Below are 143,539 nucleotides of genomic sequence, written 5' to 3'. Positions count from 1 at the left end.
CTGCGTGGGTTTCCTCCGGGTGCTCCGGTTTCCTCTCTCATTCCAAAGACGTACGGGTTAGGAAGTTGTGGGCATGCTATGTTGGCGCTGGAAGCGTGGTGACACTTGCAGACAGCCCCCAGAGCACTCTACGCAAAAGATGCATTTCACTGTGTGTTTCGATGTACACGTGTTATGGACTCGGTGAATGTCCCTTTAAGATAGAGTAGTAGTGTGTGTGCGTGTGCGTGTGTGTGTGTGTGTGTGTGTGTGTGTGTGTGTGTGTGTGTGTGTGTGTGTGTGTGTGTGTGTGTGTGTGTGTGTGTGGCGGGCTTATGTCAACAGAAGATGAAGGACGTAATGATGTTGTTGAAGAGGTCAGTCGAAGTCAGTCAGAGAGAGAGAGAAAAGGGAGGGAGACACCAGCCTGCTAGTTTGTCTATCGATGGATGAGAAACAATAACTGTGTCTATCACTGCAATCCATGTTTGGAAATTGGAAGTAATCCGGTGGAGTTCACTTTGTTGCTGACCTGTAGAGGGAAACAGGTATTTGTGTGGACAGCCACGATTCGGATGCTTTTTGGGGTGAGGAAGTCACTACCGAGTCAACACTGAGGTGTCGTTTGGGTTCCATCGTGGAACATTTGGATTTCGTAATTACTCTCTCTATGTCCTCTACATCTACGTCTTATCTTCAGACAACGGTGGTTGTTGAAGAAGCCTTTGCTCATGTTTCACCTTATGGCTTGTGGAACTGAACTTTAAGATTCTTGGACTTGGAGTTTGGGACTTTGCCACACACACACAATGAGTTTAGTTTTTGGGGTTAATGTTCAAGGTTTAACATTTTTACTTCTAACATTCTAATATTTTTACTTTCATTTTTCTTATTGTCAGAAGTAGTGATTAATAAAATAGTTTTTAACACTGAATCATGACTCAGTGTGTTTCATTTGTTGCTGGTTCATGACACATGTGACTAATAAAGATACCTTATCTAATCTAATATATATCCTGTGTGTTGTCTGTACCTACGTGCCTGTGATGTCACTGTAAGCAAGTTTTTCATTTTACCTGTACCTCACTGTACTCGTGCACACAACAATAAGCTCGACTGAGACTTAGAAGCAGTGGAGGTTAGAATGGAGCTCAGCGATGTAACCAACCCTCTTCTCCCCTCACCATCCCAGCATCACCATCAGCAGACGATTTGACCCTGGGTTCAGGGCAGAGCCTCTTCTTACATGATGTCTGTTAAGACAGCCAGTGATGAACAAAAGAGTAGGAGCACTAGCCAACTTGCTCCTCACTTCCTGCCACACCCCTCAGATTGTAGGATACTGATACTCATTGTGTCTTATCACTGAAGTGAAGTGAAGCAGTTCAGCCCCAAGTCAGAACTTGGCTTCACTTTGATCTGCAGAGCTACAACCTACACATCCATCTGCAAAGATCCGTGGATTACCCCAGACTCTTGATCCCTCTGTTAATTACCCTGGTCCAGGATTTCCCTCTTCTGCTTCCCTCAGTGCCCCCTGCACCCCTCCCCTGTCTCTGCTGCTCTGTGCCCTACTGACCCAGGTGCTGCCCTGTGATCGCTGCTTTTCCTGGCTGTCTCATTTAAATAGAACATTCAACACTACAGCACAGTACAGGCCCCTCGGCCCACGATGTTGTGCCAATATTTTATCCTGCTCTAAGATCTATCTAACCCTTCCCTCCCACATAGCCCTCCATTTCTCTATCATTCATGTGTCTATCTCCCTTAAATGTCCCTAATGTATCTGCCCCCACAACCTTCGCTGGCAGTGCATTTCAGTGTAAATTGCTGTATTCTGTTAACGTCACTGTTCAGGCCCACGTTTAAGCATTGAGTTCTGGAGATCAGTTAAAAGATAGAAGAAAGACATATTTGTCTAATGCCTTTCACAATCTCCATGCCCCGAAGTGCTTTAAAGCCAATGAAGCAAAATGTAGGACAGGCAACAGCAGCCATGTATACAGAAGTTCCAACAAGCAGCAGATAATGAATAGATAGTCTGTGCTTCTGACTTTAAGTGAGGGATAAATGATGGTTAGGACACTGAGGAGAAGTACACAGAGATGAACATATTTATTATGATAGAGAAGGAGGCCATTCAGCCCATTGAACGCATGCCAGCTCCAAGCAGAGCACTCCCATCAGTCCAATTCCCCCTTTTTCCCCTGTAGCCCTGCAACTCACTCTCTCACAAGGGCCCATCAAGTCCTCTTTGATTCCCTTTGCCATTAACCTACAGTAAGGGACAATTAGCTCTCCAGCGTGTCTCTGTGATGCAGGAGGAAGCCGGAGCACCCGGGGGAGACCCACACAGTTACATGGAAAACACGGACAGCACTGGAAGTCAGGATTGAACCTGGGTCGCTGGAGCTGTGAGGTAGTGGCGCAACTTCCTGCCCCACCGCGCTGTCTTCAACACAGTTCCCAGCTATGTCCACCCGAGGGGTAAGCCTGGGTCTCCAGTTTAATGTCTCATGTAAAGGACAGAACCTCCAATAGTGCAGTTCTCTATCCACATAGAATTTTCTGTTCAAGGCTCGGAGCAGGGTTTGAACCCCTGACCTGATAAACTCAGAGGCAAGCGTGTTGCAGCTGAGGCACAACTGGCACCTAAGCAGTTTGACTTCTTTGATTGACAACAAGCACCACAAAGATCGTCAGGCTGATGGGAAGGGGAAGCCTCACGAGACCCCGAGGATCTGTTGCGTGCTGAGACATGCCATCCAGCAAGAAAGAGAGAAAGAATTCTGAAGCAGTTCCGCTAAAGTCTTCACCCCATCTTTGTCACAAAGAAGGAAATGACACCCTCTTTGATTTGGAACACTCAAAGTGAGCCTCGATAGCCTTGGCAGATTAATCACCCACAGATGGGCAGTATGGACTGCCATTACCACCACATGCCTTCTACCCCCACTGGAGACCCATCCTTATTTGATTATGGAGAATCTGACAGAGGGATACAGATAAGACCATAAGATATTGGAGCAGAATTGGGCCACTCAGCCCATCAAGTCTGCTCCACCACTCAATCAAGACTGATTTTTTCAACCCCTTTCTCCCACCTTCTCCCCGTAACCCTTAACCCCCTTCCCAACCAAGAACCTATCCATCTCTGCCTTAAATACACCCAATGACTTGGCCTCCACAGCCCTCTGTGGCAACGAATCCCACAGATTCGCCACCCTCCGACTGCAGAAATTCCTCCTCATCTCAGTTTTAAAGGGACGTCCCTTTATTCTGAGGCTGTGCCCTCAGATCCTAGACTCTCCCACTGATGGAAACATCCTCTCCACGTCCACTCTTCCAGGCCTTTCAGTATCCGGTAGGTTTCAATGAGATCCCCCCTCCAACAAGTGATTTATATCTGGAATAATACATCTCCTGGATCAAGTTAGGTGCAAATCAGAATGATTTACAGTTACCAAAGCTGCTGGACACACTGCAGGAGGTTTTGTCACATGACCTCCTTCTTTAACTGCCTCAGCCAGTCAAGCAGCCTTCTTCCCACCTCCAATATTTTTACGACTCATTAACAGAAATGTTCAAAGAACAGGAAATCAAACACATGTGGATCAAAATTCATTCTCAGGCATGTGTGAAATTCCAATTTGAAAGCAATGACTGAATCTGCCTCCCATCACCTCTCAGGCAATGCATTCCAGATGCTAATCAGTTGCCTTGTTAAAAAGTATTTTCTCAGGTTGCCTCAAGTTCCTTTGTTAATCAGCATAAACCTGTGTCCCTTGGCTCTTGATCCTTCCATGCAGTTTCCCTCTGTCTTTAATTTTTTGACTATCTTTATTAAATATCTCAAACTTCTCCGCGATTCCAACAACCTTGCTTCTTCAGCCTTTCCCTGTAATATAAGTCCCTGGCATCTGGAACGACCACAGCAAATCTTTTTTGCATCCTCTCCAAAGTCTTCACATCCCTCCTGAAATGAGAGCAGAATTGGACACAATGCTCCCACTTTATAAAGACTCAACATTATTTCTTTGCTTTGTACTCAGTGCTCCATTTAAGAAGCCCAAGATGCCATATGGTTTTTATGCAATTGCTTTCTCAACCTGACTTGCCACTTGCCAGAAGTTTTGTACCTCTGCATCCAGGTCTCTATGTCCCTACTCCCATTTTGCAATTGTACCTTTTATCTAATATTGGTTCTCCCTGTTCTTCCTACCAAGTTTTTCAATTTGCATTTTCCCATGTTAAACTCCATTTCCCATGTCTGAAGTCTATCACTATCCTGCTCCATGTACACTTTGCTTTTGAGTTTTGAGCAGACTGCAGATTTAAAAAATATTCCCTTAACACCCAAATCTAAGCTGTGCATAAATATCAGGAGAAGCAGTTTTCCCAGCTCCAACCCTAATGAAGTATCGCTGAACGTCTTCCTCCAGTCCAAAAAAATGTGTTTACCATTGCAACACAAGTAAAAATAAACTGTGGCTGCAAAAAGAATATGGAGCTGTTTATTGCTGGAGATGTGTGACATTATTTCACAGCAGCAGTGGAGCTGATTTGTGCTTTTAGTTATTAAATTTTCTTTCAACTCAGTGAATATACACCGTTAAAATCTATGTGTTCCATGTGGTGTAACTTCTAATACATTGTCGTATGGGCTGTGGCTGTGATTTGAATGTTGTTTGCCATCAGTAAAGAATATTTGGTTAGAAGGTCAACCCTTGTTATTTTCCTTACTAAATGCTAATATAAAGGAGAACCTGTGGATGCTCCATTGGCCATAAGTTTGGGATGTCACTCCAGAGGAAATAACAAGGCAGGAACCAAGTACAAGGGAAAAGAGAAAAAGGTTCTCTAGACAGAGCAGTAAGTGGGGACAAGCAGTGATACAGTAGTGACAGATATGTTGGTGAGCTGGAAAGTTACAAGAGCTTGCAGCTGCTTGCTTTATGCCTGGAATGGATGGAGATGTTCCAGAGAGCAAATGATACCATCAAAGTCCTGGGGGAGGATAGAGAACAGAGCAGTGTGGCATTACATGAAAAGAGGAAGGTGATACTATGACAGAAGGAGAACTGGAGGCATTTCAAATGCTAATATGTTTATTAGCACCATGACTACATAGGGAAATTCTCTATAAAAATATTGTAGGAATTTTGAAGGGACCTTTTAACCTAGCCAGCAAAGAATTTTGGTCGGTGCACCTGTAGTATGTACAACCAGGGAGCAGTGCAAACGATCGGCACTGACTGAAAATAATGGTTAGCAGGTGCAATGTTCAGACCTTTTTGGCGTTTGGGATGTCAGACCAGAGGAATCAAGTAAAATGATTTGGCCCACTGGTTCTGACACTTGAGGGAGTGTGCAGGATGGCCGAGAGCATGTAAACTGTTTCATTCAGGACATGACCCTGAGGGACAGACATGGAGCAGGACCACGGAATTGGCAATGGCGGCATCACTCTCCTTGAAGCGGAATCACGTCAATTCTACAAGTAGTGACGGCAAGAAAATTGTAACTGACAACGATCGAAGCCTGTGCATCATTTAGATGTAAATCACCTGAAATCTGTGTCCTGGTTATTGACCTTTCCACAGAGGCACCGAGAAGTGTGGAACTCACAGACAAACAGCTACAGCTCCGACAAGAAGGAGGAGAACTCAGGATCCATTACAGAACCATGGAATCACAGAATATTCATGGCGCAGAAGGAGGCCGTTTAGGCATTGTGTCCATGCCAGTCTAGAGAATCTACTCACCCATTCTAACACTAGATCCATAGCTCTGCAGGAACAGCTCTTCAATGCAGATCCAGGTAACTTATAAATATAGTGATGGCTTTTGCCTCCATCACTCTATCCGGCAGTTCCCTATAGACCCCTCTATAAAGGGAAAAGCATGCTATCCATCTATTCTGCCTTGGTCCGTCATGTCTCCCTTCAGCCTCCATTCTTCCAAAACAAATGGTTCATCTAATCTTTCCCGCAGCAACAATTTCCTAATCCTGACAACATCCTCACAAATCTCCTTTGCATTTGCTCCAGTGCAGTCTGGGGAGACAAGGAAATGTGTGTTGGGGAGGAGACCAGTGATGGAAGTAAGGGAAGAGGTCACAGTACAGGTGGCGATGAACAGTCACCAGTACAAGCGGCAATGCACAGGCAGCGGTACAGGTGAATCTCAGGGGATCCCATCTGAAGAGGAGTGTGTAGTCTGGGCCAGAACGAAAGGGAAATGAACAAACACAAGCTTTTCTCAAGAGCAGGAAAATCAGAATTTGGGTCAGTGTATGTAAAGTTCATGTGTGTTAGAGATTGCTGGAAAATTCAACAGTGTGGAGCCAAGGGCTTCAGTGAAATTGCACGAAACTTGATACTCCCAGAGGTAATTGGTTTATTATTGTCGCCAGTACTGAGATACAGTGAAAAGCTTTTGTTTGCATGCCATCCGGACAGATCTTTCCATACATAAGTAAATCAAGGTAATACGAAAGGAAAAAAACAGAATGCAGAATATAGTGTTATAGTTACAGAGAAAGCGCAGTACAGGTAGAAAACAAGGTGCAAGGTCCATGACGAGGTAGATTATGAGATCAAGAACTGTGGCGTGCCTGAGAACATTGGTGAAGAACATACCTTCCGGGACAGTGAACGAATTGTGAGTGCGTTTGCTGAAACCCAGGGATTTGCAGGGCTGACTGTTCGAGAATCCACTAGTGAGAGATGCACACGTGTTTACTTGTGTACACGAGTAAGGCAGTGAGTAGTGCAAGCACTGTAGCACAGTGGGAGTGAGATACTGAGGTAGAAGGTGTCTACGGTGGAAGCAGAGGTTGCCATGCATTGGAGAGGAGTGATGGAGCACAGTGTAAATTCTGCCAGAAATGTAGATCAGCTTGTAATGTCCTGGAGTGATGAACAGTTCCTGATAAGTGGTTTGAGTCAAGGGTCCAGTGGACAGAGTAAGCCCGCCTTTACTGATTGATAGGAGTATCCACAGTCCTCAGTGGTGACCGATCCGGATATAAGACAGACGGCTCACTGGTTATGAGGACAGCACTTGCCAAACGCCACTGGGAAGTTGGCAGTGAAAAGCTTCAAACGACATTTCAATCAGCTGATTTGGTGTTGTGGAGGGACAGGCTCTTGGACAAGGGGACTGTGCCTGCAGGACTTCTGTTCTCTGAATGCACTGACCAGGCTCAGACTGAGAGGATTGTGGTGCTATGTGAAGGCAATTCTTGGCAGATTTCTCACAAGGTTATCTCAGACCTGGAGTTGCTGATACTGGCTCAGTAACACTGCAGGAGAGGCTCAGAAGCGTGACAGCTGAGTTCCCTGCACTTGAAACCGTCCAGAGGGTGAAAGATCAGAGGTGATGACTTCCTGGCTCTGTAAGAGTCGCATGTCCATGGGGAGGTACAGAGTGAGCTGCAGTGTGGAAGTGTGTGTGTGGAGGCAGGAAGGTGGGAAGTATTAAGTTGAAAATTGTTAACACTGGGTTTGTGACATCTGGGAATATTTTGGACACTCTTAGATGGTCCCTCAGGGTCAGCGATGACTTGCGTCCACTCCAGCTCTGTAGGTTCTGAGATGGCCGATGAAACCAATGTGGCACCCGCAGATTCGGCCACAAATGGGACAGGAGGTGCCAAGTGGGACAGGCAGCTGGGTCGTTTGGGAGGTGTGCACTCTTTCCTCCAGTTACACTGGGCTTCTGTATGCTCACAACATATGGACTCGAAGTTCTCAATGCTGTCCTGAATGCTGAGAGCAGTCATCAGCTAGAGATTCCCCAGAGTCAGTGGGGATGGTGCAACGTCCAAGAATTCTTCGACCACATCCTTGAATCTTTTCCTGTGTCCACCTGACAATCTCTTACTGTAGAAACAATGTATAATTGCAGTTACTGCCATAGTCAGAGGGCAATAAAGGTCTGTGTCATATTTTGGGAGTTGCAATTGATGTTGAGGATTGCATGTGATATACTGTGCTGTGTTCCTGGTTATGTCTACAGTAATTCTTGGGAACAAAATGTGAGATTTGTCATATGTGGATCCCGTTGGAGAATTTATTCATTGGGTTATCAATATCGGGGACATTTTGCAGAATTGTTAAGTCTGAATAAAATTCATTGTTGAGAAGAATAAAAAATGTGTAGGCATATTGTTTGCGAAATTTATTGTTGGTGACTTTGCATAAATGTGTTTTGTAAGTGGCTATTTATATAATTTTTCTTTGTGTGTAAATAGTTAATTGATGGAACAATTTAATACATATATAGACATTGTTATGAGTTTGTAACACTTTGAAAAACGTAAAGCATCATAGTCTATTGGGTTTTGATATCTTTAAGAACTATGCGTCCCATGTGTTTTGACTTCTGATACATTGTTGTATCAGCCACTGCTGTCGGTTGAGTGTACTTGCCATCAATAAAAAAAACTAGTTAGAAGGTTTCTCTGTGCTGAACTCAGCAGATATAAAGAGAACTTGCAGATGTTACATTTATCTCGACCTGTCCAGAACAAACATAACCATTGTAAGGACATCCTTCTCAGAGGCTTGAGTTGGTGAAGTACATACTATAGTAGAGTGCTGACATATTTATGGAGGTACACATTAATTCTGCGCCATGGTTCCCTTCCTTATTTCCAGAATCGGCAACACTCTGGTCTCCATTCACTAATCTCATTGTAGAGCCCCACTCTGTGTGTTGCTTGTGTCCTCCTGCCACAGAGATACCACAAGGATTCTCTATAATTTTCTCCAGCCATAAATCCCTCGGAGTCTCTGTCCCTTCACTTTGATATCTTGTACGTTCTACACATACTTTGCCGCTCTTTTTGTGGCTGTGCCGTCACCTGCTTAGACCCTATGCTCCAAGGTTTCCATCTGAAGGCTCTCCATGTCTCTACACTTAAAATGGTCCCTTGACCAGGATTTTGCCCACCCACTCATAGCTCAATGTCAGATTTTATCTGATCACAATTCTGTACACCGTGTTGTGAAATATAACTGGGTTAATGGCACTGTTACTTGTGTGTGAGGATCGCCCTTGAGCACCACAAGGCCAACATTGCCCCGCTGCCGTGTGCAACTGACCTACAGTGCAATACCTGAAGCATTGGTGAGCAGCACTTGATTTTAGTTTCTAAGGTTTAACTGTGGAGTTAAGGAACTGGTGAGACAGCCCACAGTGCCCATAGGTGATAGGATGCCTGCTTTCCCAGCTCTTCAGCTGCCCTTTAAGCAGTTGTGGCAAATAACATGGTGCTGTGGCTGAGCCCAATATTTCTCCACACTGGGCCAGTCTTCCCCCAGTGAAATGTATCACGTAAAGCCTTTCATTAGGACAAGGACACCTCTTTAAGTGTGGAGGTCAGTCGTTCCAAGAACACATTGTGTTGTAACTCGCTCTCTGATGGATGGAGTCCGGTCACACAAAATGAAAGGAAGTCTGGCTTTCCATGGCTGACTTGAAGCTGACAGATGATAGGAAGTGTTTATATGTTTAAAGATGATCTTTCACCACATGAACACTTGTCCTCTCTGTCAGGTGCTAATCTTAAATGTAAAACAACAAGCTTTTCCTGAGGAGCCAGTCAAATCAAGGCAATCAAACCCAGCCATACCGTGTTTTTATATAATTTCAGGAACTCAGTTTTAAAGGATGTTGTTTTGGAAAATCTTTGGGAAAACATTTGCTTGCTGATTGCACTTTGGGAGGTCAAATGTAAAGGGACAGTACACTGTTAATGGCAGGACCCTTAACAGCATTGATGCACAAGAGGGATCTTGGGGTCCAAGTCCATAGCTCCCTGAAAGTGGCTGCACAGGTTGATAGGGAGGTATGGACATGCTGAAAGAAGGCATGTGGCATGCTTGCCCTTATTAGTTGAGGCAGTATGTCCAAGAGTCAGGAAGTTATGCTGCAGCTTCATAAAACTCTGGTTAGGTCGCAACTGGAGTATTGCATTCAGTTCTGGTTGCCCCATTGTAGGAAAGATGTGGAGGCTTTGGAGAGGGTGCAGTAGAGGTTTACCAGGATGCTGCCTGGATTAGAGGGCATGCGCTATGGAGAGAGATTGGACAGGCTTGGGTTGTTTTTCTGGAGTGGCAGAGGCTGAGGGGATACCTGAGGGAGGTTTATAAGATTCTGAGAGGCATAGATAGACAGGTGGTATCTTTTTCCCAGGGTTGAAATGTCTAAAACTAGAGGGCATGTATTTAAGGTGAGAGGGGGTAAGTTCAAAGGAGATGTGCGGGGCAAGTTTTTTTTACACAGAGAGTGGTGGGTGCCTGGAATACGCTGCCAGGGGTGGTGGTGGAGGCAGATACAACAGAGGTGTTTAAGAGGCTCTTAGAATGTGCAGAGAATGGAGGGATATGGTCATTGTGTAGGCAGAAGGGATTAGTTTAGTTAGGGATTTAATTACTAGTTTAATTAGTTCGGCACAATATTGTGGGCCGAAGGGCCTGTTCCTGTGCTGTACTGTTCTACGTTCTATGTTCTAAGAAATTACCACACTACAGGCCACATGAGTGAAGGAAGAGATTTGGCTCTCTGAACTTCAGGGTGCCTCAAAATTCTTCACAGTCACTTCCTGACTTCTGCGGGATGGCCACTTCTGTCATATGGCAGGAAAATTGGCCCTGGCCAAGTCTCTCGGAAAGCTAGCTGACTTCTCCCTCTGGTGTCCACCCACCAGTTATAAGTCGCTTCAGCACCGGGTAGGATGCAAAGCTCACAAGCCGGCCTCAATGCAGTCCTGAACCGTATGGGGACCGTCCCCGAGCAGTGGACAGACCAGAGGCGTTGCATGATCTGCCTCTCTGCCCAGTCACAGTCACAGATATTGTAACCCATCCTCTGTTCACCAGGTCGACCCTGGCCTGGCCCACTTGGGTACAAAGGTGGTTCAGAGCCTTCCAGGTGTTCCATTCCTCCTCTGCCCCTGTTCATGTCCTAATGGTCATGGTGACATCAGTGACAAGGTCTGTGGGTTACACCCACCGTGACTCCTCGCTGGCCATCTCCACAGGGGGACTGACCTTGCACGACCTGAGGTGCCTTCTGCAATGATGTGAGCACACGGAGGTGTGTGGGCATCATTGACTTCCTTCTCATTGTCTGGCCACAGCTCTCCAGCGTCTAGAAGTTGGAATTGTACCCATTTTTGGTGCACTGAAGTACGGCTGTGCTTAACATTAAAGCCCAGTCAGCCAGCTCATGAAAGATCATGAAATTGGCTAAGCTTTAGACCTAGATGGCGTTAGGATGGTTTACACCCGGTAACCAGCTCTGAAGCAGGATCTGTGTGATCCTGGGCAGGACATCACCGATCTCCAGACATATTGCTGCACAGTTTCGGAGATGGCCCGATACAGTAGCAAAGCACACATTATGACTGCCACAGAGTGAGCAAAGATCAAAGAGGAAAAGGAGGCAATCGTACAATCACTCAAAGGGACAGGGAAGCCTGGATCAATGAGAACCATGATGGAAGGCAGGTCCTTTGTGTTGGGGAGGCCAGGAAACATACTGAGCCTACTAAAGGAGAAATCTGGCAGTATGTGGATATAGTAGACACAAGAAATTCTGCAGATGCTTGAATCTGGAGCAATACACAAGAAGTGCTGGAGGAACTCAGCAGGTCAGGCAGCATCCATGGAGGGAAATAAACAGTCGACGTTTCAGGCTGAGACCCTTCAATGAAAGGTCTCAGCCCGAAACATCGACTGTTTATTTCCCTCCACGGATGCTGCCTGACCTGTTGAGTTTCTCCAGCACTTTTTGTGTATTGTATGTGTATATAGTAGTCTGCTCTAAGAGTGAGAATCTCTCCAGAAAGGAGCAATGCTGAGAGAATCTTCATGTCCTCACAAGCTACGTTGAGCTGACCACTGTTTACATCTGCAGGGCAGAGATCCTCGCTGAAGATGTATTTTGTGCAGAGATCTGAGTTCTTTAAGTGAGATGCAACTTATTTGGAAATACTGAAGTTTTGTAACAAGCCACGGCTGAAGAAATTGGGTCAGGGATTTGTCCGTGCATGGTTACATTCAGTCAGGCGGACCCATACAGCAGAGTGTGAGGGATTTTAGGATTTTATTCTCCTGGCTGATTATTGGTGTGTGCATTGGTGTTAAGGATTGAAATGTGGAGAGGGTCACCTGGTCTGCACCAGAGAATTGTATCCTCGGGGTCCACTTGAAAATCATCACTTGATCAGGGAGTCATCAATATCAAAAGTGGCTCATGTCAGCCTCCACTGCCATGCTGGGAGATGAGGCTGTGGCACTGAGCAGGGTGGTCCACGCTTTCCGGGTCACCTCGTACAGCACATCCCGCGAACTCTGTACATCTACTCGGCGCGGGCTGCAGGGTGCACCCGGGATTGATGCAGGCAACAAGATTAAGGAGGACCAGCAGTGATTTCTACCACTCTCCTAGTACCTGTGTGGCTCTCATTGTGTTGTTAGAGAGAGCACAGGCCGTGAGGAGCCAAGGAAAGAGAAGATGCCTCTTGTCCCCGTGATCCATCTCTCCAGACAGTGCCGGCTAGCTCAGGGCGAAGAAGTTGTGGGGCCTTCCTGGAAGTGTGGGATCGACTGCGTAGGAATTCACCACATTATTTGCTTCAATCTGTACATCGACGGAACAGAAACCTCTCTTGTTCATGAAGCAGTTATTGACGTCGTTCACTTCATGTCATTTTCGTTCCTTTTCTGTAGTTTGTTTGGGTTTTGCCACCTGCTTAACCGTTGCAATGTAGCATCGATAAGCTTCCTGGTGATTATTGCTCAGCTTCCGAACTGTCAATCAAGTTTTCTTGCTGTTGTGTAACGTGTCTGTGTTTTCTATCAGTGTCTCCAATGGTTTATGTTCTGCTGTTACTCCAACAAGGGGTTTCACACTGGTTTCTCCTGCTGGAGGTTGGGTTTTGTATGTTCAACAGTAGTTGTTGCATTGGTGCCCAGGTCCATTGCGAGTCCCTATACGGAGCACAGCCAGCGAGACTGCTGCAATGCTGTAATGGTGTGGGTCCAGGAAGGCAACCTACCAATGGTCTCTGCCGGGGGAAAGTGTGTGAGACATGGACCACAACAGAAGGAAGATGGAAGAAACCTAAAGCACCCTAAACCGTCTCCCCCAAATATACAAAATAAAATATCCAATAGCCTATGAGTATGGACTATTAGGACAGCTAAACTGTAGTATTACAGTGTAATGGTGTGTGCTTCTACCTCAGAGCTCCAGCGATCCAGGGTTCAACACTACCTCCGGTGCTGTCTCCCGTGGAGTTTGCATGTGACTGCGTGGGTTCCTCCCAGTGATCAGATTTCCTCCCGCATCCCAATGATCCGGAGATTAATTGCCCGCTGTAAATCGCCCCTTGTGCAGGTGGGTGCAGGGGAGTCAGGGAGGGGGAGGGGTGTGAATGCCGGAGGAACTATGGGATTGGGGTGGGTGAGTGCTTGATGGCTAGCATAAACGTGCTGGGCCAAAGGGCCTGTTTTGGTGCTGTATAACTGATACCCTGTGGACAGGTAGGGGAACCAATCTTTACACAATACAGAATCGAAGATCCACAGGAAATCATTGCCTTGCTTTGGTTATGCCAAGAGTGTTTCAAACCAGGGAGTAATTGTTCCCACTGGGTCAGTAACAATAGGTCAGAGATTCAATACAATTCTCAAGATAAGCAGCGAGGGAGACAATGGAACATTTTATCATGCATTGATTTTTATGGTTTGCCAAACGCATTGTCTGAAAGTTTTGCAGGACAGCAAATTTAAGAGTGACTTTTAAAAGGGTGATATTTGCAACGAGTGGGGAGTGAAGCTAATGAGACAGGTCCCTTGCGGAGCTAGCATAGGCATGAAGGATTGGATGGCCTTTGTAGGATCCTTTTTTGGAAATGGTGCAACAAGTGTCATCCTCACAATGTTCATTGGATTCAGTCAGCGATGAATGCGATGTGATTATATTTCTCAGTGCACAACAAACTAAGGCATGGTTGCCTGTCTCTTGGATAGATTGCCAGTGACTCTGTTACAGTGATTAACCAAAGACTATGTTTTGCTAATTAATTAAATTACCAGGGAGGAGTTAGATCTATAGCTTCATTAGAAGTGACAGCTGTTGCCAGTAATCTGCATTGGAAATAGATGTTTTGCTTTGAAACTAGTTTAAGATAGTATATGGCAAATGTTTGGAAATCTTTTATTAATCTCTTAGATAAAAGGCAGCGAATAAGTGACTGTTCATCTCTGTCTCTTAAGCCGAAAGTAGTGTTCCTGAGGGTGGAAACAAGATGCTCATGGGCTCCCAGTTGACATACAGCTGTGCAGACTGGAGTGCACATTGTGAATCCCTTGCTCAAGGGAACTATTCATGAACATTTGATGGTCACAGATGCGATTCCAAGAGATTTGGCATGTCACCAATACTCTAACAAACTTCTACAGATGCACTTTTGAAAGTATCCTGACTTGTTGCGTCATGGTCTGGGATGGCAATTCCAACACACAAGAATGCAAGAGGCTGCAGAGAGTAGTGGACACAGCCCAGTACATGATGGGCACAGACTTCCCCACCATTGTCAGCATCTACAGGAGGCTTTGCCTTAAGAAGGTGGCATCTATCATCCAAAGATCTCTACCAGCTGAGTAATGCCCTCTTCTCCCTGCTACCATCAGGCAGGAAGGTACAGAAGCCTGAAGTCCCACACCACCAGGTTCAGGAACAGCTACTTTCCTACAACCATCAGCTCTTTGAAGACCTGCACAACCCTAACTCTACCTCAGCAACAGAACCCTACGGACCACATCTTGCACTGCCATGGACTTGTCTCTGATTGTGCTTTCTTTTGTACTCTTAGTTGCACTGTTTCTCTGTCTCCCTCCCTGTCTCCATGTCTCTCTCTGTCTGTCTGTCTTCACTGTTTTGTATAATTTATATCCTGTGTGTTGTTACCTGAATCTATCTGTCTGTGATGCTGCTGGAAGTTTTTTATTGTCCTTGTGCATACCTGTCCGACAGTAAACTCAACCTGATTTGCCTTGACAACTTAATGTTGAAATTTTTTCTCATTTTTCCTCTTTTCATTATTTAATTTCTTCCCAACTGTTTCCTGGTGTCTCTCAGCATCAGAAATGTGTGGATACAGTGAAAAGACCTCTGACATCTTGGGCAGTCAGGAGCCAAACAGGGCAGTTCCCGCTGTCGTGGTCTAGTCGCTGCTTGTAGCCCCTTGGTGAATGACCGAGGTAGCAATGCTGACAGTAGCCTGGGAGATGGAGAGGCACAGCCACAAAGGGTTGGCGAGACCATGAGGCCGGTGCAAGGGGTTACCACGAGGTGCCGGCTGTGTCAAACACGACCAACACTGGAGAAACCAAGTGCAGAGTGGGTGATCGCTTTGCAGAGCTCTCGTGTTTAGTCCTCAGGAGTGACCCTGAACCTCTTGGTGCCTGCCACTTTAATTCTCCATCCCACTCCCTGTCTGACCTGTCTGAGGCCTCCTGCACTGTTACAATGAGGCCCAACACAACCTCATCCTCCAGCTGGGCACGTTGCCACCTTCCGGGCTCAGTACCGAACTCTCTGTAACTCGCTTTCTCCATCCTTGTCAGAGACCCCTGCTGTAAGTCGGTCATATTGGCTTAGTTTTCCTCTTTCCATTAGCACACCTTGACCTGCTCAAAGTCTCGTTGCAAAAATGTAACATCAGAATTAGAACAGAATCAGGTTTATTATCACTGACTTTTATGACATGAAATCTATTGTCTTGCAGCAGCAGTACAGTGCAAAGATGTAAAATTACTATAAATTAAAAAAAATGTAAGGAGGTACTGTTCATGGGTACATGGACAGTTCAGAAATCCGATGGTGAAGGGGAAGAAGCTGTTCCTGAATCAATGAGTGTGGGCTCCGGTCTCCTATACCTCCTCCCCAGTGGTAATAACGTGATGGAGCTGGCTGAGTCTACAACCCTCTGCAGCCTCTTGTGATCCTGTGCATTGGAGCTTCCATACCAGGTGGTGATGCAACCAGTCAGAATGCTCTCCACAGTACATCTATAGAAACTTGGAAGAATCTTTGGTGACATACCTCAAACTCCTGATGAAGTAGCACCGCTGGCATGCCTTCTTCATGATTGTATCAATGATTCCTGGGTCAGTCCCCATTGACCTGGGAATCCCTGGCCCATGATCTCTCAAAACATTGAAGGAGTATTCAGGGCGACTCTGAGAACCTCGTCCATGCATTGGGAGCACAAAGAAGCCCACCATAAGAAGGCGTGGACTGTCTCCTAAACTTCCTGCCTGTCTATCTGTCAATCACCTCCTGCCTCACTTGTGGCAGAGTCTGTAGGACCCACCTGTGGCCTCAAGAGCCACTTCATAAGGAACAGAACTGGAGTAGAAATAAGTCCTCCCCTCCACTGACACTGTCTATATTTCCTGCTGCCTTGGGAAAGCAGCCAACATAATCAAGGACCCCTCCCACCCTGTCATTCCTCTCTTCTCCCCCCTTGCACTAGGCAGAAGATACAAAACTTCAAAGTAGGTACCACCCCGCTCAAGGATAGTGAGCCTCTCACACACATGGTACCTCTTATACATTAGAAGATGAACTCTTGATCTCCCAATCTACCTTGGCGTGTCCCTTGCACTTTGTCTACCTGCACTGCACCTTCTCTGTAGCTGCAACACTATGCTCTGCTTTCTGTTTCTTTTACTACCTTGGTGTGCTTATGTATGACATGATCGGTCTAGATGGCACGCAAACCAAGTTTTCCGCTGTATCTCGGCACACATTTGATAGGTAAGTACGTGTATAGAGGGGTTTAGAGGGATATGGGCCAAACACAGGCAAATGGGACTGGCTTGGTGGACACCATGATCAGCATGAACAAGTTGAGCCGAAAGGGGCCCGTTTCCATGCTGTATTACTCTGTGATTCAATGGATATGGACAATAATAAACCAATTCCAAACCCAGTCCTTGATCCAGAGGGGCAGACTAGGAAGAGAAAGCATCCCCTGTGAATTGACAGGCCCCTTCCCAGTGCAGTCAGTCCGTGGAAACGCAGCAGTGTGTCATGGAAGATTACCTAAATAAGAACCTAAGCTCCAACCCTCTGATGGCCCATCCTCATCACCCCCATAGCCCCTGTGCCACAGGAGCAGGACAGGGTGATTGTTTATCCTTCCTGAAACTGGTAGACAAGGTTGAGTAAAGAGAACTTCCATCAGTCCATGGTATTTTCACCAAACATATGCAATGAACAATGATGCATAAAAAAGGTCAAGTTTCAATTGTACCAGCATAAACTGGCATTTAGGATTGGTTTTGGAATTACTTCATCATAGACCCTTTCTGAAAGGCTTGTTTTGCACAGGCCACAAGTTAAAAAATCTACTGCTCCACACGGACAATGGAGTTACAAGGCTCTGGAGACGCACCTCAGAAGGATGAACTGACGGCAGTCTCTGCATCTCAGCAGATGGTAATCAGAACAATGTCCCTCCCCAAGCGAACCTGCTGTTGTTCAAGTTTCTGTATAACACTGCCTTGACACCACCCTTGACTACCATTGTCTGTAGTGCACTATTGTGTGCCAGGAATTCCTCCAGCCAAGTGAAGCAAATGAATTAGTAGCTCATTGTTTTCAGCACATTTCCTGCAGGTTACCGACCTCAGGTTATTCTCATTAGTTGGGTCTGTGCTTAAATTAAGTGGAGCTTTGAACAACAATTTGGAAATATTGGAAATGAACCAACTGCATTTAAATTGCTTGCATATTCCGTGGAAATGAAGTCCCATCTTTTGTGTTTTAATATATTTCACAGACCCAAGTTAAACAATAAGAAGGATGCATGTCCTTTCATGAAACCTGCAGCCAAGAGCAATGCGATGGTTCCTTATCATGAGACCATGAGGTATAGGAGCAGGATTAGGCCACTCGGCCCATTAAGTCTGCTCCACCATTCAATCATGGCTGATTTTATTTCAATCGCATTCTCCTGCCTTCTCCCCGCAACCCTTAACCCCCTTACCAATCAAGAACCTATCAAGCCTTAAATACACCCAATGACTTGGACTCCACAGTGCTCTGTGGCAACAAATTCCACAGATTCACCACCCTCTGGCTGAAGAAATTCCTCTTCGTCTCTGTGCTAAAGGGACATCTCTTTATTCTGAGGCTGTGCCCTCGGATCCTAGACCCTCCCACCACTGGAAATGTCCTCTCCACGTCCTCTCTGTTCAGGCCTTTCATTATCACCACAGTCCTGAATCTTCATATAATAGCTTCAGCACTTGCCCCATTTTGTCCATTGGCCCTAATGTAAGCAGGTCACAGAATGTAGGTGCTGCCCTCCTATCCCCTGCACCGTTTATACTCATGGAAGCAGGCCATTTGGCCCACCACTTCCACGTCTGACCAGTTGGGACCCATCCATAGTAATCCAGTTTTCCAGAACTTGGCCTATAACCTTCTCTACCTAGGCAATTCAAGTGCTCATCTGAACATTCCTTAAATGATCATTAACATCCATCCATGTCATTACCATTAGATGCAATTACAAGGGCACTGCTTATAATCTATCTTCTAAATACAGATTCACTGTTTTCTAAAGTATGTTGGTTTCTTTGCCAATCGTGTGCAGCAGAAACCACATATTAATGGTATGAGTTGTACTGCAAACACATTATGTCAATTCTTAATATAATTTTCCTGGAAGTTTATTAAAGACTCTAGGGAGGCAGTGTGTGTGATCTTTTAAGGCATTATCTGCTGTAGGTTCTGGACAAGTCACAGCTTTCCCAGCGGCAGTCAGAAGCCTGTGTCTGAACCAAGAGCTGTAAAAGTCGTCACAGTTTTAAACTATAAAGAATTCTTCATTCTGGAAGTTCAACACCTGATCCGTTTAGGAACAACTGGCCAACAAAAAAAAGGAGGAAACTTTCTGAATGCAACTCGAAGTCTATCTGGAGCAGAAAAAGATGTTGCAGATGCTCTACCCTGGATGTTTATACTGGTGGTGAACCACAGGCCAGTCTTGGGGCCTCCAGTCACTGCCACAGCACAAGCTGAAATTGTCCTCAGGAAATGACTGTGGTGTGGGACCCTTCTCATCTGCACGTGAAGGCTTGCATTAGCTCCCTCTTGCTTCAAGGGCAAATGGCTCAGGCTTTTCTCACGCGTTATTAGACTTTGGCAACTGGTTAACTTGTAGCCAACTTGACTGTGTGCCTGAAATGTGTTTAATCTGTCACATGCATGAGACATAATCTGTCAGCAGCATGAATGTGTAAAGGGAAAGCCTCACTTAACCAACCTAAGTGAGTCAATGGGAGATATAATTTGTCTAGATTTCTCCTAATTAGGTGCCACATAGTAGACTGATGTTTAATGTCAGCATATATGGAGTCAGGAATGTGGCAAGGCAAAAAGCAGACAGCTCTTTGGCATGGCAAAAGAGGTGGCACATTTCGGCAAACTGGCAGAGCTGTTGTTTCACAGCTCAGTGACCTAAATTCAATCCTAACCTCCAGTGCTGTCCTGTGTAGAATCTGTATATTCTCCTCGTGACCACGCAAGAGTCTTCTGGGCGCTGGTTAATAGTTTAATTGGTCGCTTTAAATTGCTCCTAAGTGGTAGAATCTGGGGGGGGGGGGTGCTGATGGGAATGTGGGGAGAATAGTGATTAGTGTAGGATGAGTGCAGATGGGTGCTTGCTGGTTGGCACAGACCTGATGGGCTGAAGGGCCTGCTTCCATGCTGTAGGACTCTCTAAAATGAGAAGTGGGACCTTAGAAAGATCCGTGCTGGGACTACTGTTGTTTTCAATCTGCATTAACGATTAGCCTCCGAATCAAAAAGAGTTTGTGGATGGCACCAGATCACAGGATGAGAGGATAGTGGTCAGTATTGAGGAGGAATATAATGAAATACATTAACAAACTTTGCTGAACTATGTAAAAATTGATAACTTGAATGTCAGCAGTATGAAGCAAATGCTTTATTACAGTAAGAAAGATAAAGGCACGCGTTTTTAAAAAATAGGATCTATGTAGCAAAAGAGCAAAGGAATCTTGAACCACAAGTCATCAGATAATGACAATTAACCATAAGAAAGCAATTAAAGCACTATTAAAAATTAGAAAAATAACGTGAAACTTGTATGAAACCTTGGTAAGATTACACCTGGAATACTGCAAATAGTTCTGGTCATATTATGAAAAGGGATGCAAAGGCACAGGAGAGATGGAAACAAAAATGAGAAGGATTTTATAAACCATCAAAATCAGGTTTATTATCACTGACGTATGTTGTGAAATCTGTTGTTTTGTGCAGCGGTACAGTGCAAGGCATAAAGAAGTAAAAAATAACTATAAGTTGCAAAAGTAAATAGTACAAAAGGAAAATAACGAGGTAGTGTTCATGGTTCATGGACCGTTCAGAAATCTGATGGCAGAGGGGAAGGAAGCTGCTCCTGAAATGTTGAGTGTGGGTCTTCAGGCTCCTGTACCTCCTCCCTAATGGTGGTAACGTGAAGAGGGCATGTCCTGGGTGGTGAGGGTCCTTAATGGTAGGTGCTGCCTTCTTGAGGCACCGCCTCTTGAAGATGTCCTCGATGGCATGGCGGGGGCAGAGGGGGGGGAGGGTTGTGCCCATGACGGAGCACAATGGAACAGTCTGGGTTCCCTTGAAAAAAGGGAAGCTGTGAGATTGAATAATAGTCATTAAGATTGTGAAAGGGTTGGAGAGAGTAGACAGAGAGTGAGCTTCCACTTGTGGGGAAGAGCAAAACTGAAGGCCATCAGTGTAATCACCACAAAATCAAAAACAGATTTCAGAAGGAACTACTTTACCAGGAAAATAATGAGAATGTGGAACCTGCTACCACTAGGGGTATTTAAAGCAAATTTTACGGATGTACTTGAGAGAAAGTAGATGCGCATATGAAGGAGGAAGTGACAGAAAATTGTACTGACAGCAACAGATGAAGGATTGGAGGTCAATTAAGCAGAAGATAAATGCTGGAACGGAGACACGAAGCTGGAGCAACACACAAAGCTCTGGAGGAACTCAGTGGGTCAGGCAGCATCCGTGGAAGGAGATGGACAGCCGACGTTTCGGGTCGAGACCCTTCATCTGGACTGGCGGTCTCGCCAAATGCAGATGGAGGGTCTTGACCCAAAACATCGATGGTCAATTTCCATCCATAGATAAATGCTGGAATGTTTGGCCCATGCAGCCTGTGGTGTGTTGTACGTTCTGATAAAATCTATATCAAAAGGCAGAGAGTAAGAACACAGTTCAGTCTACACTCAGTGATGCAACTCAGGATGATATCACTTCACTTGTGCTTCTTCAAAGCATCCTTTCACATCTGTGTTTCCTTGCACAGAGATTAAGAATAATTTGGCCCTGCTGCCAAACTCTCACATATAATATTTGGAATGGATCACATCACATATCTACTAACATGAGGAAATATTTTTAGGTAGTGACGATGGTTCTCTCTACTAGCAACATGAGTTGTACAGAGGGCAAAGGAGGTCTCAGAAGTCTGTAGGTCCTTCTGAGGGGTTGATAGTAGCTACAGACACAATAAGGTTAATGTCTGCAGTGTATTGTGTGTTTTGAATATTTTAAATATGAATAAACACAATGGTTCGGTAATAAAACCGAGGAGTTCCAGTTGTATTTGTCCCTGATTAGATGCTGTATGTTTTGCAGAACTTCCGATTAGTGAAGGTTATTTCTGTCCACACTTATCCCCACCCCTTTAGTTGCCTTGTCCCTGCAAGTCTGGAGAGTGAACAATTAAAGCAGACAATGATCTCCTCTGAGGGCTAAGACTCGAGAGGTACTTCTCCTCTGACTCCCTCGCCTCACAGACCATAGCTGAAATGGCCAGGTCAGTAGAGAAAGTAAGGCTGGTTGCTTGTGAACGGCATCATCCATTGGTTCTCCTGGTTACCATACTGGCAGAGTTTCTGTCCATATCTTGGCCCCCTTCCCCTCTTTTTATATTCCTTTGGACAACATTGTTAGCTGTAGAGAAGGAACAAATTACACCGTGCCTATAACAAGGCAGAGAAGAAAGGAGCAAACCTTGGAACTTTAAAGGAGAGTTAGGGGAGATGATCAAATCTTAATCGAAGAACGTTAGCATCACAGAATCACACAGCGCAGAACAGGCCCTTCAGACCAACTAATCCATACCAACCACCCAGCACTCAATTTCCATTTTATTCTCCCCTAATTCCCATCAACTACCCCCAGGTTCCACCTTGTAACCTACACACCAGGGGCAATTTACAATAGTCAATCAGCCTACCGACCCGCGCGTCTTTGAGATGTGGGAGGAAGTTGGAGCACCCAGAGGAAACCCACACGGTTACTGGAGAACGTGCAAACTTCACACAGACAGCACCCAAGGTCAGGATTGAACCTGAGTCACTGGAGCAGTGAGACTGCAGCCCCATTAGCTGTGCCACTGTGCCCCTCACAAATTTATTACTTAAAGCTGTGCGAAAAAGCTGTGTGATTAAAAACTGTGAGGCGTTAATCTGAGGCCCCGTCTATTCACTCAGTTGGAAGCAGAAGATCCCACAACACCATTTGAGGAAGAGCTGGTGAATTTTTCACTGTTTCCTTACTAGCCATGTTTGCATTTTCCTTCTTGTGGTTGACATGTGCTTCTAACCAACAGACCTTATTTTCAGGACGAGCATTTTTAAGGTAAGTGATATTCAAAGCAGGGAAAGAATACTTTGCTTCATATTGGGCCCTGTGTCAGCTCTGAGCCCAGATGAGGTGCTGCTGCAAGATCTCTACATGCCCAATGGGACGGAAGCTTCCATCTCGGAGTCTCCCATGTGGGAAGCATGGGCAGACTATCCAGCTTCATTCCCAACTCCAATTAGGTCTGGTGAAGATCAATTTGCTGTGCAAAGTCAGACCAAGAGTTAGAGTTAGAATCAGAGAGACCATTGTAGCATCTGTGTCAGGAAGTCTTGAGTTGAAGCCTCACTCCTGAGTCTGCGTTGCTGCCCTGGACCAGTACTGTGGGGGTGTTGCACTATTCGAGGCTGTGAGAGTTGGATGAGGCGTTAACGTCAGCTGAGTGTGAATGGCGGCACAGTACTCTCTCAAAGATCAGACCTCTTGGTGTTTGATGGTCAGCACAGACTCGGTGGGCCAAAGGGCCTGTTTCTGTGCTGTACCTTTCCCTGACTCTGTGATCTGGCCAATATTTCATTGCTCTTTGTGGCATCTTGCTGTGCACAAACCAACCGAGGGGTTACTGCATTATGGCAATTATCAGACTTCAAAAACATCATTCATTGGTTGTAAAGCTCTTTGGGACCCCCTAGGTGTGTGAAAGGCACAAAATAAATGCAAGACTTTCCTCCCCTCCCCCATCCTTTATTCCATGGTCTACTGCCCTCTCCTACCGGATTCCTCCTCCTTCAGCCCTTTGCCTCTTCTACCTATCACCCCTCAGCTTCTTACATCTTCCCCCCCCCCCCCCCACCCAGTTACAAATGATTTACAGTACATCAGGTTTAGCAGTTACAGTTCCATTCACCCTCTCACCTGACTCACCTGTCCCCTGCCCTGCGTGTGCTCCTCCCCTCCTCCCACCTTCTTATTCCAGCTTCTGCCCTCTTTCTTTCCAGTCCTGATGAAGGGTCTCAGCCCGAAATGTCAACTGTTTATTACCCTCCGTGGATGCTGCCTGACCTGCTGAGTTCCTCCAGCACTTTTTGTGGATTGCTCCAGATTCCAACATCTGCAGAATTTCTTGTGTCTCTTATTTTCTGCAATCCAAATGTGTCAATTCCAAATCAAGTCTGCATCACGTGGCGCGGTCCTCAACCCCACCTCCCCGTGGACCCTCCGCTGGCACTGATGACTGCTTTAGTACGGAGCCACACTAGGAAACGGGTAGCTGAAGCCCGATCCAGTTGCAATTCTTACAGGAATTACGGAGAGGGGGATGGAGAGCAAGAGGGAGAAGGATTCTATGATGACGGGTCTCGACCCAAAACGTCGACTGTTCATTTCCCTCCAGAGATGCTGCCTGACCTGCTGAGTTCCTCTAGAGTTTTGTGTGTTGCAAGGATTCTATCTGTTGATGTGGATTCAGGTCAGAGGGGTGAAGGTACATTTTACAGCTCGTCATCCTGTCCATTCTTCTGCTCATCAATGAATAACGAAGTCCTTCCTCAGGATGGGCACTTTGGGAAGTTATTACGGTCACAATTCAGTCAATGCCAAAGGGCTAAAATCAAGCTTGGCTAATGATAGAGGACACAGACATGAACTTAAACTGGCAGGATGACACAGCCCGTCCTCAGTCATAGCATCACAGCCCAGAAATCTTAGCCCAACATGTCCATGCTGAGCCCAACACCGAGCTAGTCCCATTTGCCTGTGTTTGGCCTATATCCCTCTAAACCTTTCCTATCCATGAACCTGTCTAAATGACTTTTAAATGTAATTGTACCCACCTTTACCACTTCTTCTGGCAGCTTGTTCCACGTGCTCATTCCACCCTCTGTGTGAAAAAACTGCCTCTCAGGTCCCCTTTAGATCTTTCCCCTCTCACCTTAAACCTACGCCCTCTAGTTTTACACTCCCCTACCCCGGGAAACAGGCTGGGACAATCCACCTAATTTGATGATTTGATAAACCTCTATCTGGTCACCCCTCAGCCTCCTACGCTCCAGGGAAACAGTTCCAGCCTGTAAGGTCTCTCCTTTTAACTCAAACTTTCCAGTCCCAGCTACATCCTTGTGAATATTTTCTGCGCACTCTCTAGTTTCACCACATCAAGCACCCAGCTACATTAATCGTACACCAATCCCATTTCACTCTCCCCACATTCCCATCAACTCCCCCACACTCTACCCCTCACCTACGTTCTAGGGACGGTTTGCAGCGGTCAATTAACCTCCAACCCACAGGTCTTTGGGATGTGGGGAGAACGGAACTGCACACAATACTCCAGGTGCGTCCTCACTAACGTCTTGTGCAGCTCAGGGTAGAGACCGGCTGTATTTTACTGGCATTGGTGATCACAGTAGATAAGTTTAATGAGATTCACTTGCTGGAGAGATCATGTGAATGCAGAGAGTGGTGCATATTACTCAGCAGCTGTGCTGAACAGTAGCTTTCCATTAATCACTGACCAGCCAACAAGTTGTATCAAATGTTTTCCCAGGAAGTGTAATGATGTTGTAACTCCTTAGCAATGCCAGTACCTCATCTGTCACGACATGTTATTGCACACACGGTGCAGATTCACTGCAGCCTTCAAGGGAAGCAAAGCTGGACTTCAGCGCACTGATCTCTGGATACAGACTGTCACATGATGATGATGATGATCTCTTTATTAGTCACATGTACATCGAAACACACAGTGAAATGCATCTTTTGATTAGATTGTTCTGGGGGGCAGCCCGCAAGTGTCGCCACACTTCCGGCGCCAACATAGCATGCCCACAACTTCCTAACCCCGTACGTCTTTGGAATGTGGGAGGAAACCGGAGCACCCGGAGGAAACCCACGCAGTCACAGGGAGAACGTACAAACTCCTTCCAGACAGCGGCCGGAATTGAACCTAGGTCGCCGGCGCTGTAATAGCGTTGCACTAACCGCTACAACACATTCTTAAACTGGTACCTTTTCAACATCAGGTCCTCTGCCTTCCTTCAGAAAACATCTGCTGCCTCCTAAAGCAAAAGAAACTGCAGATGTTTATGCAGATGCAGATAGGTTGAGCGAGCTAGGGCTTTTCTCTTTGGAGAGAAGGAGGATGAGACGAGACTTGATAGAGGTGTACAAAATATTAAGAGGAATAGATAGAATGGACAGCCAGCGCCTCTTTCCCAGGGCACCAATGCTCAATACAAGAGGGCATGGCTTTAAAGTAATGGGTGGGAAGTTCAAGGGAGATATCAGAGGGAGGTTTTTTACCCAAAGAGTGGTTGGGGCATGGAATGCGCTGCCTGGGGTGGTGGTGGAGGCAGGTACGTTGGTCAAATTCAAGAGATTGCTAGATAAGCATATGGAGGAATTTAAAATAGGGGGATATGTGGGAGGAAGGGGTTAGATAGTGTTAGGCGAGGTTTAAAGGTCGGCACAACATTGTGGGCTGAAGGGCTTATATTGTGCTGTACTGTTCTATGATTCTATGATTCTATGATATTGGAAAGTGGTGCTGAGGCTAAAGGTCAGGCAAATGGCCTGAATGGCCATCTCCTCCTTCTACTTGTGTTCTTATTGTTCATTCCATTGTTAATTCTAGGAGCGAGAAGGGATTGGGGGGGTTCCAGCCTCCTGCCTACGTTGAGAAGGCTCTCACTCACTATGAGATGCCTTTGGAATCTGAAACCATTGAACATTCCCAGTCACTGTGACACCAGCAGTGTCTGGAACACTGCCCTTTGAACCATTGTGTCAGTTTGTTCAGCTGGTGGTTGTGATCTGATAGCCCCGACATGGTTAAAGCCTCCCAGGGAAAATGGTATTGATTTCCTTCTTGATGTTTCCATGGAATAACTGCCCTCTCCATTCACTGAGCTGAACACAGTGTAATTGATCACCTAACGGTGTCCCTGGGAGTCCTTACAATACAAGGTCACCTTCCCCACCATTTACTAAAAGACAGGAACAAAGCTTGGGTGCACCTTCTCACCAGATTGAAGGCAGACCCAGACCGATTCAAAAATAGTCAACCAGGCAAACTGGACTGCAGGGAACTCAAAATGGTGTTAGGATCATAGAACCATAGGACACTACAGCACAGGAAACAGGCCATTCGGCCCTTCTAGTCTGTGCAGAAACTTTATTACGCTAGTCCCATTGACCTGCATCCAGTCCATAACCCTCCAGACCTCTCCTGTCTATGTATCTATCCAATTTATTCTTAAAACTTAAGAGTGAGCCCGCATTTACCACGTCAGGTGGCAGCCCGTTCCACACTCCCACCACTCTCTGACTGAAAAAGTTCCCCCTAATGTTCCCCCTAAACCTTTCCCCTTTCACCCTAAAGCCATGTCCCCTCGTACTTATCTCTCCTAACCTAGGCGGAAAGAGCCTACTCGCATTTACTCTGTCTATACCCCTCATAATTTTGTAAACCTCTATCAAATCTCCCCTCATTCTTCTACGCTCCAAGGAATAAAGTCCTAACCTGTTCAATCTTTCCCTATAACTCAACTCCTGAAGACCCGGCAACATTCTAGTAAATCTTCTCAAATCTTCTCAAAAATCTTCTCAAATGGTGATGTTCATAGAACACGTTCAGCCTTACCTAGGGTTCATTGGGTATCGTTCTTGAAGGCAAGGACCTCACTCGGAGACGGTCTCCTCCAGAAATATCATAGGTGGCGAGATCCTAGGGCGAGCAGCTGCGATATGAGGAAGCCTCAGCTGTTGGTCAAGGAAGAAGTATGTAACAAATCGATCGCTCACCAGATATTGAAGGTTAAGGAATGTAGCTGTTGAGGACCAGGCCTTTGAATGAGGCAGCCAGATCACATGAAAGGAGGTGTCACCAAGGCACTAGGTTTTCTCCCACATCCCAAAGATGTGCAGGTTGGTGGGTTAATTTGCTGTAACTTTGCTCCCAGTAGTATGTGAATGGTAAAATGGAGGGAGGGGGTTGATGGGAATGTGGGGAGAATAGGTTACAAGGAAAATTAGTGGGGGGGGGGGGGTGGGTTTGCTCTATGAACTAGCATGGACTCGATGGCCAAAATGGCTTCCTTCTTTGTCGGATGGAAATATACCCCATAAAACCTAACTCTTTGGCCAGGGTTTTGGTCAACAATTGAACCATCCCAATACATGGCTCCTCAGTGTCAAACTTTGTTTGATAGCTTGCCCTTGAAACACCTTGGGGTGTTTTACTCCCATAAAGACACTATATAAATGCAAGTCTTTGCTGTTACTATTGAAGGAAATGAATATAGCTGGAACTTTTTTAAATATCCCATTTCTAGCACCCGTTACTGGGAAGTGCTCAGTAACATTTGACCACCCTTATTATGACATAATTGATTAGGTCACTGTAAGAAATAAGTTGCAGCTAAACGAGCAAAGGAAACAAGATATCAGCAAGGGGGGTGAAGAACGAGATAAACCTTGAGGGGAGGCGAGGAGCTGTGTGAGAGCAGGCAAGCAGTCAAATGGCTGTCAATGTTTACTTAACATCCTCAAGCAATGATAACCTGAGTCGACACAGCATGCTGGCCTGGGTCAACGACTCTCTGCAGCTGGGCTATACGAAGATCGAGCAGCTGTGCTCAGGTGCAGCCTATTGCCAGTTCATGGACATGCTCTTCCCTGGCTCCATCGCACTGAAGAAGGTGAAGTTCCAGGCTAGACTGGAGCACGAGTACATCCAGAACTTCAAGCTGCTTCAGGCGGCCTTCAAGAAGATGGACGTGGACAAGGTCATCGCGGTGGACAAGCTGACAAAGGGCAGATTCCAGGACAACTTCGAGTTCCTGCAGTGGTTCAGGAAGTTCCATGAGGCCAACTTCGACGGCAAGGCCTACGACCCGGTGGCCGCCCGCCAGGGGCAGGAGATGTGTCCGCTGCCGGCCTCTCGCACCCCAGCCTTCCACCGGCCCAAGAAGACGGCCAGCACCCTGAGTGCGGCCACGGGTCCCGCCCCGGACAGGAAGGCCCTCCGGCCCTCGTCATCGGGCACCTTCCTGGTGCGCTCCAAGGCCTCCCAGAAAGGGGGCGGGTCAGCGGGGGGGCAGTGTGCGGCGCCGAAGAGCACCGGAGGGGCAGCGGAGCGGACCAGCGCGGCAGGGAACGGCGACGCGCGCGTGAGGGAACTCGCCGAGCAGGTGAGGACCTTAAAGAGTGACCTGGTGGAGCTGGAGAAGGAACGGGACTTTTACTTTGGGAAGCTGAGGAACATCGAGGTGATCTGCCAGGAGAACCAACAGGCCGACAGCACGGTGATCCAGCAGGTGGAGAAGGAGCTGTACTCCAGTGACGACACCTTCACCCCGCACGAGGCTGGGTGCCAACAGCCAGAGGAAGCAGAGGAATATTAAAGCCAAGTCCATTGGCTGTAGCTTATTACAAATCAATGGCTGGAGGGAAGTAAGCCAGTTTAAAAAGGAAATATTTAGTGTGCAGAGGTGCTAGTTAAGTTAAATTAAAGTGTACCTCCTTCCTGAATAAATGAACCTTGTTGCTTTGTCACTTGCAACCCTATCCCCTCTCGGACAAGGTTGGCACTGGTTGTGTCGGTGGCAATGAGTTGCAGATGGTGCGGGGAAGGCGCCCCACAGGGCTCTTAGTTTGGGCGTATCGAGGTTCGAACCGGGGGATGAAAGGGATGGCCAATTAATGCGTGAGCCCCCTTGTATGTCTGTGGTCCAGTTTTAGCCAGGCTCACCGCCAACAGCAGCAGCTGGCAGACTGGTTTGCACCTCACCGCCCCGAAACCCAAGGATGGGACCTTTGCACAGGCTGCAAACCCAACCTTCAGGTTAAACACAGGCTCAGTCAGGTCAAAGCAGCTCCCTTAATTTCTGCAGAGATGGGATTGTGTTACTGAGTATTTTAGTGTTCTAAACAGCAAAAGCAATTAAAGCAGATTTATTTAATTTATCCTTTTCACGGGATCCTTGGCAAGGTCAGCACTTACTACCCACCCATGGTTGTCCCTGAGGAGGAGGCGGTGAGCTGCCTTCTTGAACCATGGTGGTCCTTCTGGTGAAGGAAGCCCCACAGTGATGTTGGGCAGGCTGTCCCAGGATTTAGACCCTATGACTGTGAAGCCCGGTGACAGGTTTCCAAGGCATGTAACCAGGAGGTGGAACCAGACAGCGGTGGCGTTCCCATTGTGCCTGCTGGGAGCTGTTGCTGAAGTAGCCTGGGTGAGTAACCACAATGCATTTGTGGATGTGCACACTGCAGCCACTGTGTGCTGATGCTGGACAGAATGAACGTATTACATTGGTAAATTAGTTTATTATTCTCACATGTACCAAGGTCCAGTGAAAAACTTTGTTTTGCATGCCATCCATACAAATCATTTCATCACATCTGTACATCAAGGTAGTACAAGAAAAAGCAATAACAGAATGCAGAATAAAGTGTTACAGTTACAGAGAATGTGCAGTGCAGGCAGATAATAAGGTGCAAGGCCATGACAAGGTAGATTGTGAGGTCAAGAGTCCATCTTATCGTACTAGGGAACAGCAGGATAGAAGCTGTCCTTGAGCCTGGTGGTACGTACTTTCAGGCTGCTGTATCTTCTGCCCGATGGGAGGGGGGAGAAGAGAGAATGTCCGGGGTGGGAGGGGCCTTTGATTATGTTGGCTGCTTTACCGAGGCAGTGAAGTGAACAGTCCATGGAGTGTCACAACTCTCTGCAGTTTCTTGCGGTCCCGGGCAGAGCAGTTGCCGTACCAAGCGTTGATGCATCCGGATAGGATGCTTTCTGTGGTGCATCCGTAAAAATTGATGAGGGTCAACGAGGACATGCCGAGTTTCTTTAGCCTCCTGAGGAAATAGAAGTGCTGGTGAGCTTTCTTGGCCGTGCCTTCTCAGGCTTGTCAGTGGTACATTCAAAGTGGGGAGTATTCCATCACACTCCCGCCTTGTGCCTTGTAGATGGCAGAAAGGCTTAGGTCTGTCAGGAGGTGAGTCGCTCACTGCAGGTTACCCACCTCTGACCTGCTCTTGTAGCCATGGGATGACGACCAGCGGAATAAATCCATGGCAGTGTTTCAAACCCTCTTGACCCAAGGAAAACTGGCATAGAGTTAAGTTAGAAAGTTAAGTTAGGAGGCTAAAGAACTTCGGTTTGTCCCCTTTGACACTCACCAATTTTCATCGATGCACCATAGAAAGCATCCTATCTGGATGTGTCACGGCTTGGTACGGCAACTGCTCTGCCCAGGACCGCAAGAAACTGCAGAGAGTTGTGGACACAGCCCAGCGCGTCACGGAAACCAGCCTCCCCTCCTTGGACTCTGTCTTTACCTCTCGCTGCCTTGGTGAAGCAGCCAGCATAATCAAAGACCCCACCCACCCGGGGCATTCCCTCTTCTCTCGTCCTCCATCAGGTAGAAGATACAGGAGCCTGAGGGCACGTACCACCAGGCTCAAGGACAGCTTCTATCCCACTGTGATAAGATTATTGAACGGTTCCCTTATATGATGAGATGGACTCTGACCTCACTATCTACCTTGTTGTGATCTTGCACCTTATTGCACTGCACTTTCTCTGTAACTGTGACACTTTACTCTGTACTGTTACTGTTTTTACCTGTATAACATCAATGCACTTTGTACCAACTCAATGTAACTGCACTGTGTAATGAATTGACCTGTACGATTGGTATGCAAGACAAGTGTTTCACTGTACCTCGGTACAAGTGACAATAATAAACCAATACCAATAGAAGTGAAGAGTTGACACTCTTCAAGAACTATTAAAATCCTCACACACCGCCTGTGGCTTTAACACAAATCTAACTTATCCGTATATAGCCCCCTTCCTGTGGTAAACATCCCAGGGTTTATGGCAAGAGAGTAATTGGGTGAAAGTTGACAACAAGGAGAGAGTGGAACAAGCTTGGTTCAAGATGTAGTTTTAAGAAGAGGAAGGTGAGCAGGTTTGGGGAGGGAATGGTACTTGGTGTCCCCATCATCCACTGGTATCTCCCCCCAGTTTTAACCTGGTTCACCATTCGTCACACTACTCGGAAAGCATCGCCCTACAGCTCCTGAAGTGTGAGATAGTGAGGCCATTGTACATTTTTGCAACTTTCTTTGCCGATAAGGAAACAGCTGTTTAAACATCCAACATGTTTTCCCACACTCAATTAAGAAATAAAAGTTGCTCTGTTAATTTGGATAGCTGCTTCTGGGATTTGGCTCAGACCCAAAACTCCCCCCACATTGGGTGGGGGAGGTGAGGAGGGACAACTGGTGTGGGGAGTAGAGCAAACCTTCAGCCTTATTACTGCAGGGTGCATGTAACACTTGTAAGTAAACTAGTAAAGAACTGCATTTGTATAGCAACTTTCAGTGCTTCCAAAATACTTTTTGGTGTGATTATTGTTCCAGTGTGTGAAATTCAACACCCGGGAAGCTCTCTAAAGCAGCAGTGTGGTTGTGACCAATCAAACTAACCTCCTGATGTTATTCCTGGCCAGGAACTGTCATTTTTATACTAATCCTCCCCTAGCCCATTTTATTCTACCCCCATTCCGATCAGATTCTGCCACTCATCTACACACTAGGGACAGCTTACAGCAGCCAATTAACCCACCAACTTAGTTTTGGGGATGTGGGAGGAAACAGGGCCCCCCGGGGGGAAACCCACACAGTCACAGGGAGAACGTGCAAACTCCACACAATGCAGTGCCCGAGGTCGGGATTGAACCTGGGTTTCTGGCACTGTGAGGCTATGGCTGTACTGACTGTGCCACCACGGACTGGGTTCAGTGAATTTGGGAGGGAAGAGACTGATACTGAAGTAGCTGTCATGCTGACTGCCGCGTTTCTGTGTTGTCCCATGCTCGATGTAAGGAGAAACAGCTGGGGGATTCCTATGTTATTTCTGGACACATTAATGCTGTATCTTGTTACCCAGGCTACCCTCAGCAAATAAGGCCATAAGACCATAAGATATAGGAGCAGAATTAGGCCATTCGGCCCATCGAGCGTGCTCCGCCATTCGATCATGGCTGATTATTTTTCTTAACCCCATTCTCCTGCCTTCTCCCTGTAACCCTTAACCCCCTTACCAATCAAGAACCTATCTCTGCTGTAAATGCACCCAATGACTTGGCCTCCACAGCCCTCTGTGGCAATGAATTCCACAGATGCACCACCCTCTGGGGTCAGTCCCTTTAGTCTGAGGCCGTGGCCGCAGATCCTGGACTCTCCCACCGATGGAAACATCTTCTCCACGTCCACTCTATCCAAGCCTTTCAGTGCCTGGTAGGTTTCAATGAGACTCCCTCATCCTTCTGAACTCCGTTGACTACAGGCCCAGAGACATCAAACGCTCCTCATACATTAACCTTCTCATCTCTGAGATCATTCTTGTGAACCTCCTCTGGACCCTCTCCAGAGCTGGCACCTCCTTCCTTAGATAAGAGACCCAAAATGTACTGGTTTCCTTGAGCTGAGGAAAGCCAGCAGTCAAATGGAAGCAAGTCCTTGCGGATCAGGAAAGGGAGAATCCTTCAGTCCTGGTATTGTTAAACGTAGGCTCCCTTTCCTCCCCGTTGTGACTCCGAACCCTTCCTGCGTTGTAATCCCTGGGTCACTCATCTGGAGACTTGTGAAGTGAAGGGACCACTGTGTTTTCAGCCTTATCCTCTCTCCTTCTTACCACCGCCTTCTTGCTCCATGTTTCACAGGCTACCCTTCTACCTTTACAACATGCCAATGTCATTGAGGGTTAACCCCTGATTAACCCCTGGCACCACCAGGCTGGGACCCTTCTCCTCTCCTGCAGTGTGAACACCGATCACCCTCAGCATGGTGCTCTTGGCCGTGTCCTCAGATCCTGAACCGATCAGCTGGCGGGGGTATTTGCAGACATTTTTAACCTCTCCCTGCTTCAATCTCAGGTTCCCACCTGCTTTAAGAAGACCATTATCATCATGGTACCCAAGAAAAACAAGGTAACATGCCTTAATGACTACCGACCAGTGGCTCTGACATTCACCATCATGAAGTGCTTCAAGAGGCTGGTCATGGCACACATCAACTCCAGCCTCCCAGACAACCTCGACCCACTGCAATTTGCCTACTGCTGAAACAGGTCTACAGTGGGATACCATCTCCCTCGCCCTACACTCAGCTCAGAAGCATCTGGACAGTAAAGACACCTACATTAGACTATTGTTTATTTACTACAGCTCCACCTTCGATACTATAATTCGAAGCAAACTCATCTCCAAACTCCGAGACCTGGGACTCAACACCTCTCTCTGCAACTGGATCCTTGACTTCCTGACGAACAGACCGCAATCAGTGAGGATAGGCAGCAATACCTCCAGCACAATTATCTTCAACTCTGGTGCCCCACAAGGCTGCTTCCTCAGCCCTCTACTCTACTCCCTATACACTCAAGACTGCATGGCCAGATTCTGCTCTAACTCCATCTACAAGTTTGCAGATGATACCACCGTAGTGGGCCGTGTCTCAAATAATGATGAGTCAGAGTACAGGAAGGAGATAGTGAGCTTAGTGACATGGTGTCATGACAACAACCTTTCCCTCAATGTCAGCAAGACAAATGAGCCGGTCATTGACTTCAGGAAAGGGGTTGATGTACATGCACCTGTCTACATCAATGGTGCTGAGGTTGAGAGGGTTGAGAGCTTCAAGTTCCTAGGAGTGAACATCACCAACAGCCTGTCCTGGTCCAACCACATAGACACCACGGCCAAGAAAGCTCACCAGCGCCTCTACTTCCCCAGGAGGCTAAAGAAATCTGGCATGTCCCCTTTGACTTCTCGCTGCCTCGTTAAAGCAGCCAGCATAATCAAAGACCCCACCCACCCGGGACATTCTTTCTTCTCCCCTCTCCCATCAGGCAGAAGATACAAAAGCCTAAAAGCACATACCACCAGGCTCAAGGACAGCTTCTACCCCGCTGCTATAAGTGTGTTGGATGTGTCCCGGGTCCAATAAAATGGACTCTTGACCTCACAATCTATCTCATTATGACCTTGCACCTTATTGTCTGCCTGCACTGCACTGTCTCTGTAGCTGTGACACTTTACTCTGCATTCTGTATTGTTTTCCCTTGTACTACCTCAATGCACTGTGTAATGAATTGATCTGTACGGTCGGTATGCAGGACAAGTTTTTCACTGTACCTCGCTACAATAATAAACCAATACCAATTCCAACTCCAGCATTCAGCAACACCCAAGTAGCAACAGCAGTGTTCAGATGCTACCATCTGGTGGACATCCTGTAGAATTACAGGAGACTCAACAGTGAGAATTCCTGCCTGTTGAGGCACACACACAGCCTAATTTCACAAGGAATTCCCTGCAGCTGGGAAGGATCTTTCCTGCCAAAGTTCTGCCAATATGGTGGAATAGGAGAAACCTTGAAGTAACTCACCACCATTTGTTTCAGAGTTGACTGTGTAAGCGTGAAAACCTCTCCGATCCCTGCCGTAACCCTGCTCTTGTGCTGAGCTTGGTAGCTTGGCATTTCAACCTGACCTGGATGTCCATTTTAGTGTTGCTATACTGAGGCAGTGATTAGGGTTGTGCCGGTTGGTTCAAGAACCGAATGGTTGAAGGGAAGTAGCTGTTCCTGAACCTGGTGATGTGGGACTTCAGGTTTCCGTACCTCCTGCCCGGTGGTAGAGAAGATGGCACGGCCCGGATGGTGGGAATCTTCGATGATAGATGTTGCCTTCTTGAGGCAGCGCCTCCTGGAGATACTCCCGATGATGGGGAGGGATGTGCCTGTGATTTACTAGCCTGAGTCCTCTACTCTCTACAGCTACTCTCTGCTGAGTCACTGGGCATAAGTTGCCCATAGAAAGAGCAGACCAGAGGTCAACTCCTGAGAGGGGGAGGATTCCACATGGGTTCCATGGTGGAGGACTCAGATGGACTTTAATGGGGACCCTCTACCAAAGGCAGCTCGGGGGGCACACACAGAAATTCTAGAGGCAGAACTGGCAGAAAGTCTGCATGTGATACCAGGGAGCAAGGAGGAGCCTGGTGCCAAACCTGCCCGGAGCTTGGATCCCAGTGTGGGGACATTGGCCAGTGCTGGAATCCATCACTGATTCATCTGGGCGATGAGCTGCAAGCGGTATTGAATCCAGAGAAGTGTGAGGGAGTGCACTTCTGGAGGTGCAGCGTATCGAGGGAATAGACAATAAGTGGAAAGAAACTGAGTGGTTATTTAGGAGCAAGGGGACTTTCAAGTCAATGTACACAGGTCCTTAAAGGTGGCAGCAATGGTCAGACAGGAGACTTTCCTATCTTTTAGCCCAGGCAGTGAGTGTAAGAGTGGGGAGCTGAAGTCAGAACTCCATACAACGTTACGCTGGTGCTCCCCCTGCTATCCCACAGAGGGCTGATTCACTACCACACTCTTGGTCCTGGAGTCCAGACGTTGACAGAGGCATATCGCCTGTAATTCAAAAGGAGACATCTGCTCAGGCTGCACGCTGATGTACCAGGAACCTGGCATGGACCCCTGCCCTCCACTGCCAATGGAAGGATCTCATGGACATACAGTTTGGTGTGGAGGGAAATGCTAGGCAATGTGGATAGTGTTAGAGAGCGGTGGGCAAGGCTCGAAGGGCCGAATGGCCTGGCTCCTACTGCTATTCCTTCTGCTCCCAAGCTTTGCTCTCCCTACTGACTGCTGGAGGAACTCAGCGGGTCGAGCAGCATCTGTGGGAGGGAAGGAATTGTCAACGTTTCGGGTTGAGATCCTGCATCAGGACTGAGCGTGGAGAGGGGGGAATGGGCAGTGTAAAGGAGAGAAGGGGAGTGGCGCGACAGAAGCCTGAGGTGATTGGTGGATTGGGGGGGGTACTGAAGGATGACGGGCAGATCGAGCCCGGTGGGGGGGGGGGGGTGGTCTGAGGAGGGAATGGAACAGGGTTTCAACTTGATTTATTGACAATTTCCTTCCCTCCACAAATGCTGCTCGATCCGCTGAGTTCCTCCAGCAGCTTGTTTGTTGCTCCAGATTCCAGCGTCTGCGGTCTCTTGTGTCTCCAGTTTCCCTCTCTATGACCCTCCCACATTACTAGTTTGACTCGAATCAGTAAGTGAACCAAAGGCATGCCTAGCAAGTAGTAAGACTCCTCGCATAGATGGTTCTTAGAATGTAGTAATCCAAAGATCACATCGAGTCATAGAGTCATACAGCATTGAAACAGACCCAATTGTCCGTGCTGACCGAAATTTCCATCCAAGCTAGTTCCGTTTGCTCGCAGTTGGCCCATATCCCTCCAAACCTTTCCTGTCCACATACCTGTCCAAGTGCCTGTTAGATGTTGTTAATGTACCTGCCTCAACCACTTCCTCTGGCGGCTTGTTCGATATACATGCCACCCTCTGGGTGAAAAAGTTGCCCCTCAGGTTCCTATTAAATCTCTCCCCCTCACCCTAAATCCATGTCATTTACAGGTGTCTTTATTTTAAAAACTTGATTAGAAACGTCCTTGATAGGAGTATGGAATCCTAATGTTGCCACCCCTGGTTTTTGAGTATGAAGTTGCATGTACCAGTGTAGAGGAGACCACAATGTGAGCACCAAATGCAGTACACTGGATTGGAAGGAGACCAAGTGAATCGCTGCTTCATCTGAAAAGACTGTTTGGGTCCCTGGATGGTGGGAAGGGAAGGTGTTGCATCATCTGTGTTTCTGAGGGATGGTGCCATAAGAAGGGAGGTGGTTAGTGGGAACGAAAGAGTGGACCAGTGAACAGTCCCTGTGAAGTGCTGTGAGGGAACACGGGGGAAGGTGTGTCTGGTGCTGGAATCTCTTCAAAGATGTCAGAACTTGCGGAGAGTGATCTGTTGAGTGCATAGTCTGGTGGGGTGTAAGGTGAGGACCGGGGGAACTCTGTCCTTGGTCTGTTCTGGAGGAGACGGGGTGGTAGCAGAGGCACGGAAAATGGATGGGATGTTGTCATGGGCTTTCTTAACAACGATAAGCCCTGGTTCAGGAAGAAGGAAGACATTTTAGAGACCCCCTGTTAACTCTGTTTCTCTTCCCACTGATGCGGCCTGACCTGCTGAGTATTTACTGCCTTTTCTGTTCTGTCAGAGATCGGTCCTCTGAACAAGAGGCCATCGACGTTCTCAGCTGTTTGCAACGAAATCTCATAACACTATTCAAAGAGAACCAGGTAATTAACGTCAGTGTTTGATGACTTTGGGTCCATGGTCAATGAAGTAGCTTTGAAGTGTAGTCAATCTTGTGATGCAGGAAGTGGGAGAGAATAATACTGATGGAATTACCCAGGACACCCTCCTTCCAACTCAAATCCCGACCCCTACTAAATAGATCCATTCAGATTATGCCCCATTGAACTGTTGATTATCTCTGGGCTTTCACCTTATACACGATTGCAAAAGTAAGAAATATTTTACCAACAATTTTACCAAATAATACTGCAAATGATGTAGATCTGAAACAAAAACAAGAAAATGCTGGAAATACTCAATGGGTCAGGCAGCATCTGTGAAGAGAGAAACGGAGTTAATGTTTCAGGTTAAAGCCCCTTGGTTAATTGCCCAGCTCCAGTGCTCCCTCCTTCTCTCACTACACCCTGAGTGAAGCTCAGTCACAGTCACTCCTGCCACTGACAGTCTCCCAACCCAGGCCTGGGGCATGGATGAAGTTACCATTGGAATGCCAACAACCAAAATGGCAGCTGGCACTCCCTGATTCTACAACTTGCATCCTCCTTAATGCTCCAGTAGAACTTCTCAGCCAACATACACAGAGACTGAGAATTTCAGAGGCAGTTATTACAGGATCTGCCCTCGAGCTTGTGTGGCTGAGAATGTGAAGATCCTCGTTGGCTTGAACTCCCAGCTTCCAGAGGTTGGTGGCTGGTATCTGACTCATGCCCACTAGGTCAAGGGGGGGTGTCTACTCAGGGAAAGGAGAGTTTGCCCCCTTCTCCCTGGATAGAGGCAGCATGGGTGTGCAGAGTTACCCAACGATTCAGGGAGTGACAGGCTGTGTTCCTTGGTCTCTCTGAGCTCCACACACCAACCTGGCCTCTTGTCAACAGGTAAGGCTCCCTGAATGTGCCAGTGGTGTGTGACCACCATTGGAAAGTCCTCACGGTCAGTGCAGTGCCCCCAACAAGTTCATCCTGAGGCTGGCCTCTGCACATTCCAAAAAGCCTTTCAAGTTGAAGTTCAAGTTCAAGTCATGAAAGTTGGCTTTTTGCAGCAGCACTGTATATTACATAAACTTAAATTAACATAAATTATACATAATTTACATGACAAAATAAACATAACGACATTAGTGTAAGTTGAGACAGAAAAATAGAAATACAATCTGACATGGTGTTAGGGTATTTCACGTCAGTTCTGACGGCCGTGGGGAAGAAGCTGTTGTTGAACCTTGAGGCGTGGGTCTTCAGGCTGATGGCAGCATTGGGAAGAGGGCACGGCCCAGATGGTGGGGGTCCCTGATGATGGATGTCGCCTTCCTGAGACACCTCCTCTAGTAGATGTCCTCGACGGTGGGGAGAGCTGTGCCCGTGATGGAACTGGCTGAGCCCACCACTCTCTGTAGCCTCTTGTGTTCCTGTGCATTGGAGTCCCCATATCAGGCTGTGAGGCATCCAGTCAGAATGCTTTTAACTGCAATCTGTGGAAGTTCATCAGAGTCTTTGATAACAGACTGAATCTCCTTAAACTTGTAAGAAACTTTTAAGGAGATTCAGCTTTTGGAAGACAAGGGTGATTTCCACAACCCATGGCTGCTCATTCCAGCCTGGGCCGCTGGTGATACTAAAGGATGGGGTTACAACTGCAGCCACGTGCAGCAAGAAGCATTGCAGACTCTGGTATCAGGGTTCATTGCCTTGATTGCTCTGGGATGCTATGTGTTGGTAACAGCTTTTTTTTATATATATATAAACGTTTATTCACTAAAAGCACTACAAAAAGACAACCAGTGTCAATACACTACATCTAATACAGAAAAGAAGAAACTACGCAACGACATACTACAGTAGAGAATGCAAACTAATACTAACAAAACACACACGCAACGCTACACCCGTTAACGCAACACGCAACACTTCAAATAAGAATCGCATTCGTACCGTCCACGACACACGTCCCACCGAGGGGCCCACCGAGCGCGGAACTCGGCTAGCGTGCCCGCGGAAACCGCGTGCTCCCTCTCTAAACACACCCGCGCGTGCACGTAAGCGCGGAAGATGGGCAGACAGGCAGACCTGCCGGTACCCTCGGCCGCCCGCCGCCTCGTCCCGTGGATGGCCAGCTTGGCCAGGCCCAGCAGGAGACCCACGAGGAGATCCGCCGCGCGCCCCTCCCCGCGCCGCACCGGGTGCCCGTAGACCAACAGCGCCGGGCTGAAGCGCAACCAGAACTTCAGCAGCAGCCCCCGCAGATACTCGAAGAGGGGCTGCAACCTCTCGCTCTCCGCGTACGCGTGGTACGCCGTCTCCTCCTGGCCGCAGAAGTGACAGGCGGCCGTGTTGGTAACAGCTCCTTCATCCTTCCCAACCCAACTACAAATCCCTTGGCGACTGCACGGCAGGGAGAAGGAGGGAGAAGACAGCGGCAAGCGGCGATGAGGGGAGACCTCCTCTGCGCATGCTGCCTGGGCGCACCGAATCTTCTTGAAGCCCAGCTGATGCCCCCGTCAGAAGAGGTCAGTTAAAGAGGCAGCCTGCAGGTGCCCAGCCAGATGGAAGCATCTCAGGCTCGTCACTTCCTTCCATCCACCTTCACTGTGCGTTCCCTCAGGAAGGCTAACGGCATGGCCGAGGATGCCTGCCACCCCGGCCATTTCCTTTTCTCTTCCCTACCTTCCCGGAGAAGATGCAGGAGCCGGAAAACCCGGACGTCCGGACTTAACAACAGCTTCTTCCCCACTGCCGTCAGACTCCTGAACCAACCAGCTCTTTCACATCCTCTTTCTGTTTTTGCCGCCACATTGTTGGATCCTTAACTCCTCCTCTCTCGGTTAATCTGTTATTGTCACATTAGCATTTCTTTTTGCACTGCTTCAGGTTGCACTGCAACCTTTGCACCATCCTGCTGTTTTGCACTAGTCGTATTTATTGTGTTTGTTATTACCATGTATACTGTTTACTCTGTGAGCTTCACGTGAGCAAGGAATTTGATGTATAGGACAGTAAGTTAATCTCAGAAGGATGTGTCATAACCATTGGTCCACACTAGTGGCTGGCAATGATTGGCTCCATCAACTGTCAGTCTTCTCATTCCCTCCCTCGGCACTGAATGGCAGTTACTTTACCCATTCCCTGCCAGGAATGTCCTGGGGACCACCATTGATCATAAACTGCCCTGGTGTATAATTACTGCTGTCTGAAGAGCACCTTGGAGGCTGCACCTACAAAGGCTTGTGTTAGGACTCCCTGCGGCTCAAACTCAGCGAAGATTGACTACCGCGCCAGGGGCTCCTACTCCAAAGACGTTTATCACATGGCAGCTACCATGCCATCTCTGGTAATCACCCTCAGCTTTCATTGCAGCCCAACATGGTGGGCAGCACAGTGGCACAGCTGGTAAAACCACTCCCTCACAGCTCTGGTGACCCAGGTGCAATCCTGATGTCAGCTGCTGTCTGCAGGTTACACAGTCTCCTGGTGACCGCGTGGGCTTCCCCAGGGTGCTCCGGTTTCCTCCCACGTCCCAAAGGCACGCGGGTTGGTAGGTTAGTTGGCCGCCGTACATCTGTAGTTGCCTCGCTGTATTTGGCCCCAGGTGTAGGTAAGTGGTAAATTGGAGGGACTTCTCTTTCTTTTGACTCCTGTTGTTTGTGCAAATCCTGGCCAGCTCTGTTTGTTGGAGCCCTGGACTGAGAAAACCAGGGACAGAACAAGGAGCAGATTATAGGCCCCTGCAGCGGAGAAGCAGAGGACTGCAGATGCCGGAATCTAGAGGAAAAGCACGACGACGCTGGAGGAGCTCAGCAGGCCAGGCAGCATCCGTGGAGAAAAGCAGACGGTCAACGTTTCGGATCAGGGCAATGGGATGAAGGGGAGCTGGGACGGAAGGACGGCCACATCGGAGCTCCTATCCTTCACTATCCAATGGGCTCACTGCTCGCCAAGCCAACAACCCCCAGCACCTCTCATCAGTGAGGACAGGTCTTGCGACCCCTTCCTATTTTTGCACAGGCCGCATGACATCATCCCGCGCACCCCCCCCCCCCACCCCCTCGCCCTCCCGTTAGAGAAGGGTCAGTGAGTGGTAATGTGTTGGGATGTGCCGGCTGTTACTGAACAGATTGTGACTAAGGGTGCTTCAGTGCTTCAGTGCTTCATCTGGCAGACTGCAGCAGTTCAAGAGAATGGTTCATCGTGTGGGCAGTAATTGCAGGTCTGGCCAGTGTTACCCACATCCTGTACGTGAATAAAAAGATCACAAAGCACATTGGCTGTGTTTACGTAGATCTTACCAGTCACTGGTGGAACTGCTGTTATGTACTGTTATCCAATTGGTCACAGCAGTTGCTATGTTTATAAGTGTTGCATGGGTTACCATTGTCCCAATGAATACTAAACTGTGAAGATTATTTTAGTGCTTTGAATACTAGAGGGCATAGGTTTAACGTGAGAGGAGGAAAGTTTGAAGGGGATGTGCGGGGCAAGTTTTTCTACACAGAGAGTGGTGGGTGCCTGGAACGGGCTGCTGGGGGTGGTGGGAGAAACAGGTATGATAGAGACGTTCAAGACACAAGAGGTTCTGCAGATGCTGGAATCTGGAGCAACACACACAAAATGCTGGAGGAACTCGGCAGGTCAGGCGGCATCTGTGGAGGGAAATGAACTGATGAGTCTTGAGGAATGGTCTCGACCTGAAATGTCGACTGTTTATTTCCCTCCATAGATGCTGCCTGACCTTCTGAGTTCCTCCAGCATCTTGTGAGAGGCGTTTAAGAGGCTATTGGGTAGACATATGAATATGCAGGGAATGGAGGGATATGGAAGAGATTAGTTTAATTTGGCATCATGCTTGGCACAGTCTGTGGGCTGAAGGGCCTGTTCCTGTGCTGTACTGTTCTATGTTCTATTTTGCTTGCTTTATTCTAAAGCTTGTTTGGAGCAGATCAAAGGAATTAATGGAGACACGAGAGACCACAGATGCTGGAATCAGGAACGACAAACAATCTGCTGGAGGAACTCAGTGGGCTGACAGGACTGATGCAGGGTTTGGACACAAAACGTTAACAAGTCCTTCTCCCCACTCCCCCCACCCACCCCCCATGGATGCTTCTCGACCCGCTGAGTTCTTCTGCCAGATTGTTGCTTCAAAAGAATGAATGTTGTAGGGCTGGTTACTGGTTTTATTTTCTGGTTTGTTTTATTCACTGCAGGGACTTAGGTACAGAACGGAAACTACAAATGGCAGTGTATTGTTTAACATATCTTTTACTCTTTATTCAAAATCCAGAGGCAAGCTGAGGAAGGAACAGGGACTGAGAGAACACTTCAAATTAACGGCAACTGCATTTACCGATAAATTATCAGATGCTGCCAACCAGCAAGGCTCCTGGGCAGGCAGAGCTAGAGCGATATCCTTGTTCTGGACCTCCATACAGAACCAAATGACTGCAGATGCCGGAAATCTGAAATAAGACAAACCGGAGGTACTCAACAGATCAGGCAGCATCTGTGGGGAGAGATGCAGAGTTAGTGATTCAGATGGATGGCCGAAGGTCAACCTGAAACATGAATATTGAATCCTCCCACTTACACACAAACCCCGCCCCCCCACCCACACGGCAGTGTTGCGGTTAGAGTAATGCTTTACAGCACCAGCGACCAGCGTTCAATTCCGGCTGCTGTCTGTAAGGAGTTTGTGCGTTCTCCCAGTGTCTGCGTGGGTTTCCTCCGGGTCCTCCGGTTTCCTCCCACATTCCAAAGACATACAGGTTAGGAAGTTGTGGGCGTGCTATGTTGGCGCCGGAAGTGTGGCGACACTTGCGGGCTGTCCCCAGAACACTCTACGCAAAAGATGGATTTCGTTGTGTGTTTCGATGTACATGTGACTAATAAAGATACCTTATCTTATCTTCTCCCCTTTCCTAGCCTTTTATTCCTCTCTCTTCTTACCCTTGACCCGTCCCCCGGTGGATCTGCTCTCCTCTCCTCCCCCGCACCTACCTATCACTATCTCTTACCTGCATCTACCTATCACCACCCTGTGCCCACCCCGCCTCCCCTATTTTGTCCACCTATCACTGCTCTGCTTTTCCCTCCTATATATCGGGCTTCCCCTTTTCCTCTCTTCAGTTCTGAAGAAGGGTCCTGACCCAAAACGTTGACCGCCTGCTTTTCTCCACAGACGCTGCCTGGCCTGCTGAGTTCCTCCAGCATCGTCGTGTTTTTCATCTAGATTCCAGCATGAGTCCTGTGTTTCCCTGAAACATTAACTCTGTTTTTCTCTCTCCATAAAAGCTTCCCAGCACTTTAGAATTTTATTTCCTTGGCCCCAGTTTCCCATCTCCCACAGTTTAAACCCCCCTGGCCTTAATGGGTGGATTTTAGCCCAAGCTACAAGTTAGCTGCTTGTTCAAAGATTTTTGATACATTATCAACCAACTAAACCAGCTTATCTTTTCAAGTTTCTAATTTGAGGAATTTTCTGAGCACCTGGACCTCCGGAATATTTTTAAGGCAGAGGTAGGTAAAGCACTGGACTGAAGTGAACTACAGCTAAAGCCCAGCTCTGTTTTTGCCGCCCAGTTTTAGAGTGGAGTTACCTCTTGACTTAAGTTACCTGCTGAACTGGTCTCATGGGCTTTTCAGTTTCAGTACACGTCAGGTTCTTAGTCAAACATTCACCACTCAGAGTTAAAGATTTCACCCTTTCCCCTGTGGGAATCTTGGACTGCAGTGCTGTTTAACTCATGCAATCTTCATGCACTAACCCCAGCTCCGCGTGACCTGCACATTTGAGTTTAAGCCACCACTCAGGTTATGCAGCCGCCTGTTCTCTTTCACCACCTTCCCACCTGCCATCACACCTGTTCTGAGTTCCTGGGCAGCACGGGCTAACAACAGATAGAGCTGCTTCTTCATTGCACCAGCGATCTGGGGTCAATCCTGACTTCACGTGCTGTCCGAGGGAGTTTGCCTGCTGTCCCTGTGACCATGTGGGTTTCCCCCGGGTGCTCCAGTTTCTTCCCACAGGTGTGTTGGTTGGTCGGCCAGTTGGCCGCTGTAAGTCTGTAATTGCCGCACTGTATTTGGGCCCCACTGTGCAGGTAGGTGGTAGATTCAAAGTCAAAGTCGAGTTTATTGTCACATACACAAGTACAGTACGCACAGGTGCAATGAAAAACTTACTTGCAGCAGCATCACAGGCACAGAGCATCAGATAAGCAGCATTCACAAGGAAAACACGAATTAAAGATAAATTATACACAATTTTTGCAAGAAAACACAATTAGAACAAAAGAAAGTCCATTTTAGTGCAGGGTGGTCATGGTGTTGCTATACTGTAGTGATTAAGATTGTGCCAGCTGGTTCAAGAACTGAATGGTTGAAGGGAAGCAGCTGCTCTTGAATATGGGGCAAATTGACGCGCATGTGGGGAGAATAAAATGGGATCGGTGTAGGGTTAGTGTGAGTGCTTGTTGGATAGGGAGGACATGTTTCCATGCTGTATGTCTCTATGATTCTACCCTATGCTTTCATCATTAATTGTATTTTATATTCCCTTATGAGATAGCAGGAGGGCTTTGGCTCATTAAGTCCATGCCAGCTCGCAAAGCAGTCCCGTGAATCCTATTCCGCCACACTTCCCTGTAACTAATGCTCTCCCACACGCCCATCAACATCCCTTCATTCTCTCACCACCCACCAACACTAGGGGTAATTTACTGTCACCACTTAACCTACCCACTATCGCATCTCAGGGAATTAACCTTCCTACTCTCCACTGCCTCTCAGTTAGACTGTAGTGCCCCTGGAGTTGGGAACACTGGATTTTAAGAACAGTTTTACAAACATACAAACCTCGATCTTGCTTCACCACTTCATAACATCATGACCGATCTCATTTTAACCTTGGCTCTGTATTCCCATTTGGCACAATAGTGTAGCGGTTAGCATAACGCTATTACAGCACCAGCAACCCGGGTTCAATTCTGGCCACTGTCTGTAAGGAGTTTGTACGTTCTCCCCATGCGTCTGCGTGGGTTTCCTCCGGGTGCTCTGGTTTCCTCCCACATTCCAAAGACATAGGGGTTAGGAGCTGTGGATATGCTAAGTTGGCACCGGAAGAGTGGTGACAATTGCGGGCTGCCCCCAGCACATTCCCAGTAATGCAAAAAGATGTATTTCACTGTGTGTTTCGATGTATATGTGACTAATAAATAAATAACTTATAAATATCTTAACCTTTCACTTCCTTGCTTATCTAGAATCTATCCACCCCACCATATAAATATTCAAAGACTGCTTCCACCATCCTTTGAGGAAGAGACTCCCAAAGACCTATAACCCTCTGAGGGAAAACATTTTGCCATATTTCTGCCTCTTATTTCCCTACATCCTCTGTCCCTGGCCCAGCCTCTGCCCTGAGGTGTTAATACAAAAAGTTGCCTGTACTTACCTAGATCTCCAGCAGCTTGATTCAACACACTGCAACTCCCAACCTTTTTTCCCTCACAAAGGATCTTTATAGGGCAAGTTGGTTTACGTGAATCTGCTGTTCATAATGAACTCACATGGATGATGACGATCCTCAGCTCAACCTCAGCACCACCACTCTCGAGCCCTCCACCCAAGTGGTCAGCCTGCTAAGTTAACCCCGGCTAAATACCGAGCAGGCACGGCAGTGTAGCGGTTAGCGTAACGCTATTACAGTGCCAGCGACCTGGGTTCAGTTCCCGCCACTGTCTGTAAGGAGTTTGTACGTTCTCCCAGTGTCTGCGTGGGTTTCCTCTGGGTGCCCCGGTTTCCTCCCACATTCCAAAGATGAACGGGTTAGGAAGTTGTGGGCATGCTATGTTGGCTCCGGAAGTGTGGCGACACTTGCGGGCTGCCCCTAGAACACTCTGTGCAAAAGATGCATTTCACTGTGTGTTTCAATGTACATGTGACTAATAAAGACATCTTATCTTATATGGCCAAGGTCAAAGCCACTCTTCCAGTGCCCACAACAAGCTGTTCACTGATCACCGTCCTTCTTCTTGAACTGTTTGAGAAAGAAAGGTTGGACCTTGTTGCACTAGATCCCACCGTGAGCCTCTGGCCAGGTTTACACTGAGGCTACTTCCCTCTGTGAACCAATGAGCTGCCTTGTCCTCCAACTCATCTGCTGCTGAAGCCCCCCCAGACCTGGCGCTGATCTACTTCAGGCCAACCTTCCATCTTATTACATCCTTCATGTCCATTAGGACACAGGACACACAGGACCAGCTGGGGGCCAGGGGAAGGGGTGGTCTGCAAGAGGACTGGCGGGTCAGTTGGGTAAGAGGAACAGGCCAGGGTCAGAGAGAGGATTGGACTGTGGTTAGCTGAGCATTAAGGAAAGAGCTAATTGGGGTTCGGGGTCAGGATTAAACGGAAACATGATGACAGCAGGAGTCAGGATCATTTGGAGGAGATTGGGTTGGGGCTTTGGGATTGGCTGGAGAAAAATTCAGAGGAAGGGGTTGGGATTGGTTAAAGAGTTGCTTGGGTTCAGGGGTTGCGGTTGGCTGGCGAGAGGTTCAGGGGAAGGGGTTGGGATTGGTTGCAGAGGCAACTGGTGTCAAGGGTCAGGGTTGATCAGAGAGGTGCTCAGGACCAAGGGACAGGATCAAATGGATAAAGTCTGCAGTCTTAACAGTAACAACACACAATGGACAGAAAAAGAAAAAAACAAAGAGGAAAAAACAAACAAAAAAAAACACAGATCAGTAGTGAAGCATCGGCTGCTGAGACTGTTCAACACCTGCTCAAGATCTGTCTGTTTACTTGAGTTCTGGAGATCATTTTGCATTCTTGCACTGCCGAAACTCAGTGAAGATCTTTCAGATCCAAAGAACTTCTGAACAGTTTCCACATTTTACCATTTCCATGAATTTTGAGCAGGTCCTCCTGAATCGACACGCACTCATTCTGGAAAAGCAGCTCATCTGGAACAGACCAATGTGCAGCCAAGCAGCTGGTGCACTGACCAGGCACTGAAGCTCACCCAATTCATCAAGGCGCTACAGAGGCTGGAATATGAGCAAAAAAAAACAGTCAGCCATTGAATATCGCTTTGGAAGGTCCCTGAGATGGCAAAAGACAATCATCTGGTCCAGATGATCAATGTCATGGTGCGCGTAAACATTAGTGAGCTCTGCCCAAAACCGCAAGAAATTGCAGAGTTGTGAACAGTGGCCAGTCCATCATGCAAACCAGCCTCCCCTCCATTAACACTGTCTACACTTCCCGCTGCCTCAGGAAAGCAGCCAGCAGAATCAAGGACCCCTCCCACTCTGGTCATTCTCTCTTCTCCCTCCTTCCATCGGGCAGAAGGTACAAAAGCTTGAGAACAGATTGAGAAGCTTGAGAAAAACTTGAGATTAAGGTGGATAAGTCTCCAGGGCCAGATGAGATATACCCCAGGTTGTGTGAGAGGCAAGAGATGAGACTGCTGGGGTCTTGACCAAGATCTTTGTGTCCTCTCCAGTCACAGGCAAGGTCCTGGAGGACTGGCAAATGGCTAATGTTGTTCCTTTGTTCAAGAAGGGAAATGGGAATAATCCTGGTATCTATAGACCGGTGAGTCCCAGGTCAGTGGTAGGGAAGCTATTGGAGAGAATTCATAGGGATAGGACATAAGATCATTTGGAAAACAATGGCCTAATTAGGAACAGTCAGCATGGCTTTGTACGTGGCAAGTCGTGTCTTACTCACATAATTGAGCTTTTCGAGGAGGTGATCGGTGAAGGTAGAGCTGTGGACTTTGTCTACATGGATTTTAGTAAGGCATTTGACAAGGTCCCTCATGGGAGGCAAATCCAGAAGATTAAGATGCATGGGATCCATGGTGAATTGGCTGTTGACAATCAGACTTAGCTTGCCCAGAGAAGACAGTGGTCGATGGGACTTACTGTGTCTGGAGGTCTGTGACTAGTGGAACCTCTGCTATTTGTGGGGAGGGGGACGGGGGAGAGGGAGGAAGGGGAAGAGGGGGGAGGGGAGGAGGGGGGAAGAGGGTGGAAGGGGAGGGGGAAGATGGGGAGAGGGGGAGGGGGAAGGGGAGGGGAAGGGGAAGAGGTGGGAGGGGAAGGGGAGGGGGAAAGAGGGGTCAGGGGAGTGAGGGGGTGAGGGGGCAGGGGGTGAGGGAGGGAGGGGGCGGAGAGGAGATGGTGTAGGGGAGGGCGGAGAGTGTAGGGGAGAGGACGGGGAGAAGGGAGGGTGTAGGGGAGGGGGAGGGGGACGGGGTAGGAAAGGGGGTTGAGGAGGGGAGGTGAAGGAGGGGTGGGGAATTGGAGGGCGGATGGGATTGGTGGGGGGAGGGGACAGCGGCTGCAACGTGTGGGTGCTGGGCAGAGGGAGTGGGCGGAGGAGGGGAAAGAAATTCGGTGACAACGGACGGGAGGGGGGTGGGTTGGGTGGGTGCAGGAGGAACTGGGAAGATCAGGAGGAGACAGAATGAGCACAGAGGGCGAGCATTTTGCCTGAAACTGGAGAAATCAACGTTCATGCCATCGGGGTGTGGACTCCCGAGGTAGGATATGAGGTGCTGTTCCTCTCGTTTGCGTTTAGTTTCTGTCTTGACCTGGTGTTGGATAAAGTTGGTATCGCAGCAGATATGAGATCATCACTGGTTTGCTCCTTTCTTCTGAGTTCGTGGTCTGGAGCCACGGGGACGCGGACGGGTCTGACCGTGTCTGGGTGAGCCCACCCCCACGTCTTGAATTTGCAACCTTCCGGAACATAATCCAAGCACTGACTTCTCATCGTCTCGATGTGAATGTTCGCATCGCAGAAGGAGACCATTCAACACCTTGGGCCTTGTACTAGCTCCACTTAAAATAAATCCAGCGAGTTCCACTCCCCTGCCCTCTCGTTACCCCGCAAATCTCTTTCCTTTCTGATCCTGCCGACCTCCCTTTAGATCTTCACTTCCAAATCTGCTCCCACTCCCTGCTCTGGCGGTGCACCCAGAGCCTTCCCTCTCCCGGCGTAAAACCGTCACCAGTGCTGGATCTCCGGCATCCTGTGTCCCCTGGTGCCTGACCGATGGGAAAAGTTTCTGGTGGCCCATATAAGGGTGTGTCTGTCTGTGTGTGTGTGTGTGTGTGTGTGTAACGCGGGAGGTGAGCTGGGTTTGGGCAGTGAGTGAGGTGGGTGCCGATCCGAGTGATGTTTGTCTTCCCCTGGCGCCCGGTGGGAAAGGCTGACCCAGGGGTTGTCTGCGTTCGGCTGAAGGTGCCGGACAGCGCAGCGGACACCAGGACAGTGAGGAAATGCAGATGCAGGAAACACTCAGCAGGTCCGGCAGCGTCTGGTGAAAGGGCCTCCTGGGAGGGGGGAGGGGAGGGGGAGGGGGGAAAGAGGACTGTGAGAGGGGAGGTGGGTAGGGGAGGGGGTGAGGGATGACGAAGGAGGGGGAGGGGAGGGAGGAGCGTGAAGGGGAGGGGAAGGGCAGAAGAGCCAGCAATGGAAATGTTTTGAACTGCTGCAATTTAGATTCAGATTACTTAAAATTCAGATTATTTAAAATCATGTGTAAATGATCATTTGTAAAGAAGTATTCAAGATCATTAACTTCACTGTAGTACTTAACACTGTTTACTTCCACGCGATGGTGTCACGAAACCAGGGTGACCACGGCCATGAGCTGCAAAACTTGTTATCTGGTCAATGAGTGAATGGGAGCAGTTAACTTGCAAGAACATTGAAAGTAGGAGATCTGAAATGCAGAGCAAGAAAACAAGCCCGACAGGTCAGGCCCGGTGTGTCCTGCACTCCCAGAGGAGAAAATGCAAACAAGCTGAGACAACGTCGCAGATGGTTGACTGATCCAGACAGAGAAATTAAGCTACCGGACCTTGTAGAATTCGATATTGAGTCCAGAAGACTGCAATGTGCTGCCCTTGTTTTCTCACACTGGTATTGGTATTGGTATTGGTTGATTATTGTCACTTGTACCGAGGTACAGTGAAAAGCTTGTTTTACAAACCGATCGTACAGGTCAATTCATTACACAGAGCAGTTACGTTGAGTTAGTACAAAGTGCATTGATGCAGTAGAGGTAAAAACAGTAACAGTACAGAGTAAAGTGTCACAGCTACAGAGAAAGTGCAGTGCAATAAGGTGCAAGGTCACAACAAGGTAGATCGTGAGGTCATAGTCCATCTCATTGTATAAGGGAACCGTTCAATATTCTTATCACAGTGGGGTAGAAGCTGTCCTTAAGTCTGGTGGTAACACTGACATGTGTTCCGCTTGGCCCTTTCCATCTCCCAGAACTCAGCCCAGAAACGTCTCCTTCCTCATTGGTCTAACCACATGCTGATCATGGAAATGCTCCTGACCATGGTTTGGAAACCCTTCCCTGAGCTCTGACGATATTCCAATCAATACGGCGGTAACTGAAGCCCCTCAATATCACCAATCTTTACACTCGTGCAATGTCCTTCCAGGTTTCCTCCTCCATCTCCCTCTCACTATGTGGTGGTCTCAGGAATCTCCCCAGTCACGTCATGGCTCCCTTCACACTTGAGCAAATGGATTCTCTCTTTGATCTCTCAAGGAGATTCTATCTCAGCACGAGATTCTTTTCCCTGAATCAGTGCTGTAACCTGACACATTTTCTCCTGCCTTATCTCCTGTGTCCAGGAATATTAAGTGATCATTCCTGTAATCTTGGAGCCGTGTGTATTTGATTACCACTGCTTCATAACCCATACAGCCTTCTGTGCATGCAGCTCATCAGCTCTATTGCCACAGTTTAACCTCTTCTGCCTTCCCCCTCCCCTTCACGCTCCTCCCACCCTCACCCCCTCCCATCCCCACCTCCCAGAAGGCCCTTTCACCAGACGCTGCCGGACCTGCTGAGTGTTTCCTGCATCTGCATTTCCTCACTGTCCTGGTGTCCGCTGCGCTGTCCGGCACCTTCAGCCGAACCCAAACAACCCCCGGGTCAGCCTTTCCCACCGGGCGCCAGGGGAAGACAAACATCACTCGGATCGGCACCCACCTCGCTCACTGCCCACACCCAGCTCACCTCCCGCGTTACACACACACACACACACACACACACACCCTTATATGGACCACCAGAAACTGTTGCCATCGGTCAGGCACCAGGGGACACAAGATGCCGGAGATCAGGCACTGGTGACGGTTTTATGCCGGGAGAGGGAAGGCTCTGGGTGCACCGCCAGGGCAGGGAGTGGGAGCAGATTTGGAAGTGAAGATCTAACGTGAGTTCGGGAGGATCAGAAAGGAACGAGATTTGCGGGGTAACGAGAGGGCAGGGGAGTGGAACTCGCTGGAATTATTTTAAGTGGAGCTAGTACAAGACCCGAGGTGTTGAATGGTCCATGAGAAGTCAGTGTTTGGATTATCTTCCAGAAGGTTGCAAATTCAAGACGTGGGGGTGGGCTCACCCAGACACGGTCAGACCCGTCCGCGTCCCCGTGGCTCCAGACCACGAACTCAGAAGATAAGGAGCAAACCAGAGATGAATATTGATTTCTCCAATTTTAGGCAAAATGCTCGCCCTCTGTGCTCATTCTGTCTCCTCCTGATCTCCCCAGTTCCTCCTGCACCCACCCAACCCACCCCCCTCCCGTCCGTTGTTCCCGAATTTCTTTCCCCTCCTCCGCCCACTCCCTCTGCCCAGCACCCACACGTTGCAGCCGCTGTCCCCTCCCCCCCACCAATCCCATCCGCCCTCCCCCTCCTCCCTCACCTCCCCTCAACCCCCTCTCCTACCGCCTACCTCTCCCACCAGCCCCTATCCCCCTCGCCAAACCCTTCCCCTCTCCACCCACCTCCCCTCCCTCCCCCCTCCCCTCTCTCCCCTGGCCCCTACACCCCCCTCCCCCCTCCCCTCGTTGGGTTCCAGGCTCCACCTTCCACTCCCAGCAGATCCCACCATCCAGAGCCCTTTCCTGCCTCCACCTATCACCTCCGAGCTTCTGCCGCTATCTCCACCCTTCCCTCCCTCCCTCCCTCCCACCACTCCATCTGTCCTTTAACTCCTCCTCACCAGCATCCACCTATCGTTTGCCAGCTCTTGCACCACCTCCCCCAACACCCCTTTATACCGACTCTGCCCCCTCTGCTCTTTCAGCCCAGGGGAAGGGTCTCGGTGCGAAACGTCGAGTGTCCGTTCCCCTCCACAGATGCCGCCCGACCCGCTGAGTTCCTCCAGCGTTTTGTTTCCTTTTCTGCTCCAGATTCCAGCTCCTGCAGCCTCTTGTCTCCAGGGCACAAGTGTGTGAGTGTGTCGGCTCAGTGCGGGGGTCTCCTCACCGACCGTGCGCCGTTTGTTCACTGCTCCCCCGCTCTGGAGAACATGGTGTTCGCGGCTCTATCGCACCTCCTGCCCAAGCTCTGTGACAGCTTCACGGTGCTGGCCGTGTTCTGCGCCGTCTTTTGCCTGGTCTTCGACTTCATGAAGAGGCGGAAGACGTGTGAGAACTACCCTCCCGGGCCCCGGGGGTTGCCTTTCGTCGGCAACATTCTGCAAGTGGACCTGAGCAACCCTCACGTGTCATTCGCAAAGGTAAAGGTTGGGAGAGGGTGAGTCTGTGTGAGGGAGCTGGGTCCCTCACCCCGGGGACACCTTTAACCCGGTTTGTTTCTCTTCTGCTGTCGAGTGAACTTTAAAACTTTTTTTACAGAGCAAGGCAACAGGCCTCTTCGGGCCAATGAGGCAGCGCCGCCCAGTTAGACCCACGTTACCTACTAACCCGTGAATCATGGCAAACGTAAACTGTAGATGCTGGAAATGTAAAACAAAAACAGAAAATGCCAGAAAAACGGAGGTCAGGACACATCTGTGGAGAGAAAAGCAGAATTAACGTTTCATGTTAATGACCCTGCACCCGAGTATTTCAGCTGTTTTTCAACTGTAGAAATAATCCTGTTTGCCAAACTATTTGACTCAAAGCAAAAGTTCCGTGCCGTATGACTCTGACTTTCAGTTTAACTGACCGAAGAATTCAGTGGATCAAATAGCATCCGTGGATTCAAAGGGATGGTTAGCCATATTATGATGGTTCGTTGGACAGGTGTATTTTTTCACATTAAAGGTTTAAAATCAGATCTTTAAAACAAAACTCAGTCACATTACCAGAAATCGGCACAAAGCATGCACAGAACTGAAATGTCATTGCTACTTAAATTTGAAATGCTATAGCTACATTACATATTGAAATTGTTATTGAGCAGTTAGTTATTGTACAATCTATTCCTGTAAGCGATTCAAATGAATACAAATTCTGCCATGTAAAACAAATGCTTCTGATACAGGACACATTAAAAAAAACTTTGTTTACAGCACAGTAACAGGCCCTTCCTGCCCAACGAGTCCGCACCACCCATTTCAACCCATGTTAACCTACTTGTAGGTCTCCGGAATGTGGGAGGAAACCGGAGCACCCGGAGGAAACCCACGCGGACACGGGGAGAACGTACAAACTCCTTACAGGCAGCGACGGGAATTGAACCCCTATCACTGGCGCTGTAATAGTGTCGCGCTCAGCGCTGCGCTACCGGGCCGCCCCTGGAACTTCTGATCAAGAACAATATAACTGAATTCTTACTCCGCAACTTCTACTTTTGATCCAGTTTTTTTTACACAAATCTCAGTTTTTGCAATACTGCTGCCACCACCTCCAATGCAGTTGAGACATGAAGCCAAATCTGCAGGGCATCCAGACCTCTCCTTCCACCGGGACACCCCCACCGGGCCTGTTACCTTCGCTGCACCTTTTGATAGCCGACTGTCGGTGCCACATCAGCCCTCTTGACATTTCTGCCCTCCTCACCCACTCCAACCTCACCCCTTCCGAACGGTCTGCTCCCCACTCCCTCTGCACCAACCCTGACATTCTCATCAAACCAGCTGACATTGGTGGTACTGTGGTAGTCTGGCGCACTGATCTCTACCTTGCAGAGGCCAGACACCAACTCTCGGACACTTCCTCCTACCCTACCCCGAACTATGACCCCACCGAGGACCACCGGGATGTGATCTCCCGCACCATCACGGACAACGTCACCTCGGGAGATCTCCCCCCACAGCTACCAACGTGATAGTCCCACAACTTAGGACTGCCTGCTTCTATCTTCTCCCCAAGATCCACAGGAAGGACTGTCCCAGCAAAGCAATTGTCTCCAAATGCTCTTGCCTGATGGAGCTTGTATCCTTTTACCTGGACACTATCCTGTTCACCCTGCCCCAATCTGTTCCCACCTACGTCTGTGACACATCACACGCTCTCCAACTCTTCCATAGCTTTAAGTTCTCCAGCACGCACAACCTCATCTTCACCATGGACGTCCAGTCGCTATGTACTTCCGTTCACCATCATGACAACTTCTCTGCCTTCCAAAAAGGTGTAGCTATGGGCACTCGCATGGGCCCGAGCTATGCCTACCTTCTCATTGGCTACATTGAACAGTCTCTGTTCCAAGCCGACTCCAGCCCCATTCCTCAACTTTCTCTGCTATATCAACGATTCCATTGGTGTCACCACTTGTACCAATGCGGAACTTGACAGTGTCATAAATTTCACCACTCATTTTCACCCAGCTCTCCAATTCACTTGGACTATCTCTGACACCTCTCTCTCCTTGCTCAATCTTTCCGTCTCCATCTCAGGAGATTCCTTATCCATTGTTATCTTCTACAAACCCACTGATGCCCACAGCTACCTCGATCTCGGCTCCTCCCACCCTGTCTCTTGCAAGGACGCTCTCCCTTTTTCTCCTTTTCTCCACCCCCAACATATCCGCTCCCATGATGAGGCTTTCCACTCCAGGACATCCGAGATGTCCAATTTCTTATCTGACCGGAGCTTCCGGCCGACTGTGGTTGAGAGAGCTGCCACCCGTATCTCTGCCATTTCCCATAGCTCCGCTCTAACCCCCACCCCTCCCAGACCCAACAGGAATGGGGTGCCCCTTCTCCCCACATTTCAACCCTCCAGCCTACGTATCCAACACATCATTCACCACCACTTCCGCCATCTCCAACGGGACCCCCCCACTAAGCATATCTTCCCCTCCCCACCCCTTTCTGCCTTTCACAGGAACTGCTCTCTCTGCAACTCCCTCATTCACTCCTGCCCCTCCACCCCACCCATCCCACTCCCACCCTGGGAACTTTGCACTGCCCCCCCCATAGGTGCCACACCTGCCCCTACACCACCTCCATCACCTCCATGCAGGGACCCAAGCACTCCTTTCAGGTGAGACAGAGATTCACCGGCACTTCCCTTCATATCATCTGCTGCATTTGGTGCTCCAAGTGTGGCCTCCTTTATAATGGTGAGACCAAACGCAGACTAGGTGACCATTTCGCAGAACATCTTTGTTCTATCCGTAACCGCGACCTGCATCTTCCCGTAGCCTGTCACTTTAACTGCCCCCTCCCATCCCATCACTGATCTTACAGTCTGCAGCCTCCTCCATTGCCAGGAGAATTCCAAGCGCAAACTGGAGGAACAGCACCTCACTTTCTCTCTTGGAACCTTGCAGCCTAATGGCATGAAGATTGAATTTTCCCACTTCAGGTAATCCCCACCCCCTCTAAACCCCAACACACCACCCGCCCCCCACCCTCCACCATGATTCTTCTCTTCTTCCCTTTCCTAGCCTTTTATTCGTCTCTCTCCTTACCTATGACCAATCCCCTGGTGGACCTGTACTCCCCTCCTCCCCCGCACCTGCCTATCACTATCTCTCACCTCATCTACCTGTCACCACCTTGTGCCCACCCTGCCTCCCCTCTTTTGTCCACCTAGCACTGCTCTGTATTTCCCTCCAATATATCGGGCTTCCCCTTTTCCTATCTTCAGTTCTGAAGAGGAGTCCTGACCCGAAGCGTTGACCGCCTGCTTTTCTCCACGGATACTGCCTGGCCTGCTGAGTTCCCCCAGCGTCGTCGTGTTTTTCATTTAGATGTCGGCATCTGTAGTCCCTTTGTTTCTCCAATCTGGAGTGATGTCACTTCACGACACTCAGGGAATTCTTTCCTGGATTAGGCACCAACTTTTCAAATTTTCCGAGAAATCCATCTGGATTGAAGCCTGATCCAGTCAAACTGATATTTGATGTTCCCATGCATTCCCTCCACACACATTTCAGTGCTGTCTCCTCGATTAATTTCCCCCTGCGCAAAGCTTCAGTAATAAAAGATTAGCAAATACACTGGGAAAACTGAGAGAAAATCAGTTTATATTTAAAAACATGATAATGCTAATCTGAAACAGATCTCTCTCAAATATTTGAGAAGGGACAGGTGAGCTTCCTGCATCTTGATGTCATACCAAACCTTTTAAAACTTAGAGCATGGGAAGTATAGTTGAAGCTGTCCGTTCCACAGTTGGAGCTGTCCACAGGCCGACGAAAGCAGGTTCTCAAATTTTAACATTTGAACTAGAAGTCTGAGAAATAAAATCTAGGAATCTTCCTCACGTTACACTCAGACAAGGTAATAAAAATAACAAACTTAAAGTTCATATCACATTTGATTAAATCTGTACCATCAAAACACTTGAACACGTTTATTCCACATTGCAGACAGAATTTTGTGGAGTAGGGGAATGAAGATTGGCAAAAGGGAAAGATAAACCAAGTCAGTTCAGTCTCCAATACTGTTCACGTTCTAAATGCTGGAGATAATCATTTGGAAATAAGTCCAGTACTAACCAATCCGTTTTACCACAAAAGCAAGAGCACTGTAGGAGAAGCAGAAAATGACCTCACGGTGCAAGAATTCCTTTGCAATCTCCTCCACTGCAACAACAAACTCTACAAGGCAAAGATCACCTGAATCCAAAGATAAAGAAACAGGGTGTCTGCAATCTCACCTCTCCCCACCCTTGACCAGTACCAGTGATTAATCCACCAGCTCCTGATTTGCAATAATCCTTCAGTGGACTAGTCTATCTCTACAGCAGTGTCACCTAAAGAAAAGCATATCAGCAGCCTTAAGAAGCACGCCCAATAAAAACCGAGTCTCGTACCGCCAATAAAACAGTAAAGGTAAAAGAGGTACATTTGCATGTGTATGATCCAAGACGATTAAATAAAGACTCTTTCCTCGCCAGGACGTGGAGGAGGGTGCGGTCCACACCCCCAGGTCCATCCTGTCAGTTCTGTCTCCTTTACACCTGTTCCCTTTCATCCTCCAGTTTCCCTTAGCTCCCTATCTCCCTTCAATATACCCGTTTTTAGTTCTCTGCTTCTTGCTCCGGGCTGGGATGGAGTTTGCGGCAAAGCGGAAGTAAACACTTGCAGAAGTTGGATGCCTGAAAGAAACAGAGCGCTGGAAATACTCAACAGGTCAGGCGGCATCTGGGGAGATAAACTGCTGTGACTTTTCATCAGAATCTGCTCTCCGTTGGTTACCTCTGGTTCAGTTAATCAATTCTCTCTTTCCTTTTCTGATCCTTTTGTTATCTGGGTTGCTCTCCTCCCCTTTTCCATCTTACTTGTTTCCCATCACACCGTTTCCTTAAACTCGACACTCCGTATTGTCCCCCAGTTTATGGGACAGGCTGGCAGGTTTGCACTGAGTTCTTCCAGTGAGTTCAGGATTCCGGCAGCATGTAAGGGGAATTAACACTGCTTCCTGGCCGTACTCCATCACTGGACTTTCCTTGGGGTTTCTCTGGAGCGCAGCTGCAGCCTGCAGAGTTACCACCAGCAAGGGGATCAGTTTAAACCCTGGTACAGGAGCAGCATCGCGATTTGAGTTCAGGGATAACTCTGTGTGGGACGCAGATAATTTATAGCTAAATCACATCTTAAAGAATTATTTTTAATTGTTCTGTGTTTTCAAGTATGTTTAAATGTTTTGATTTTTAACATTTGTATTTTTTAAAACAGTTAATGGATTGAGTATTTTAATGTTTCCTGAATGTTTCTCGATGTTTCTCAGTGTTTTGACTGCCGAGGGGAAAGGACCGAAATCTCCTGAAAGCGACTCGGGCTGAAGACCATAGGCTTCACCTTGCTCCCCCTCAGATTATACGAATTTATCAATTAAGAACAGGAGAAGGACATTCGTCCCCTCGTGCCTGCTGCACTATTCATTGTGTCGTGGTGATCTTTCAACACAGCAGCACTGTCCTGCAGTTGATTCCTTTAAATATCCAACAATCTACGACCTCTGTCTTGAACATCCTCAGTGAATGGATGCACAACCGCTCTCTGGTGTTGATCTATCTTACAAAGATCTATCGTGCATTGCAGAAGGCTTGATTTCAAATTGCCAATCCCACAGTTGTCAACACCACTTGGATAATGTCCAGAGAGTAAATTACATAGGGAGACAATTTTGGCAATTAGACAACTTGCCCAAACTTCCTTTCATTAATTTAAATGGAAGTAGATTACTACTGTTGAGTTGAATGGCATGCAACCCTGTTTAACCAGATCTGTCTTTGTGAGCCTACCCTGTAATATTGGTATTATTGTCACGTGTATCAAGGTACAGTGAAAAACTTCTGTTAGCGTGCCATCCAGACAAATCATGCCACCCAAAGTTACATCAAGGTAGTAAAAACAAAAGCAGAAAACAGAATATAGTGTTACAGGTACAGAGAAAGTTCAGCGCAGGTAAACAAATGAAGCGCCTTGACGAGGTAGATTGGGAGTTCCATTCAAGAGGGAGAAGGTAGAAAAGAGAATGACCAGGGTGGGAGGGGCCCTTGATTATATTGGATACTTTCCCGAGGCAGTTGGAAGCGTAAACTTTGAACGATGGACTGAGCTGTGTCCATAATTCTTCAGTTTCTTGCGGTCTTGGAACAGCAGTCGCCATACCAAGCACTGATGCATCTGGATAGATGCTTTCAGAGGTACATCTGTAAAAATTGGTGAGGGTGATTGGGGACATGCCGAATTTCCTTAACCTTCTGAGGAAGTAGAGAGAATTCTTGGCCGTAGCATCCACTGGGTTGGACCAGGACAGACTTTTGATGATATTTACACCGAGGAACTTGAAGCTCTCAACCATCTCCTCCTCAGCACAATTGCTTCCTGAAGTCAGTGAAGTAAAGATTATAATTGATCATCCTCTGGCAATCGGCTGTGTAATGGTAACAAGATTTTTGACAAGAGCTTCAGATATCAGATTGAAGATTATGATCGAACTGCAACACTCCTGGTGCAATGATCAGCGGCCTGTGAAACTTGGATAATCCTTTTGTGGCAATATTCATTTGAAATCCATGTTAAACATCAACAAGTTGTATTTACACTTTAGCAAACTCTTCACCTTTAACTTCTGGATCAACTTGCTCTACAAGTGCTGTTATACTGAGAATGTCCATAGTTTACCGTGCTTTAAACCTGGTAGCATCCAACTCTGGTGCAAACATATGCCTAATTTTAGTGTGCTTTTAGATTCCTTTCTTTTAGGCTCTTCCAGTTTTCTTGAGGCCGTGCGTAGATTTCTCCTAAAATGTTACTCAATAGTTTGGATCTCCCAAGGGAAAGCAATAAAGGGGCACATCAGGTACACAACCAGTAGTGCAAAACACGTTTCTCTGCATCAGAGAGGAGCAATGTTGAAACGATGCCTTAATACAGAAGAATATCTATCGACAATAAAGTAAGTTTCTAGCTTGCATCTCTACATATCCCTGGCATGTTCCCCATGATCCTGCAGCATCCTTACTTTCTTATAAGGTTAAGGAGGTTTAGCAAGGCAAAGAAAACTCTATCAAACTTTTAGAGATGTACAGTTGAAAATGTCCTGACTGGTTGCATCATGGTCTGGTACGGCAATTCGAATGCACTGAAAATGTAATGAGAATTTTTAAAAATTCTTTCCTTCTTCTGACTCAGTAGCAAGAGGTATTTGCAAACAAAGGAGGAAATTATATGCACATTAAACGTTACAAAAACAACTTCATTAGAATTATTCAAGAACTACTTATTAACCACTTCAAAAAAACGACAGGAAGGACAGAATACAAAGAATACTTTTCAACCACTCTGAACCGCTCTACACAGTGCTTGAGGGCACCCCAGGTGTTCGACAGGCATTTCTGCTGTTCTCTCTCTCTCTCTCTTTTTCTCTCTCTCGCTCTCTCTCTCTCTCTTCCTCTCTCTCTCACATCAGGCAGCCAACTTGTCCTCACAACTTGTCCTGTAAATTTCTTCAGCAAGCACATAGCAGGGTGAGGGGAGGGAGGGGTGGGGGGGAAGATGCCACAATGCATACAGCACAGGACAAGACTGACCAATTATTTAACATCCAGCCAGGGCAAGCAGATTGAGCAATCCATTCCAGAAATTACTTTTCGATCCACACGTTTGCACACACTAAGGAAGAATCAAATATCACTTCTAGAAAATTCAATTCTCTTCATACAGTCTGAAGCTGCAGAGAGTAGTGGACTCAGCCCAATACCTCACGGGCACATTGAAAGTATTTACAAGAGGAATTGCCTCAAGAAGGCAACATCCATCATCAAAGATCCCCGCCATCTGGGCCATGCCATCTTCTTGCAGCTACCATCAGGCAGGAGGTACAGAAGCCTCAAGTCCCATACCACCAGGTTCAAGAACAGCAGTTAATGAAGCCATCAATTGATATGTTCACCCTGTTCTCTTTGTCCTATCCATCCACACACACACACACACACACACACACACACACACACACACACACACACACACACACACACACACACACACACACACACACACACACACACACACACACACACACAGAGTAGATATCCCTCTCCCTACATCACAGATGTTTCAATCCTGTCAGCTGAAACTTTGTGTCCTTCACAAAGTGCTCAGCGGCAAATAAACAGACAGCAGATTATTGGATCTGACGTTGCCAATTCTGCCCGTCACATCCTGTCTTGATTTTGTATTTCTGTCAAAATTAACTTTTTTGTTTATTATTTTAAGAAAAATCAGAGAATGGAAAAGAATGTATTGAATTTCAAACCCTGTCTCTGTTGCAGTTGGCGAATGCGTTCCCCTTCCTGTGTTCCCTCCCAGGGACACAGAACAAAATATTTCAAAATCACGAGAACATCATTCAGTTTTTGCAAGATATAGTCACGAGGCATAAGGAATCATGGGATCCACATGATATCAGGGACTTCACTGATGCTTTCTTAGCAGAACAAGAGAAGGTAGGTGATGATTAGAGGCTCATCAGGTTGTATTTCCCAACCTTTTCCAGGGAAGGTAACTGCAGCACCCTACACACAGTATTGTTTGCCTGGCCTTTGGTAACAAGGCCAGATCTCTTGCACAACATTCCAGGTGCTAATATAACTGGAACACAATGTCTCTACACAAACACTCGTGTAATATCTTTGCATGTTAACAGCAGCTTAACTTTTAGTGAGTCAACATAGCGTTGCGCAGTACAGGAACAGACCCTTTGGCCCACTACGTCCATGCTGACCATTACCTTTATCTATACATGTCCCATTTCCCCACATTTGGTCCGTAGCTTCACAAGGGCACACCGTTCCCTCTGAACACTCACGCTTTTCAATCCCTCGCCATCTAAAAATACTCTGCCCATCTCCGCTAATCCCAATCTCTCGATTCCTTCCCTTTCACACGCAGCTTCCTATGCTCCAGTGAGAACAATCCCAGCCTATCCAATGTCTCCTTGTAACTGCAGCCATCCTCTCCTAGAATGTCTTGGCCACAACTGAGTGCTCATTTGTCACCTCACCAGTATATTATACTGTTTCCAGACACTTTTAAAGCAGGATGACTGAACTTCAGCACTGTTCCTATGATCACCTTTGATTCTGCATACTAACGCTGGTTTTCATAATTGCATCATAGATGAAGAACACACCGAATATGATTTCCCTGGAGAGCAAGATGATTGCGTGAGTAATTGGCCTCTTTGCTGCAGGTACAGAGACCACCTCCACCACCCTGAACTGGAGCTTGCTCTTCATGGTGCTACATCCAGATGTCCAGTGTAAGTGTAACAACATCTTTGCCAGTCCCATTACCAAGTGTGCACTGGTGTGGATGGAAGGTGGGGAGAAAGAGTTCAACAGTGTCAAAAGAGGGAGAAGAAGGTGATGAGGAAAAGTTTCAGTTAATTTTCAGGCTAAAGATCCAATTATCAGCACCAGGTTTCGAAATCACAGTTCATGAAAACCCATTATCTAAGAACTTATCCCACTGGTGTTTATCGGACCTTGCAATGTACAAATTGGTTGGTGTACTTTCTAACATACAACAGTGACGACATTGCCGAAATTTCTTTTAGCAATAAGACTCTGTGGGAGTTCTTGGGTGAATGAATGAGACGACTAAAACACAAGTTCCTTCTTTCAAATGAAGCTCAAAATTTCTGTTCTTGTTTTGTTTCTGCAGCTCAGGTCCACGAGGAGATTGACAGAGTGATTGGGAAGGAGCGAAGGCCAAAGCTGGAAGACCGGGAGGAAATGCCATTCCCTAATGCTGTTATCCATGAAATCCAACGCTGAGGGAATATTGGTCCAATTTCACTACCCCATCAAACCTACAGAGTTACCAAGGTCATGGGTTACACCATCCCTAAGGTACAATCTGGAGTTAATCTTCAATGCTCAGCTCCTTTTCTGACCCTCAAAACGCCAGATGAGTCTGAAAGCACAGTTACCTAAAAATTGGGCTTTGGAAGTTGTTGGTGTGCCAAATGGGCGCTATTGCCCACAGGTCTTTCCTACAAACCATTGTGAAGTTATCCAGAAGTACCTGAAATATATCAGTGTGTTGTTCACCCAGAATTATGCAGTAAAATGGGAGCTGAGCTATTTTACAAGGCACACAACCCGATTTAGTGGAATGACACACACTTTGCAATATACCAACCCCACAAGGATGTTGGCCCTCAAAGACACCCTCTCCCAGTAAACACAGACATCAGCAACACCTAGTGGGGGGAAGGGTCGACAGCGAGGGAGTGTGGGCGGAGTGCCTCAGGTGTGTATAACTGACTGATTGAGTGAGAGGAAGAGGGAGGGCGATAGAGAGAGTGTGCCAGTGTGAATGAACACCTTTATATGGCTTTACATGTCTTCCATTATATGCTTAAATCATGGAACTGTGAAACTTCTTGTGACATTACTGCATGATACAGAGATTGTTGCTGCAGCCAACACACCACTGACTACCTCCTGCAGAACTCTCCTAGAGGCAGCCATTCAGTGACTCCTGGCTCCATGCAGCAGAGGGTCTCCCTGTGCTCTATTCTTTACATTTGTGCTAACAGGTCTCCCAAAGCATTGCTCACAGACCATATGCTCCAGGTAGCAGTGAGGAAGAAGTGTACTGCAGAGTTAGATTGAATATCTTCTGCTGATGATGGGTCATTGGGACTGCAAGTCATAGCTCTGAATCTAAAGGCCAGAATACAAGACTCCTCCTCATTGCTTGGAGGGCCTGTTATAAATATGTCTCTTTCAATGTCTTTTAGGGAACAACAGTCATTCCAAATCTTTCCTCGACCTTGTTTGATGAAGACATTTGGTCGACTCCACATCAGTTCAATCCGGGACACTTCCTCAACTCGGATGGGAACTTTGTGAAGCCAGAAGCCTTCATCCCATTCTCTGCAGGTAAGGTGGGATTTGCGGATCATTAAACGTACCAGAAGGCAGAGCTGCGGTTGTGGATATCCAGCTCCATCTCCCGCGCTCCGCAGAGGGAGGCTGATGGCTTATTGCTGGATTTGTAAAATTCACCTCATTAACTTCTAAATGTAACTGCCGAAAGCCTTTATGGTCACCCCAGTGCTGAAGAGTACATCTTATATTGACTAAAGACAATCAGTAGAATAAACATTTGCTTAACTTTGATAAAGGCTGGAAGTGCACTACTTCTGTATGAAATTACACAGGGTTGGATAAGGCAGATGATATTAGGACTTCAAGCCATTGTTGTTCAATCAGTGTGACCTGGCAGTGATCTTCAGTCCCTCTCTTGGGACAATAATCACTCCTGCCCCTCTCCCAACAGGTCATCGTGTGTGTTTGGGGGAGCAGCTGGCAAAGACGGAGCTCTTCATCTTCTTCACGTCCATGCTCCAACGATTCACGTTCCATCTCCTGGAAAATGAGCCAAGGTTGAGCTACAGGGATGCCAGGTTGAGCTACAGGGATGCCAGATTCGGATCCGATACTGTCGACTCCCGTATCGGCTCTGTGTTAAAGCCAGATTGTGATGGATATTCACATTTTACTAAACTCAGCGTTTTCGCATAGCAAAAGAAACTCTCTCAGATTAATATGTTTATTGTTAATTTTTAACGAGTACTATTTAGCCATCCTCTTGGGAAACAGCACTGTCCAGGCTCAGAGAAGCCTATTGGTGACTTCACTGAGAGTGCGACCTAATCAGAAGGAACAACATTGTCTCTGTTAGCCGAAGGATCCAGCCATCTGACCTGATCAATGCAGTTGTGAAAACATCACATGCAGATGAGGTTGTCACTAGATGACTGGCAAAAAATGATACAAGCATTAGAAGGGAGTAAAGGTGGGGAGGAGTTCCGGAGATGAAGACACAGAGTCCACTACTCAAACTCGACCCGAGGAGGATCTCTTCCCAGATCCTCCTTTCTGCGACGGACGACATGTTCGTCTGCAACTCATTGGTATGGTTTTCTAGCTTGTAAGGTTTGTACTTGTGTTTGGAAATCCTTTGCAGAATTACAATCTCTGTTAGAATTTACTCCTCAAATAAATGTGCTCCATTTGAAAAAAATTAAGTGTGTTTAATCTGTTTTGTTCGCTGGAGGCATCTCCTCCTTGTTCGGGAGGGGGAACCCACCGCTCAAAATGCTGATTATTGACTACTAAACCCCTTCAGAAAAGAGACTAAATGGTTAAGTAAATTAGTCTTTGATACAGTATAATCTCCCCAAAGAGAGGGTACTGATAGACACCTATAACTATAAAACTTAAGGTCTTGGCTTGAGTTTAGGACTCGAGAACGGATGCACTCAATAACTTCATAGATAGCGCCCAACGTGGCGCACATTTATGAAAAGAAAGTATGTATTGTTATCAATTTGTAGTTATCCAATTCAAAGCTCACTGGAGAAGTGCAGCAGCACACCACCCAGTACTGTAAATGGCTGATGTCCTGGTTCCAGTAACTTCTCATGTAAATGCTGGTCAATGTAATGAATGTGTTAATAGTATAACAGAAATATGGAATAATAGAACCGATGCTCCTGAAATTGAGCAGAATAGAGAAAAACCACTTCCACACTTGTCCACATGGAAGACTATCTGTGAATTTTTATTGACTCGACCATTAATACAGGTGTCACAAATCCCGGGACATACTACAGGCCACTTCCACTGCAATGGAATAAGTTAGCCGATGAACAAGCAAAACAAGTTGTCAGGTACACTCAATATCATCACAAGGTAAGATGTGTACAGGGGAAACAAGGAGAGATATTCTTCTCTAACTTGCAAGTTATCAATGCAGTAACTGGTTGTCTATATTTTTAAGTATGAAAACCACACTGATGCATGTGATTCCATAAGTAGCTTTCACAGGAACATTTCAGGTGGCGCTGCAGAGCAAGGCCCTCCAGCTTCTAGCATCTAAACTCTGGTTCAACTGAAACCATCTTCACAGAGCTGGGGGAAAAGCCATCCGCAGATGGTTCTTATTGAAAGTTATGTGCAACAGGTCGACGAGCAACACTCTTTCATGTAAAGAACCTGGGAGCAGCCAAAGACTGCAAGGAGGACACTGATGGGTTTAAAAGGCATGTGGGTAAACTGTGGCAAGAGACCTGATGAGCTGCATGCACAGAAAGCTGTATGGCTTATGATGCAGTGGTAATCATTTAAACATGGCTCCAAGGTTACAGGAATGATCACTTAATATTCCTGGACACAGGAGATAAGGCAGGAGAAAATGTGTCAGGTGACAGCACTGATTCAGGAAAAAGAATCTCGTGCTGAGATAGAATCTTCTTTTTATTCCAAGGTAAACTTTATTCATAATAAAAGACAAACGATGTACAATTATAAAACAGTGCAAGCCTTTACATTCATTAGTGTTACCTCTTTATATAAAAAAATCAGCACCGATGCCACAGGTGTGGCTCCCTGGGGGCTACCCAGTCCCGTATTTACAATATGTGGGGGCTTTCTCGCCTGACACCGCCCCTCCCTCTCCTGTGGCAGAAGAACCCAAAACTGTAGTCCTTCCCCACCGAGCCTTTTATGTTGGCTGCACCCAGCTTCAGTGCCCCTCATCACGTACTCCTGCAGCCTGGAGTGTGCCAATCGGCAGCATTCCCCGACAGACATCTCGCAGTGCTGGAAGACCAGCAAGTTTCAGGCAGACCAATGGGTGTCTTTCACTGAGTTGGTGACATTGCAGCAGCAGTTGATGTCCGTCTCTGTGTGTGTCCCCGGGAACAGCCCGTAGATCAGTGAATCCGCTGTTACGCAGCTGCCGGGGATGAAACGTGACAAGGACCCAGGCATCTTTCAACAAACCCTCCTCGCAAACCCACAACCCGCAAAGAGGTGGGCGACCATCTCGTCCCCTGCGCAGTCCTCGCTATGGGAGTGAGGTTCCGACCATGCAGGACGGATCTGACTGGGAGGGCCCCTCTCACCGCCAGCCAAACGAGGTCTTGGTGCTTGTTGGTGAGTTCTGGCGATGAGACATTCTGCCAGGTGGTCTGGACAGTCTGCTCAGGTAAACAACCCACAGTATCCATCGCTTCACACTGCGCACGTTTAGAGATGCTAGTTTTATCTCCATGACTCTTTTGGAGTTCAGTTCCAGTTACACAGTCCATTTTCATTTGTCCTGGGCCGTCATGCCCACAGCTTTGATGAACTACCTCACCGATTCCAGGCTCAGGTACTGGGAGGGGATGAGTTACTGCATTGATCAATTGCAAGTTAGAGAAGAATATCTCTCCTTGTTTCACCTGTTCACATCTTACCTTGTGATGCTATTGAGTGTATCTGACAACTTGTTTTGCTTGTTGATCAGCTAACTTATTCCCATAGCAGTGGAAGTGGCCTGCAGTACATCCCGGGATGTGTGACACCTGTATTAATGGTCGAGTCAATAATAATTCATAGATAGTCTTCCATGTGGACAAGTGTGGAAGTGGATTTTCTCTAATCTGCTGCTTGAGGAGCATCAGTTCTATTATTCCATATTTCTGTTATACTATTAACACATTCATAACATTGACCAACATTTACATGAGCAGTTCCTGGATCCAGGACGTCAGCCATTTACAGTAGTGGGTGGTGTGTTGCTGCACTTATCCAGTGCGCTTTCAATTGGACAACTAAAAGTTGATAACAATATATAATTTGTTTTAATAAATGTGCCCCACGTTGGGCGCTATCTGTGATGATCTTGGGTGCATCCGTTCTCGAGTCCTAAAATTAAGCCAAGACCTTAATTCCTATACTTATAGGAGCCAGTCAATCCCCTCCCTTTAGGGAGATTATACTGCAGCAAAGACAAATTTACTTAACCACTTAGTCTCTGTTCTGAAGGGATTTAGTTTTCAATAATCACCATTTCGAGCGGTGGGTTCCCCCTCCCAACCAAGGAGGAGATGCCTCCAGCTAACAAAACAGATTTCAAATTTATTTCAAAATTAAAACAAAACAAATTTATTTCAAATGGAGCACATTTATTTGAGGAGTAAATTCTAACACAGATTGTAATTCTACAAAGGATTTACAAACACAAGTACAACTCCCGCAAACTAGGAAAGCATACCAATGAGTTTCAGATGAAGATGTCATCCGTCGCAGAAAGGAGGCATGGCAAGAGATCCTCCTCGGGTCGAGATTGAGGAGTGGACTCTGTGTCTTCATCTCCGTAACTCCTCCCCACCTTTACTCCCTTCTAATGCTTGTATCATTTTTTGCCAGTCATCTAGTGACAACCTCATCTGCATGTGATGTTTTCACAACTGCATTGATCAGGTCAGGTGGCTGGATCCTTAGGTTAACATAGACAATGTTGTTCCTTCTGATTAGGTCGCACTCTCACTTAAGTCACCAATAGGCTTCTCTGAGCCTGGACAGTGCTGTTTCCCAAGAGGATGGCTAAATAGCACTCGTTAAGAATTAACAATAAATGTATTAATCTGAGACAGATTCTTTTGCTATGCTAAAAAGCCGAGTTTAGTAAAACGTGAATATCCATCACAATCTGGCTTTAACACAGAGCCGATACGGGAGCGGACAGAGGGTGATTCCGCATCGTGCATCCCTGTAGCTCGGCCTTGGCTCATTTTCTGGGAGATGGAACGTGAATCGTTGGAGCATGGACGTGAAGAAGATGAAGAGCTCCGTCTTCGCCAGCTGCTGCCCCAAACACACACGATGACCTGTAGGGAGAGGGGCAGGAGTGGTTAGTGTCCCAAGAGAGGGACTGAGGATCACTGTCAGATCACACTGATTGAACAACAATGGCTCGAAGTCCTAATATCATCTGCCTTATCCAATCCTGTGTAATTTCTTACGGAAGTAGTGCACTTCCAGCCTTTATCAAAGTTAAGTAGATGTTTACCCTACTTATTGTATTCAGTCAATATAAGATGTACTCTTCAGCACTGGGGTGACCATAAAGGCTTTCGGCAGTTACGTTCAGAATTTAATGAGGTGAATTTTACAAATCCAGGAATAAGCCATCAGCCTCACTCTGCAGAGTGTGGGAGATGCAGCTGGATATCCACAAACGCAGCTCTGCCTTCTGGTACATTTAATGATCCCCAAATCCCACCTTACCTGCAGAGAATGGGATGAAGGCTTCTGGCTTCACAAACTTCCCATCCGAGTTGAGGAAGTGTCCCGGATTGAACTGATGTGGAGTCGACCAAATGTCTTCATCAAACAAGGCTGAGGAAAGATTTGGGATGATTGTTGTTTCCTGAAAGACATTCAAAGGGACATATTAGTCCAGAACATAATTGTAACAGGCCCTCCATGCAATGAGGAACAGTCTTGTATTCTGCAGTCCCAATGATCCATCATCGGCAGAAGATATTGGATCTAACTCTGCAGCACACTTCTTCCTCACTGCTACCTGGAGCTTATGGTCCACGAGCAATGCTTTGGGAGACCTGTTGGCATAAATGTAAAGAATAGAGCGATCCTCCCAATCATGCAGTCATGCAGAACGCAAACAGGCCCTTCGGACCAACTGCTCCATGCCAACCAAGATTCCCATCTAAGCTAGTCCCACTTCCCGACGTTGGGCCCATAGCTCTCTAAAACTTTTCCTATCCGTGTACCTGTCCAAATACCACTCAAAGACACCCTCTCCCAGTAAACACAGACAGCAGCAACACCTACTGGCGGGAAGTGTCGACAGCGAGGGACAGAGATATTTGATTCACCCTGCTCGACGTACAGGGAGGCCCTCTGCTGCATGGAGCCAGGAGTCACTGAATGGCTGCCACTAGGAGAGTTCTGCAGGAGGTAGTCAGTTGTGTGTTGGCTGCAGCAACAATCTCTGTATCATGCAGTAATGTCACAAGAAGTTTCAAAGTCCCATGATTTAAGCAGATAATGTAAGACATGCAAAGCCATATAAAGGTGTTCATTCACACTGGCACACTCTCCCTCTATCGCCCTCCCTCTTCCTCTCACTCAAGCAGTCAGTCACACACACTGAGGCACTCCACCCACACTCCCTCGCTGTCGACCCTACCCCCCACTAGGTGTTGCTGATGTCTGTGTTTACTGGGAGAGGGTGTCTTTGAGGGCTGACATCCTTGTGGGGTTGGTATATCGCAAAGTGTGTGTCATTCCACTAAGTCGGGTTGTGTGCCTTGTGAGATAGCTCAGCTCCCATTCTTCCGCATAATTCTGGATGAACAACACACTGACACATCTCAGGTACTTCTGGATAACTTCACAATGGTTTGCAGGAAAGACCTGTGGGCAATAGCGCCCATTTGGCACGCCAACAACTTCTAAAGCCCAATTTTTAGGTAACTGTGCTTTCAGAGTCATCCGGCATATTGATGCTCAGAAAGGGAGCTGAGCATTGAAGATTAACTATTGATTGTACCTTAGGGATGGTGTAACCCATGACCTCGGTATCTCTGTATGTTTGATGAGGTAGTGAAATTGGACCAATATTCCCTAAGCGTTGGATTTCATGGATAACAGCATTAGTGAATGGCATTTCCTCCCGGTCTTCCAGCTTTGGCCTTCGCTCCTTCCCAATCACTCTGTCAATCTCCTCGTGGACCTGAGCTGCAGGAACAAAAGAAGAACAGAAATTTCAAGCTTCAGTTGAAAGAAGGAACTTGTGTTTTAATCGTCTCTTTCCTCCGCTCAAAAAGTCCCACAGAGTCTTATTGCTAAAAGAAATTTCAGCCATGTCGTCACAGTTGTATGTTAGAAAGTACACCAACCAATTTGTACATTGCGAGGTCCGATAAACACCTGTGGGATAAGTGCTTAGAGAATGGGTTTTCATCAACTGATGGTTTCGAAACCTGGTGCTGATAATTGGATCTTTAGCCTGAAAATTAACTGCAACTTTTCCTCATCACCTTCTTCTCCCTCGTTTGACACTGCTGCACTCTTTCTCCACACCTTCCATCCACACCAGTGCACACATGGTAATGGGACTGGCAAAGACGTTGTTACACTTACACTGGACATCTGGATGTAGCACCATGAAGAGCAAGCCCCAGTTCAGGGTGGTGGAGGTGGTCTCTGTACCTGCAACAAAGAGGTCAACTGCTGACCCAATCATCTTGCTCTCCAGGAAACTCGTATTCGGTGTGTTCTTCATCTAAGATGCAGTTAAGAAAACCAGTGTTAATATGTAGAATCAAAGTCTGATCATAGGAATGGTGCTGAAGTCTGTCATCCTGCTTCAAATGTGTCTGGAAACAGTATAATACACTGGTGAGGTGACAAATGAGCACTCAATTGTGGGCAATACATTTTAGGTGAGCATGGCTACAGTTACAATGTGAGATTGGATAGTCTGGGATTGTTCTCACTGGAGCACAGGAGGCAGAGGGGTGATTTTATGGAGATTTATAAAATTATGAGGGGGATAGTTAAGGTAGATAGTCACAGTATTTTTCCCAAGGTAGCGGAGTGTAAAACTAGAGGACATAGGCTTAGGGTGAGAGGGGAAAGATTTAAAGGAGACCTGAGGGGCAAGTTTTCCACACAGATGGTAGTGGGTATGCCAGAGGAGGTGGTAGCGGCAGGTAAAATTATAATGTTTAAAGGACATTTGGAGAGGTACACGGAAAGGGAAGGAATAGAGGGATTGGGATGAGCGGAGATGGGCACCTCGGTTGGCGTCGGTGGGTTGGATGTGGTGTCTATTACTCTGCTGTACGACTCCATGACTCTGTGAAAGGTGCGAGGGTCCTGGAGAGCTCACAGGAAAGATTTACTGTGGGATTTCAGCCACAAGGTCAGACAAGTGAGAACATGAGGATGGTTGAGACGAGACGTGATGGAGGTGTGCTGAATGAGGGCTGGTTTAGACAGGGTAAATGAAGGGAGACTGTTCTCATCAGCAGTTGAATCAAGGACAAAACCACACAGGTTCAAAGTGAAGGGCAAATGAAACAGAAGGGAATCTGATGAATACCTTTATCTGGTAAATGCAGAACATTAGTGATCTGAAGTTCATGTCCTGTAAGGTTGATGGAAACAATTAATCAACGACTTTAAAAGAAAATTGGAAAAATCACTTGCAGTAAGACAGGGAAAGGGGGGAAATACAACTGCAGAGGTTGCTTTATAATGAGCTGTATAGACTCCGTGCAAAAACCTCCTCCTTGTGGTCCAGAATGACAGAAATATCCAACTAGTCCCACTCTCTCATTCTCTCCTCAGAGCCCTGGAAATCGTTAACCAAACCTGCTTCCAGAATTCTGCCAGCCGGTGCATCACAGATCACTATAATTGACTGTTTGTAACAGAGCCTCTGACCTTTTAGCCAATCAGCTGATTTCCGTGCCAGTCCTTGTGCTGTGGAAACAATTTCCTTTGAATGTGTTTCATCAAAGCTTCTGCTCACTTTGAACACCTTGACTGAATCTCTTCTCAACCTCTCCACTCTAAGGAGAAGAAACCCAGTTTCTCTGTCACATTACTCTTCAAGATCCATGTGGTACAAAGCTTTTCACAGTGTCAGCTGTGAAAAGGATGTAGGGAAGCTTCAGGGGGAGGTAGAGTCAGAGTTATACAGCACAGAAACAGGCCATTCGGCCCCACTTGTCCATGCTGACCAACTTGTCTGCTTCAGCTCGTCCCGTTTCCCCATGTTTGGACCATATCCCTCTAAACCTTTCCTATCCATGTACCTGTCTAACTGCCTTTTGATCATTGTAATTGTACACGCCTGTACCACCTCCTCTGGCAGCTCGTTCCATATACTCACCACCCTCTGTGTGAAAAAGTTGCCTCTCAGATCCCTTTTAAATATTTCCCCTCTCATCATAAACCCATGGCCTCTTGTTTTAGACTCGTCTCCCCGGGAAAAAGACTGTGACCATTCACTTTATCTCTGCCCCTCATGATTTTATAAACCTCTGTTCCTGTACTGCACGATGTTATGATGAATCACTGAAAGTTAACATGCAGTTAACCTGCAAAGATATTACAAGAGGCTGTGAGTGCGTATGTCACTTATCGTCACCTACCTTCTCTTGTTCTGCTAAGAAAGCATCAATGAAGTCCCTGATATCATTTGGATCCCATGATTCCTTATGCCTCGTGACTATTTCTTGCAAAAACTGAATGATTTTCTCCTGATTTTGAAATATTTTGTTCTGTGGCCCTGGGAGGTTACACAGGAAGGGGAATGCATTCAGCAACTGCAACAGAGACAGGGTTTGAAATTAAATACATTCTTTTCCATTCTCTAATTTTTCTTAAAATAATAACAAAAAGGTTAATTTTGACAGAAATATAAAATCAAGACAGGATGTGATGGGCAGAGTCGGCGACGCCAGATCCAATAATCTGCTATCCGATTATTCGGGAAACCTGAATGATCGGCATCTGCCTCATTCCTGCACTCCCTTTACATTCACCGGGGCCCCAGTTTCCACACCCCCTTTGACACTTTGGGCACCCGGTTCCACGATTCCTTTCACACAACACTTCCCGTGCTCTCTTTCACACATCAAAGCTCCAAGGTCCCGCACTCCTTTTAAACTCACTGGTGCCCAGTTTCCTGCATTCTCTTAAAACCCAGGTCACAAGAGACCGCAGATGCTGGAATCCGGATCAAAGAACAAACTGCTGGAGGAACTGAGAGGGTCAGACAGCATCCGTGAAGGGAAATGGACAGTCGACGTTTTGGGTCCAGACCCTTCATCTAGATCTTTGTCTCCTGAGATACTAAATGTTGTGGGAGAGCTGTCGGAAATGGTGCAAGTGAACTTGCGAGCAGGGTGGAAGTTGGTATGGAAGTGGTTGAAGTTGACGAGGGTACAGGAAGCGGCACCAATGCAGTTGTTGATGTGGCAGAGGAAGAGTTGAGCAGTGGTGCCTGGAGAAGGGTCTCGACTTATGGCATTCACCGGACAATTTATTGTGCAAAATCTACTCTTTATGATATCCAGTAGTCCAGAAAACCGGCTAACCTGGCACTAAAGTCCCGAGTGTGGCAGATTAAGGGAATTTTCCTACATTGCAAAATCTGATCTCTGAAAGCGGGATGTGCCAAGCTGTCAAGTGCTGCTACGGCAATATTTGTTGTACCTGACATGGGATAGTGCAAACTGTGACCAAGTGTCCAAAGAGTGCACGTGTAGAAAACGTCGTGAACCTCTGAAGCTAGACAAGGTTCTGAAGAGGTTCAACTCCTCCAACTAAGTGTAACATCAACTTCATTGTTTCAAACTTCACAGTGTGATGTTGAACTGAAATCTCCCACAACATCTGCGCAAGCCAGCAGGATACAGCCGGGAGGGGAAAGGGCTCCCATGGCAATGGGGAGTCACTGAGTGAGTACATTCTTTCAATGGGCGGTCCAGTGTTTCCCAGCAGGGGGAAATGGCCCCGGGCGGGATTACCAAGCTGCGACAGCCTGGTAACACCTTTACATTTTAAAAAAGTATATAATTCAATGCAAATGGGCACGGCTTAAAGTCTCACCTGGAACACCCTCCCCTATCCACCTTCCCTTCCCCTCTAACCTGGTGGGTGGGGGAGGGCGTTCCAGGTGAGACACCCCCACACCCTCAACTGCACTCACCTATCCCCTGCCAACCTGTACTCCTCCCCCTCCCCCAACCTTCTTATTCTGGCTTCTGCCCTCTTCTTTTCCAGCCCTGATGAAGGGTCTCAGCCGGAAACGTCAACTGTTTATTTCCCTCCACAGATGCTGCCTGACCTGCTGATTTCCTCCAGCATTTTGTGTGTGTTGCTCCAGATTCCAGCATCTGCAGAATCTCTTGTGTTAACTTCCATCCAGACATGTTCCAACCTTCTGGGCTCAACATCAAATTCAACAGTTTCAGGTAATTTGCTTCCTCTGTTTGTAGCAGAATTGTTGGGTTCTGCTGCACGTTTTCCATCTGCAATACTAACTCAGTTCTTCTCTCTCCACTACCACCGACTGAGATAAATTTGAGGCTGACTCCTAGGCACAGGCCTACAATATCCAGAAGTGCTACGTCCATCGTTGAATGAACAATCTGCCATACCTGACCCCAAAATCCACCTTCCAGCACAGAGTCTTCTTCAAGTATGTGCAAAAATCGAAGGAGCTTCTCATCGCGATATTCAAAACGTTCTCCGAAGACAATTGAGCAGATAATGTTCACCGTCGCAAAAGTTAGATAGAAATGTGGATCAAAAGGGAGGCCTGAATAAATGATAAGAAGTTATAATTTTTCCAAGTAATGACGGCAGAAATAATAAATTCTGAAACTGTAAAGAAATAGATTACAGGAAGAGATTTATCAGCCTCTCAACTCTGGCCTGCACTAACTGTCCACTGCTCGATCTCTTTGTGAGGCTCCCATTTCCGGCATTTTGGAACACTGCTTAAAAGCACAGAAGGTTTTCAGTTATACAGCCTTGGTGACTCAACACTCTCCTGGCCAGCCGATGATGTTCCTCCTTCATTAAACCTGAACTCATTCAAAACTGTTGCCCAATTCCTTAATGCATACCACGCCCCATGCAGACACCACCCTGTTCTCCATGAGCACTTCGAGAATCATGGACTCATTAGGGACAGCCAGCATGGCTTTGTGAAGGGAAGATCTTGCTTCACAAGCTTGATAGGGTTCTTTGAGGAGGTGACCAGGAAGATTGACCAGGAAGATTGCTGTAGATGTGCTTTACATGGATTTTAGTAAGGCGTTTGACAAGGTTCCACAAAGGTAGGCTTCTTCAGAAGGTCGGAGGCCAAGGGAACCAGGGAGGCTTGGCCGTGTGGATTCAGAATTGGCTTGCCTGTAGAAAGCAGAGGGTTGTGGTGGAGGGAGTGCTTTCCGATTGGAGAGCTGTGACTAGTGGTGTCCCACAGGGATCAGTTCTGGGACCTCTACTTTTTGTGTATTTATTAATGACTTGGCTGAGGGGGTGGAAGGGTGCGGTAGCAGGTTTGCAGATGACACAAAGGTCGGTGGTGTTGTGGCTAGTGTGGGGAGCTGTCGAAGTTTACAGAGGGATATCGATAGGATGCAGAGCTGGGCTGAGAAGTGGCAGATGGAGTTCAATCCAGAGAAGTGTGAGGTGGTACACTTTGGAAGGACAAACTCCAAGGTGGAGTACAAGGTTAACGGCAGGATTCTGGGCAGTGTGGAGGAGCAGAGGGATCTGGGGGTTCATAGCCACAGATCACTGAAAGTTGCCTCACAGGTGGATAGGGTAGTTAAGAAAGCTTATGGGGTGTTAGCTTTCATAAATTGGGGGATTGAGTTTAAGAGTCGTGAAGTAATGATGCAGCTTTACCAAAGTCTGGTTAGACCACACTGAGAGTACTGTGTCCAGTTCTGGTCGCCTCATTATAGGAAGGATGTGGAGGCGTTGGAGAGGGTGCAGAGGAGATTTACCAGGATGCTGCCTGGATTAGAGACTATGGATTATGAGGAGAGACTAAAGGAGCCAGGGCTTCACTCATTGGAGACAAGGAGGATGAGGGGAGACGTGATAGAGGTAAACAAAATATTAAGAGGAATAGATAGAGTGGACAGCCAGCGCCTCTTTCCCAGGGCACCAATGCTCAATACAAGAGGGCATGGCTTTAAGGTAATGGGTGGGAAGTTCAAGGGAGATGTCAGAGCGAGGTTTTTCACCCAGAGAGTGGTTGGTGCATGGAATGCGCTGCCTGGGGTGGTGGTGGAGGCTGATACATTGGTCAAGTTCAAGAGCTTGTTAGATGAGCATATGGAGGGAGTTAAGATAGAGGGATATGTGGGAGGAAGGGGTTAGATAGTCTTAGGTGTGGTTAGAAGGTCGGCACAACATGGTGGGCTGAAGGGCCTGTATTGTGCTGTTTTGTTCCTTGGTTCTATTCTATGGTTCTAACACTGGCTTCAGATGCAACAAAGGCTCAATCTTAGGCAAGATCAATGTAAATGTTTGCCGTTTACCTCAGAGCACTATCAGAAGCAGCTGACAGAACTTCTAGAGGAGGCCCTGCAGCATCTTAAAGGGAAAGATTAAATATTATCAAAGTTTTTTTTCTACACCCACCTCATGGGTGACAACTCTGGATCCAAAGACCCAGTTTCCATTGGCAAAAAGGTTAGAAAACTGGAGATGATTTGAGCTGAATTGATTCCACCTTAAACTGATAAATCTCTTCAAAGTGTCCATCTGGAGTAGGGGGAGTGGGTAACATTCTCTCTTCTCCCCCCTCCCATCAGGCAGAAGATACAAAAGCCTGAAAGCACATACCACCAGGCTCAAGGATAGCTTCTATCCTGCTGTTTTCAGACTATTGAATGGACCTCTTGTAACATAAGGGCAGGCAGACAGGATAGTGTAGCGGTTAGCGTAATGCTATTACAGCACCAGTGACTCGGGTTCAATTCCTACCTCTGTCTGTAAGGAGTTTGGACCTTCTCCCTGTGACTGCGTGGGTTTCCTCCGGGTGCTCCGGTTTCCTCCCACATTCCAAAGACATATGGGTTAGGAAGTTATGGGCACGCTACAGTGGGGCCGGAATTCTGCCGATACTTGCGGGCTGTCCCCAGAACACTCTACGCGATAGATGAATTTCACTGTGTGTTTCAATGTTCATGTGGCTAATAAAGGTATCTTATCTTATCTTATCGAATCTTGTCAGCTGAGAATGTAAAAGCTGTACAAAATTCATGCTCAGGTAGAGCAGCTTTGACTGGTCACCTGGTGTGCACCAGTTTTAATAAATCGCACGTTATTTGGAACATCAGCTCCCTGTGGCCCTTCCGCTTGCTCCTAAACTACCTCGATGTACTGATGTGATGAAATGATCTATATGGATGGCATGCAAAAGAGAGCTTTTCACTGTACCTCGGTACATGCGGCAATAATAAACCAATTTACCAATTCCCCGAACTGCAGGTGCTAACCCACACCCTGCTGCCCTTCTGTCACACACTGGGTTTACCAAAGTGTCAAGTCACCCACAGTAACACAAAAATGAAATATGCCAGTGCCTTCCACAGGATCGACCCACCTTGTTCACTTTCAAAGATTTGATTCAGAAACCCAGCCTCTTCTACAATTCGCAATTCAAGAGACTTCTTCCCCAGCCCAAAGTTTTTCAGGCTCTGAAGTGAAAATCTCCTCTGTTCTTTCCACCAGTCGCCATACCTGGCAAAGAGGATACCTGGATGGGTGTAGCAGGAATGTTGTTTATTCATCTCCATTTTCAGCCAGTCCTTAAACAGGTATCTACATGAGCACTTGAATTGGCAAGACATAGAAAACTACAGACCAAGTACTGGTAAATGGGTTAGTATTGATGGTTGGCATGGAGATGGTGGGCTGAAGGACCTGTTTCTGTGCTCAATGGCTTATAGGACTCACTCATTTTAACTTACAGTTACAGATACTCAACCAGATCCCAAAACATCAGCATGGGGTTTTCAGCTGACTGGGGTAACAAGAAGGTGTCCTGCATAGGTGGGTCACCCAGACCTTTCCCACGCACTGCAAACTATTGTAATATAGATATAAAAACGTACACACATAAAGTGGTACAAGTGCATACAGGCAGCACTGGCTCGAGCTTCCCCCAGGAACACGAGCTCTGGCCCCCTCTGGGAAACTGCAGCCAATGAAAATACAACCAGCATCTCCAGGGGCCTCAGTACATCCAGTGGTACTGCACTCACTGTATCCAGTGGCCAGTGTATCCAGGGAAGAGGAGAAAACATTCCCACGTCCATCTCCAGTTAAATTATATTCTATCTTTCTTGGGAAGCTGCTGCTGACACCCTGACGTTTCTCTGGATACTGTGACCAGCCCCTCCCCTCTGGTGGTGAGGTTTAGGTGGCGTTAATCATACACAGAAACATCTAAAGACCAACAATTCCTGACCCCTCCCGCCTGGTGCCCAGGACTGTCTCAGGAGCCCGGTCCACACTTACCTTCCCCGATCCTCTCAGAGAGCTTCTTATATATCGGAAAGTCTGGCCGGTCCGCAAAGTCTTCCGATTTCTTCACCAGCGCCTCTTTCAGGGTCTTGTAGCCGCTCAACACCACCACGCTTGTCCATCCAAACTGTAAACTCACCACGTCGCCGTACTTCTTCCACAGCTGAAAGTGGGGGAATGATGGGGAAAGCACCAGCCGTTATTGTAACTCTCAGAGGCCAAACGCAACATCGAGCCGAGGCAGCGCTGACGCTAAATTCTCAGTCAGACCCAGCACCTGTTTATTCTGCACCCCCGCTGCCATTGGAACTGGGCTCCAGGGAGCTTGGCTCTCTGGCCCCTGCACCATTGAACGCGACGGGCTGGTTTCCCCGTGCCATTGTTTCCCTGCTGATTCAGTCGCATATCCACCCGGGGATGGGCAGCTACCAAACCTGCCACAGAAGCTCTGCTTCAAAGTCAAAGTCGAGTTTATTGTCAGATGCACAAGTACATGTGTGTACAGGTGCAATGAAAATCTTACTTGCAGCAGCAGCACAGGCACATTGTATTAAAGGAACAACACTCATCAAAGAAACATAAATTAAACATAAATTATACAAGAAAGAACACAATTAGAAACAAAAAACAAAGTCCATTGTAGTGCAAAGTGGTCATTGTGAGGTAGGGATTAGGGTTGTGCATGTTGGTTCAAGATCGGAATGGTGGAAGGCAACTAACTGTTCTTAAAGCTGGTGATGTGGGACTTCAGGCTTCTGCACCTCCTGCCCGATGGTAGCTGCGTGCAGATGGCATGGCCCAGATGGTGGGATCTTTGACGATGGATGTTACCTCTTTCAATGTGCCCGTGAGGTATTGGGCTGAGTCTATTACTCTCTGCAGCTTCAAACTGTATGAAGAGAATTGAATTTTCTAAAAGTGATACTTGATTCTTCTTTAGTGTGTGCAAAAGTGTGGATGGAGAAGTAGATTCTGAAATGGATTGCTCGATCTGCTTGCCCTGGCTGGATGTTAAATAATTGGTCAGTCTTGAACATTGTGACAGCAGAAACGGCTGTCAGACACCTGAGGTTCTCTCCAGCACCGTGTAGAGTGGTTCAGAGTGGTTGTTAAGTATTCTTTGTATTCTGTCCTCCTGTAGTTTTTTTGAAGTGTTCCTGAATAATTCTAATGAAGTTGTTTTTGTAACATTTAATGTGCATATAATTGCCTCCTTTGTTTGCGAATACCTCTTGCTGCTGAGTCAGAACAAAGAAGGAATTTTTTAACATATTCATTACACTTACATTTCAGTGCATTCGAATTGGCATACCAGACCATGATGCAACCAGTCAGGACACTTTCAACAGTACATTGGTAGAAGTTTAATAGAGTTTTTGGTGGCTTGCCAAACCTCTTTAACCTTTTAAGAAAGTAAAGTTGCTGCAGGAACATGGGGAATATGCCAGGGATGGAAAAGGGGAGGAGAGCAACCCAGATAACAAAGAAAATAGAAAAGGAAAGAGAGAATTGATTAGCTGAACCAGAGGTAACCAACGGAGAGCAGATTCTGATGAAGAGTCACAGCAGTTTATCTCCCCAGATGCCGCCTGACCTGCTGAGTACTTCCAGCATTCTGTTTCTTTCAGGCATCCAACTTCTGCAGGTGTTTACTTCTGCTTTGCGCAAACTCCATCCCAGCCCGGAGCAAGAAGTAGAGAACTAAAAATGGGTATATTAAAGGGAGATAGGGAGCAAAGGGAAACTGGAGGATGAAAGGGAATGGGTGTAAAGGAGACACAACTGACAGGATGGAAGTGGGGGTGTGGACCGCACCCTCCTCCTCATCCTGGTGAGGGAAGAGTCCTTAAGAGATTGCAGACACCCTGTTTCTTTATCTTTGGATTCAGGTGAACTTTTCCTTGTAGGGTTTGTTGTTGCAGTGGAGGAGAGTGGAAAGGAATTCTTGCACCATGAGGTCATTTTCTGTTTGTCCTGCAGTGCTCTTGCTTTCATGGTAAAGCGCAATGGTTAGTACTGGACTTATTTCTAAATAATTATCTGCAGCATTTAGAAAGTGAACGATATTGGAGACTGAACTGATTTGGTTTATCTTTCCCTTTCCCAATCTCATTCCCCTACTCCAGAGAATTCAGTCTGCAATGTGGAATAAACATGTTCAAGTGTTTTGATGGTACAGATTTAATCAAGTGTGATATGAACTTTAGGTTTGTTATTTTTATTAACTCGTACTGGATTGTCCGAGTGTGATTTGAGGAAGATTTCTAGTTTTTATTTCTCAGACTTCTAGTTCAAGTGTTAAAATCTGAGACCTGCTTTCTTCAACCTGTTGACAGCTCCAACCATGGAACGGACAGCTCCAACTGCACTTCCTATCCACTAAGTTTCAAAAGGTTTGGTATGACATCAAATGGTGTGAGGCTCACCTGTCCCTTTCTCAAATATTCACAGGGTAGCGATAGGTAGATGCAGGTGAGAGATAGTGATAGGCAGGTGCAGGGGAGGAGAGGAGAGCAGATCCACTGGGAGATGGGTCAAAGGAAAGAAGAGAGAGGGGAATAAAAGGCTAGGAAAGGGAAGAAGAGAAGAAGTGTGGGGGGGCAGGTGGGGTTTGTGGGGAAGTGGGGTGGGGATTACCTAAAGTGGGAGAATTCAATGTTCATGCCATCAGGCTGCAAGGTTCCAAGCTGGAAAATGAGGTGGTGTTCCTCCAGTTTGTGCTTGGAATTCTCCTGGAAGTAGAGGAGGCCGAGGACTGACATATCAGTGATGGTGTGGGAGGGGGAGTTGGAGTGACTGGCAATGGGGAGATGCAGGTCACGGTTACAGACAGAGCGCAGGTGTTCTGTGAAATGGTCACCTTGTCTGCATTTGGTCTCACCAGTGTAGAGGAGGCCACACTTGGATCACCAAATGCAGTAGATGATATTAAGCAAAGTGCAGGTGAATCTCTGTCTCACCTGAAAGGAAAGTTTGGGTCCCTGGTTGGAGGTGATGGAGGTGGTGTAGGGGCAGGTGTTGCACCTATGGCAGGGGCAGTGCAAACTTCCCAGAGTGGGAGTAGGATGGGTGGGGTGGAGGGGGAGGAGTTAACGAGGGAGTCGCGGAGAGAGCGGGTCCTGCGAAAGGCACAAAGGGATGGGGAGGTGAAGATATGCTTGGTGGTGGTGTCCCGTCGGAGATGGCAGAAGTGGCGGAGAATGATGTGTTGGATACGTAGGCTGGTGGGATGAAATGAGAGGACAAGGGGCACCCTATGCCTGTTTGGTCTGGGAGGGGTGGGGGTGAGAATGGATGTATGGGAAATGGCAGAGATACGGATGCGAGCTCTCTCGACACAGTCACAGGGAACCCTGGTTAGAAAAGAAATTGGACATCTCTGATATCCTGGAGTGGAAAGCCTCATCATGGGAACAGATGCGGTGGAGACAGAGAAATGGAGAAAAAGGGATAGCGTCCTTGCAGGAGACAGGGTGGGAGGAGCTGTGATGGAGGTAGCTGTGGGCATCAGTGGGTTTGTAGAAGATATCAGTGGATAAGGAATCTCCTGAGATGGAGACAGAAAGATTGAGTAAGGAGAAAGAGGTGTCAGAGAGAGTCCAAGTGAATTGGAGAGCTGGGTGACAATTGGTGTCGAAATTTATGAAACTGTCGAGTTCTGAATGGGTACAAGAGGTGGCACCAATGCAGTCGTCGATATAGCGGAGAAAGTTGAGGAATGCGGCTGGAGTAAGCTTGGAACAGAAACTGTTCAACGTAACCAATGAAGAGGTCGGCATAGCTGGGTCCCATGCGAGTGCCCATGGCTACACCCTTGGTCTGTAGAAAGTGAGAGGAATTGAAAGTGAAGTTGCTAAGGGTGAGGACAAGTTCAGCCAGGCGGAGGAGAATGTTAGTGGAAGGGGATTGGTTCTGTATCTGGTCAAGAAAGAAGCGGAGGGCAGTGAGGTCGTCATGATGGGGAATGGAGGCATATAGGGACTGGACATGCATGGTGAAGATGAGGTTATGTGTGCCAGAGAACTTAGCTATGGAAGAGTTGGAGGGCGTGTGATGTGTCACGGATGTAGGTGGGAAGGGATTGGACCGGGGGGACAGGATAGTGTCCAGGTATGTGGATACGAGCTCCGTAGGGCAAGAGCATGTGGAGACAATAGGTCTGCCTGGACAGTCCTCCTTGTGGATCTTGGGGAGAAGATAGAAATGGGCGGTCCTAAGTTGTGGGACTATCATGTTGGTAGCTGTGAGGGTGGGGTGGGGTGGGGGGAGGATGTCCCGAGGTGACGAGGTCAGTGATGGTGCGGGAGATAATGCCCTGGTGGTCCTCGGTGGGATCATGGTTCAGGGGTAGGTAGGAGGAAGTGTCCGAGAATTGGTGTCTGGCCTCTACAAAGTAGAGGTCAGTGTGCCAGACTACAACGGCACCACCTTTGTCAGCTGGTTTGATGAGAATGTCAGGGTTGGTGCGGAGGGAGTGGGGAGCAGAGCGTTCGGAAGGGCTGAGGTTGGAGTGGGTGAGGGGGGCAGAAATGTCAAGAGGGCTGATGTCACACCGACAGTCGGCTATGAATAGGTGCAGGGAAGGTAACAGGCCAGGTGGAGGAGTCCCGTTGGAAGGAGAGGTCTGGATGCCCTGCAGATTGAGCTTCAGTTCGCAACTGCATTGGAGGAGGTGGCAGCAGTATTGCAAAAACTGAGATTTGTGTAAAAAAGCTGGATCAAAAGTAGAAGTTGCGGAGTGAGAATTCAGTTATATTGTTCTTGATCAGAAGTTCCAGGGGCGGCCCGGTAGCGCAGCGCTGAGCGCGACACTATTACAGCGCCGGTGATAGGGGTTCAATTCCCGTCGCTGCCTGTAAGGAGTTTGTACGTTCTCCCCGTGTCTCCGTGGGTTTCCTCCGGGTGCTCCGGTTTCCTCCCACATTCCGGAGACCTCCAGGTAGGTTAACATGGGTTCAAATGGGCGGCGCGGACTCATTGGGCAGGAAGGGCCTGTTACTGTGTTGTGAACGAAGTTTTTTAATGTGTCCTGTATCAGAAGCATTTGTTTTACATGGCAGCATTTGTATTCATTTAAATCGCTTACAGGAATAGATTGTACAATAACAAACTGCTCAATAACAATTTCAATATGTAATGTTGCTGTAGCATTTCAAATTTAAGTAGCAATGACATTTCAGTTGCTTTGTGCCGATTTCTGGTAATGTGACTGAGTTTTGTTTTAAAGATCTGATTTTAAACCTTTAATTTGGAAAAATACACCTGTAAAACGAACCATCATAATGTGGCGAACCATCCCTTTGAATCCACAGATGCTATTTGACCCATTGAATCCTTCCATCAGTTTAACTGAAAGTCACAGAGTCATACGGCACGGAACTTCTTGCTTTGAGACAAATAGTTTGGCAAACAGGATTATTTCTACGGTTGAAAACAGCTGAAATATTCGGGTGCAGGGTCATTAACTTGAAACGTTAATTCAGTTTTTTCTCTCTACAGATGTGGCCTGTCCTCAGTTTTTCTGGCATTTTCCGCTTTTGTTTCAGATGTTCACTATCTTCACATGATCTTTGCCCTGATTCACGGGTCAGTGGGTAAACGCTGCCTCATTGACCCGAGAGGCCAGTTACCGTGCTGTGTAAAAAACGTGTTAAAGTCCACTGGACAGCAGACGAGAAACAAACCGGGTTGAAGGTGTCCCCGGGGTGAGGGACCCAGCTCCCTCACACAGACTCACCCTCTCCCAACCTTTACCTTTGAGAATGACACGTGAGGGTTTCTCAGGTCCACTTGCAGAATGTTGCCGACGAAAGGGAACCCCCGGGGCCCGGGAGGGTAGTTCTCACACGTCTTCCGCCTCTTCATGAAGTCGAAGACCAGGCAAAAGAGGGCGAAGAACACGGCCAGCACCGTGAAGCTGTCATAGAGCTTGGGCAGGAGGTGCGATAGAGCCGCGAACACCATGTTCTCCAGAGCGGTGGAGCAGTGAACAAACGGCGCACGGTCGGTGAGGAGACCCCCGCACTGAGCCCTGGAGACAACAGGTTTCAGGAGCTGGAATCTGGAGCAGAAAAGGAAACAAAACACTGGAGGAACTCAGCGGGTCGGGCGGCATCTGTGGAGGGGCACGGACACTCGACGTTTCCCACCGAGACCCTTCGCCTGGGCTGAAAGAGCAGAGGGGGCAGAGTCGGTATGAAGGGGTGTTGGGGGAGGTGGTGCAAGAGCTGGCAAACGATAGGTGGATGCTGGTGAGGAGGAGTTAAAGGACAGATGGAGTGGTGGGAGGGAGGGAGGGAAGGGTGGAGATAGCGGCAGAGGCTCGGAGGTGATAGGTGGAGGCAGGTAAGGGCTCTGGATGGTGGGATCTGCTGGGAGTGGAAGGTGGAGCCTGGAACCCAACGAGGGGAGGGGCAGGGTAGGGGAAGAAGGTGCGGGAGAGGGAGAGGGGGAAAGCGAGGCGGTAGGAGAGGGGGTTGAGGGGAGGTGAGGGAGGAGGGGGAGGGCGGATGGGATTAGTGGGGGGAGGGGACAGTGGCTGCAACGTGTGGGTGCTGGGCAGAGGGAGTTGGAGGAGGAGGGGAAAGAAATTCGTTAACAACGGACGGGAGGGGGGTGGGTTGGGTGGGTGCGGGAGGAACTGGGGAGATCAGGAGGAGACAGAATGAGCACAGAGGGCGAGCATTTTGCCTGAAACTGGAGAAATCAACGTTCATGCCATCGGGGTGTGGACTCCCGAGGTAGGATATGAGGTGCTGTTCCTCTCGTTTGCATTTAGTTTCTGTCTTGACCTGGTGTCGGATAAAGTTGGTATCGCAGCAGATATGAGATCATCACTGGTCTTCTCCCCTATTCTGAGTTCGTGGTCTGGAGCCACGGGGACGCGGACGGGTCTGACCGTGTCTGGGTGAGCCCACCCCCACGTCTTGAATTTGCAACTTTCCGGAACATAATCCAAGCACTGACTTCTGATCGTCTCGATGTGAATGTTCGCAGCGCAGAAGGAGACCATTCAACCCTTCGGATCTTGTACTAGCTCCACTTAAAATAAATCCAGCGAGTTCCACTCCCCTGCCCTCTCGTTACCCTGCAAGTCTCTTTCCTTTCTGATCCTCCCGACCTCCCTTTAGATCTTCACTTCCAAATCTGCCGTGTAAAACAAATGCTTCTAATACAGGACACATTAAAAAAAACTTTGTTAACAGCACGGTAACAGGTTCTACTGGCCCAACGAGTCCGCGCCGCCCATTTGAACCCATGTTAACCTACCTATAGGTCTCCGGAATGTGGGAGGAAACCGGAGCACCCGGAGGAAGCCCACGGAGACACGGGGAGAACGTACAAACTCCTTACAGGCAGCGACGGGAATTGAACCCCTATCACTAGCGCCTTAATAGTGTCGTGCTCAGCGCTGTGCTACCGGGCCGCCCCTGGAACTTCTGATCAAGAACAATATAACTGAATTCTCACTCAGCAACTTCTACTTTCGATCCAGTTTTTGTTTACACAAATCTCAGTTTTTGCAATACTGCTGCCACCACCTCCAATGCAGTTGAGAAATGAAGCCAAATCTGGAGGGTATCCAGCCCTCTCCTTCCACCGGGACTCCCCCACCGGGCCTGTTACTTTCCCTGCACCTATTCATAGCCGACTGTCGGTGCCACATCAGCCCTCTTGACATTTCTGCCCACCTGACCGACTCCAACCTCACCCCTTCTGAACGCTCTGCTCCCCACTGCCTCTGCACCAACCCTGACATTCTCATCAAACCAGCTGACAAAGGTGGTGCCGTGGCAGTCTGGCGAACTGACCTCTCTCTTGCAGAGGCCAGAAACCAACTCTCGGACAGTTCCTCCCTCCTACCCCTGAACCATGACCCCACCGAGGACCACCAGGACATGATCTCCAGCACCATCACTGACCTCGTCACCTCGGGAGATCTCCCTCCCACAGCTACCAACATGATAGTCCAACAGCTTATGACTGCCTGCTTCTATCTTCTCCCCAAGATCCACAAGAAGGACTGTCCCGGCAAAGCTATTGTCTCCACACGCACTTGCCCGATGGAGCTTGTGTCCTCCTACCTGGACACTATCCTGTTCACCCTGCCCCAATCTCTTCCCACCTACGTCTGTGACACATCACACGCTCTCCAACTCTTCTGTAGCTTTAAGTTCTCCGGCATGCATAACCACATCTTCACCATGGACGTCCAGTCCCTATGTACTTCCATTCACCATCTTGACGACTTCCCTTGACCTCCACAAAGGTGTAGCTATGGGCACTCAGATGGGCCCCAGCTATGCCTACCTTTTCATTGGCTACATTGAACAGTCTCTGTTCCAAGCCTACTCCAGCCCCATTCCTCAACTTTCTCTGCTATATCAACGATTCCATTGGTGTCACCTCTGCAGAACTCGACAGTGTCATAAATTTCACCACTCATTTTCACCCAGCTCTCCAATTCACTTGGACTATCTCTGACACCTCTCCCTCCTTGCTCAATCTTTCCGTCTCCATCTCAGGAGATTGCTTATCCATTGTTATCTTCTACAAACCCACTGATGCCCACAGTTACCTCGATCACAGCTCCTCCCACCCTGTCTCTTGCAAGGACGCTCTCCCTTTTTCTCATTTTCTCCACCCCCACCATATCCGGTCCCATGATGAGGCTTTCCACTCCAGGACATCCGAGATGTCCAACTTCTTATCTCACCGGAGCTTCCGGCCGACTGTGGTTGAGTGAGCTGCCACCCGTATCTCTGACATTTCCATACCTCCGCTCTAACCCCCACCCCTCCCAGACCCAACAGGAATGGGGTGCCCCTTCTCCCCACATTTCAACCCTCCAGCCTACGTATCCAACACATCATTCACCACCACTTCCGCCATCTCCAACGGGACCCCCCCCCCACTAAGCATATCTTCCCCTCCCCACCCCTTTCTGCCTTTCACAGGAACTGCTCTCTCTGCAACTCCCTCATTCACTCCTGCCCCTCCACCCCACCCATCCCACTCCCACCCTGGGAACTTTGCACTGACCCCGCCATAGGTGCCACACCTGCCCCTACACCACCTCCGTCACCTCCATCCAGGGACCCAAACACTCCTTTCAGGTGAGACAGAGATTCACCGGCACTCTCCTTAATATCATCTGCTGCATTTGGTGCTCCAAGTGTGGCCTCCTTTATATTGGTGAGACCAAACGCAGACTAGGTGACCATTTCGCAGAACACCTTTGTTCTATCCGTAACCGCGACCTGCATCTTCCCGTTGCCTGTCACTTTAACTCCCCCCTCCCATCCCATCTCTGATCTAACAGTCTGCAGCCTCCTCCATTGCCGGGAGAATTCCAAGCGCAAACTGGAGGAACAGCACCTCACTTTCTCTCTTGGAACCTTGCAGCCTAATGGCATGAAGATTGAATTTTCCCACTTTAGGTAATCCCCACCCCCTCTAAACCCCAACACACCACCCACCCCCCCCCCACCATGATTCTTCTCTTCTTCCCTTTCCTAGCCTTTTATTCCTCTCTCTCCTTACCTATGACCAATCCCCCGGTGGACCTGTACTCCCCTCCTCCCCCGCACCTGCCTATCACTATCTCTCACCTCATCTACCTGTCACCACCTTGTGCCCACCCTGCCTCCCCCCTTTTGTCCACCTATCACTGCTCTGTATTTCCCTCCAATATATTGGGCTTCCCCTTTTCCTTTCTTTAGTTCTGAAGAACAGTCCTGACCCGAAACATTGACCGCCTGCTTTTCTCCACTGATACTACCTGGCCTGCTGAGTTCCCCCAGCGTCGTCGTGTTTTTCATCTAGATGTCGGCATCTGTAGTCCCTTGTTTCTCCAATCTGGAGTGATGTCACTTCACGACGCTCAGGGAATTCTTTCCTGGATTAGGCACAATCCTTCCAAATTTTCCGAGAAATCCATCTGGATTGAAGCCTGATCCAGTCAAACTGATATTTGATGTTCCCATGCATTCCCTCCACACACATTTCAGTGCTGTCTCCTCGATTAATTTCCCCCTGCGCAAAGCTTCAGTAATAAAAGATTAGCAAATACACTGGGAAAACTGAGAGAAAATCTGTTTATATTTAAAAACATGATAATGCTAATCTGAAACAGCTCTCTCTCAAATATTTGAGAAGGGACAGGTGAGCTTCCTGCGTCTTGATGTCATACCAAACCTTTTAAAACTTAGAGCATGGGAAGTATAGTTGAAGCTGTCCGTTCCACAGTTGGAGCTGTCCACAGGCCGACGAAAGCAGGTTCTCAAATTTTAACATTTGAACTAGAAGTCTGAGAAATAAAAACTAGAAATCTTCCTCACGTTACACTCAGACAAGGTAATAAAAATAACAAACTTAAAGTTCATATCACATTTGATTAAATCTGTACCATCAAAACACTTGAACACGTTTATTCCACATTGCAGACAGAATTTTGCGGAGTAGGGGAATGAAGATTGGCAAAAGGGAAAGATAAACCAAGTTAGTTCAGTCTCCAATACTGTTCACGTTCTAAATGCTGCAGATAATCAGTTGGAAATAAATCCAGTACTAACTAATCCACTTTACCATGAAAGCAAGAGCATTGCAGGAGAAGCAGAAAATGACCTCACGGTGCAAGAATTCCTTTGCACTCTCCTCCACTGCAACAACAAACCCTGCAAGGCAAAGATCACCTGAATCCAAAGATAAAGAAACAGGGTGTCTGCAATCTCACCTCTCCCCACCCTTGACCAGTACCAGTGATTAATCCACCAGCTCCTGATTTGCAATAATCCTTCAATGGACTAGTCTATCTCTACAGCAGTGTCACCTAAAGAAAAGCATATCAGCAGCCTTAAAAAGCACGCCCAATAAAAACCGAGTCTAGTACCGCCAATAAAACAGTAAAGGTAAAAGAGGCACATTTGCATGTGTATGATCCAAGACGATTAAATAACGACTCTTTCCTCGCCAGGACGTGGAGGAGGGTGCGGTCCACACCCCCACTTCCATCCTGTCAGTTGTGTCTCCTTTACACCCGTTCCCTTTCATCCTCCAGTTTCCCTTTGCTCCCTATCTCCCTTCAATATACCCGTTTATAGTTCTCTGCTTCTTGCTCCGGGCTGGGATGGAGTTTGCGGCAAAGCGGAAGTAAACACCTGCAGAAGTTGGATGCCTGAAAGAAACAGAACGCTGGAAATACTCAGCAGGTCAGGCGGCATCTGGGGAGATAAACTGCTGTGACTTTTCATCAGAATCTGCTCTCCGTTGGTTACCTCTGGTTCAGTTAATCAATTCTCTTTCCTTTTCTGTTCCCTTTGTTATCTGGGTTGCTCTCCTCCCCTTTTCCATCTTACTTGTTTCCCATCACACCGTTTCCTTAAACTCGACACTCCGTATTGTCCCCCAGTTTATGGGACAGGCTGGCAGGTTTGCACTGAGTTCTGCCAGTGAGTTCAGGATTCCGGCAGCATGTAAGGGGAATTAACACTGCTTCCTGGCCGTACTCCATCACTGGACTTTCCTTGGGGTTTCTCTGGAGCGCAGCTGCAGCCTGCAGAGTTACCACCAGCAAGGGGATCAGTTTAAACCCTGGTACAGGAGCAGCATCGCGATTTGAGTTCAGGGATAACTCTGTGTGGGACGCAGATAATTTATAGCTAAATCACATCTTAAATAATTATTTTTAATTGTTCTGTGTTTTCAAGTATGTTTAAATGTTTTGATTTTTAACATTTGTATTTTTTAAAACACTTAATGGATTGAGTATTTTAATGTTTCCTGAATGTTTCTCGATGTTTCTCAGTGTTTTGACTGCCGAGGGGAAAGGACCGTAATCTCCTGAAAGCGACTCGGGCTGAAGACCGTAGGCTTCACCTTGCTCCCCCTCAGATTATAAGAATTTATCAATTAAGAACAGGAGAAGGACATTCGTCCCCTCGTGCCTGCTGCACTATTCATTGTGTCGTGGTGATCTTTCAACACAGCAGCACTGTCCTGCAGTTGATTCCTTTAAATATCCAACAATCTACGACCTCTGTCTTGAACATCCTCAGTGAATGGATGCACAACCGCTCTCTGGTGTTGATCTATCTTACAAAGATCTATCGTGCATTGCAGAAGGCTTGATCTCCAATTGCCGAACCCACAGTTGTCAACACCATTTGGATAATGTACAGAGAGTAAATTACATAGGGAGACAATTTTGGCAATTTGACAACTTGCCCAAACTTCCTTCCATTAATTTAAATGGATGTAGATTACGACTGTTCAGTTGAATGGCATGCAACCCTGTTTAACCAGATCTGTCTTTGTGAGCCTACCCTGTAATATTGGTATTATTGTCACGTGTACCAAGGTACAGTGAAAAACTTCTGTTAGCGTGCCATCCAGACAAATCATGCCACCCAAAGTTACATCAAGGTAGTAAAAAGAAAAGCAGAAAACAGAATATAGTGTTACAGGTACAGAGAAAGTTCAGCACAGGTAAACAAATGAAGCGCAGGCGCCTTGACGAGGTAGATTGGGAGCTCCATTCAAGAGGGAGAGGGTAGAAAAGAGAATGACCGGGGTGGGAGGGGCCCTTGATTATATTAGATACTTTCCCGAGGCAGTGGGAAGTGTAGACCTTGAACGATGGACTGAGCTGTGTCCATAATTCTTCAGTTTCTTGCGGTCTTGGAAGAGCAGTCGCCATACCAAGCACTGATCCGTCTGGATAGATGCTTTCTGAGGTACATCTGTAAAAATTGGTGAGGGTGATTGGGGACATGACGAATTTCCCTAACCTTCTGAGGAAGTAGAGAGAATTCTTGGCCGTAGCATCCACTGGGTTGGACCAGGACAGATTTTTGATGAGATTTACACCGAGGAACTTGAAGCTCTCAACCATCTCCATTTTAGCACCATTGCTTCCTGAAGTCAATGAAGTAAAGATTATAATTGATCATCCTCTGGCAATCGGCTGTATAATGGTAACAAGATTTTTGACAAGACCTTCAGATATCAGACTGAAGATTATGATCGAACTGCAACACTCCTGGTGCAATGATCAGCGGCCTGTGAAACTTGGATAGTCCTTTTGTTGCAATATTCATTTGAAATCCATGTTAAACATCAACAAGTTGTATTTACACTTTAGCAAACTCGTCACCTTTAACTTCTGGATCAACTTGCTCTACAAGTGCTGTTATTCTGAGAGTATCCATAGTTTACCGTGCTTTAAACCTGGTAGCATCCAACTCTGGTGCAAACATATGCCTAATTTTAGTGTGCTTTTAGATTCCTTTCTTTTAGGCTGTTCCAGTTTTCTTGAGGCCATGTGTAGATTTCTCCTAAAATGTTACTCTACAGGTTGGATCTCACAGGGGAAAGCAATAAGGTGGCACATCAGGTACACAACCGGGAGTGCAAACCACGTTTCTCTGCATCAGAGTGGAGCAATGTTGAAACGATGCCTTAATACAGAAGAATATCTATTGACAATAAAGTAAGTTTCTAGCTTGTATCTCTACATATCCCTGGCATGTTCCCCATGTTCCTGCAGCATCTTTACTTTCTTATAAGGTTAAGGAGGTTTGGCAAGACAACGAAAACTCTATCAAGCTTTTAGAGATGTACAATTGTAAGTGTCCTGTCTGGTTGCATCATGGTCTGGTACGGCAATTCGAATGCACTCAAAGTGTAAAGAAAATTTTTAAAAATTCCTTCCTTCTTCTGACTCAGCAGCAAGAGGTATTTGCAAACAAAGGAGGCAATTATATGCACATTAAACGTTACAAAAACAACTTCATTAGAATTATTCAAGACTACTTATTAACCACTTCAAAAAAACGACAGGAAGGACAGAATACAAAGAATACTTTTCAACCACTCTGAACCACTCTACACAGTGCTTGAGGGAACCCCAGGTGTTCGACAGCCATTTCTGCTGTTTCCTCTCTCTCTCTTTCTCTCTCTCCACACTCTTCACCCTCTCTCTCTCTCTCTCTCTCTCGCTCGCTCACATCAGGTAGCCAAATTGACCTCACAGCTTGTAAATTTCTTAAGCAAGCACATAGCAGGGTGAGGGGAGTGGTGGGGAGGGAGATGCCACAATGCATACAGCACAGGACAAGACTGACCAATTATTTAACATCCAGCCAGGGAAAGCAGATCAAGCAATCCATTCCAGAAATTACTTTTCTATCCACACTTTTGCACACACTAAGGAAGAATCAAGTATCACTTTTAGAAAATTCAGTTCTCTTCATACAGTTTGAAGCTGCAGAGCGTAGTGGACTCAGCCCAATAGCTCACAGGCACATTGAAAGTATTTACAAGAGGAATTGCCTCAAGAAGGAAACATCCATCATCAAAGATCCCCGCCATCTGGGCCATGGCATCTTCTTGCAGCTACCATCAGGCAGGAGGTACAGAAGCCTCAAGTCCCACACCACCAGGTTCAAGAACAGCAGTTAATAAAGCCATCAATTGATATAAGTTCACCCTGTTCTCATTGTCCTATCCATCCACACACAGACACACAGACACACACAGACACAGACACAGACACACAGACACACACACACACACACAGACACACAGACACACACACACACACACACACACACACAGTAGGTATCCCTCTCCCTACATCACAGATGTTTCAATCCAGTCAGCTGAAACTTTGTGTCCTTCACAAAGTGCTCAGCGGCAAATCATCAGATAGCAGATTATTGGATCTGGCGTCGCCAACTCTGCCCATCAAATCCTGTCTTGATTTTGTATTTCTGTCAAAATTAACCTTTTTGTTTATTATTTTAAGAAAAATCAGAGAATGGAAAAGAATGTATTTAATTTCAAACCCTGTCTCTGTTGCGGTTGGTGAATGTGTTCCCCTTCCTGTGTTCCTTCCCAGGGACACAGAACGAAATATTTCAAAATCACAAGAAAATCAATCAGTTTTTGCGAGAAATAGTCACGAGGCATAAGCAATCATGGGATCCAGGGACTTCATTGATGATTTCTTAGCAGAACAAGAGAAGGTAGGTGAAGATTAGTGGCAAATCTGGTTGTATTTCCCAACCTTTTCCAGGGAAGGTAACTGCAGCACCCTACACACAGTATTGTTTGCCTGGCCTTTGGTAACAAGGCCAAATCTATGGCACAACATTCCTGGTGTCAATATAACTGGAACACAATGTCTCTACACTTGTACTCAAACACTCGTGTAATATCTTTGCATGTTAACAGCAGCTTAACTTTTAGTGAGTCAACATAGCGTTGCGCAGTACAGGAACAGACCCTTTGGCCCACTACGTCCATGCTGACCATTACCTTTATCTATACATGTCCCATTTCCCCACATTGTTCCGTAGCTACACAAGAACACTCACGCTTTTCAATCCCTCACCATCTAAAAATACTCTGCCCATCTCCGCTAATCCCAATCTCTCGATTCCTTCCCTTTCACACCACAGCTTCCTCTGCTCCAGTGAGAACAATCCCCGCCTATCCAATGTCTCCTTGTAACTGCAGCCATCCTCTCCTAGAATGTCTTGGCCACAATTGAGTGCTCATTTGTCACCTCACCAGTGCATTATACTGTTTCCAGACACTTTTAAAGCAGGATGACTGAACTTCAGCACTGTTCCTATGATCACCTTTGATTCTGCATACTAACGCTGGTTTTCATAATTGCATCTTAGATGAAGAACACACCGAATATGATTTTCCTGGAGAGCAAGCTGATTGGGTGAGTAATTGGCCTCTTTGCTGCAGGTACAGACACCACCTCCACCACCTTGAACTGGAGCTTTCACTTCATGGTGCTACATCCAGATGTCCAGTGTAAGTGTAATAATGTTTTTGCCAGTCCCATTACCAAGTGTGCACTGGTGTGGATGGAAGGTGTGCAGAAAGAGTGCAACGGTGTCCAAAGAGGGAGAAATGTGATGAGGAAAAGTTGCAGTTAATTTTCAGGCTAAAGATCCAATTATCAGCACCAGGTTTCAAAACCACAGTTCATGAAAACCCATTCTCTAAACTCTTATCCCACAGGTGTTTATCAGACCTTGCAATGTACAAATGGTTTGGTGTCTTCCTAACATACAACAGTGACGACATTGCAGAAATTTCTTTTAGCAATAAGACTCTGTGGGAGTTCTTGGATGAATGAATGAGACGACTAAAACACAAGTTCCATCTTTCAAATGAAGCTCGAAATTTCTGTTCTTGTTTTGTTCCTGCAGCTCAGGTCCACGAGGAGATTGACAGAGTGATTGGGAAGGAGCGAAGGCCAAAGCTGGAAGACCGGGAGGAAATGCCATTCACTAATGCTGTTATCCATGAAATCCAACGCTTAGGGAATATTCTTCCAATTTCACTACCTCATCAAACATACAGAGGTACCAAGGTCAGGGGGTTACACCATCCCTTGGGTACAATCTGGATTTAATCTTCAATGTTCAGCTCCTTTTCTGACCCTCAATACGTCAGATGACTCTGAAAGCACAGTTACCCAAAAATTGGGCTTTTGAAGTTGTTGGCATGCCAAATGGGCGCTATTGCCCACAGGTCTTTCCTACAAACCATTGTGAAGTTATCCAGAAGTACCTGAAATATGTCAGTATGTTGTTCACCCAGAATTATGCAGTAAAATGGGAGCTGAGCTACTTTACAAGGCACACAACCCGATTTAGTGGAATGACACACACTTTGCAATATACCAACCCCACGAGGATGTCGGCCCTCAGACATCCTCTCCCAGTAAACACAGACAGCAGCAACACCTAGTGGGCGGAAGGGTCGACAGCGAGGGAGTGTGGGCAGAGTGCCTCAGGTGTGTATAACTGACTGAGTGAGAGGAAGAGGGAGGGCGATACAGGGAGAGTGTGTCACTGTGAATGAACTCCTTTATATGGTTTAACATGTCTTCCATTATCTGCTTAAATCATGGAACTTTCAAGCTTCTTGTGATATTACTGCATGATACAGAGATTGTTGCTGCAGCCAACACACCACTGACTACCTCCTGCAGAACTCTCCCAGTGGCAGACATTCAGTCATTCCTGGATCCATGCAGCAGAGGGCCTCCCTGTACGTCGAGCAGGGTGAATCAAATATCTCTGTCCCTCGCTGTCGACCCTTCCCGCCAGTAGGTGTTGCTGCTGTCTGTGTTTATTGGGAGAGGGTGTCTTTGTGTGGTATTTGGCAGGTACATAGAGAGGAAAAGGGATAGATGGATATGAGCCCAACGTGGGCAAGTGGGACTAGCTTAAGTGGGAAACTTAGTTGGCATGGAGCAGTTGGGCCGAAGGGCCTGTTTCCGTGCTGCATGACTGCATTATTGGGAAGATCGCTCTATTCTTTACATTTGTGCCAACAGGTCTCCCAAAGCATTGCTCATGGACCATAAGCTCCAGGTAGCAGTGAGGAAGAAGTGTACTGCACAGTTAGATTGAATATCTTCTGCCGATGATGGGTCATTGGGACTGCAAGTCATAGCCCTCATTCTAAGGGCCAGAATACAAGACTGTTCCTCATTGCTTGGAGGGCCTGTTACAAGTATGTTGCTGCCTAATATGTCCCTTTGAATGTCTTTCAGGGAACAACAATCATCCCAAATCTTTCCTCAGCCTTGTGTTACGGACTCAGTGAAAGTCCCTTTAAGATAGAGAGTGTGTGTGTATGTGTGTGTGGGGCGTGCTTACGTCAATAGAAGATAAAGGACGTAATGACGTTGTTGAAAAAGTTAGAAGAAGAAGTAGAGAGAGATAGAGAAGGGAGAGAGACGCCAGCCTGCTAATTTTCTCTATCAATGGATGAAAAACAGTAACTGTGTCTGCCACTGAAATCCATGTATGGAAGTTGGAAGTAATCCGGTGGAGTTCACTTTGTTGCTGACCTGTAGAAGGAAACAGGTATTTGTGTGGACGACCACGATTCGGATGCTTTTCGGGGTGAGGAAGTCACTACAGAGTAAACACTGGAGAGTCGCTGGGGTTCCATCGTGGAACATTTGGATTTTGTATTTACTCTCCCTATGTTCTCTACATCTACGTCTTATCTTCAGACAACGGTGGTTGTTGAAGAAGCCCTTGCTCATGTTTCACCTTATGGCTTGCGGAACTGAACTTTAAGAACCATTCCGGAACTTGGAGTTTGGGACTTTGTCACACACACACACGACGAGTTTAGTTTTGGGGTTAACGTTCGAGGTTTAACATTTTTGAATTCTAACATACTAACATTTTGACTTTTATTTTACGTATTATCATAAGTAGTGATTAATAAAATAGTTTTTAACACTGAATCATGCTCAGTGTGTTTCTTTTGTTGCTGGTTCGTGACACTGGTTTGATGAAGACATTTGGCCGACTCCACATCAGTTCAATCCGGGACACTTCCTCAACTCGGATGGGAAGTTTGTGAAGCCAGAAGCCTTCATCCCATTCTCTGCAGGTAAAGTGGGATTTGCGGATCATTAAATGTACCAGAAGGCAGAGCTGCGGTTGTGGATATCCAGCTCCATCTCCCGCACTTCGCAGAGGGAGGCTGATGGCTTATTCCTGGATTTGTAAAATTCACCTCATTAACTTCTAAATGTAACTGCCGAAAGCCTTTATGGTTACCCCAGTGCTGAAGAGTACATCTTATATTGACTAAGTACAATAAGTAGAATAAACATTTGCTTAACTTTGATAAAGGCTGGAAGTGCACTACTTCTGTATGAAATTACACAGGGTTGGATAAGGCAGATATTAGGACTTCGAGCCATTGTTGTTCAATCAGTGTGACCTGGCAGTGATCTTCAGTCCCTCTCTTGGGACACTAACCACTCCTGCACCTCTCCCTACAGGTCATCATGTGTGTTTGTGGAAACGGCTGGCAAATATGGAGCTTTTCATCTTCTTCACGTCCATGCTCCAACGATTCACGTTCCATCTCCCGGAAAATGAGCCAAGGCCAAGCTACAGGGATGCCAGATTTGGAATAACCCTCTGTCCACTCCCGTATCGGCTCTGTGTTAAAGCCAGATTGTGATGGATAGTTACTTTTCACTCAACTCAGCTTCTTAGAATAGCAAAAGAAAATCTCTCAGGTTAATATGTTTATTGTTAATTTTTAACAAGTACTATTTAGCCATCTTCTTGGGAAACAGTACTGTCCAGGCTCAGAGAAGCCTATTGTTGACTTAACTGAGAGTGCGACCTAATCAGAAGAAACAACATTGTCTATGTTAACCTAAGGATCCAGCCATCTGACCTGACCAATGCAGTTGTGAAAACATCACATGCAGATGAGGTTGTCACTAGATGACTGGCAAAAAATGATACAAGCATTAGAAGGGAGTAAAGGTGGCGAGGAGTTATGGAGATGAAGACACAGAGTCCACTCCTCAACATCGACCCGAGGAGGATCTCTTCCCAGAGCCTTCTTTCTGCGACGGACGACACGTTCGTCTGCAACTCATTGGTATGGTTTTCTAGTTTGTAAGAATTGTACTTGTGCTTGGAAATCCATTGTGGAATTACAATCCCTGTTGGAATTTACTCCTCAAATAAATGTGCTCCATTTGAAATAAATGAAGTGTGTTTAATCTGTTTTGTTAGCTGGAGGCATCTCCTCCTTGGTTGAGAGGGTGAACCCACCGCTCAAAATGGTAATTGTCGACAGCTAAACCCCTTCAGAAAAGAGACTAAATGGTTAAGTAAATTAGTCTTTGATGCAGAATAATCTCCCTAAAGAGAGGTTACTGATAGACACCTATAACTATAAGACTTAAGGTCTGGCTTAAGTTTAGGACTCTAGAACAGATGCATTCAATATCATCACAGATAGCGCCCGACATGGGGCACATTTATTAAAACAAATTATATATTGTTATCAATTAGTAGTTGTCCAATTCAGAGCGCATTCAATAAGTGCAACATCACACCAACTGGTACTATAAATGGCTGACATCCTGGTTTCAGTAACTGCTCATGTAAATGTTGGTCAATGTTATGAATGTGTTAATAGTATAACAGAAATATGGAATAATAGAACCGATGCTCCTCAAACTGAGCAGAATAGAGAAAAACCACTTCCACACCTGTCCACATGGAAGACTATCTATGAATTACTATTGACTCGACCATTAATACAGGTGTCACACATCCCGGGACATACTGCAGGCCACTTCCACTGCTATGGTAGTAGGTTAGCCGATGAACAAGCAAAACAAGTTGTCAGGTACACTCAATATCATCACAAGGTAAGATGTGTACAGAAGAAACAAGGAGAGATATTCTTCTCCAACTTGCAAGTGATCAATGCCCCTCCCCTCCCCCTCCCCAACTCTTCCCCTCCCCTCTCCCCCTCCCCTCGCCTCTCCCGCTCCCCTACCCCCCTTCCCAGAAGGCCCTTTCACCAGACGCTGCCGGACCTGCTGAGTGTTTCCTGCATCTGCATTTCCTCACTGTCCTGGTGTCCGCTGCGCTGTCCGGCACCTTCAGCCGAACCCAGACAACCCCCGGGTCAGCCTTTCCCACCGGGGGCCAGGGGAAGACAAACATCATTCGTATCGGCACCCACCTCACTCACTGCCCACACCCAGCTCACCTCCCGCGTTACACACACACACACACGCTTTTTTGGACCACCAGAAACTGTTGCCATCGGTCAGGCACCAGGGGACACTGGATGCCGAAGATCCGGCACTGGTGACGGTTTTACGCCGGGAGAGGGAAGGCTCTGGGTGCACCGCCAGGGCAGGGAGTGGGAGCAGATTTGGAAGTGAAGATCTTTTCGGAAGAGATTTGCGGAGTGATGAGAGGGCAGGGGAGTGGAACTCACTGGATTTATTTTAAGTGGAGCTAGTACAAGGCCCAAGGGGTTGAATGGTCTCCTTCTGCGCTGCGAACATTCACATCGAGACGATGAGAAGTCAGTGCTTGGATTATGTTCCGGAAGCTTGCAAATTCGAGACGTGTGGGTGGGCTCACCCAGACACGGTCAGACCCGTCCGCGTCCCCGTGGCTCCAGACCACGAACTCAGAAGAAAGGAGCAAACCAGTGATGATCTCATATCTGCTGCGATACCAACTTTATCCAACACCAGGTCAAGACAGAAACTAAACGCAAACGAGAGAAACTCCCTTCCTCGGGAGTCCACACCCCGATGGCATGAACGTTGATTTCTCCAGTTTCAGGCAAAATGCTCGCCCTCTGTGCTCATTCTGTCTCCTCCTGATCTCCCCAGTTCCTCCCGCACCCACCCAACCCACCCCCCTCCCGTCCGTTGTTAACGAATTTCTTTCCGCTCCTCCGCCCACTCCCTCTGCCCAGCACCCACACGTTGCAGCCGCTGTCCCCTCCCCCCCACCAATCCCATCCGCCCTCCCCTCCCCACCCCTCCCTTGCTTAACCCCTCTCCTACCCTGACGCCTCTCCCCTCCTGCCCCTCCCTTCCCTCCCCCTCTCCTTTCCCCTCCCCCTCTCCCTCCCGCCCTCTCTCCCTCTCCGCCTCCCTCTCCTCCCCCTCCCTCGTTGGGTTCCAGGCTCCACCTTCCACAACCCAGCAGATCCCACCATCCAGAGCCCTTTCCTGCCTCCACCTATCACCTCCGAGCTTCTGCCGCTATCTCCACCCTTCCCTCCCTCCCTCCCTCCCACCACTCCATCTGTCCTTTAACTCCTCCTCACCAGCATCCACCTATCGTTTGCCAGCTCTTGCACCACCTCCCCCAACACCCCTTTATACCGACTCTGCCCCCTCTGCTCTTTCAGCCCAGGCGAAGGGTCTCGGTGCGAAACGTCCAGTGTCCGTTCCCCTCCACAGGTGCCGCCCGACCCGCTGAGTTCCTCCAGCGTTTTGTTTCCTTTTCTGCTCCAGATTCCAGCCTCTTGTCTCCAGGGCACAAGTGTGTGAGTGTGTCGGCTCAGTGCGGGGGTCTCCTCACCGACCGTGCGCCGTTTGTTCACTGCTCCCCCGCTCTGGAGAACATGGTGTTCGCGGCTCTCTCGCACCTCCTGCCCAAGCTCTGTGACAGCTTCACGGTGCTGGCCGTGTTCTGCGCCGTCTTTTGCCTGGTCTTCGACTTCATGAAGAGGCGGAAGACGTGTGAGAACTACCCTCCCGGGCCCCGGGGGTTGCCTTTCGTCGGCAACATTCTGCAAGTGGACCTGAGAAACCCTCACGTGTCATTCTCAAAGGTAAAGGTTGGGAGAGGGTGAGTCTGTGTGAGGGAGCTGGGTCCCTCACCCCGGGGACACCTTTAACCCGGTTTGTTTCTCTTCTGCTGTCGAGTGGACTTTCAAACGTTTTTTACACAGCACGGTAACTGGACTCTCGGGTCAATGAGGCAGCGTTAACGCACTGACCCGTGAATCAGGGCAAAGATCAACTGTAGAAGCTGGAAATCTGAAAGAAAAACAGAACATGCCAGAAAAACTGAGGTCAGGCTACATCTGTAGAGAGAAAAACAGAACTAACGTTTCAAGTTAATGACCCTGCACCCGGGTGTTCACTAGTTTTTAAATCGTAGATTTAAAACTACAGTTTAAATCTAAGAATAATCCTGTTTCCCAACTATTTGTCTCAAAGCAAGAAGTTCCGTGCCGTATGACTGTGACTTTCAGTTAAACTGACGGAAGAATTCAGTGGTGAAATGGCATCTATGGTTGCAAAGGGATGGTTAACCACATCATGATGGTTCGTTTTACAGGTGTATTTTTCCAAATTAAAGGTTTAAAAGTAGATCTTTAACATAGAATCTAACAGTCACGTTACCAGAAATCGGTGTTGCTACTTAAATTTGAAATGCTACAGCAACATTACATATTGAAATTGTTATTGAGCAGGTAGTTATTGTACAATCTATTCCTGTAAGCGATTTAAATGAATACAAATTCTGCCATGTAAAACAAATGCTTCTGATACAGGACACATTAAAAAACTTTGTTTACAGCAGGGTAACAGGCCCTTCCTGCCCAACGAGTCCGCGCCGCCCATTTGAACCCATGTTAACCTACCTATAGGTCTCCGGAATGTGGGAGGAAACCGGAGCATCCGGAGGCAACCCACGGAGACACGGGGAGAACGTACAAACTCCTTACAGACAGCGACGGGAATTGAACCCCTATCACCGGCGCCTTAATAGTGTTGCGCTCAGCGCTGTGCTACCGGGCCGCCCCTGGAACTTCTGATCAAGAACAATATTACTGAATTCTCACTCCGCAACTTCTACTTTTGATCCAGTTTTTGTTTACACAAATCTCAGTTTTTGCAATACTGCTGCCACCTCCTCCAATGCAGTTGAAGAAATGAAGCCAAATCTGCAGGGCATCCAGACCTCTCCTTCCACCGGGACTTCCCCACCCGGCCTGTTACCTTCCCTGGACCTATTCATAGCTGACTGTCGGCGCGACATCAGCCCTCTTGACCTTTCTGCCCCCGTCACCCACTCCAACCTCACCCCTTCTGAACGCTCTGCTCCCCACTCCCTCCGCACCAACCCTGACATTCTCATCAAAGCGGCTGACAAAGGTGGTGACGTGGTAGTCTGGCGCACTGACCTCTACCTTGCAGAGGCCAGACACCAACTCTCGGACACTTCCTCCTACCTACCCCTGAACCATGACCCCACTGAGGACCACCAGGACATGATCTCCCGCACCATCACTGACCTCGTCACCTTGGGAGATCTTCCCCCCCACCCACCCCCCACAGCTGTCAACATGATAGCCCAGCAGCCTAGGACTGCCTGCTTCTATCTCCGCCCCAAAATCCACAAGAAGGACTGTCCCGGCAGACTTATTGTCTCCACATCCTCTTGCCCCACGGAGCTCACATTCTCATACCTGGACACTATCCTGTCCCCCCTGGTCCAATCCCTTCCCACCAACGTCCGTGACACATCAGATATTCTCCAACTCTTCCATAGCTTTAAGTTCTCCGGCACGCACAACCTTATCTTCACCACGGACGTCCAATCCCTATATACCTCCATTCCTCATCATGATGACCTCACTGCCCTCTGCTTCTTTCTTGACCAGAGACAAAACCAGTCCCCTTCCACGAATACTCTGCTCCACCTGGCTGAACTTGTACTCACACTTAACAACTTTACTTTCAATTCCTCTCACTTTCTACAGACCAAGGGCATAGCTATGTGCACTCGCATGGGCCCCAGCTATGCCTACCTCTTCATTGGCTACGTTGAACAGGCCTAGAACAAGCCTACTCCGGTCCCATTCCACAACTCTCTCTGCTATATCAACGATTGCATTGGTCTCACCTCTTGTACCTATGCAGAACTCAACGCTTTCATAAATTTCACCACTAATGTTCACCCAGCTCTCCAATTTGCTTCGACTATCTCTGACACCTCTCTCTCCTTCCTCAATCTTTCCATCTCCATCTCAGGAGATTTTTTATCCACTGATATCTTCTACAAACCCACTGATGCCCGCAGCCACCTCGATCACAGCTCCACCCACCCTGCCTCTTGCAAGGACGCTATCTCTTTTTCTCAATTTCTCTGTCTCCACTGTATCTGCTCCCATGATCAGGCTTTCCACTCCAGGACATCCAAGATGGCCAACTTCTTTTCTAACTGGGGTTCCCTGTGACTGTGGTCGAGAGAGCTGGCAGCCGTATCTCTGCCATTTCCCCCACCTCTGCTCTCACCACCACCCCTCCCAGACCCAACAGGGATGGGGTGCTGCTTGTCCTCACATTTCATCCCTCCAGCCTACGTATCCAACACATTATTCTCCACCACTTCTGTCATCTCTAACGGGACCCCACCACCAAGCATATCTTCCCTTCCCCACCCCTTTCTACCTTTCACGGGAACTGTTCTCTCCCTGACTCCCTCGTTCTTTTCTCCCACTCCACCCCTCCCATCCCACTCCCAACCTGATAACTTTCCACTGCCCCAGCCATAGGTGCAACACCTGCCCCTACACCACCTCCATCCAGGGACCCAAACAGTCCTTTCAGGTGATACAGAGATTCAACTGCATGTCCCTTAATATCATCTACTGCATTTGGTGCTCCAAGTGTGGCCTCCTCTACATTGGTGAGACCAAACGCAAACTATGTGACCATTTCACAGAACACCTGTGCTCCATCTGTAACTGCAACCTGCATCTTCCCGATGCCAGTCACTCCAACTCCCCCTCCCACACCATCACTGATATTATAGTCATCGGCCTCCTCAGCTTCCATGAGAATTGCACTGCAATGGACTTTGTTTTTTTTGTTCTACTTGTGTTCTTTCTTGTACAATTTATGTTTAATTTATGTTTTTCTTATGAATATTGTCTCTTTAATACAATGTGCCTGTGCTGCTGCTGCAAGTAAGTTTTTCATTGCACCTGTACACACATGTACTTGTGCATCTGACAATAAACTCAACTTTGACTTTGAAGCAGAGCTTCTGTGGCAGGGTTTGGTATCTGCCCATCTCCGGGTGGATATGCGAGTTCATCAGCAGGGAAACAATGGCACGGGGAAACCAGCCCGTCGCGTTCAATGGTGCAGGGGCTGCAGAGCCAAGCTCCCTGGAGCCCAGTTCCAATGGCAGCGGGGGTGCAGAATAAACAGGTGCTGGGTCTGACTGAGAATTTAGCGTCAGCACTGCCTCGGCTCGATGTTGCGTTTGGCCTCTGAGAGTTACAATAACGGCTGGTGCTTTCCCCATCATTCCCCCACTTTCAGCTGTGGAAGAAGTACGGCGACGTGGTGAGTTTAGAGTTTGGATGGACAAACGTGGTGGTGTTGAGCGGCTACAAGACCCTGAAAGAGGCGCTGGTGAAGAAATCGGAAGACTTTGCGGACCGGCCAGGGTTTCCAATATATAAGAAGGTCTTTGAGAGGATCGGGGAAGGTAAGTGTGGACCGGGCTCCTGAGGCAGTCCTGGGCACCAGGCGGGAGAGGCTGGGAATTGTTGGTCTTTAGATGTTTCTGTGTATGATTAACGCAGCCTAAACCTCACCACCAGAGGGGAGGGGGCTGGTTACAGTGCCTGGAGAAAGTTCAGGGGCTCAGCAAGAGCTTTCCGAGGAAGGCAGAATATAAGTTAACTGGAGATGGACGTGGGAATGTTTTCTCCTGCTCCTTGGACACACTGGCCACTGGATACAGTGAGTGCAGTACCACTGGATGTACTGTGGCCCCTGGAGATGCTGGTTGTATTTCCATTGGATTTAGTCTCCCAGAGGGGGCCAGAGCTCATGTTCCTGGGGGAAGCTCGAGCCAGTGCTGCCTGTATGCATTTGTACCACTTTATGTGTGTACGTATTTTTATATATATATATATATATATATATATATATATATATATATATATATATATATATTACAATAGTTTGCAGTGCGTGGGAAAGGTCTGGGTGACCCACCTATGCAGGACACCTTCTTGTTACCCCAGTCAGCTCAAAACCCCATGCTGATGTTTTAGGATCTGGGTGAGTATCTGTAATTGTAAGTTAAAATGAATGAGTCCTGTAAGCTATTGAGCACAGAAACAGGTCCTTCAGCCCACCATCTCCATGCCAACTATCAATACTAACCATCAATACTTGGTCTGTAGTCTTGCATGTCTTGCCAATTCAAGTGCTCATGTAGATACTTGTTTAAGGACTTGATGAAAATGGATATGAATAAACAACATTCCTGCTACACCCATCCAGGTATCGTGCTTGCCAGGTACGGCGACTGGTGGAAACAACAGAGGAGATTTTCACTTCAGACCCTGAAAAACTTTGGGCTGGGAAAGAAGTCTCTTGAGTTGCGAATTGTTGAAGAGGCTGGGTTTTTGAACCAAGCCTTTGAAGGTGAACGAGGTGGGTCGATCCTGTGGAAGCCACTGCCATATTTCATTTTTGTGCTACTGTGGGCGACTTGACACTTTGGTAAACCCAGTGTGTGACAGAAGGGCAGCAGGGTGTGGGTTAGCACCTGCAGTTCAGGGAATTGGTAAATTGGTTTATTATTGCCACATGTACCGAGGTACAGAGTAAAGCTCTCTGTTGCATGCCATCCATACAGTTCATTTCATCAGTACATCGAGGTAGTTTAGGAGCAAATGGAAAGGCTACGGGGAGTTGATGTTGCAAACAATGGGCGATTTATTAAAACTGGTGCACACCAGGAGACCAGTCAAAGCTGATCTACCTGAGCATAAATTTGGTACAGCTTTTACAATCTCAGCTGACAAGATTAGATACGATAGGATAAGCTATCTTTATTAGTCACATGTACATCGAAAGACACAGTGAAATGCATCTTTCGCGTAGAGTGTTCTGGGGGCAGCCTGCAAGTGTCGCCACGCTTCCGGCGCCAACATATCATGCCCACGACTTCCTAACCCGTACGCCTTTGGAATGTGGGAGGAAACCGTAGCACCTGGAGGAGACACACACAGACACGGGGAGAACGTACAAACTCCTTACAGACAGTGGTGGGAATTGAACCCGAGTCACTGGTGCTGTAATATCGTTGCGTTAACCACTACACTATCCTGTCTGCCTGTCCTCATGGTACAAGATGTCCATTCAAAAGTCTTGCAACAGCAGGATAGAAGCTGTCCTTGAGCCTGGCGGTACATGCTTTCTGGCTTTTGTATCTTCTACCTGATGGGAGGGGAAGAAGAGAGAATGTTACCCCCTCCCCTCTCCTCTCGATGGACACTTTGAAGAGATCCATCAACTTAAGGTGGAATCACTTCAGCTCAAATCATCTCCAGTTTTCTCGCCTTTTTGCCAATGGCAACTGGGTCTTTGGATCCAGAGTTGTCACCCAGGAGGTGGGTGTATAAAAAAAAGCTGTGATAATATTGAATCGTTTCCTTTAAGATGCTGCAGGGCCTCCTCCAGAAGTTCTGTCAGCTGCTTCTGATAGTGCTCTGAGGCAAACGGCAAACATTTACATTGATGTTGCCTTTCCATCAAGGTGAAGTAGGTCCAAACTGCATCACAGGAGTGCACCCAGATCAAAAGCATGATATTAGTCAACCAAGGTACGTTAGGACATGTGATCGAATACTTGATCAAAGGTTATAACCAATTCACAATACAAGAGCATCTGAAAGGCAGAGGGAGGTGAGGAGGTATCGAACTGGAAATGACCAGTGTTAGAGAACATGCAAAGTGGGAGCAGAAGTATCCCTCCCTGATCTGATCTTTGGCTTTTACTCATAAACCCAACCAATGCCTTAACTCTTGACTCTCCTGTAGCCCAAAATGAACCTGGAACCCAGACAGCTGAAGGCTCAGCTGGTTGTGGAGTAAATAAAATGGTGAGGGTTGTAGAAGGGACCAGAGATTGGGGAAAGGTAGAGTTCTCAGAGGGTTGTAGTGCAGGGAAAGGATGCAGAGATTGGGAGAAATGCCATGGAAGGAGTCAACATTTTTAAGATTGAGCCTTTGGTGAATCTGAAGCCAATGAGAAGAGGGTGGTGTCTGAATGGGGCTTAAGGTAAGACAAGATATCTTTAATAGTCACATGTACATCGAAACACACAGTGAAATCCATCTTTTGCGTAGTGTTCTTGGGTCTGTCGGCAAGTGCCACCATGCTTCCGGCGCCAACATAGCATGCCCACGACTTCCTAACCTGTACGTCTTTTGGAATGTGGGAGGAAACCGGAGCACCCGGAGGAAAGTCACACAGACACGGGGAGAATGTACAGACAGTGGCCGGTATTGAACCCGGGTTGCTGGCGCTGTAAAGTGTTACGTTAACCGCTACACTACCGTGCAACAGTTTTGAATGAGTTCAGGTTTAACGAAGGAGGAATATCATCGGCTGGCCAGGAGAGTGTTGAGTAACCAAGGCTGTATAAACTGAAAACCTTCTGTGCTTTTAAGCAATGTTCCAAAATGTCCGGAAATGGGAGCCTCACAATGAGATCGAGCAGTGAACAGTTAGTGCAGACCAGAGTTGAGAGGCTGATAAATCTCTTCCTGTAATCTATTTCTTTACAGTTTCAGAATTTATTATTTCTACTGTTATGACTTGGAAAAGTTATAACTTCTTATCATTTATTCAGGTCTCCCTTTTGATCCACATTTCTATCTAACTTATGCGACCGCAAACATTATCTGCTCAATTGTCTTCGGAGAACGTTTTGAATATCGTGATGAGAAGCTCCTTCGATTTTTGCACATACTTGAAGAAAGCTTTGTGTTGGAAGGCGGATTTTGGGGTCAGGTATGGCAGATTGTTGATTCAACAATGAACGTACCACTTGTGGACATTGTAGGCCTCTGCCTAGTAGTCAGCCTCAAATTTATCTCAGTTGGTGGTAGTGGAGAGAGAAGAACTGAGTTAGTATTGCAGATGGAAAACATGCATCAGAACCCAACAATTCTGCTACAAACAGAGGAAGCAAATTACCTGAAACTGTTGAATTTGATGTTGAGCCCAGAAGATTGGAACATGTCTGGATGGAAGTTAACACAAGAGATTCTGCAGATGCTGGAACCTGGAGCAACACACACAAAATGCTGGAGGAAATCAGCAGGTCAGGCAGCATCTGTGGAGGGAAATAAATCTGATGGAGGGAAATAAACAGTTGACGTTTCTGGCTGAGACCCTTCATCGGGGCTGGAAAGGAAGTGGGCAGAAGCTAGAATAAGAAGGTGGGGGGAGGGGGAGGAGCACAGGATGGCAGGTGATTGGTGAGAGGGGGAAGGTAGGTGGATGGGGGAGGGGGTTCTAGCTGAGACTTCACCCCCTCAACTAAACTCACCCATCACCTGGCAGCCTGTGCTCCTCTCCCTCCCCCCACCTTCTTATAACTTAGAGACAGGGTGATGGGGGGTATTTCTTCTGCCCCTCCTCCACCTGCCACCTGCCTGTCACAGCTGGAACCACCTATCACTTGGCTCGCCCCTCCCCTCCACCTCTTTATATTGGCCGTCTCCCTTCCAGCTGTCAGTCCAGATGAAGCGTCATAACCTGAAACCCCACACACACACACACACACACACACACACACACACACACACACACACACACACACACACACACACACACACAATCACACACACACACACACAGAGTAGATATCCCTCTCCCTACACCACAGATATTTCAATTCAGTCAGCTGAAACTCTGCCCATCACATCCTGTCTTGATTTTGTATTTCTGTCAAAATTAACCTTCTTGATTATTATTTTAAGAAAAATCAGAGAATTGAAAAGAATGTATTTAATTTCAAACCCTGTCTCTGTTGCAGATGACGAATGCGTTCCCCTTCCTGTGTTACCTCCCAGGACCACACAACAAAATATTTCAAAATCAGGAGAAAATCGTTCAGTTTTTGCAAGAAATAGTAACGAGGCATAAGGAATCATGGGATCCAAATTATATCAGGGACTTCATTGATGCTTTCTTAGCAGAACAAGAGAAGGTAGGTGATGATTAGTGGCACATCCGGTTGTATTTCCCAACCTTTTCCAGGGAAGGTAACTGCAGCACTCTGCACGCAGTATTGTTTTCCTGGCCTTAAGTAACGTGGCCAGATCTCTTACACAACATTCCAGGTTCCCAACAAAATTGGAGCAAAATGTCTCTACACTTGTACTCAAACACTCGCGTAATAACTTTGCATGTTAACAGCAGGTTAACCTTCAGTGAGTCATCATAGCATTGCGCAGTACAGGAACAGACCCTTTGGCCCATCACGTCCATGCTGACCATTACCTTTATCTATACATGTCCCATTTCCCCACATTTGGTCCGTAGCTACACAAGGGCACACCGTTCCCTCTGAACACTCACGCTTTTCAATCCCTCACCATCTAAAGATACTCTGCCCATCTCTGCTAATCTCAATCCCTCTATTCCTTCCCTTTCACACCACAGCCTCCTGTGCTCCAGTGAGAACAATCCCAGCCTATCCAAACTCTCCTTGGCCACAATTGAGTGCTCATTTGTCACCTCACCAGTGTATTATACTGTTTCCAGACACTCTTGAAGCAGAATGACTGAACTTCAGCACTGTTCCTATGATCAACCTTTGATTCTGCATACTAACGCTGGTTTTCTTAACTGAATCTTAGATGAAGAACACACCGAATACAAGTTTCCTGGAGACCAAGGTGATTGGGTCAGCAGTTGACCTCTTTGTTGCAGGTACAGAGACCACCTCCACCACCCTGAACTGGGGCTTGCTCTTCATGGTGCTACATCCAGATGTCCAGTGTAAGTGTAACAACGTCTTTGCCAGTCCCATTACCAAGTGTGCACTGGTGTGGATGGAAGGTGTGGAGAAAGAGTGCAACAGTGTCAAAAGAGGGAGAAGAAGGTGATGAGGAAAAGTTGCAGTTAATTTTCAGGCTAAAGATCCAATTATCAGCACCAGGTTTCGAAACCATCAGTTCATGAAAACCCATTCTCTAAGCACTTATCCCACAGGTGTTTATCGGACCTTGCAATGTACAAATTGGTTAGTGTACTTTCTAACATACAACTGTGACAACATTGCCAAAATTTCTTTTAGCAATAAGACTCTGTGGGACTTTTTGAGCGGAGGAAAGAGACGACTAAAACACAAGTTCCTCTGGCCATTTATCTCCTTCCGCTAGCCGTATGATTGCTTTTGTTACATTAATGGCCAAACGATCCATTTTGCTTAAATGGAAGGATCCAATACCCCCTACTACTTTTCAATGGTTTTCTCAAACTATATCATGTTTAAGTTTGGAAAAAATCAGGAGTGGTACTGTTGATCCTTCGCTTAAATTTGAAGATATTTGGAGTCCATTTATTCAATATTTTCACATGATGTAGATCCCCTTTCAATAACTTTCCAACTTGGAGGAACGGACTTGACGACATAATATTGCTGTTTCTACTGAGAAATTTTAGCCCAGTTTTTTTTTCGTTTTTGTTGTTGTTTGTTTTTCTTCTAAAAAGTTTTTTCGTTTAGTTTATATTGTTTATAATTTCTTTTATTGATTTGGGTTTTTTAAAAATTTATATAATAAATCTTTTTCTTTCTTTTATATTATATCCATTTCCTAAGAGATTGTTGGATTTACAGATTTTGGTAAATATTTTATTGTTCTTTATGATTATATATGCTATGATTGTTATCCTGATCTCTTTGTATTACATGTGTAAATATTGATGCTATATATCAATCTGTATTAATTTGAAAACTAATAAAAAGATTGAAAAAGAAAGAAAGTTCCTTCTTTCAACTGAAGCTCGAAATTTCTGTTCTTGTTTTGTTCCTGCAGCTCAGGTCCACGAGGAGATTGACAGAGTGATTGGGAAGGAGCGAAGGCCAAAGCTGGAAGACCGGGAGGAAATGCCATTCACTAATGCTGTTATCCATGAAATCCAACGCTGTGGGAATATTCTTCCAATTTCACTACCTCATCAAACATACAGAGACACCACGGTCATGGGTTACACCATCCCTAAGGTACAATCTGGATTTAATCTTCAATGCTCAGCTCCTTTTCTGACCCTCAATACGTCAGATGACTCTGAAAGCACAGTTACCTAAAAATTGGGCTTTTGAAGTTGTTGGCGTGCCAAATGGGCTCTATTGCCCACAGGTCTTTCCTACAAACCATTGTGAGGTTATCCAGAAGTACCTGAAATATGTCAGTGTGTTGTTCACCCAGAATTATGCAGTAAAATGGGAGCTGAGCTATTTTACAAGGCACACAACACGATTTAGTGGAACAACACACACTTTGCAATATACCAACCCCACAGGGATGTCGGCCCTCAAAGACATCCTCTCCCAGTAAACACAGACATCAGCAACACCTAGTGGGGGGAAGGGTCGACAGCGAGGGAGTGTGGGCGGAGTGCCTCAGGTGTGTATAACTGACTGATTGAGTGAGAGGAAGAGGGAGGGCGATAGAGAGAGAGTGTGCCAGTGTGAATGAACACCTTTATATGGCTTTACATGTCTTCCATTATATGCTTAAATCATGGAACTGTGAAACTTCTTGTGACATTACTGCATGATACAGAGATTGTTGCTGCAGCCAACACACCACTGACTACCTCCTGCAGAACTCTCCTAGAGGCAGCCATTCAGTGACTCCTGGCTCCATGCAGCAGAGGGTCTCCCTGTGCTCTATTCATGACATTTGTGCTAACAGGTCTCCCAAAGCATTGCTCACAGACCATATGCTCCAGGTAGCAGTGAGGAAGAAGTGTACTGCAGAGTTAGATTGAATATCTTCTGCTGATGATGGGTCATTGGGACTGCAAGTCATAGCTCTGAATCTAAAGGCCAGAATACAAGACTCCTCCTCATTGCTTGGAGGGCCTGTTATAAATATGTCTCTTTCAATGTCTTTTAGGGAACAACAATCATTCCAAATCTTTCCTCGACCTTGTTTGATGAAGACATTTGGTCGACTCCACATCAGTTCAATCCGGGACACTTCCTCAACTCGGATGGGAAGTTTGTGAAGCCAGAAGCCTTCATCCCATTCTCTGCAGGTAAAGTGGGATTTGCGGATCATTAAACGTACCAGCAGGCAGAGCTGCGGTTGTGGATATCCAGCTCCATCTCCCGCGCTCCGCAGAGGGAGGCTGATGGCTTATTGCTGGATTTGTAAAATTCTCCTCATTAACTTCTAAATGTAACTGCCGAAAGCCTTTATGGTCACCCCAGTGCTGAAGAGTACATCTTATATTGACTAAATACAATAAGTAGAATAAACATTTGCTTAACTTTGATAAAGGCTGGAAGTGCACTACTTCTGTATGAAATTACACAGGGTTGGATAAGGCAGATGATATTAGGACTTCGAGCCATTGTTGTTCAATCAGTGTGACCTGGCAGTGATCTTCAGTCCCTCTCTTGGGACACTAACCACTCCTGTCCCTCTCCCTACAGGTCATCGTGTGTGTTTGGGGGAGCAGCTGGCAAAGACGGAGCTCTTCATCTTCTTCACGTCCATGCTCCAACAATTCACATTCCATCTCCCGGAAAATGAGCCAAGGCCGAACTACAGGGATGCCAGATTCGGAATCACCCTCTGTCCGCTCCCGTATCGGCTCTGTGTTAAAGCCAGATTGTGATGGATATTCACGTTTTACTAAACTCGGCTTTTTAGCATAGCAAAAGAAACTCTCTCAGATTAATATGTTTATTGTTAATTTTTAACAAGTACTATTTAGCCATCCTCTTGGGAAACAGTAATGTCCAGGGTAGGAGAAGCCTATTGTTGACTTAACTGAGAGTGCGACCTGATCAGAAGGAACAACATTGTCTATGTTAACCTAAGGATCCAGCCATCTGACCTGATCAATGCAGTTGTGAAAACATCACATGCAGATGAGGTTGTCACTAGATGACTGGCAAAAAAATGATACAAGCATTAGAAGGGAGTAAAGGTGGGGAGGAGTTACTGAGATGAAGACACAGAGTCCACTCCTCAACTTCGACCCGAGGAGGATCTCTTCCCAGAGCCTCCTTTCTGCGACGGACGACATGTTCGTCTGCAACTCATTGCTATGGTTTTCCAGTTTGCAAGAGTTGTACTTGTGTTTGGAGATCCTTTGTAGAATTACAATCTCTGTTAGAATTTATTCCTCAAATAAATGTGCTCCATTTGGAATAAATTAACTGTGTTTAATCTGTTTTGTTCGCTGGAGGCATCTCCTCCTTGGTCGGGAGGGGGAACCCACCGCTCGAAATGGTGATTATTGACAGCTGAACCCCTTCAGAAAAGAGACTAAATTGTTACGTAAATTAGTCTTTGATGCAGTATGATCTCCCGAAAGAGAGGGTACCGATCGACACCTATAACTTAAGACTTAAGGTCTTGGCTTAAGTTTAGGACTCCATAACGGATGCACTCAATATCATCACAGATAGCGCCCAACGTGGGGCATATTTATTAAAACAAAATATGTATTGTTATTAATTTGTAGTTGTCCAATTCAGAGCGCACTCGATAAGTGCAACAGCACACCACCTAGTACCACAAATGGCTGACGTCCTGGTTCCAGTAACTGCTCATGTAAATGCAGGTCAATGTTATGTGTTAATATTATAACAGAAATATGGAATAATAGAACTGATGCTCCTCAAACTGAGCAGAATAGAGAAAAACCACTTCCACACTTGTCCACATGGAAGACTATCTATGAATTATTATTGACTCGACCATTAATACAGGTGTCACACATCCCGGGACATAGTTCAGGCAACTTCCCCTGCTATGGTAGTAGGTTAGCCGATGAACAGGCAAAACAAGTTGTCAGGTACACTCAATATCATCACAAGGTAAGATGTGTACAGAAGAAACAAGGAGAGATATTCTTCTCCAACATGCAAGTGATCAATGCCCCTCCCCTCCCCCCTCACCCACTCCTCCCCTCCCTTCTCCCGCTCCCCTCGCCTCTCCCCCACCCCTACCCACCTTCCCAGAAGGCCCTTTCACCAGAACGATGTCGGACCTGCTGAGTGTTTCCTGCATCTGCATTTCCTCACTGTCCTGGTGTCCGCTGCGTTGTCCGGCACCTTCAGCCGAACCCAGACAACTCCCGGGTCAGCCTTTCCTACCGGGGGCCAGGGGAAGACATCATTCGTATCGGCACCCACCTCACTCACTGCCCACACCCAGCTCACCTCCCGAGTTTTACACACACACACACACACACACACACACACACACACACACACACACACACACACACCCACACCCACCCTTATATGGACCACCAGAAACTGTTGCCATCGGTCAGGCACCAGGGGACACAGGATGCCAAAGATCCGGCACTGGTGACGGTTTTACGCCGGGAGAGGGAAGGCTCTGGGTGCACCGCCAGGGCAGGGAGTGGGAGCAGATTTGGAAGTGAAGATCTAAACGGAGGTCGGGAGGATCAGAAAGGAAAGTGATTTGCGGGGTAACGAGAGGGCAGGGGAGTGGAACTCGCTGGATTTATTTTAAGTGGAGCTAGTACAAGATCCGAGGGGTTGAATGGTCTCCTTCCGCGCTGCGAACATTCACATCGAGACGATGAGAAGTCAGTGCTTGGATTATGTTCCGGAAGGTTGCAAATACAAGACGTGGGGGTGGGCTCACCCAGACACGGTCAGACCCGTCCGCGTCCCCGTGGCTCCAGACCACGAACTCAGAATAGGGGAGAAGACCAGTGATGATCTCATATCTGCTGCGATACCAACTTTATCCAACACCAGGTCAAGACAGAAACTAAACGCAAACGAGAGGAACAGCACCTCATATCCTACCTCGGGAGTCCACACCCCGATGGCATGAACGTTGATTTCTCCAGTTTCAGGCAAAATGCTCGCCCTCTGTGCTCATTCTGTCTCCTCCTGATCTCCCCAGTTCCTCCCGCACCCACCCAACCCACCCCCCTCCCGTCCGTTGTTAACGAATTTCTTTCCGCTCCTCCGCCCACTCCCTCTGCCCAGCACCCACACGTTGCAGCCGCTGTCCCCTCCCCCCCACCAATCCCATCCGCCCTCCCCTCCCCACCCCTCCCTTGCTTAACCCCTCTCCTACCCTGACGCCTCTCCCCTCCTACCCCTCCCCCTCTCCTTTCCCCTCCCCCTCTCCCCCTCCCCCTCTTCCTCCCGCCCTCTCTCCCTCTCCGCCTCCCTCTCCTCCCCCTCCCTCGTTGGGTTCCAGGCTCCACCTTCCACTCCCAGCAGATCCCACCATCCAGAGCCCTTACCTGCCTCCACCTATCACCTCCGAGCCTCTGCCGCTATCTCCACCCTTCCCTCCCTCCCTCCCACCACTCCATCTGTCCTTTAACTCCTCCTCACCAGCATCCACCTATCGTTTGCCAGCTCTTGCACCACCTCCCCCAACACCCCTTTATACCGACTCTGCCCCCTCTGCTCTTTCAGCCCAGGCGAAGTGTCTCGGTGGGAAACGTCGAGTGTCCGTTCCCCTCCACAGATGCCGCCCGACCCGCTGAGTTCCTCCAGCGTTTTGTTTCGTTTTCTGCTCCAGATTCCAGCTCCTGAAACCTGTTCTCTCCAGGGCACAAGTGTGTGAGTGTGTCGGCTCAGTGCGGGGGTCTCCTCACCGACCGTGCGCCGTTTGTTCACTGCTCCTTCGCTCTGGAGAACATGGTGTTCGCGGCTCTCTCGCACCTCCTGCCCAAGCTCTGTGACAGCTTCACGGTGCTGGCCGTGTTCTGCGCCGTCTTTTGCCTGGTCTTCGACTTCATGAAGAGGCGGAAGACGTGTGAGAACTACCCTCCCGGGCCCCGGGGGTTGCCTTTCGTCGGCAACATTCTGCAAGTGGACCTGAGAAACCCTCACGTGTCATTCTCAAAGGTAAAGGTTGGGAGAGGGTGAGTCTGTGTGAGGGAACTGGGTCCCTCACCCCGGGGACACCTTTAACCCGGTTTGTTTCTCTTCTGCTGTCGAGTGGACTTTCAAACGTTTTTTACACAGCACGGTAACTGGACTCTCGGGTCAATGAGGCAGCGTTAACGCACTGACCCGTGAATCAGGGCAAAGACCAACTGTCGATGCTGGAAATCTGAAACAAAAACAGAAAATGCCAGAAAAACTGAGGTCAGGCCACATCTGTAGAGAGAAAAACAGAACTAACGTTTCAAGTTAATGACCCTGCACCCGAATATTTCAGTAGTTTTTAAATCGTAGATTTAAAACTACAGTTTAAATCTAAGAATAATTCTGTTTGCCAACCTATTTGTCTCAAAGCAAGAAGTTCCGTGCCGTATGACTCTGTGACTTTCAGTTAAACTGACGGAAGAATTCAGTGGTCAAATGGCATCTGTGGTTGCAAAGGGATGGTTAACCACATCATGATGGTTCGTTTTACAGGTGTATTTTTCCAAATTAAAGGTTTAAAAGTAGATCTTTAACATAGAATCTAACAGTCACGTTACCAGAAATCGGTGTTGCTACTTAAATTTGAAATGCTACAACAACATTACATTTTGAAATTGTTATTGAGCAGTTTGTTATTGTACAATCTATTCCTGTAAGCGATTTAAATGAATACAAATGCTGCCATGTAAAACAAATGCTTCTGATACAGGACACATTAAAAAACTTTGTTTACAGCAGGGTAACAGGCCTTTCCTGCCCAACGAGTCCGCGCCGCCCATTTGAACCTATGTTAACCTACCTGTAGGTCTCCGGAATGTGGGAGGAAACCGGAGCACCAGGAGGAACCCCACGCACACACGGGAGAACGTAGAAACTCCTTACAGACAGCGACGGGAATTGAACCTCTATCACTGGGGCTGTCATTGGTGCCCTGGGAAGGAGACGCTGACTGTCTATCTATTCCTCTCAATATTTTATATACCTCTATCATGTCTCCTCTCATCCTCCTCCTTTCCAGTGAATAAAGCCCTAGCACCTTAAGCCTTTCCTCATATTCCATACGCTCTAATCCAGGCAGCATCCTGGTAAATCTCCTCTGCACCCTCTCCAATGCCTCCACATCCTTCCTATAATGAAGTGACCACAACTGAATGCAGTACTCTAAGTGTGTTCTAACTAGAGTTTTGTAAAGCTGCATCATTACCTCGTGGCTCTTAAACTCAATCCCACGATTTATGAAAGCTAACATCCCATAGGCTGTTTTAACTGCTGTATCCACCTGTGAGGCAACTTTCAGTGAACTGTGAATATGAACCCCCAGATCCCTCTGCTCCTCTACACTGCCAAGTACCTTTCCATTTACCCTGTACTCTGCCCTGGAGTTTGTCCTTCCATAGTGTACCACCTCACACTTCTCCGGATTGAACTCCATCTGCCACTTGTCAGCCCAGTTCTGCATCCTATCAATATCCCTCTGTAGACTCCGACAGCCCTCCACACTATCCACAACACCGCCGATCTTAGTGTCATCTGCAAACTTACTATCCCAGCCTTCCACCCCCTCATCTAAGTCATCTATAAATATCACAATAAGTAGAGGCCCCAGAACCGATCCCTGCCGGAACACCACTAATCACTGCCCTCCAATCCGAGGGCACTCCTTCCACCACAACCCTCTGCTTTCTACAGGCAAGCCAATTCCTAATCCACACAGCCAAGCTTCCCTGGATCCCTTGGCCTCTGACCTTCTGAAGAAGCCTACCATGAGGAACCTTATCAAACGCCTTACTAAAATCCTTATAGACCACTTCCACTGCACTACCCTCATCAATCTTCCTCGTCACCTCCTCAAAGAACTCTATCAGGCTTGTGAGGCAAGATCTTCCCTTCACAAAGCCATGCTGGCTGTCCCTAATCAGTCCATGATTCTCCAGGTGTTCATAGATCCTATCCCTTAGAATCCTTTCTAACAGCTTACCCACCACAGACGTAAGGCTCACTGGTCTGTAATTCCTTGGACTATCCCTACTACCTTTTTTGAACAAGGGGACAACATTCGCCACCCTCCAATCCTCCGGCACTATCCCCGTGGACAACGAGGACTCAAAGATCCTTACCAGCAGTTCAGCAATCTCCTCCCTCGCCTCTCGAAGCAGCCTGGGGAAAATCCCGTCAGGCCCCAGAGATTTATCTGTCTTGATATTATTTAACAACTTCAACACATCCTCTCTCTTGATATCTACAACCTCGAGAACATTACCCTTACCAGCACTCCCTTCCGTGTCATCAAGACCCCTCTCCTTGGTGAATACAGAAGAGAAGTACTCATTGAGAACTTCTCCCACTTCCGCCGCCTCCAGGCACATTCTCCCACCTTTGTCTTTAATCGGACCTACCTTTACCCCAGCCATCCTCCTACCCTTCACGTACGTGAAAAAGGCCTTGGGATTTTCCTTAACCCTACTAGCCAACGCCTTTTCATGTCCCCTTCTAGCTCTCCTCAGCCCTTTCTTAAGTTCCTTCCTCGCTACTCTATATTCCTCACGGGCCCTGTCTGAACCTTGCTGCTTATACCTCATGTACGCTACCTTCTTCTCCCTAACTAGTCGTTCCACCTCTCTCGTCACCCATGGCTCCTTCACCCTGCCACTCCTTCTCTGCCTCACCGGGACATATTTATCCCTAACATCCTGCATAAGATCCCTGAACATTGACCACATCTCCATGGTACATTTCCCTTCAAAAAGGACATCCCACTTTACACTCCCAAGTTCTCTCCTTATAGCCTCATAGTTCGCCCTTCCCCAATTAAATATCTTTTTGTCCTCTCTGCACCTGTCCCTGTCCATGACAATTTTAAAGGTTATGGAGCAATGGTCACTGTCCCCCAAATGCTCACCCACCAATAGATTCTTCACCTGTCCCAGTTCATTTCCTAAAACTAGATCTAACATGGCATTCCCTCTAGTCAGCCTGTCAACATACTGCGTCAGGAATCCCTCCTGCACACATTTAACAAATTCCATCCCATCTAAACCTTTGGCACTAAGCAGGTTCCAGTCTATATTTGGGAAGTTGAAGTCTCCCATTATAACAACCCTGTTATTTTTGCTTCTCTCCAAACACTGCCTGCCAATCTGCTCCTCTATAGCTCTACTGCTACCGAGGGGCCTATAGAATACTCCTAGTAGAGTAACTGCTCCTTTCTTGTTCCTTACTTCCACCCATGTGGACTCTAGAGATGATCCTTCTACAACATCTATCCTTTCCACAGCCGTAACAGTGTCCCTGACCAGTATCACCACCCCTCCACCTCTTCTCCCCCCTTCCCTATCCCTCTTAAAACACCGAAAACCAGGAATATTCAATATCCACTCCTGCCCTGACATCAGCCACGTCTCAGTGATAGCCACAATATCATAGTCCTCCATACTTATCCAAGCCCTCAGTTCGTCTCCCTTATTCCTGACGCTTCTTGCATTTAAGTAAACACACTTCAGTCCATCTAACTTACTACTTTTATAGCCTGTATTCTGCTTCTCCTTCCCCAAAGCCTCTCTACCTGTTTGATCTAACTTTTCCCCATCCCCTTCTTCCTCTGACCTACTCCTCTGGTTCCCTTCCCCCTCACAAACTAGTTTAAACCCTCCCGAACCACCCTAGCAAACCTAGCCGCAAGGATATCGGTCCCCTTCTGGTTCGGGTGTAACCCGTCCTCTCTGTACAGGTCCCACCTTCCCGAGAAGAGATCCCAATGATCCAGAAATCTAAAACCCTCCCTCCTGCACCAACTTCTCAGCCACGCAATTATCTGCCACCTCCTGCTGTTCCTGCCTTCACTATCGCGTGGCACCGGCAGCAATCCCGAGATTGCTACCCTTGAGGTCCTGTTCCTCAGTCTTCTGCCTAGCTCCCTGAACTCACTCTTCAGGACCTCATCCCCCTTCCTACCTGTGTCGTTGGTGCCAACATGGACCACAACTTCTGGCTGCTCTCCCTCCTGCTCAAGAATCCTGTGGACCTGATCAGTGACATCCAGGACCCTGGCACCTGGGAGGCAACATACCATCCGGGATTCATGCTCATTACCACAGAACCTCCTATCTGTTTCCCTGACTATCGAGTCCCCTATCACTACCACATGTCTCTTTCCCACCCTTCCTTTCTGAGCAGCAGTACCAGTCCCAGTGCCAGAGGCCTGGTCACTGCAGCTAGGCCCCTGCAGATCATCCCCCTCAACAGCCTCCAAGGCGGAAAACCTGTTACTGAGGAGAACAGCCTTCGGGGTTCCCTGCTCTGTCTGCCTGCCTGACTTCTTCTTTCTCTTCCCTCCCCTGACAGTCACCATTCTATCTGCGTCCTGAACCTCAGATGTACCTGCTCTAAGAGGGGTGACTGCCTCCTGATGGACCGTGTCTACATAACTCTCTCCCTCCCTTATGCTGCGCAGTGTTTGTAGCTGCGACTCCAGCTCATCAACTCTGAGCCGAAGTTCGTCCAGCCTCAAGCACTTACTGCAGATGTGGCCATTGTGGACCGCAATTCGACCAATCAATGATATAGAAAGGGGAGACCAACTTGATAAAACCCTTTTCATATAGTGTAATAAGGTAAAAAAATTTTCTTTAAATAAATGCTTATAACTTCTTCAGCAAGCACATAGCAGGGCAAGGGAAGGGAGGGGGAAGGAAGATGCCACAATGCATACAGCGCAGTTCAAGACTGACCAATTATTTAACATCCAGCCAGGGCAAGCAGATAGAACAATCCTTTTCAGAAACTACTTCTCTATCCACACCTTTGCACATACTAAGGAAGAATCAAGTATCACTTTTAGAAAATTCAATTCTCTTCATACAGTTTGAAGCTGCAGAGAGTAGTGGACTCAGCCCAATACCTCACGGGCACATTGAAAGCATTTACAAGAGGAATTCCCTCAAGAAGGCAACATCCATCAGCAAAGATCCCCGCCTTCCGGGCCATGCCATCTTCTTGCATCTACCATCAGGCAGGAGGTACAGAAGCCTGAAGTCCCACATCACCAGGGTTCAAGAACAGCTACTTGCCTTCAACCATTTGGTTCTTGAACCAACCTGCACAACCCTAATCCCTACCTCACAATGACCACTTTGCACTACAATGGACTTTGTTTTTTGTTTCTAATTGTGTTCTTTCTTGTATAGTTTATGTTTAATTTATGTTTCTCTTATGAATGTTGTCTCTTTAATACAATGTGCCTGTGATGCTGCTGCAAGTAAGTTTTTCATTGCACCTGTACACACATGTACTTGTGCATCTGACAATAAACTCAACTTTGACTCTGAAGCAGAGCTTCTGTGGCAGGTTTGGAATCTGCCCATCCGCAGGTGGATATGTGAGTGAATCAGCAGGGAAACAATGGCACGGGGAAACCAGCCCGTCGCGTTCAATGGTGCAGGGGCCAGAGAGCCAAGCTCCCTGGAGCCCAGTTCCAATGGCAGCGGGGGTGCAGAATAAACAGGTGCTGGGTCTGACTGAGAATTTAGCGTCAGCGCTGCCTCGGCTCGATGTTGCGTTTGGCCTCTGAGAGTTACAATAACGGCTGGTGCTTTCCCCATCATTCCCCCACTTTCAGCTGTGGAAGAAGTACGGCGAAGTGGTGAGTTTAGAGTTTGGGTGGACAAACGTGGTGGTGTTGAGCGGCTACAAGACCCTGAAAGAGGCGCTGGTGAAGAAATCGGAAGACTTTGCAGACCGGCCAGCGTTTCCAATATATAAGAAGGTCTTTGAGAGGATCGGGGAAGGTAAGTGTGGACCGGGCTCCTGAGGCAGTCCTGGGCACCAGGCGGGAGAGGCTGGGAATTGTTGGTCTTTAGATGTTTCTGTGTATGATTAACGCAGCCTAAACCTCACCACCAGAGGGGAGGGGGCTGGTTACAGTGCCTGGAGAAAGTTCAGGGGCTCAGCAAGAGCTTCCCGAGGAAGGCAGAATAAAAGTTAACTGGAGATGGACGTGGGAATGTTTTCTCCTGCTCCTTGGACACACTGGCCACTGGATACAGTGAGTGCAGTACCACTGGATGTACTGTGGCCCCTGGAGATGCTGGTTGTATTTCCATTGGATTCAGTCTCCCAGAGGGGGCCAGAGCTCGTGTTCCTGGGGGAAGCTCGAGCCAGTGCTGCCTGTATGCACTTGTACCACTTTATGTGTGTACGTATTTATATATATATATTACAATAGATTGCAGTGCGTGGGAAACGTCTGGGTGACCTACCTATGCGGGAGACCATCTTGTTACCCCAGTCAGCTCAAAATCCCATGCTGATGTTTTAGGATCTGGGTGAGTATCTGTAATTGTAAGTTAAAACGAGTGAGTCCTGTAAGCCATTGAGCACAGAAACAGGTCCTTCAGCCCACCATCTCCATGCCAACTATCAATACTAATCCATTTACCAGTACTTGGTCTGTAGCTTTCTATGTCTTGCCAATTCAAGTGCTCATGTAGATACCTGATTAAGGACTGGCTGAAAATGGAGATGAATAAACAACATTCCTGCTACACCCATCCAGGTATCGTGCTTGCCAGGTATGGCGACTGGTGGAAAGAACAGAGGAGATTTTCACTTCAGACCTTGAAAAACTTTGGGCTGGGGAAGAAGTCTCTTGAATTGCGAATTGTGGAAGAGGCTGGATATTTGAACCAAGTTTTTGAAGGTGAACAAGGTGGGTCGATCCTGTGGAAGCCACTGCCATATTTCATTTTTGTGCTACTGTGGGTGACTTGACACTTTGGTAAACCCAGTGTGTGACAGAAGGGCGGCAGGGTGTGGGTTAGCACCTGCAGTTCGGGGAATTGGTGAATTGGTTTACTATTGCCACATGTACCGAGGTACACTGTAAAGCTGTCTTTTGCATGGCATCCATATAGATTATTTCATCACATCAGTATATCGAGGTAGTTTAGGAGCAAACGGAAAGGCCACGGAGAGTTGATGTTCCAAATAACAGGCGATTTATTAAAACTGGTGCACACCAGGAGACCAGTCAAAGCTGCTCTACCTGAGCACGAATTTGGTACAGCTTTTACATTCTCAGCTGACAAGATTAGATAAGATAAGATATTTATTGGTCATATGTACTGTTACGGACTCAGTGAAAGTCCCTTTAAGATAGAGAGTGTGTGTGTTTGTGTGTGTGGGGCATGCTTACGTCAATAGAAGATAAAGGACGTAATGACGTTGTTGAAGAAGTTAGAAGAAGAGAGAGAGAGAGAAGGGAGAGAGACACCAGCCTGCTAGTTTTCTCTATCGATGGATGAGAAACAATAACTGTGTTTGCCACTGAAATCCATGTATGGAAGTTGGAAGTAATCCGGTGGAGTTCACTTTGTTGCTGACCTGTAGAAGGAAACAGGTATTTGTGTGTGGACGACCACGATTCCGATGCTTTTCGGGGTGAGGAAGTCACTACCGAGTAAACACTGAAGTGTCGCTGGGGTTCCATCGTGGAACATTTGGATTTCGTATTTACTCTCCCTATGTTCTCTACATCTATGTCTTATCTTCAGACAACGGTGGTTGTTGAAGAAGCCCTTGCTCATGTTTCACCTTATGGCTTGTGGAACTGAACTTTAAGAACCATTCCGGAACTTGGAGTTTGGGACTTTGCCACACACACACACATGACGAGTTTAGTTTTGGGGTTAATGTTCGAGGTTTAACATTTTTGAATTCTAACATACTAACATTTTGACTTTTATTTTACGTATTATCATAAGTAGTGATTAATAAAATAGTTTTTAACACCGAATCATGCTCAGTGTGTTTCTTTTGTTGCTGGTTCGTGACAAAATTGGGGGCTCGTCCGGGATAGTTCCCAAGGTTAACGAGATTCGTCCGGGATCCAATCCAAAGATTAACGAGTGTCGTCTGGGATCGTTCCCCAGATTGACGAGATTCGTTCGGGATTCAATCCAAAGATTTTTGAGGGAGGTCTGATAAATTCTTTTTAATTGGCTTGTGTGTGTGGAAACCAGCAGCAATGGATATTAAGGCATTTTTGGAGTCACCAACCCAAAAGGGATTGGAGGTGGCGAAAAAGGATGATTTGATAAAGATTGCTACAAGGTTAAACCTCACAGAAGTAAAGCAGTCTATGAGAAAGGCAGATATTCAGAGACTGATAGCTGGCCATTATGTGGAAAAGAAGGTGTTTGAGAAGGAAGTGTTAAAACAGTTTCCTGGCAGTGAAATAGCAATTTCTGAGGCACAGGTGCAGCTGGCAAAGATAGAGGCTGAACGAGAACAAAATAAATTAGAAGCTGAACGAGAGCAAAACAGATTAGAGGCTGAACGAGAGCAAACCTAGTTAAAGATAGAGGCCGAACGAGAACAGACCCAGTTAAAGATAGAGGCCGAACAAAAGAAATTAGAGACTGAACGAGAGATAACTCGGATGAAAATAGAGGCTGATCTAGCAATGAAGCAGATGGAATTGAGGAGGATGGAGCTGGATAGCGAGGAGAAAAAGAGGCAGCATGATTTACAAATGAAGCGAAAGAGTTCGGAATCTGATTCTGATGATGGTTTTTCAGCCAGCAGGGAGGTTCGATTAGTCCCTGCTTTTGAGGAAGATCAGGTTGATCAGTATTTCCAACATTTTGAAAAGGTTGCTGTGAGTTCAAACTGGCCAAGGAAAGGATGGGCTCTTATGGTACAGAGTGTGATTAAAGGTAAAGCTCAAAAAGCTTATTCTGCTTTGTCTGTTGAGGATGCAGCTGATTATACCAAGGTAAAACAAGCTATATTGAACGCCTATGAATTGGTACCTGAAGCTTATAGACAAAAAGTCGGAGACTTGAGGAAATCTGCAGATCAGACTTATATGGAATTTGCCAATGGAAAGAGAATATGTTTTGAACGATGGTACATGGCTAAAAATGTAGATGGGGATTTTGATAAATTGAAAGAATTGATATTAGTGGAGGACTTTAAAAGATGTGTTCCAGCTGAATTAACAACATATTTAAATGAAAAGGCAGTGGAAACTTTACAAGAAACTGCTAGGTTGGCAGATGATTATGCTTTAACCCATAAATCCAAATGGGGACAACCTAAAACCTTTCAAAAGAGTTACAAGGACAATACAGGTAAACCGGAGATTAAATTGGGAGGTAATCAAAAAGGAAAGGATGAAAAGAAGCCCGTGCTGGAGAAACCTGTTGAGCATACTTGCTATTACTGTAGGAAACCTGGCTATGTGATATCTAATTGTGCCCTTTTGAAGAAAAGGAAGGAAGCTCTGCCTAATGCTTGCTTTCAGGCAATTAAAAATCAAAAAGGTTTAGGAGGTGCTGTTAAAGATCAGTCCTTGCAAGAGGTAAAAGCGGAAAAGTTGGAGGAGGTGAGAAAGGAATTCCGTTCTTATGTATCAGAGGGTTTTGTTTCACTGAATGATGGGTCACCCCAGGTGCCAGTGAAAATTCTTAGAGATACTGGGGCTTGTCAATCTCTCTTGCTGGACAGTGTTTTAAATTTTGGTGAAGAAAGTGACACTGGTGAGGTAAATCTAATACGAGGCGTTACAGATGACACCATATCTGTCCCTTTACACAGGGTGATTTTAAAGTCAAAGTTCGTAGAAGGACCTGTCGAGATAGGGATTAGACCTAGGTTACCAGTGGAAGGAGTTTCTTTGTTATTGGGAAATGACCTTGCAGATGGAGAAATTGTTCCTGTGGTACGGTTAACGACCAAACCAAGGATTGATGAGTCTGAGAATGATCCAGATGTTTACCCATCATGTGCGATGACTCGAGCTAGAGCTAAAGAATTAGCCAAGACAGACAGTCCGGTGCAGTCTGATGTGGTTCCTTGTGACAGTCCTAAACAGGAAGAAAATTATGATGCCTTATCTGAGACTTTTCTGTCTTCACTGGAGGATCAACATCCTTATAGTGAGCCTGAATTTAAAGATTTGTCTTTGTCGAGGAAGGATTTTATGGTGAAACAGACAAAGGATCCTGAGTTGACAGAATTGAAAGAAAAAGCACTCTCATGTGAGGAGATTGAAAGAGTGCCAATTGGATATTATGTCAAAAATGGAGTGTTAATGAGGAAATGGAGACCTCCTCATGTTCCTGTTAATGAGGAATGGGAAGTTATTCATCAGGTTGTTGTTCCAAAAGTTTATAGGGATGAGATTTTAAACCTGGCACATAGTATGCCTTTGGGTGGTCATTTTGGTGTGAATAAAACTGTAGGGAAGATCTTGAAACGATTCTATTGGCCTGGTTTGAGAAAAGATGTGGTGATGTTTTGTCGAACCTGCCACACATGTCAGATGGTAGGTAAACCAAATCAAAAACCCCCTGTGGCTCCGTTGAAGCCAATTCCTGCTTTTGGTGAACCCTTTTCGAAGGTGATTGTGGACTGTGTTGGCCCATTACCAAAGTCTAAGACTGGAAATCAGTATTTGTTAACCATCATGTGTGCCACTTCTAGATTTCCAGAGGCAATACCCCTTAGAAATATTAAGGCCAAGATAGTGCCAAAGGCTCTTTTAAAATTTTTTACCTTGTTTGGTTTGCCAAAAGAAATCCAATCTGATCAAGGTAGTAATTTTATGTCAAATTTTTTTCAACAAATAGTCTATGAGCTGGGAGCAAAGCAGATTGTATCATCTGCATATCACCCAGAATCTCAAGGAGCTCTAGAGAGATTTCATTCTACTCTCAAAAATATGCTGAAGACGTATTGCTTTGAAAACACAAAGGATTGGGACGAAGGTATTCATTTACTTTTGTTTGCCGTTAGAGAATCAATCCAAGAGTCAATAGGATTTAGTCCGTTTGAGCTTGTATTTGGACATAGGGTGGATGATGTAAAGGTTGTTTCTAGAATGCCTGATGTTGATGTTGAGGAAGGCCAATTTAGACCAAATATTGTTCCATTGAAACTAAAAAACCAAAATATCATGGAGAACCTTGAAACGAAGTTGGACCATTTACAAGTTTCACAAAAACAACAGATGAGAGAATTAATTTTAAAATTTAAAAATCTGTTCCCAGATGTTCCAAACAAAACATCGATAATTACCCATGATGTTGATGTTGGGGATGCAAAACCAATCAAACAACACCCATATCGAATGAATGTGGAAAAAAGTAAACTTGTTGATCAGGAAATAAAATACATGTTGGAAAATGATATTATTAGACATTCTACTTCAAATTGGAGTTTGCCCTGTGTTATTGTACCTAAACCTGATGGAACTGTTAGATTTTGCACAGATTACAGGAAAGTGAATGCTGTAACGAAGTCAGATGCCTACCCTATTCCTAGGGTGGATGATTGCATAGATAGAGTGGGAAAGGCAAAATTTCTTACAAAGATTGACCTATTAAAAGGGTACTGGTGTGTTCCATTAACAGATAGAGGAAGGGAGATTTCAGCCTTTGTAACCCCTTCTGGATTGTATGAATACAATGTTTTACCATTTGGAATGAAAAATGCTCCGGCAACATTTCAAAGAATGATTAATTTGGTGATTCATAGGTTAAAACATACAGATGCCTACATTGACGACTTAGTGACTGGGAATGATACATGGGAGGATCACATCTCTGCGTTAGAAAGGTTGTTTGAAAGACTTTCCAAGGCTAACCTTACAGTTAACTTGGCTAAAAGTGAATTTGGCCATGCCACTGTGACGTATCTTGGTTATGTTGTAGGTCAAGGCAAGCAAGCTCCTGTTCAGGCAAAAGTTCAAGCAATACCTGAGTTCCCTATTTCCACAGGTACGAGGACTGTTAGAAGATTTTTGGGAATGGTTGGATATTATCGAAAATTTTGTAAAAATTTTGCTGATATTGCTCTTCCCTTAACTAATCTTCTGAAGAAGGGAGTAAAGTTTGTTTGGACAGATTCTTGTCAAGAAGCATTTGAGAAGCTGAAAGCCATTTTATGCTACCATCCTGTGCTCAAAACACCTGACTTTGAAAAGCCATTTTCATTAGCAGTAGATGCCAGTGATGAAGCTGCAGGAGCTGTGTTGTTGCAGAAGGGTGACCTTGATGATATTGACCATCCTGTAGCTTACTTTTCAGAGAAATTTAATGAGCATCAAAAGAATTATTCCACCATAGAGAAAGAATTACTGTCGCTTGTTTTAGCCTTGCAACATTTCAGTGTATATGTTTGCACCGCTCAGAAACCATTGACTGTATATACAGATCATAACCCATTGGTGTTTCTGAGCCGAGTAAAAAACAAGAACAGAAGGCTGTTAAACTGGAGTTTAATTTTGCAAGAGTTTGACCTCATGATAACTCACATTAAAGGCAAAGATAATGTGATTGCTGATTGTCTTTCCCGGTGTTAAATGGGAAACATGTATCTGTACTAATCTGATAGTCTGTAGTTGTGTAGAATCATAATTATTAACATTACTAACTATGCGCGGTTAAATTTTTCTTGGGAAAAATTTTTTTTAGGTGGGAGGTGTTACAGACTCAGTGAAAGTCCCTTTAAGATAGAGAGTGAGTGTGTTTGTGTGTGTGGGGCGTGCTTACGTCAATAGAAGATAAAGGACGTAATGACGTTGTTGAAGAAGTTAGAAGAAGAAGAAGAGAGAGAGAGAAGGGAGAGAGACACCAGCCTGCTAGTTTTCTCTATCGATGGATGAGAAACAATAACTGTGTTTGCCACTGAAATCCATGTATGGAAGTTGGAAGTAATCCGGTGGAGTTCACTTTGTTGCTGACCTGTAGAAGGAAACAGGTATTTGTGTGTGGACGACCACGATTCCGATGCTTTTCGGGGTGAGGAAGTCACTACCGAGTAAACACTGAAGTGTCGCTGGGGTTCCATCGTGGAACATTTGGATTTTGTATTTACTCTCCCTATGTTCTCTACATCTACGTCTTATCTTCAGACAACGGTGGTTGTTGAAGAAGCCCTTGCTCATGTTTCACCTTATGGCTTGCGGAACTGAACTTTAAGAACCATTCCGGAACTTGGAGTTTGGGACTTTGTCACACACACACACGACGAGTTTAGTTTTGGGGTTAACGTTCGAGGTTTAACATTTTTGAATTCTAACATACTAGCATTTTGACTTTTATTTTACGTATTATCATAAGTAGTGATTAATAAAATAGTTTTTAACACCGAATCATGCTCAGTGTGTTTCTTTTGTTGCTGGTTCGTGACAGTACATTGAAACACACAGTGAAATGCATCTTTTGCATAGAGTGTGCTGGGGGCAGCCCGCAAGTGTCGCCACACTTCCAGTGCCAACATAGCATGCCCACAATTTCCTAACCCTTACGCCTTTGGAATGTGGGAGGAAACCGAAGCACCAGGAGGAAACCCACGCAGACACGGGGAAAACGTACAAACTCCTTACAGACAGCGGCTGGAATTAAACCCGGGTCGCTGTCGCTGTAACAGTGTTATGCTAACCGCTACACTACCGTGCTGCACAGAAAAGCTAAGTTTGGATAACAGAACGGTGGTTACAGAAAGACGACAGAAACAAACTGGGTCTTTTTTACAGAATAAAATGATTATCCACAAGTCACACAGTAAATCTGATGTTCTGTTACAACAATGGGTGCACACTTTAACATAATTAATGAAGCTCCTGAAATTTGGGTGTCATCACTGCTGCAGTCCATGCCTCTACTCTTAGGCTTTGTCTATGGTTACCCGTTATCACATTAGCGCAAACCAGCTCCCTATTTACTAGTTATTAGCCCTCACTATTCTTTCCCCTCTAACAGGTAGTACAAGGGAAAACAATAACAAAATGAGTGTTACAATTACAGAGCAGTGCAGGTAGACAAATAAGGTGCAAGGCCATGACAAGAGTAGATTGTGAGGTCAAGAATCCATCTTGTAAGATAAGATTTCTTTATTAGTCACATGTACATTGAAACACACAGTGAAATGCACCTTTTTGTAGAATGTGCTGGGGGCAGCCTGAAAGTGTCGCCACGCTTCCAGCGCCAACATTGCATGCTCATAACTTCCTAACCCCTTTGTCTTTGGAATGTGGGAGGAAACCGGAGCACCCAGAGGAAACCCACTCCGTCATGGGGAGAACATACAAACTCCTTACAGACAGTGGTGGGAATTGAACCCAGGTCACTGGTGCTGCAATAGCGTTGCGCTAACCGCTACACTATCCTGTCTGCCTGTCCTTATGGTACAAGAGGTCCATTCAATAGTCTTACAACAGCAGGATAGAAGCTGTCCTTGAGCCTAGTGGTACGTGCTTTCAGGCTTTTGTATCATCTGCCCGATGGGAGGGGGGAGAAGACAGAATGTTACCCCCTCCCCTCTCCTCTCAATGGACACTTTGAAGAGATCCATCAGTTTGAGGTGGAATCAATTTAGCTCAAATCATCTCCAGTTTTCTAGCCCTTTTGCCAATGGAAGGAAGGTCTTTGGATCCAGAGTTGTCACCCAGGAGGTGGGTGTACAAAATAAGCTGTGGTAATATTGAATCTTTTCCTTTAAGATGCTGCAGGGCCTCCTCTAGAAGTTCTGTCAGCTGCTTCTGATAGTGCTCTGAGGCAAACGGCAAACATTGACATTGACGTTGCCTTTCCAACAAGGTGAAATAGGTCCAAACTGCTTCACAGGAGTGCACCCAGATCAAAAGCACGATATTAGTCAACCAAGGTACGTTAGGACATGTGATCGAATACTTGATCAAAGGTTATAACCAATTCACAATACAAGAGCATCTGAAAGGCAGAGGGAGGTGAGGAGGTATCGAACTGGAAATGACCAGTGTTAGAGAACATGCAAAGTGGGAGCAGAAGTATCCCTCCCTGATCTGAACTTTGGCTTTTACTCATAAACCCAACCTGCGCCTTAACTCTTGACTCTCCTGTAGCCCAAAATGGACCTGGAACCCAGACAGCTGAAGGCTCAGCTGGTTGTGGAGTAAATAAAATGGTGAGAGTTGTAGAAGGGTCCAGAGATTGGGGAAAGGTAGAGATCTCAGAGGGTTGTAGTGCAGGGAAAGGATGCAGAGATTGGGAGAAATGCCATGGAAGGAGTCAACATTTTTAAGATTGAGCCTTTGGTGAATCTGAAACCAACGAGAACAGGGTGGTGTCTGAATGAGGCTTAAGATAAGATAGGATTTCTTTATTAGTCACATCTACATCGAAACACACAGTGAAATCCATCTTTTGCGTAGTGTTCTGGGGGCAGCCCGCAAGTGTCGCCACTCTTATGGCGCCAACATAGAATGCCCACAACTTCCTAACCTGTACGTCTTTGGAATGTGGGAGGAAACCAGAGCACCCGGAGGAAACCCACACGGACATGGGGAGAACGTACAAACTCCTTACAGAGAGTGGCCAGAATTGAACCCGGGTTGCTGGCGCTGTAAAGTGTTTCACTAACCACTACACTACCGTGCAACAGTTTTGAATGAGTTCAGGTTTAACGAAGAAGGAATATCATCGGCTGGCCAGGAGAATGTTGAGTAACCAAGGCTGTATAACTGAAAACCTTGTGTGCTTTTAAGCAGTGTTCCAAAATGTCCGGAAATGGGAGCCTCACAATGAGATCGAGCAGTGAACAGTTAGTGCAGACCAGAGTTGAGAGGCTGATAAATCTCTTCCTGTAATCTATTTCTTTACAGTTTCAGAATTTATTATTTCTGCCGTCATTACTTGGAAAAATTATAACTTCTTATCATTTATTCAGGTCTCCCTTTTGATCCACATTTCTATCTAACTTATGCGACCGCAAACATTATCTGCTCAATTGTCTTCGGAGAACGTTTTGAATATCGTGATGAGAAGCTCCTTCGATTTTTGCACATACTTGAAGAAAGCTTTGTGTTGGAAGGTGGATTTTGGGGTCAGGTATGGCAGATTGTTGATTCAACAATGAACGTACCACTTGTGGACATTGTAGGCCTCTGCCTAGTAGTCAGCCTCAAATTTATCTCAGTCGGTGGTAGTGGAGAGAGAAGAACTGACTTAGTATTGAAGATGGAAAAACTGCAGCAGAATCCAAAAATTCAGCTACAAACAGAGGAAGCAAATTACCTGAAACTGTTGAATTTGATGTTGAGCCCAGAAGGTTGGAACATGTCTGGATGGAAGTTAACACAACAGATTCTGCAGATGCTGGAATCTGGAGCAACACACATGAAATGCTGGAGGAAATCAGCAGGTCAGGCAGCATCTGTGGAGGGAAATAAACAGCTGACGTTTCAGAGGGAGGGGGAGGAGCACAGGGGCACAGGCTGGCAGGTGATAGGCGAGTCCAGGTGAGAGGGGACGGTAGGTAAGTGGGGGAGTGGTTCTGGATGAGACTTCCCTCGCTCACCCGGACTCACCTATCACCTGCTCCTCACCCTCCCCTGACATTCTGGCTTCTGCCCTTTTCCTTTCCAGTCCTGATGAAGGGTCTCGACCTGAAACGTCGACTGTTTATTTCCCTCCACAGTTGCTGCCTGGCCTGCTGAGTTCCTCCAGCATTTTGGATGGAAGTTGAGGTGTTATTCCTCAAGCTTGTCGTGGGCCTCATTATAACAGTGCTTGGGGCCACAGATAGATAGGTCGGAGTGGGAGCCTAACCTTTACTTGTGTTTTCTGTCTCTAACTCCACTAACGCTGCCTGATCTACTGGGTATTCCCTGCAGCTCTGCATTTCACAGCTTTTACATATTCCTCTGTTGTGTTCTCTATTCATCTCTCTTTGTAACATCCTTGATAACCAGATGGCTTCATCAGCAGTTAGTGAAGCCATCAATTGATATAAGTTCACCCCGTTCTCTTTCTCCTATCCATCCACACACACACACACACACACACACACACACACACACACACACACACACACACACACACACACACACACACACACACACCCTATCCGCAACCTAAAACTAACTTGTTTTCTCTCTTTCCCAGTTCTCATAAAGGTTCCTGGCCCTCAAACATTAAACCTGTTTCTCTTACCATAGACGCTGTCTGCTGTATGTTTCCAGCATTTTCTGTTTTTACCTCAGATTTCCAGCATCTGCAGTTTTTCCTTTGATTTTTTTCTAAAAATTTGTGAGGAGGGCTATCTCATGAAATATTAGCGAGAGGTGATAATAGAACAGGTGCCAGGAAAGAGGACGTTAAAGGACTGTGCAGGTAGTACTGGGCATCTGAGTGGAGGCACTGTTATCTTTTCTCTTCTTGCTTCTCACAGCTGATGGAAATGAAGAAGTGCACCACTGTGTCCTGAAGGTGGTGGTCTGGGACGAGGTGTTTGTTGATAACCCAAATTATTCTGGAGTGGGCTCCCCTCTGGTTCAGCTTTCAAGAGATACCTGGACTACAAGCAGGCAGGCTCTCTTCCAAACTGGTGCCCTTTTGAAGAGGAGATCAGGATGTGCAGCACACACAGCATAGGACAGCAGAGGAACAGGCGCTTTGGCCCATGATGTCTGTGCCGAGCATGATGCCAAATTAAACTAAACCCTTCTGATCCATATCCCTCCATTCTCTGCACATTCATCTGCCTATCTAAAAGCCTCTTAAATGCCTCTATTGTATCTGCCTCCACCACCACTCCTGGCAGCGCATTCTAGGCACCCACCACCCTCTGTAAAAAAAAACTTGCCCCGCACATCTTGAAACTTCCCCTCTCTCACCTTAAATACATGTCCTTCAACACTGCTACCCTGGGAAAAAGATACCGGCTGTCTACTCTGTCAATGCCTCTCATAATCTTATAAACTTCAGTCAGGTCTCCCCTGACGCTCCAGAGGAAACAATCCAAGTATAATCCAATCCATGCAGTGAGGTAGACAATCACGAGGAAATGATTCTGGCCCGAGTGAAGGAAGATGGCAGAAGAAAATGCCTTTGTGTGATAGTATCAGCTATAGGTCCATCACCCCTCATTCCTTGGCCAATCGACCCAGGGGCATCCACAACCAGGTGATGTGTTAGAGCCCAAACATGTTAAAGTGATCAGAAATACAACGTAATCTGGGGAATCACTGTGACAATACTGTGAATCTTGATGATATTCAGAACAACATTGGGATCAATTCAGAGTGAAGAAATTCAACAGATCAATTAAAATTTCACCTTCGTAATTTAATGCGGCAACTGGTGACCTGTGTTATAATTTCATATAAATTATTAAAGTAACATATTCCAAAAAGGACAGTAAAACATGGGTATCTGAAAGGAATATGTTTGCAAACCAACATGTTGGGATTCATTAATAGATATGATGACTGAGATATTTTGATAGTTTGCAAGGAATTGGATGTCAGTTTGGTGAAGCTTCTGAGTCAGTTTCATTGTAAAGAGTGTTGATAGCTATGGGAGATTTCAGCTCAATCTCAACACTGAAGAGATTCAAACACATAGCTGATTTTAGATTAAAGGAAGAGTTGAGCCTCCAGCCAATTGATTGCTGGTTACTGACTCTTGTTTGGTGTTTCCCACAGCTGGATGTTGACACTGTCCTGCAGCCCATCCCGTACAATGTTGTGTGTCAGCTTTCTGATGTTGCAATATCCGACTTGGTTAATTGTCCATCATATCCTGCCCCCTTTTGGCCTTGTCAACCCCAGCCCATGGGTCTGCTGGTGGAGTGGGGGTGAGATGAAGGAGGCGTGTAAAGCAGACTTCTGCCAGTGGCCTCGAAACCCCGTCGGCAGCCACTGGGAGCTCACACGCCCGTTCCTCTGGCGCCAGTTTTCCAGTGAGGGTGCTGGCCTCCCTCGGTACAGTCCACCAGCATGCAGCGGACACTGCACCCGTCCTCGTCTGCCTGCCCTCCCTCGACCTCCATCTCCAGCTGGATTCCCCGTGTTACACGGCCCGCTGTTACCCGCCACCCCCAGCATACATTGGGCACACACTCTCATCACCCCTGGGTGGACGAGGACCTGTTCACCCCGGCACGAGCCGTCTGCTGTATTAAACACCACCCACCCCCCCCCCACTCCTTCTCAGATTCTCCCTCCTCTCCCCTGCCTCCCAAGGATTAAATGCCCAGGGTTGCTCCTCCTCAGCACTGTCCTTGGCTTTGCCCCTGGTCCCTCATGGGCCCTCTTTGCCCTGACGTCACCCGTGTATCACTGAGGTCTGGTATCAAAACATCTTCTCCCCATTCCTATGTCCAAAGTCACCACACAGCACTTCCAACTCAGTATTCCAATCACTGCAGCATCTTCTCTCCACCCTCTCCTCGGCCGTGGGCCCGGGTGGTTTGCTCCTGCTGCCAAGAGGGCCTAGGGCACAGCAGGCACCTTGCTGGGGCTCACATCCCGTGACGGATGTCCACACAATGACGACAATAGGCACCTAGAGTGCATTGGCCATGGCTTTCCAGTGTAGAGGGAGAGGGGGAGCCAACACATCATCAGTCTAGCGACACAAGAGACTGCAGATGCTGGAAGCTGGAGCAACACACAAAACACCAGGGGAACTCAGCGGGTCAGGCAGCATGTATAGAAGTAAAGGGACAGTTGACATTTCTGGTCGGGACTGAGGGGAGGTGAGGGGGAGGGGCGGAGCAAGAGCTGGCCAGCAGTAGGTGGATCCAGGTGAGGAGGGGAGGCAGGCAGAGGAGGGATGGAGGTGCAGAAATAGCGACGGAGGCTGGGAGGCGAGAGGTGGAGGCAACCCAGGGCCGCAGGTGATGGAATCTGATAGGACAGGAAGGTGGAGTGTGGGATGAAGGGAGGGAGGTGGGGAGGGCAGGTAGGGACAGTAGGGAGGGGAGGGCAGGGGAGGGTCCCAGTGGAAGGAGTGTGTGGGTGATGGACAGATGCAGTGGGTGAAGGAGGGGAAAGAGACCCCTCCTCCACCTGCCACCTGCCTGTCACAGCTGGATCCACCAATCACTTGCCTCGCCCCTCCCCGCCACCTCTTGATACTGGCCGTCTCCCTTCCAGCTTTCAGTCCAGATGAAGCGTCATAACCCGAAACCACCCACCCACCCACACACACACACACACACACACACACACACACACACACACACACACACACACACACACACACACACACACACACACACACACACACACACACACACACACAGAGTAGGTATCCCTCTCCCTACATCACAGATGTTTCAATCCTGTCAGCTGAGACTTTGTGTCCTTCACAAAGTGCTCAGCGGCGAATAATCAGACAGCAGATTATTGGATCTGGCGTCGCCAACTCTGCCCGTCACATCCTGTCTTGATTTTGTATTTCTGTCAAAATTAACCTTTTTGTTTATTATTTTAAGAAAAATCAGAGAATGCAAAAGAATGTATTTAATTTCAAACCCTGTCTCTGTTGCAGTTGGCGAATGCGTTCCCCTTCCTGTGTTCCCTCCCAGGGCCACAGAACAAAATATTTCAAAATCAGGAGAAAATCAATCAGTTTTTGCAAGAAATTGTCACGAGGCATAAGCAATCATGGGATCCACATGATATCAGGGACTTCATTGATGCTTTCTTAGCAGAACAAGAGAAGGTAGGTGATGATTAGTGGCACATCCAGTTGTATTTCCCAACCTTTTCCAGGGAAGGTAACTGCAGCACTCTGCACGCAGTGTTGTTTGCCTGGCCTTAAGTAACGTGGCCAGATCTCTTACACAACATTCCAGTTGACCAATAAAATTGGAGCAAAATGTCTCTACACTTGTACTCAAACACTCGTGTAATATCTTTGCATGTTAACAGCAGCTTAACTTTTAGTGAGTCAACATAGCGTTGCGCAGTACAGGAACAGACCCTTTGGCCCACTACGTCCATGCTGACCATTACCTTTATCTATACATGTCCCATTTCCCCACATTTGGTCCGTAGCTTCACAAGGGCACACCGTTCCCTCTGAACACTCACGCTTTTCAATCCCTCACCATCTAAAAGTACTCTGCCCATCTCCGCTAATCTCAATCCCTCTATTCCTTCCCTTTCACACCGCAGCTTCCTCTGCTCCAGTGAGGACAATCCCAGCCTATCCAAACTCTACTTGTAACTGTAGCCACCCTCTCCTAGAATGTCTTGGCCACAATTGAGTGCTCATTTGTCACCTCACCAGTGTATTATACTGTTTCCAGATACATTTAAAGCAGGATGACTGACTTCAGCACTGTTCCTATGATCAATCTTTGATTCTACATATTAACACTGGTTTTCTTAACTGCATCTTAGATGAAGAACACACCGAATACAAGTTTCCTGGAGAGCAAGATGATTGGGTCATTAATTAGCCTCTTTGCTGCAGGTACAGAGACCACCTCCACCACCCTGAACTGGGGCTTGCTCTTCATGGTGCTACATCCAGATGTCCAGTGTAAGTGTAACAACGTCTTTGCCAGTCCCATTACCAAGTGTGCACTGGTGTGGATGGAAGGTGTGGAGAAAGAGTGCAACAGTGTCAAAAGAGGGAGAAGGAGGTGATGAGGAAAAGTTTCAGTTAATTTTCAGGCTAAAGATCCAATTATCAGCACCAGGTTTCGAAACAATCAGTTCATGAAAACCCATTCTCTAAGCACTTATCCCACTGGTGTTTATCGGACCTTGCAATGTACAAATTGGTTGGTCTACTTTCTAACATACAACTGTGACGACATTGCTGAAATTTCTTTTAGCAATAAGACTCTGTGGGACTTTTTGAGCGGAGGAAAGAGACGACTAAAACACAAGTTCCTTCTTTCAACTGAAGCTCGAAATTTCTGTTCTTGTTTTGTTCCTGCAGCTCAGGTCCACGAGGAGATTGACAGAGTGATTGGGAAGGAGCGAAACCCAAAGCTGGAAGACCGGGAGGAAATGCCATTCACTAATGCTGTTATCCATGAAATCCAACGCTTAGGGAATATTCTTCCAATTTCACTACCTCATCAAACATACAGAGACACCACGGTCATGGGTTACACCATCCCTAAGGTACAATCTAAAGTTAATCTTCAATGTTCAGCTCCTTTTCTGACCCTCAATACACTGGATGACTCTGAAAGCACAGTTACTGAAAAATTGGGCTTTGGAAGTTGTTGGCGTGCCAAATGGGCACTATTGCCCACAGGTCTTTCCTGGAAACCATTGTGAAGTTATCCAGAAGTACCTGAAATATGTCAGTGTGTTGTTCACCCAGAATTATGCAGTAAAATGGGAGCTGAGCTACTTTACAAGGCACACAACCCGATTTAGTGGAATGCACAAACTTTACAATATTCCAATCCCACAAGGATGTCGGCTCTCAAAGACACCCTATCCCAGAAAACACAGACAGCAACACGTAGTGGGGGGAAGGGTCAACAGCGAGGGAGTGTGGGTGGAGTGCCTCAGATGTGTGCGACTGACTGATTGAGTGAGAGGAAGAGGGAGGGCGATAGAGGGAGAGTGTGCCAGTGTGAATTAATACCTTTGTATGGCTTTACATGTCTTACATTATTTGCTTAAATAATGGAACTGTGAAACTTCTTGTGACATTACTGCATGATATAGAGATTGTTGCTGTAGCCAACACACCACTGACTACCTCCTGCAGAACTCTCCTAGTGGCAGCCATTCAGTGACTCCTGGCTCCATGCAGCAGAGCGCCTCCCTGTACGTCAAGCAGGGTGAATCAAATATCTCTCTCCCTCGCTGGCGACCCTTCCCCCCAGTAGGTGTTGCTGCTGTCTGTGTTTACTGGGAGAGGGTGTCTTTGAGTGGTAGTTGGACAGGTACCTGGACAGGAAGAGGTTTAGAGGGATATGGGCCCAACATGGGCAAGTGGGACTGGCTTAGATGGGAATCTTGGTTGGCATGGACCAGTTGGGCCGAAGGGCCTGTTTCCATGCTGCATTACTGTATGATTGGGAGGATGGCTCCATTCTTTACGTTTGTGCCAATAGGTCTCCCAAAGCATTGGTCATGGACCATAAGCTCCAGGTAGCAGTGAGGAAGAAATGTACCGCAGAGTTAGATTGAATATCTTCTGGTGGGTCATTGGGACTGCAATTCATAGCCCTCAATCTAAAGGCCAGAATACAAGAATCCTCCTCATAGCGTGGAGGGCCTGTTACAAATATGCTGTGGATTAATATGTCCCTTTGAATGTCTTTCAGGGAACAACAATCATTCCAAATCTTTCCTCGGCCTTGTTTGATGAAGACGTTTGGTCGACTCCACATCAGTTCAATCCGGGACACTTCCTCAACTCGGATGGGAACTTTGTGAAGCCAGAAGCCTTCATCCCATTCTCTGCAGGTAAGGTGGGATTTGCGGATCATTAAATGTACCAGAAGGCAGAGCTGCGGTTGTGGATATCCAGCTCCATCTCCCAGACTCCACAGAGGGAGGCTGATGGCTTATTCCTGGATTTGTAAAATTCACCTCATTAACTTCTACATGTAACTGCTGAAAGCCTTTATGGTCACCCACGTGCTGAAGAGTACATCTTATATTGACTAAAGACAATAAGTAGAATAAACATTTGCTTAACTTTGATAAAGGCTGGAAGTGCACTACTTCTGTATGAAATTACACAGGGTTGGATAAGGCAGATGATATTAGGACTTCGAGCCATTGTTGTTCAATCAGTGTGACCTGGCAGTGATCTTCAGTCCCTCTCTTGGGACACTAACCACTCCTGCCCCTCTCCCTACAGGTCATCGTGTGTGTTTGGGGGAGCGGCTGGCAAAGACGGAGCTCTTCATCTTCTTCATGTCCATGCTCCAACGATTCACTTTCCATCTCCCGGAAAATGAGCCAAGGCCAAGCTACAGGGATGCCAGATTCGGAATCACCCTCTGTCCACTCCCGTGTCGGCTCTGTGTTAAAGCCAGATTGTGATGGATATTCACTTTTTACTAAACTCAGCTTTTTAGCAGAGCAAAAGAAAATCTCTCAGATTAATATGTTTATTGTTAATTTTTAACGAGTACTATTTAGCCATCCTCTTGGGAAACAGTACTGTCCAGGCTCAGAGAACCCTATTGTTGATTTAACTGAGAGTGCAACCTAATCAGAAGGAACAACATTGTCTATGTTAACCTAAGGATCCAGCCATCTGACCTGATCAATGCAGTTGTGAAAACATCACATGCAGATGAGGTTGTCACTAGGTGACTGGCAAAAAATAATACAAGCATTAGAAGGGAGTAAAGGTGGGGAGGAGTTACAGAGATGAAGACACAGAGTCCACTGCTCAACCTCGACCCGAGGAGGTCTCTTCCAGAGCATCCTTTCTGCGATGGACGACATGTTCATCTGCACCTCATTGGTATGGTTTTCTAGTTTAGAATTGTACTTTTGTTTGGAAATCCTTTGTAGAATTACAATCACTGTTAGAATTTACTCCTCAAATAAATGTGCTTCATCTGAAATAAATTAACTGTGTTTAATCTGTTTTGTTAGCTGAAGGCATCTCCTCCTTGGTTGGGAGGGGGACCCACCGCTCGAAATGGTGATTATTGACAGCTAAACTCTTTCAGAAAAGAGACTAAATGGTTATGTAAGTTAATCTTTGATGAAGTATAATCTCCCTAAAGTGAGGGTACTGATAGACACCTATAACAATAATACTTAAGGTCTTTGCACTCAATTAGTAGTTGTCCAATTCAGAGCGCACTCAATAAGTGCAATAACACACCACCTAGTACTGAAATGGCTGACATCCTGGTTCCAGTAACTGCTCATGTAAATGCTGGTCAATGTTCTGAATGTGTTAATAGTATAACAGAAATATGGAATAATAGAACTGATGCTCCTCAAGCTGAGCAGAATAGAGAAAAACCATTTCCACACTTGTCCACATGGAAGACTATCTACGAATTACTATTGACTCGACCATTAATACAGGTGTCACACATCCCGGGACATACTGCAGGCCACTTCCACTGCTATGGGAATAAGTTAGCTGATGAACAAGCAAAACAAGTTGTCAGGTACACTCAATATCATCACAAGGTAAGATGTGTACAGGGGAAACAAGGAGAGATATTATTCTCTAACTTGCAAGTGATCAATGCAGTAACTGATTTTCTATATTTTTAAGTATGAAAACCTCACTGATGCATGTGATTCCATACGTAGCTTTCACAGGAACATTTCAGGTGGTGCTGCAGAACAAGGCCGTCTAGCTTCTTGGATCTAAACTCTTGTTCAACTGAAACCATCTTCACAGAGTTGGGGAAAAGCACTCTGCAGATGGTTCTTAATGAAATTTAATGGACAACAGGTTGATGAGCAACACTCTTTCATGTGGAGAACCTGGGAGCAGACAAAGACTGCAAGGAGGACACTGATGGGTTTAAAAGGCATGTGGGTAAACTGTGGCAATAGAGTTGATGAGCTGCATGCACAGAAAGCTGTATGGGTTACGATGCAGTGGTAATCATTTAAACAGGGCTCCAAGATTGCAGGAGTGTTACTGCAAAGCAAGGCCCTCTAGCTTCTAGGACCTAAACTCTGGTTCAACTGAAACCAGGTGCCCGATCACCCTGGTGTGACCCATCACCAACTTTACCGCTTCAGAGCGGTCAGTGTGCAACTACCTGAAGGGTCACCTGGCTCGAAACTGGATCATGCAACATTGCATTACTGGACAATCCAATATCAATGAGAAATATTTTCATAGTTTCATATGATGTAGAAGGAGGGTCTTTGGGCCACTGAGTCTATGCTGGCTCACAGTAATCCCATTTCCACAGTCCAGATGAAGGGTCTCAACCCAAACATCGACTGTCCATTTCCTTCCACAGATGCTGCCTGACCCGCTGAGTTTCTCCAGCAGCTCGTTTCGTGATCCAGATTCCAGCTTCCGGAGTCTCTTGTGTCCCCACATTAATTATCCTTGTCACCCTGTTCTTCCTGCATTCACATGAACACCTCCCAGACTCTACCACTCACCCACACACTAATGTCAACTACTCAACCTACCAATCTGCATTTCTTTGGGATGTGGGAGGGAACCCACGCGGTCACAGGGAGAACATCCAAACTCCACACAGACAGCACTCGAGGTCAGGATCGAACCCGGGTCACTGGAGCTGTGAGGCAGCGGCTTTGTTAGCTGTGTCACTGTGCCACCCTGTGAAAGTAAGTCAAAAATTGGGAATTTAATGTCAATCGCATGAAGTCATCCACTTTCTCCCTGAGTTCTCTGTGTGTCTGACTTGTGGAGGCCTCAGGAATTGTGGTTTCCCATACTGCGACCTGCACCACCCTGAGCACAAATAGGCCCCGGACTACCAAACCTCGCTCTGTCTGCAGAATCTACCCCAGACTACTGATCCTACCCACTGCCACTCCCAGCAGCTGATTTTTGACCCCGACTTCTCTATCCACCAATCATCTTGAGAGCCCAGGAGAACTTGTGGGCTCTCTGCCTGCAACTTAACAGACCCATCCCCAGATCTGTGCACGTTCTGCAACGATGCCTTGGGCCCACTGTAGCATGGAATTTCCCCTCTGAGTAACGTGCCTTTAGAGCTGCCAATCAGTTTCTAGGCAACCATTCTGTCAATGTGTTCATTAATCCACTGATTTTAACCTGCGGCAATCAAGCAGACCAAACTTTACAAGTTACTTACAAGAAAATTGATCAAATCCTTTCAACATGTTGTTTAGTTTGGACCAATCATTCTGAACGTCATGTTAATTTACATGTCCTGTTATACAAGTGTGTGGTCGCCTAATGACACAATGGATTGTTGTAACCTTATAAATTTGTTTCCAAACTAAAAA

General features: G+C 47.0%; 4 protein-coding genes, 2 long non-coding RNA genes and 1 pseudogene across 9 annotated transcripts; 5 read left to right on the top strand and 2 right to left on the bottom strand.

The window, feature by feature from the left end:
• Positions 1 to 28,214: 28,214 nt before the first annotated feature.
• Positions 28,215 to 29,099, top strand: LOC127581337 (microtubule-associated protein RP/EB family member 1-like). Its single transcript, XM_052035655.1, has 2 exons — positions 28,215 to 28,695; positions 28,786 to 29,099. The coding sequence occupies exons 1-2, from the start codon at positions 28,215 to 28,217 to the stop codon at positions 29,097 to 29,099; spliced, it is 795 nt and encodes a 264-aa protein (XP_051891615.1).
• Positions 29,100 to 53,018: 23,919 nt separating this feature from the next.
• On the top strand, positions 53,019 to 65,673 carry LOC127581507 (cytochrome P450 2J6-like; annotated as a pseudogene).
• A 2,937-nt stretch (positions 65,674 to 68,610) lies between these two features.
• Positions 68,611 to 85,731, bottom strand: LOC127581140 (cytochrome P450 2D15-like). Of its 2 annotated transcripts, XM_052035172.1 has the most exons (10): positions 85,297 to 85,731; positions 79,537 to 79,705; positions 78,620 to 78,772; positions 75,651 to 75,811; positions 73,638 to 73,811; positions 72,581 to 72,625; positions 71,617 to 71,758; positions 71,024 to 71,211; positions 69,736 to 69,877; positions 68,611 to 69,335 (listed from the first exon to the last, which is right to left on the bottom strand). In XM_052035172.1, exons 1-10 carry the CDS (start codon positions 85,504 to 85,506, stop codon positions 69,151 to 69,153), a joined length of 1,569 nt encoding a protein of 522 aa, XP_051891132.1. In that variant the 5' UTR covers positions 85,507 to 85,731; the 3' UTR covers positions 68,611 to 69,150. The 2 variants fall into 2 exon arrangements, with proteins under 2 accessions (XP_051891132.1, XP_051891133.1); XM_052035173.1 differs by lacking the exon at positions 72,581 to 72,625.
• Positions 85,732 to 85,863: 132 nt separating this feature from the next.
• On the top strand, positions 85,864 to 88,507 carry LOC127581143 (uncharacterized). Its single transcript, XM_052035179.1, has 2 exons — positions 85,864 to 85,887; positions 86,321 to 88,507. Exon 2 carries the CDS (start codon positions 87,102 to 87,104, stop codon positions 87,798 to 87,800), a length of 699 nt encoding a protein of 232 aa, XP_051891139.1. The 5' UTR covers positions 85,864 to 85,887; positions 86,321 to 87,101; the 3' UTR covers positions 87,801 to 88,507.
• Positions 88,508 to 94,441: 5,934 nt separating this feature from the next.
• Positions 94,442 to 97,893, top strand: LOC127581144 (uncharacterized). Its single transcript, XR_007957919.1, has 4 exons — positions 94,442 to 94,568; positions 95,232 to 95,278; positions 95,775 to 95,930; positions 96,911 to 97,893. It is a non-coding gene; the product is annotated as an uncharacterized LOC127581144 (long non-coding RNA).
• Positions 97,894 to 101,195: 3,302 nt separating this feature from the next.
• LOC127581141 (cytochrome P450 2D15-like) lies at positions 101,196 to 141,175 on the top strand. 3 transcript variants are annotated; one of them, XM_052035177.1, is made up of 9 exons: positions 101,196 to 101,721; positions 105,233 to 105,401; positions 106,208 to 106,360; positions 108,568 to 108,728; positions 109,759 to 109,932; positions 110,585 to 110,726; positions 111,767 to 111,954; positions 112,853 to 112,994; positions 113,395 to 114,122. In XM_052035177.1, exons 1-9 carry the CDS (start codon positions 101,512 to 101,514, stop codon positions 113,577 to 113,579), a joined length of 1,524 nt encoding a protein of 507 aa, XP_051891137.1. In that variant the 5' UTR covers positions 101,196 to 101,511; the 3' UTR covers positions 113,580 to 114,122. The 3 variants fall into 3 exon arrangements, with proteins under 3 accessions (XP_051891137.1, XP_051891136.1, XP_051891135.1); XM_052035176.1 differs by lacking the exons at positions 105,233 to 105,401; positions 106,208 to 106,360; positions 108,568 to 108,728; ... (3 more) ...; positions 112,853 to 112,994; positions 113,395 to 114,122 and adding exons at positions 122,459 to 122,627; positions 123,395 to 123,547; positions 132,553 to 132,713; ... (3 more) ...; positions 139,918 to 140,059; positions 140,460 to 141,175 and having other exon boundaries at positions 101,208 to 101,721; XM_052035175.1 differs by lacking the exons at positions 101,196 to 101,721; positions 105,233 to 105,401; positions 106,208 to 106,360; ... (4 more) ...; positions 112,853 to 112,994; positions 113,395 to 114,122 and adding exons at positions 116,385 to 116,820; positions 122,459 to 122,627; positions 123,395 to 123,547; ... (4 more) ...; positions 139,918 to 140,059; positions 140,460 to 141,175.
• LOC127581146 (uncharacterized) lies at positions 101,729 to 115,850 on the bottom strand. The gene is made up of 3 exons (XR_007957921.1): positions 115,759 to 115,850; positions 108,915 to 109,053; positions 101,729 to 101,929 (listed from the first exon to the last, which is right to left on the bottom strand). It is a non-coding gene; the product is annotated as an uncharacterized LOC127581146 (long non-coding RNA).
• Positions 141,176 to 143,539: the final 2,364 nt, after the last annotated feature.

The sequence above is a fragment of the Pristis pectinata genome, chromosome 21, assembly GCF_009764475.1.
Source record: "Pristis pectinata isolate sPriPec2 chromosome 21, sPriPec2.1.pri, whole genome shotgun sequence".
Classification (NCBI taxonomy): Eukaryota; Metazoa; Chordata; class Chondrichthyes; order Rhinopristiformes; family Pristidae; genus Pristis; species Pristis pectinata.
This window is presented reverse-complemented; position numbering and strand designations above follow the sequence as displayed.

Bases quoted from the DNA above. Each gene is read 5' to 3' on its own strand.
- LOC127581140 (XM_052035172.1), bottom strand. From the start codon at position 85,506: ATGGTGTTCGCGGCTCTATCGCACCTCCTGCCCAAGCTCTATGACAGC. The intron at 71,759-72,580 runs GTATTCATCAGA...ACTGCATCTTAG, and splicing joins TCTGCATTTACCAGATAAAG to ATGAAGAACACACCGAATAC. The intron at 69,878-71,023 runs GTACAATCAATA...AATGTCTTTCAG, and splicing joins TGGGTTACACCATCCCTAAG to GAAACAACAATCATCCCAAA.
- LOC127581141 (XM_052035176.1), top strand. From the start codon at position 101,512: ATGGTGTTCGCGGCTCTCTCGCACCTCCTGCCCAAGCTCTGTGACAGC. The intron at 132,714-137,162 runs GTATGGCAGATT...TCTCTGTTGCAG, and splicing joins AAGGTGGATTTTGGGGTCAG to TTGGCGAATGCGTTCCCCTT. The intron at 137,337-138,019 runs GTAGGTGATGAT...ACTGCATCTTAG, and splicing joins TCTTAGCAGAACAAGAGAAG to ATGAAGAACACACCGAATAC.
- LOC127581337 (XM_052035655.1), top strand. From the start codon at position 28,215: ATGGCTGTCAATGTTTACTTAACATCCTCAAGCAATGATAACCTGAGT. The intron at 28,696-28,785 runs GTCCCGCCCCGG...GGGGCGGGTCAG, and splicing joins CACCCTGAGTGCGGCCACGG to CGGGGGGGCAGTGTGCGGCG.
- LOC127581143 (XM_052035179.1), top strand. From the start codon at position 87,102: ATGAAGCCAAATCTGGAGGGTATCCAGCCCTCTCCTTCCACCGGGACT.